Here is a 144,179-nt window from a genome sequence, read left to right as displayed (position 1 = left end):
CATTGTAGCTTCTGGAAGTTTAGAGTCCATTTTATCAGAAATGGCCTTTTTCATCTCATCAATATCACCTTTGATAGTGTTGACATCTCGAGCATGTTGAAAACCTTGAATTTGTTGTAGTTGCAGAGAAGCAAGATATGCTTGAAGGAGCTTTTTGGTGTTGGCATTTGTGGTGGTTTGAAGAGCAGAATTTGTCTGATTTATGAGTTGAATCAGGGTTGTCTTGAAGTAGTGTTCATCACAGTGCTTTGAAAATGCCCAAGATGGCATGCCTGATCTTGAACTAGAGCCTACTTCTCCCCCTATGTCCAATGGCTCTTCTTCACTATCTCCACCTTCACCTCCAAAGAATTCTTCTGAACCACTAGTCTCATAATCAATATCACCATCTGTAGAGGGCAAAGCTGGGATGGCATCCTTAGCTCTTAGCATTGACTGAGTGGTGTGCACCAAGTTGAGCATCCTTTCTGCATTGTCATTGCCCTGTTCAGTTAGAAGTTGATATGCTGGAACAGGGTGAGTAAATGTCTCAGTATCAAGGGAGGTAGAATCTATAACAGCTTGAGGTTGCTGAGATAGTACCTCCATGTCTGTATCCTGGACATTCATTAACTCACTTGTAATCACATCCACCCTTATATCTCTTGTACCTGCATTTCTCTCATTATCTCTCTTTTGTTGCATCAAGGTCTCACCTTGGCTCTCCACCCTCATACCCACACCTTCACCATCTAAGGTGGGACTCCTCACACTTTCTTTTTCCAATCCTAAGAACTGGATTGCATATTTTCACTCTTTTCCTCTACTTTTTCCTGGGAGCAACCCAGACTCTCACTCATAACACTCTTTTCCCTCAATCCTAGAAGTGATTGTACTACCACTAAGTCCTCTACACTTGAGATAATTGATGAAATTTGAAGTTGTGCAGAGACACTCGATAGATAAGGGATATCCGTCGAGTTAGCAGTTTGACTAACTGATGGATAGCTGCTGTTAAACTTATCCGTCGGGATACAATCACTACTTGACGGATGAACAATATCCATCGAGAGAGTAGGAATAAATGAGTTTGGAGTGGAAACTATTTTGGACTCTGTGCAGATTGATGAAAATTTTGGAACAGATGTCTCAACAATTCCTGAAAGAATTGGCAAGTGAGTCAACAAATCATCCAAAAGATGATGCTCACTTGCACTAGATTTTGGATTCCCCAACAGAGTTAAAGAAGGGGAATCAGGAATTGATGTGTTGATCATATCCACATCCAGAGAGTTTGTGGGAGAATTTGGTGTTTGAGGTGCTTCTATAACTAAAGATTTTGGTTGTGACTCCACATTTATTGGAGCCATATTAAACTGACTTTGAAAAGGTGCAGTGACTGTGTCTTTAGTACCAGTTTGCACAGTGTGTGAACCCTGTGCATCCCCGAGGGTTTTTGGTTTCTTCTTTCTAGTATAGGTTTGGGGTGAGCTTGTGTCCCTTACCCTTTTGGCCTTGTGCTCTTGGCTGAGAGGTTTGTTCAATAGTTACATCCTTTTGGGAGGATGCAACTAGCAATGAGCTGATTTCCTTATTAAGTACTGCAGTTTGTTGAGAAACTGCAGTGTGGCTAGGCTGGAAAACACTCACCTCTCCAACCTTATCCTTAGGGTTTCTTTGATGTTCACCCTGTCCCTCACCTACCTTACCCACCTTCACACTCCCCTCTTTAGGTTTGGTGGATTTTGCAACTGGAATCTTTTGAGAGAAGCCAGAGGAGGCTTTCTTTGACTTGGATTTAGAAATTTTGGATTTGGTAGCTTGGGTAGGAAACTGTTGGGTCATTGACACAGTTGTCATAGCTACACTAGAATGCAAAGAAATTTGTGAGGTTGGAAGAGTAGAGACAGATGAACTTACCTCACTTACCTGAGGTGCTTCCATTTTAGGGAAATAGAAGAGTGGCACCTCTTTGTGATGGTTTTCCCTGTTCAAATGTGACACCCCCAGATCCGGGGTCAGGGATCCGGGTCGTCACGGTCTTTCTTTCCATAATATCACTTCACTTAATTAATAATAAATAACCTTATATTGTGACCCCACACTAACACACACCACAACCCGTTATAGTCTCAGAGATGAAATTGAAATAAGTACAAGTCCTTGAATCCACAATTTAAAAGTTATTACAACCCAAAATGATTACTTGATAAATTTACAGTTAATTGCCATTATCTGCCACAAGTTATAATTATACAATATTTGGTTCCCAAAAGTAGAATGCCTGATCTATCAATAGATCTACCTCTGCAGTTATAGCAGCTACAACATCAACAGGAAGACGCGGGACGCTTCCCACACGCTTGCGCTGGGTCTGCTTGAGTCTGGCCATCTTTCCTAACTGTTATTGTGTGATGAAGAAATGAAGCAAGAGTGAGCATTACAGCTCGCAAGATAATATAAAGTGTAAACAATAATGCAAGTATCTAAATGGATAACTTACTAGAATCCTTTATCAAGTGTGAGGTAATTACTTACTGGATATAAGTTTTAAGGAAGATGAAGTTACCAATTACTTCATTATACTTATACCATTTTTAGAAATCTACTTGAACTATTACTGGTCAAAGTATAATAAGTTTCAAAAGGTCATCCCATAGATGAGACCACAAGTTAAAACTTGAATAGATTCAATCTTTGAAATATTTTTAAAGGAAATGAAGTTACGAGATACTTCATTCAATGGGAACACCAATAAAACTATTTGATCCTGTCAATGCTTCGGCAACCACCCATTCGTAGCCTTTCGATCGAAATGCTACGGGTAGTGTTGCAGAATTATCCAACTGGATGATGAACTCATTACGGGAGTTTTGTCGCGCCAGGAAGACCACTTACGATGATCAGTCGTAGTAGTGCAACCCCACCATTTTCTACATGTAGAGGAGAACCTGTCGGATTTACTTGTCAACCGAACACTGGACTCCTAAGGAATGTACCGTCTTGCGGAACTTCCAAGCCATTTGGGCCAATATAATAAGGCTGGGCCGGCGCCACTCGACCACTTACGCCACTCCTAGTTCAGATGAAATCCATGACTCTGAAACGTAAAGCTCGTCCTCACCTTCCCCAAGTAGAAACTTGTTGATACGACTCCACCAAGAAGTCGTATCTAGTTGGAAAGGAAAACTCACCGATATTTCCCAGGCGATGCCTTTTAATGGATTAACTTGTTCCAAGAATTTTACTTCCCGAGTATTGGGTAAGTAATCAAAAACTCTTTTATCAAGACAGCAACCTTGTTGCGAATATAAAACACACCACAGAGCCGGATCGCTCAGGTTTTGAGCGAGTATTAAAATCCCCTTCGAAAGGAGGATCTTAAATATAAAATGAGTTTTGGGATCCGCTCTAACTTTTAAAATCATTTTGAAGACTCGCAAAACATTTTTAAGAATGTTTGGAGTAATGCTGATTTAATAAAATAAATCAGTCCCAATATATTAGAAAATATCTGAATATTATTATTTAAATAATCTTCCCATAAAGAATAATCTTTATAAAATAATTGAAGTAGAAGTTGTAAAACTTATACTTGAAATGAATCTTAAATAACCAAAGATGTACTTATACGAAAGTAATATCTTTATTTGAATAATCAAAAGTAAGTTTGATTATCGACACATTATTCTATAATAAAATAAAGAATATTATTTAGTAAATAATCGGAGTCATAAGTCCTCGAATGAATATTCAAAATAATATTCATTAATAAAATAAACGGAGTCATAAGCCCTCGAATGAATATTCAAAATAATATTCAATAATAAAATAAACGGGATCATAAGCCCTCGAATGAATATTCAAGATAATATTCATTAATAAAATGAAGTTATCGAATAAACCTTATTCGATTCATAGTTTTGAAAACTATTCATATATATATATATATATTATACTCGAGAGCCTCGACTCCCGGTTTTAGAAAAAGTTCACCTTTGGGTCCCCTATACTAAGGGTATATGCAAATTACCGCTTATCTCTAGCATAGGTATTATCAACTGAATCAACAGATATATGTATCAAGAATACGAAACATGCATGCATATATACCATATCACATGCTACAATATATCACAAGAATTTGCTAAGTAACCATTATGCATCTATCACAAGATAATGCATGTACAAATGTATACATCACAACAACAGTATAACGGATAGAAAACTTGCCTGAGCGACTGGGGGTTATAAATGGCTTGGGACGAGTCTGGTAACCTATAAACAACATATAAGTTGGAATTAAACCAAAGTCACTTATAAATCTATACTTTAACCAATTTAGACTCTAACGCTCGCTTTGCGCTTACTGATTCTCTTAAGTCGCTCGAGTACCCTCGGCTCCACCATTTTTAATAAATTAACCATTACGAGTTTTAAGGCGATTCTTCCGCGAGTGTCTTACCAACTGCCTAAAACACTTTACATAAATATTTCATACTCCAATTAGTCCTTTTAGGTCTTTAACCTATGTTTCAAAGTAAGGCGAGGGGTAATGATTCGTTCGCGAAACGTCGTTACTTAAAATGGTCGTTTCTCCTAAACCGTACATCGGAATCAAACGAACTACATATCAAAACGAATCTCATAACATGAAATATCTAATCATGGCAATGGTCAAAACCTAGCAGTGAGTTCACGGGTCCTAATGTTAAGAACAAAAATAGTCTAAAGTAAATCGGACATTACGACGGCTATGTTTACGCGATTACCCAAATTTAAAACACTCCAATTCAACCCACAATCAATCCACAATCACAACCCAATCAAAACTCCATCCATATTACATCACAAAGCCCCAACAACTCAACATTAACAATTTATACTTATTCTTAAACTTGAACTTAACTACACTTAAGTTTATTAATCAACAATCTAAGAATTACCACTCCAAAACTTCACAAAACTAACTAATCTCTACATTCACAACAAGCAAGCCTCCCATGAATTAAAATCAACAAAACTAAACCTAATTACTCAAATAAAGTTAGGGTTTGGAGGGGTTATACCTTCCTTGGAGAGTGGAGAATCAAGAGAATGGTTTGGAATCACCCTTAAAGTCCTTATCCAAGCTTAAACTAAACAAAACTTCAAGAACAAAAATTTTAGTTCTTGAAAAACACTATTCACCATCTTCTTCCATGATTTTTAGGAAGAGATTGTGAATGATTTAGGAGCTCAAACTTATAGGATATTCATAATTATGCATAAGGAGTCTTAGATAATTACCTTGTGATTTAACAATGCTTGGAACTTGATTTTTGATTTTCTTGCTTTGGAAAAGAAGAAAAAGCCGGGAGCATGGAAGAAGAAAGGTGAGAAAATGTTGTGTTTTTGGTGAAAATGAATTGTTGGCTTGGTTGGTTGATTTTTTGATTTGTTTTGTTTTGTTTTATTACCTTTTTACCATGGTAACTTTTGTGTTGTTCTAATTCAACCAACAACACACTTGCTTGGTCATGCTTATGTCACCATGTGATGTCACCCTCCCTCCTTTGTACTCTTCTCATTGGTTTGATGACATAATTCCCACTAATCTCTTTGATTAGCTTTTAATTATTTGGCTAATGACCGCTGATCTGTTATACGGTTCGCTTAACTTTCGTTTTCGTTTATCGTTTGAGGGATCATACCCGGGATCTTATTACTTAGGTTCCCTTAACCTTTCTCAATACATTATATTCCTTTTTATGATCCTTTATTAAAATCCTTGAATTTAAATCCTTTTTATCCTGTTACCTTATACTCAATTCTTTCGATATCTGGTGGATTTTCAGGAAAAATCAAAAGGTTCAAATTTGGATTCTGACGATCTTTACATACACTTATATATCATATAGAGTACCAATAAAATCTCAGAATATCCATAAAAGAACCCCTACATAGTGTGACATGAACAGTTTTCTTATTCAGCAATATCAGCAAAAACACTATTCATAAGGGTTACAAAAAAAGTTCAAAATTTTGGGGTTATTACATCAAATCTGCAATAATTCTTCTCTCTTGAACCCAACAATCTAGTTTGTTGGTTGGGTTCTCAAGCACAATTCCCTCAGAGAGGTGGTTAGCTAACATCATGAAAAATCTATCATAGTAAACATTTTTACCCCTCTTATTTAACTCTCCTAAATTAAACCCCAACTCAAACAAAATAAGATCACTAAAGTTAAAGTACTTATCAGTAACTAGCATGTAAAGCATGTTAAGCATAGAGATATTGACATAATCAAAATTACTAATTTTACCAGAGAATACCTTAGTAACTACATCACATAGATAACTCCATTCTTTCCTAAGACCCAACCTCCTAATTTCACTTAACTTAGAAGTAGAGAGTGCATAGTTCATGGAGTTAAGCATGTTAATAATGTCAGTGTTTGTGTGTGGTGAGGTTACAGTATTATCAGGAATCTTGAAGTATGCTTTAACAACATCACTATTAATACAGAATTCCTTACCTTTAATAGTGAGTGTGATGGTCTTATCAGTTGAGTTGTACACAGCAGTTGACCACATTTCCTTAACAACCTCACAGAAGATGGTGGGTGATTCTAGCATGGCATAGTTGAGTTTACAGTTCTTCACAAAATCCATCATTTTGTGGTAGTCACCAGACTGTTGAATCCCCTTGTTTACTAGAACCGTGAAGTTGTTTTTCTCATAGATAAATCCAGTTTATGATATGATCTTGACGACTGGTGCCATTGTTAGAGAGTGGAAATTGCAGAGATAGAGATGATAATTGCTTTTGAGAACGAGAGAATTTAGAGCAGGTGATTTGAGAATGATAAAAGAAAGGCAATGAAAATGAATTAAGCTTTTATACTATCTCAAAAATAACTGTCAAAAATAATAAAGTAAAATAAAGTGACCAATAAGAATTGCCCAAAATAGTCGTTTAAAAATAAACTGTAAAAATTACTTCAATTATCCATCGTGTTATACTTATAAGCTGCAAGTATACCCGATGGATAAAGTTCAGGGAATTAACGGCTAAGATTCAGACAATTCGACGGATGAGGATAAATCAGTTATCCGTCGAGTCATAAAATATTCCAGAAAAATAATTGATTTTATTAACAAAATGTATACCGACGGATGATCAAACTCGATGGATAATGATCATCCGTCGAGATGTAAATTTTGACTTAGCCAAAATTTCATCCAAGACTGAAAAATCATTTAAGTTTCTGGTTGCATTACAACTTGCAAATTACCTTAAAAGATTTAAGAATAATTTAGCATACCTAACTCACTTACCAACCTTGAAAAGATGGATTCATCCAGTGGCTTGGTAAATATATCTGCAAGCTGCTTTTCACTAGGAACAAAATGTAGTTCCACAGTACCATTCATTACATGTTCCCTTATGAAGTGGTACTTGATGTCTATGTGCTTTGTCCTTGAATGTTGTACTGGATTTTCATTTTCAGTGATGGCGATTGCACATGGGAATTCTTTCAACTTACAAACCATAGTCTAGCAATTAGTTTTTCATCCACAAAATCTGTGCACAGCAACTGCCAGCAGCAATATCTTCAGCTTCAGCTGTAGAAGTAGAAACTGAATTTTGTTTTTTACTGAACCATGACACAAGCTTGTTTCCTAGAAATTGGCAGGTTCCTGTTGTACTTTTTCTATCAATTCTACAACCTGCATAATCTGCATCTGAATAACCAGTTAGATCAAAACCAGAATCTCTAGGGTACCAAATGCCAAGTTTTGGTGTTCCCTTGAGATATCTGAAAATTCTCTTAATAGCTACTAAGTGAGATTCTCTAGGATCAGCCTGAAATCTTGCACACAAACATGTAGCAAACATTATATCTGGCCTACTAGCTATTAAGTAAAGAAGTGAGTCAACCATGCCCCTATAACTTGAAACATCCACAGACTTTTCAGTAGTGTTTAACTCAAGCTTAGTTGCAGTGGCCATGGGAGTTTTTGCAGATGTGCAATCCATTAGATCAAACTTCTTCAAAAGATCATAAATGTATTTAGTTTGACTAATGCATATTCCATCACTAACTTGCTTAACTTGCAAACCAATAAAGTAAGTTAGTTCTCCCATCATACTCATTTCATACTTACTTTGCATCAATTTGGCAAACTTTTTGCAAAGTTTTTCATCTGTAGAGCTAAAAATAATATCATCTACATAAATTTGAACAAGTATACTAGAGCCATTAACATTTCTAAAGAAAAAAGTTTTGTCTACAGTACCTCTAGTGAAGTGATTCTCTAAAAAAAACTTTGACAAAGTGTCATACCAGGCTCTAGGTGCTTGCTTCAGTCCAAAAAGTGCTTTCAAAAGATAGTAAACATATTCTGGAAAATTTGGATCTTCAAAACTAGGAGGCTGACTGACATAGACTTCCTCCTCCAAATCTCCATTCAGAAAGGCACTTTTGACATCCATTTGATAGACTTTAAAATTGGCATGGGCTGCATAGGCTAAGAAGATTATGATGGCTTCAAGTCTTGCAACAAGAGCAAATGTTTTATAAAAATCTATTCCTTCTTATTGACAATAGCCCTTAGCAACCAATCTAGCTTTGATCCTGAATACTATGCCATTTTCATCCATCTTGTTTCTGAATACCCATTTGGTGTCTATTGAATTCTTTCCTTTAGGCTTGGGCAGCAGCTTCCATACCTTATTCCTCTCAAATTGGTTTAGCTCCTCATGTATAGTTAAAATCCAATCAGGATCCAACAAAGCTTCTTCTACCTTCTTTGGTTCTTCCTTAGAAAGAAAGCTGATGTATAGACATTCTTCTTGAGTTGCTCTTCTTGTTTGAACTCTAGAAGATACATCACCAATGATGCGCTCAAAAGGGTGATCCTTTGTCCATTTCCTTTGTTGAGGTAGATTAGCTCTAGATGAAGAGGCATCATTGTTGTCTTGATGTGTGATTGAGTTTTGATTATTAGAAACTCCCATTGAGTTAATGGATCTTTGATTTGAGAAAGGGGAGCTTACTGTAAGTGGTCTATTTTGACTTCAAGCTTCTTTTGATGACCCGACGGATGGTGAATTTTGAGTACCGACGGATGAAGCTAGTTGTCTCCTGACGGATAAAGCAGATTGTCTCCCGACGGATGAAGCACTTTACAACTCGACAGATGTTGAATTTTGTGCTTTATTGGTAGTGGATTTTTCGGCATTATCCTTAGATACCGTTTCTTGATCACTTTCATCATCACTGTCAACACTAACCATCTCCACATTATCAAATTTGAAGCTCTCAAGGTAATCTCCATCTTGCAGTCCTTCAATCTTTTTATCATCAAACACAACATGTATTGATTCCACAACAATGTTGGTTCTTAGATTGTAGACTCTATATGCTTTACCAACAACATATCCAACAAAAATTCCTTCATCTGCTTTAGAATCAAACTTCCCATTCTGGTCAGTTTGATTTCTCAAGATATAACATTTGCAGCCAAAGACATGAAGAAAATTTAGAGTTGGCTTCTTGTTCTTGAACAATTGATAGGGAGTCATGCATTTTGCTTGATTAACCAGAGAAATATTTTGAGTGTAGCATGCAGTATTTACAGCTTCAACCCAGAAATATGTTGGTAATTTAGATTCTTCAATCATTGTCCTTGCAGCTTCAATAAGTGATATGTTCTTCCTTTCTACTACTCCATTTTGTTGTGGAGTTCTTGCTGCTGAAAACTCATGCAGAATCCCATTTTCTTCACAAAATGCTCTCATGACAGAATTCTTGAACTCAATTCCATTGTCACTCCTGATTCTTCTAACTTTGAAATCAGGATGATTATCTTATGTGATTGATGATGATTTCACTAGCCTCATCTTTAGACTTTAGGAAATATGTCCAAGAGAACTTTGAGAAATCATCTACAATTACCAGGCAAAATTTTTTCCTTGAAATGGACAACACATTGACTGGTCCAAACAAATCCATGTGTAGCAGTTGTAAAGGTTCTTCAATTGTTGAATCAAGCTTCTTTCTGAATGATGCTTTGATCTGCTTTCTTTTTTGGCAGGCATCACACAATCCATCCTTAGAAAACTCCACTTGAGGAATACTTCTAACTAGTTATTTCTTTACTAGTTCATTCATGGTCTTGAAGTTTAAATGGGATAGCTTCTTGTGCCATAGCCAACTTTCATCTTGACTTGCTTTACTGAGAAGACAAGTAACAGATTCTGCATTTGATGAGTTGAAGTCAACTAGGTACACATTTCCTTTTCTCACGCCAGTGAGAACAATTTTGTTGCTTCTCTTGTTTGTCATAACACAGGCTTCTGAGTTGAAGGTTACTGAGTTTCCTTTATCACAAAGTTGGCTGATACTCAACAAATTGTGCTTGAAACCATCCACTAAGGCAACCTCCTCAATGATGACATTGTCTTTTGAAATCAAGCCATATCCCACAGTATAACCCTTGTTGTCATGTCCAAAAGTAATACTTGGGCCAACTCTCTCCTTGAACTCTGTGAGCAGGGTAGAATCACCAGTCATGTGTCTTGAACAACCAATATCCAAGTACTATAGATTCTTTTTGTTTCCCTGCACACATCAAAATCAAATCAAGTTAATTTTGGTACCCAAGTTTCCTTGGGTCCTGCCTTGTTAGCTTTCTTTTTCTGTTTCTTAGGTTTGATCTCATTTGACTTGGGGATATCAGATTCATCCTTAGTCATTTGAGTTGGACCTTTGAAACCATTCATTACAGCAGAATTATCATGCATATTTGATTAACAGGGAATGACATGCTATTAGTAAACATGTTATTCCAGTAAGGCATGCTAAATGGTATTTGTGGTATACTAAATGCAGCATAATAAGGATTAGGTGCAAATGGAATATTAGCAAACTGTGCATTCATATTCTGTGTATACATAACATTCATAGGCATAAAAGGCATGGCATTTATGTTGGGAAAATAAGGTGGCACAGATATGGAAGTAGGCATGGCAGTTTTGTAATTAACAGACAAATGATTTACACTACCACACTTAACACAGATTTTTCTTAGAGCATATTTATCAGGTGCATAGTTGTTATGCTTGTTAATTCCTACTTTACCATTTCTATTATTTTTCCTTTTAGCCTCTGTTTTAACCTCAATCTTTTCCAGTCTGTCATTCAATTGCTTGACAGTCATATGACCAACATTAGCCTATTTCTCCTTCTTCACTTGACTGGATTCTCCTGAAATGAAGTTTTTGGAAACTGATCCATACTTTTCATTTAACTTGGTAAGTTTGGTTTTACTCACAGGTTTGCTCACAGCTGACGAATGAGGATTTATGTCACTCGACGGATAATCCTTTTGGTTATCCGACGGATGACTCTCATCATCCATCGAGTCTACATCTGTTAGCAATCCCTCAACCAAGTTGGATTTCAGCTTCTCCTTATTCTTCTTCCAGGATGCATCACAAAAGGACTCAATACATTGAACTTTGGTGATTTGAGCATAAACATCTCTAGATGTTTTCCATGCCTTAATCACCTCATGTTCACGTTCAAGCTGCTTCTTCAAGATCTCTTCTTTCTTCAAGGACTCAGTTAATTCATCCTTAGCAATTTTACACTCAATTCTCAATTTTTCAAATTCAATGAACTGAGACTCTAGCACATTATTCCTCTCACTTAAAAACATATTATTTTCTTTAATTTTAGCATTTTCCTTAGTAAGAGACTTAAGTGTAACACGCAAATGATATAATTCTGTAGACATGTCATTTATTGCATCATTACACTCAGCTTTAGATAAATGTGCAAGGTTAGTGGTGATTACCTGATTACTTGAAAACTTGTCTCTGTTTCATCAGACTTGGCCATTAGGGCTAGATTGACATAGCTGACATCCTCATCCTCATCCAGACCATCTCCTGCCCAGTCATTTTCTTGTGTAATGAAAGCCCTTTCCTTTTATTTGAGCAACTCAAAGTATTTTTATTTATAATCCACAGGCTCAAACTTCTTTTTACTGGAATCTGACTTTCTACACTCACTGGCAAAGTGCCCTGCCAAGCCACATTTGAAACACTTAAATTTTGATTTATCCACCATGTTTCTATTTGGCTTAGTTGCTCCAAAGTTCTTCTTGAACTTGAGCTTGGCAAATATTCTGGAAAGAAATGCTAGATGTTCATCAATATCTTCCATGTCATATTAGCTCAAAGAATCTTCATTTTCTGCTACCAGCCCCTTGCCCTTGTTTTCACAGACTTTTGAAGTTGATTCAACAGCTTCCATCTTCATCTCCTTCTCTTTCTCTAACTCAACAACTAGTGTAATGGATCCTCCTTTCTTCTTTCCTCTCTCCATCCTCTCATCTTGCTCTATTTCAAGCTCATAGGTTTTTAGGATGCCATACAGTCTCTCCAAAGTAAACTTCTTGTAATCTTGAGAGTTTCTCAATGAGACTGTCATAGGTTTCCATTCCTTTGGAAGAGATCTAAGGAACTTAAGATTGGAGTCTTTTGTCTGATAGACCCTTCCATGCAACTTCAGAGCATTTAGTAGTTTTTGAAATCTACTAAAAATGTCAGTGAGAGACTCACTATCTTCACTATGAAAGTGCTCTTATTGTTGAATTAGCAGCTGCATCTTGTTTTCTCTAACTTGTTCAGTGCCATCACAGATAATCTGTATAGTATCCCAAACTTCCTTGGCAGTTTTGCAATTGATGATGTTGTCAACCATGTCACAATCAACTCCATTGAAAATAATATTCATGGCCTTCTTATCCTTCATGACTTGTTAAATATCAGGATCAGACCATTCATGCATTGGCTTGGGGACAGATGGTTCATTTCCAGTTGCAGCTCTCATTGGTACATGAGGACCTCTCTCTATGCAGTCTACATAGGCCTCATCTTGAGAAAGTAAATGAAGATGCATCTTTACCTTCCAGTGATGGTAATCGTCTTTGTCCATAAAAGGAATCTTGACTCCAACATCCTTCTTGTTCATCTTGTTATTTTGTTGTGATCTTTAAACTCTTTGTTTATCAAGAGCTTGCTATGATACCAATTGTTAGTCCCTAACAATGCAGCAATAATTACAGAAGGGGGGTTGAATGGAATTCTTGAAAAAATTTCTTGGTTTAAAAGTATCTAACTTAAAATATATATTTGTGTGAATTGATTTGCAAAGTGCGGAATAATAACTTGGAATGAATCAAAACACAAGTCTTTAAAAACTTTATGGTGGATTTGAATGTATCCATCAGAGATATATATTACATCAAGAGAACTCTGTGTAGCAAGATTAGCTCACAGCTGCTTACAAATATGAACAACTAAGTTTACAGAGAAATGCTAAGAATACAGCTTACAAATGTTTCTCTAAGAATATTCTTGCTTAGTGTTCTTTTTGTTCTATTTTCTACTTCTTGGTTTATATATCACCAAGATTACAAAGTAATAAGACAAGATAATAAAACAAAACATATCAAGTCTAATACTATACTGCTTCATTACTCTATTCCAACATTTTGAATATCTTCATAATAGCATGGAAATGACAATGCTTCTTTGTTCTCTAAAACCCGGTTGAATAGACTTTCACATTCCTTTTGCATACACTCGACACATGTGACTGTGTTGTCACTGTCAACTGATATTCGAATTGATTATCCGTCGGGTACATGATCATCCGTCGGGTTGCCTTGTTGATCATCCGTCGAGTGGCATTGTTTTTTATCCGTCGGGTAGCTATCTGGCACTTGACTTCATTTCATTTATGCAGAATTACAAGACATCATCTATGTACAATTAATCAACCTATTCTGCATATATAATTAAAGTCAACATGACTTGAGTGCTACTACAGAATCTAAATAAGGTGTATACAGAAATGTGCTACAGCCTCAAGCTACTCACTCGATAGATAATAAATCATCATCCGTCGGGACTATATTGAGTCATCCGTCGGGACTATATCCCTTATCCGTCGAGTGCTACATTTTTCATTAAGTAAAATCTACTAAGGTGTTTTATTAATGAAATCATTAAGATCATAACATATTCACAACATAAGGCATGATGTGTTTAATATGTATCCGGATAAAGCGCCAGGGCCCGATGGAATTACCCCACCGTTCTTTCAAAAAAACTGGCCAGTAGTAGGGAAGAAAGTGATACAACTGGTTCGTGATTTTTTTGACAATGGCTCTTTGATGGAGAGTTTGAATACCAACAATATTATTTTGATTCCTAAGAAGAAGAACCCCACGACTTTATCAGAGCTAAGGCCTATAGCTTTGTGTAATGTCATAATGAAAATCATTACGAAGGTGGTGGCTAATTGACTAAAGAAGGTGTTGGAGTTTGTTATTTCAGAATCACAAAGTGCGTTTTTACCAGGACGACAAGTTTATGATAATATTATGGTTGTCTTTAAGATCATGCACTATTTGAAAAGGAAAAAGTTTGGTAAAGAAGGATTTATGGCGTTGAAGCTCGACATGTCTAAAGCGTATGATCGTATTGAGTGGCTATTTTTGAAGGTAATCATGCTGAAAATGGGATTTAGCAATCAATGGACGCATTTAATTATGCAATGTGTATCCACGGTAGAGTACACTATCAATCATGGTGAAATAGAAATTGGTCCTATTAAACCCACTCGAGGGCTGCGACAGGGAGACCCTTTGTTTCCCTACCTGTTTATCATTTGTGCGGAAGGATTGTCTTCTCTTATTAAGCATTATGAAGATATGAAATGCATTCAGGGTATAAGAATTTATCGGAATGCACCAATGATTTCTCACATGCTATTTGCAGACGACAGTTATTTGTTTTGTAAAGCGGAGGTAACTCAAGCTGTCCAAATTCGAGATTTGTTAGATGTGTATGAACATGCCTTAGGTCAAAGGATCAATAAAAAAAGTCTTCAACCTTTTTTAGTGCCAATGTGATCGACTATAACAGAGACTTGGTATGTCAGGAGCTGCAAATTCAGCAAGCAGATTGTTCGACGAAGTATTTAGGACTCCCTAATACTTTGGGGAGGAATAAGTCAGTTGTGCTGGGATATCTAAAGGAGAAGGTGAAAGCTAGTATTCGAAGTTGGAATGAAAAAAATATTTCCAAGCCCTCTAAGGAAATTCTAATCAAAACTGTTGCACAATCATTGCCAACATTTTTTATGAACGTTTTTCTCCTTCCAACTACTTTAATCAACGAGGTCGAAAAGGATATGTCAAAGTTTTTCTGGAGTTCTAGTAATAAATCTAATTCTCGAATTAGTTGGATGTCATGGGAACTAATGTCAAGATATAAACATGTTGGAGGTCTTGGTTTTAAGTGCTTACGAGATTTTAATATGGCTATGTTGGGGAAGCAGTGTTGGCGCCTAATTACATACCCAGATAGTTTGGTTTCCCGAGTTTATAAATCCAAGTATTATGCGGACAAGGATTTCATGGATTCTAAGCTAGGTGGCAGTCCAAGTTTTATTTAGATAAGCATTTTCGAAGCAAAGCAGGTCATCTCTTCAGGTTCTTGTTGGCGTATTGGAACGGGGAAGAAAATTAACTTTATGGCTCAACCTTGGCTTAATGACACAGTCAATCCTTTTGTTACCACTGAATCTTTCTCTATAGTTGATAAATGTGTTGACTCATTATTTCACACAGGTACAAAAATCTGGGATACATGGGTCATTGCTGACATTTTTAATGACAGGGACCAGCAGCTTATTCTTAATACTATGATTGAGTCAGACCTGGAGGAGGATATATTATGTTGGAAATTTGAAAACTCTGGCCAGTACTCAGTCATAACGGCGTATAAATTGTTGCAACATTAAAAAGGACTGTCGGCTGATAATACTCATCACAAGTTTTGGAAGTCTGTATGGAATGTTAAGGCTCCTCCTAAGGCTCTCAACCTTGTTTGGAGAGCTGTGAACTCGTGTCTTCCAACTAAAACTCAGCTCCAGACGAAGCATGTTCAAATCGATAATACTTGCCCTGTTTGTAGCCGTGACATTGAGTCCATTATGCATGCTTTGGTTCAGTGTGAAGTAGCAGCCAGATGTTAGAATATTTTCGATATAAATATTGTCACGCAGGTAAATGTGGATTTCTTGACTTGCTTGAAAGAAAGGATGGTGGATATATCAAACAATGTAAAAGCTAAGGTCATGATTCTATGTTGGTCGATTTGGAGAGCTAAGAATGATCTGTTGTGGAATGGGATGAGGTGGTTAGCCATGAGAATTTTTGCAAAAGCGTGGGAGTATCTCTCACGGTGGACTGAAGCTCGGGCTAGTAACTTCAGGGTGCCAATCCAACCATTAACAGAAGGGGATGGTGCTTTATACTGGGCAAAACTTATATAGAATATAGTGAAGGTAACCGTAGACGTAGCAATTTTTTCTGAGCTGGAAAGCTCTAGAATTGGTATCATAGCTCATGATCATCATGGTAGTTTACTAGAAGCTATGACAAGAAGGTTCAACGAAGTCATGAACCCTTCGATGGTGGAAGCAATTGCCATCAAGGAAGCGCTGAGTTGGGCAAAAAACAAACAATGCAACCAGATTACTATTGAATATGATTGTCTGGTGGTGGTACAACTGATCCGTAGCTCCACTCTCATGAGGTCAGTGCTCGGTAAGGTGATCAAGGAATGCAGGAGGTTTATTACCGATTCGAACAATGTTGAGTTGTATTTTATTAAACGATCTGCGAATATGGCGGCATACGAGCTAGCTCAGGTGTCTCATATGTACCCTGATCGAAGTTTTGGCTGGAGTTCTGTTCCGGTTAAAGTTAAGATGTGTATTTTGGATGATTTGAATGAGTAATAAAATTGCTTTTCGTAAAAAAAAGTTTTTACTTAGACCAATTTATCCTATTAGTTTACTTCTTCTGTTGAGAGTATTATTGTTCAAGTCCAACATATTTATTTGGCATTAGAAAAACTATCTTTAAGAATATTTTGATGAGTATGTTACCGTATTTCTATGTCATCAATTTTTTTCTAATTACTTCTACAAAATTTAGTCGGAAAAAGAAGCTCGGTCATACTGACATGCATCCCAAAATTTAGGCATCATACTTAGCGGTGAGCAACGGGTCAGAACCGAAAAAATCGAGAACCGAAATAGCAATATTGCAAGAACGGAACCGGACCCATTTATATGTAAGAATCGAACCAGAACTAAACCGTGAATTTCGGTTCGGTTCCGAACCGAAAGAACCGAATTTATGTTTTATTTCATATTTATTTATTTTACATATTATTTTATATTATAACTTTTTAAATTTTGACTAGTTTTGATTTTTTTTATCGTAGGTAACCCGCAGCCTTTATCCTTCGGGTGCGCACTGGGTAAACCCAACGGGATCACGCAATAGCGTGCACGTGAACCAAGATAAACCACAATTAAGCGACAGGCTCTTCATGTGGGATTCGAACCTGTGACCAAGAGGATAGTTATCCCCTTTTAACCAACTGAGCCAACCCTTTTGATTATTTATTAAGGGTAACTTAGTAAAATAAGATTTTTATTAGTGATGAATAATTTTGAATTCAATTACTTTCTAATATTTATAAAAATATTCGAAACTCCATATATATTTAAAGAAACGAGTAATACAATAAAAATCATATTTTTAAAAAAATTTATTATAGTATTTTAAATAAGAAAATATAATATGAAATATAAATACATATATTTATATATATAGTTCTTTATTTATTCATTTATATACGGTTCAGTTCTTACGATTCTAGTATGTTCAGAACCGAACCGAACCGAGAACCGAAAAATACTCACTCCTAATCATAGCTGTTGAAAAACGGGAGAGTAAAATAATTACTAAAAGTAGAACATCTTGATTTTCATTTCTTTTCCATGTATATATATACATATATGTGTGCATATACTATATGATTGTGACAATACAAAAATATTTTTTTTTCCTGGAATATGAATTAAAAGAAATCTTGCATGATATAAAATTTAACATAAAATATTCATCACTATTTTTTGGCATCACTTAATAAAGGAACAAGTTGTATTTTGTGACATCATTTTACTTTTTGGAAAGTATTATTAAGTGTCATTACATATACTTTAAAAATAAATTTTCATCAATCAATACATATGTTAATAATCGTATATAATTTTAAATACAAATTTAAAGCTTATAAAAGTATAAAAGATGTCTTATAAAATTGAACTTGTACAGATTTTAAAGTGTTAAAATATTTAAATTCATAAGTTTACAATATTTTTAAAAATTATTAACACATTTGAATGATTCTAATTTCAGATTTTTTGAATATTTATATTTTAAAATAGGTTCAAATTTAAATATTAAATTACTTAAAATTTTATATGTTTTTAAGTAAAAGAATACAACATTACAAAGTTTGATGTAAGGAAAAAAAAGAGGTAAAATAGGCAATATTGTTTTAAAATTTCATTACATGTTTAAAATTTGATCATTTGGAACTTTGTTTTGGTTTTCAATTTATTAAATTCAAAATGTTATTTATACCAAAGAAACATTATAACATGTCAGGTGATTGTTCAATGACTTGTCAAGTGCCTCATGTTAGGTAATAAATACAACATAGAGGGGGTGAATGTGTTTTGGATTATTTTTAAGTTTTTTGAACTGTTTTGGATGCTGAACAAAATTATCTAACTTTTAGAGATAATATCTTTTAACAGTAATAATCAGGAATGATAAAACATGCACAAGAACACACTATCTTTCGAAACTCACTTAAATTTATATTAAAATCAAGTATGTCTTGCTACAAATTTATGGGTTCTTTGTTGATAAAGAACCCAGCTTCTCTCTTGAGAGTTACAAGATTTTTTAGATCTATATTGTTATAACTAAAACAAAGCATCCAGTGTTTACTTTATTGAACATTAAATACTGGTTTTACACAGCATGCAATAGCAAATACTAAACCGTATTTTAAGTTAACTAAAACTTTCTATTTCTGGCTTAGTGTATCTTTGCAAATCATGCATGTCTGTGACTTTACTTTGTCAGCTAATCTTGACCTTTGATCTTGTACTCTTCAAGCTGCTTTTGTAGACTTTTCAAATCAGTGATTGATTTGTTTGTTGATTGATAATCTTGGATATTTAACTGGTCTGCATTCTGTACTTGAGTTTTACATCGAGATCTCCAGTTTGTTATATAGAGAACTCGACATCATGATAAGTATAATGTCTTATCGAGATCTCTTATTACTCTATAGTTGTTATGACTTATCGAAGTCTCCAAGTTCTCGAATGTGAAATTGACTTTCCTAGATCTCTGAGTTCTCGAGTATGATCTTGACTTATCGAGATCTCTGAGTTCTCGAATGAACTTGGCTTATCAAGGTCACCATGTCTTTGCATGTAAAAATAACTTGTCGATATATCTAATCTTTATATCTTTATTTTGACTTATCGATATCTCTGAGTTCTCTAGTGCATAAATGACTTGTCGATATCTTCAATCTTCATATCTTCATTTTGACTTGTCGATATCTCAGAGACTTCTCTACAAGCTGTTTCTTGACTTCTCGATAAGTCATTCTGAAGTTCTTGAATGACTTCTCTATATGACTTAATATGTGACTTGTAAATTTCTTTACTTAGAATGTTTTTTCCAAAACAGATTTATTCAATTTCAAACTTGTCTCTGAGTCATAATCTTCATGATCTTTTTCCAGAGTTTATTCTGAGGCTTAAGACTGTTTACAATAAAATACTACAATCTAATCTATTTACTCTTTTAAGACTTAAGTGATACAATACAAAATGCAAACTTAGATTATCATATAACTTACTTAGGGTTGTCAATTTACTTACGGTTGTCAATTTGACTTAGTCTTGTTATAATACAGGTATGTCTTGCATAACACCTCCAGGAACTCACTCCACAAATACTTAACAGATTCGTTAAAAGTCAAATAAATTGTATATTTTATTTAGTTCAGCTATCTAATTATAATTTTTTCAATTTAATTACTTACTTGAAAGTTAATACATTATTTAACGAGGTAATAGCTATTTGCTGATTCCACACAGCGAGTAACCTCTACATCACAAAGGGTTATTATCTAAGTTATATATATTATTTTTATTTAATTTCATATCAATAGGGAATATTTTATTTCAATGACTAGCAATATTTAAAAGTTATTTATGTAATTTTTAAATTAAATTATAATTGACTCATAAACTAAAAATATTATTATTATACACTTTTACTCTTTTTTTCCTAAATAACACATTTTACTCTTATGAATTTTTATCATTTTAAAAATTGTCCAGTTTTGACAAAATATTGATGGGTAATCTCTTATAACCATACAACTCCAATAAGTTGGCAATTTATTATGTCACTTAAAATTTGGCAATCTTTATTGAAAATGTTCTTAGAAAATTATTTTGACTTGTTTTTCCTCCTAATTTGAAATGTTTAGACCTAATTAGTAATTTTTTTACATAATCTATTTAGTATTCTTGGATGATAGAACTTTTTTATTTTTATTTATTTATAAACAATTTATAAATTTTACTCAAATTTTGATAAGTGGAATAATCGATAACTAATTAGAAAATTTTGAAGTATATTTTACAAAATAAATATATCTTAATTAAACATAAAATTAGAGTGTCTTGTATTTAGATTTTATAGCAGTCTCTTATTATTTTTAAATTGTTTCCTCCGACCATCCCAACCAAATTAAAAACCAATTTAATAAAATTTTATGCTACTTCATCCTTTTTTCAAAATTATTAAATAAGTACACAACTTACATTTAGAAGAAATTGACATTTAATTCACTTATTAATTATACTTATATATAGATAAATAATCAAATAATAAAATTTATAACTCATTTTAATTTTTGAGTAATAAATTACTTATTTCAATAATAATTCCCATTACAATTTACAACTATGCCAGTTTTGGAATGGAGAGAGACCGGTTGGCCGTTATTCATGGGTCTGTTATCATCAAATGGATTCTATTTCATTTTTTAGTGCCCCGTTTAAGCAAATCAGGCATTCTGTTTCAAATCCACTGTCCATCCAGGATAATAATAAGGATAATAATAAGGATAATAATAGACGCTTAAAAATTATCATGAAAAAATAAGTTCAGAATAAGCCCAAGTAATGTGAATATTAATTATTGTATTTCCCCGGCAAATATCATGATTGTATATTACAAATAAATAAATCATAACCTAGCAACTAACATGATTGTATGTTGAGTTGAAAAGTTTTAAAAATGAACAAGGGTGCAGTTTTTCACCGAAAAATAGTTAGAATTTTTTTTGGTAAAATTAAAAAACTGATTTTCTAAAAAGTTATTTAGGCGTAAAAGCTGTTATTAAAAAAGTATGCTTTTCGTAAAAACTGCTTTTCAGCTTTGCGGGAAACTGATACTGATTTTACTATCAAATCTCATCAAAAACATAATTTTTTATAACTTTTTTACATCAAAACTTATACAAATTAAAATACTACCAAACAATTTTCTCTGATTTTTTCAACAACACTTTTTTCAACCGCATTGTTATAATAACACAACAATTTTTAACCGTAATTTTAAACAGAGCCCAAATAGGTTTAGTAAAAAAATGACTCAATAGAGTTGTCTAACAAAGTAATTCCTAAAATGTACAAATAAAATAATAATAATTAAGAAATGAGTAAAGGGTTAAGGAGCGAATAACCCCCTGTAGTTTAGTTCTGGGAGCAAATATACCCCCATGGTTAAAAGCGGATCAATTAAGCCCATAAAAATAAAATAATGGTTCAAAAAACCCTCGCCGTCAGGATTGAGTTAACGGAGTTACCTGATCATATATCAAACATGATCCCATGATCCTGTATATTACACACATCTTCCCCGATTGTTTAGGTAAAAAAAATAGCAAGAAATTTCACGTGAAAGTGACCCATTCCCCTCTCAAAATCTCTCACTTTGTTATTCCAAAATCATCTCTAAAGCGAAAGGATTCACATGTATTAAAGTTTTAGTTGTTTCATTGTGATTGTGTAAATTATTGATCAAAGTTGAACGAGTTTCTTTGGTAGATTATATCAAACATATAGTGTGTCATTCTTACTTATTAATTCTTTGCTTATATTTAATTATTCATCATACGTGAGAGACAAGATGTACATGTGTGTATAAAAATATTGTTGTTTTATGTTGTTAAGACTTTGTACTAAACTTGTTATTTTATATTTGTTCAGTGCAGAATGATTGGCTATGTGGACTTGTACTTTCACTTTGGTGGAAAATGGATATACAAGTCTGAAATGACATATGTTGGAGGGTATGTGGACATACAAAAAGATTTTGATGTTGATTTTTTGAATTTCATTGATATTGTTAATGAATTCAAGCCTTTATGCGGGTATATAGATATCAAGGTAGTTTACGGTAGAGAGCACGGAGTGGAAGATAATAGTTTGTACATATTAATTGAAAATGATTCCGGAATTAGAAATTTAAGAAATGTACTTAGTCCCGAAAGTACTGGTGTGGACTTTTATGTGGTGAAACAAACAGATTCGATAAGTGATGACGTTGATGATGGCTGGTTACATCGAGTTATTGAATATTGTGATGCTCAAACTAATATAGCTATACCAGGAGAGGTAGTTGAGCAAGGGGCTGATTCTAGGGGTGAACGTGATACCAACGAAGTTTTACAAAGCGGAATGAAAACAAGTGTCAGTGGTGGACAGACTGAGAAAAGGGTGGTTGAAAGTGATAATGAAAAATACTTTGGGAGTGATACTTCAGAGAGTAGTGATGATGAATTCAAAGATGAAATATATAATGCAGTAGATGAAAATGAAGTATCTAGCGATGAAGGTGATTTAGAGGATTTTAAAAATAAATTTTCAATGAATGATGATAGGCCAATTTTTACGCTAGGGATGACATTTGCTAATGCTATTGAAGTTCGATCGGCAGTTGCAAAGTATGGTATCTCCAGGGGTATTTCATTAAAATATGTAAAAAATGAACCCTCTAGGATCCGGGTGAAGTGCGAGGAAGGGTGTCCTTTCTTACTATTAGTGTCAAAAGATGGTATTAAGCCTGGTTTATGTGTCAAAACTATTCTGGAGGAGCATAACTGTTTTAGAATTTTTAATAATGCTCGTTGTTCGATAAGATTCTTGGCTTCCCATTTCAGATCTAGAATTTTAAATAAAGTTGACTATAAGGTAAAGGATATGAAGTCTGATGCAGAGACTGAGTTAAGATGCAATGTTTCCTTTTTTAAATGTAAAAGGGTCAGGAAGTTGGTTTTGGATGAGTTTACCGGAAGGTTTACAACTGAATTTAGTGAGCTTGAACCTTATGCTACAGAGTTATTAAAATCTAATCCTAATTGTGTTGTTTGTTTAGAATTATGCAATGATGAACTAAGCAATGGTAGGAGGGTATTTAAGCGATATTTTGTATGTCTAGATGCATGCAAGAGGGGCTTCAAGGAGGCATGTAGGCCACTCATTGGGTTAGACGGTTGCTTTCTGAAAACAAAATTCAAGGGCGAACTGTTAGTAGCTGTTGCAAAAGATGCTCAAGATCATAATTTTCCACTAGCATGGGCTTGTGTGAACAAGGAAACCAAGGTCAACTGGAGGTGGTTTTTGACATTGCTTGCAAATGCTTTGCAATTGGGTGATGGGACTGCATACACTTACATCTCCGATATGCAAAAGGTATGTTTAATGGCTAGTAACTTTATATATTTTGGTCTGAATATGCTTCTTTTTCTACTATTTTTTAGATTTTTAGCTCGGATTTTTTAATACTTCCTAAGCAGCTTCAGATGAATTCTGAAAATATTAATTATATTCAAATAATTATAACCCAAACCAGCTTGTACTAGACCTTGTATTTTCACATTATTTTAATTATAAGGAAACTGAGCAGCTAGTGTCATGTATGTAGACAACCAGGCTGGTAAAAAATGTGGTTCATATTGTAGGAGGATACAGACTTACTATGCTAATTAAAATGCAAAATACACTATAAAAATACATTTAGTGTGGATATTTCCCTTCTCTATTTAATGTACTATATAATAAATTGTTTTTTATTATGCACGCAGGGTCTAGTGCAAGCAATCATTGATATACAACCTGCCGCTGAACATAGATGGTGTGCAAGGCACATTTACGCTAACTGGTCAAAGAAATGGAGCGGACGAGAATTACGCAAAAAAATTTGGATTTGTGTTTGGTCAACATACGAAGAGGAGTTTCAAGATCACTTAAAAAAGTTAGCAGAGGTTAGTAAACAATCAGCCGTTGATTTAATGAAATATCCACCATACACTTGGTGCAGAGCTTATTTCTCCGGTAGATGCAAATCGATGTGTGTCGATAATAATATGTGTGAAAGTTTTAATGCCTGGATTTTAGAAGGTAGGCATAAACCTATTAAGTGTTTAATGAATTATATTAGAAAGAGGACGATGGAACGAATTTCTAATATGGAAATTGTGGCTGATAAATGGGTTAGAAAGTACTCTTCTGCTTGTATGGAAATATTTGAAGCATATAAGATGGCAACGATAGGCTGCAACATTTCATTCAATGGATATTCCGGATATGAAATTGTAGAAGGACATGATACACATACTGTGTTTTTGGACAAACAAGTGTGTACTTGTAGGGCATGGGATTTGAGTGGAATCCCTTGTCAACATGCCATGTGTGCCTATGTGCATAGTTAACAAGACCCTGCTGATTTTATATCAAATTGGTATCATAAAGATACATACAAGGCAACTTATAAATGGAAGATTCAACCATTACGAGGAAAGAAATTTTGGCATTGTGAAAACTATCAACCAATAGAGCCTCCTAAAATTGAATCTCAGCCTGGAAGATCAAAGAAAAAAAGGGTACGTTCTGTGAATGAAGATAGACCAAGCTCTAGGACAAAATTGACAAGGAAAGGAAAGATTGTCACTTGCAACAAATGCAACCAGCAAGGACACAATATTAGAACCTGTAAAAATGTAAGTTAAATAAACAAATTTCTTAATTTTTTATTAAGTTAATAGATTATATTTTTCTCATTCTTCTAATTTTATATTTATATTATATATCTACTAATAAGTTCAGAATTCAGAAAGTAATTCTAAATCACCAGAAATAGCCGAGGTTCCTGAAAATTTTGGGCAGGTAAGACATTAGCATACAAATGTTACATTCATTTTCCCCGACTAATTACATTAATTTTCTTATGTTTGTTTATTGAAGTTGTCGACGGAAATTAGCTCTTTACCTCATCCTGAGAACACTGTAGTCCAAGAATCAGTTGGACCATCGCGAAAAAGAACACTACAACAGATGAGACAGGCTGCTAGATCAAGCTCATTGCACAAGGCAACAAAAAATCTGGAATGGGTATACTCTATGACAAAATAACTTGTGCTATGAGTTTTAGTGTAAGCATTTCCTAGATTAACTTATTGACGTAAATTAGTATTGCTCATATGTTAGCTTTAATTTTGAATTTTGATCATATATAATTTTGTAGACCGGGAGTAAAATCGTGCAATGCACGAATGGGTCATTGCCTCATTCTTCTGACCCGAATTTGACATTTCCTATTCCTAATGAGAGAGAGTATCGAGTGGAAAAAATTCAAGGAGTTGGTCAGACATCAAGTATAACTCAATCAAATAGATGAATCGGGATTAGAGTGGTTGGCGGACCTATAAATACGACATCTATGCCGATTCAGCCACCTGGACTACAATGGAGAGGACAAAATTGTATCACATCAAGACAACTTGAAGAAATGAAACAACTACGAAAAAGCCAAAAATTGTCAAAATGACTCTTTTCTGCTTTTTGGCATGACGATGTTGTATGCTCATATTTGCTGACTGCTGCATAAGAATTCATTGTTTTAGCATTGAATTTTTTTATCAACTTTAGTTAAGACAATTTTTTATGTTTCTTTTCATTTTGATATTTACCTATTATTCTTCTGTTAATATATATGAGATTAGATTTCCAAATACAATCTTTAATCGGCTTTTTTGATTATTTGAAGAACATAATTCTAATTTTCAAGGATCAAACAAAAATATGGGTTTGTACTTTGTAGATAGTATTCATTTTGATCAGGCAAAACAATATTTACAACAGAATGGTGTCCAACTTTAGGTTTATGTAAAAATGTTAGAAGGTAGTAACATGATCATTCTGACTAATTTAACAAACATCATGAAGTAGAAGACTAAGCTCAATGACTTCTGCTATTAAAAAGTTAACGTCCGTTTGATGACAGGGGCTTTTTCGCTACATGTTTACAATTTTTTGGATTCATTTGGTCTATTTGTTATCATGAGGATTTAATTGCTTCTCAACCTAAACTAGAAGGTGTTTTTCGCTCCTTGACCCAATGAGTAAATAGAGTGTCCAATATAAATAGTCCTTTGGTACGAATATTTGGGCTAGTGGTGTTGGGCTGTTGTACAATTTTGCATTTGGTCAAGTTTTACATTTAGAACACAATACAACAAAGTGTCTTTAAAATAGAAGATGATCTTGAGCTGCAAAATTTCGAAAGTTGCTAGAGAGATCAATGATACATGTAACTATGTAAGTAGCAGATCGCTGTCAACTTGATACAAAGGGCCTGTTTGGTAAATCTTATAAGCCAGCTTATTGGCTTATAAATTCGTAACAGCTTATTGACGAGTGTTTATCGACCCAACTTATAAATTGAATTTACAACTTATAAGCTGATAAGTTGAATGTTAGTAACCACGTATCTTTTCTCTACTTATTTTTTATTTTTCATTTTTTTATCAATTTTAATTTTAGAATATATTTTTTAAATGTTAATCTAACTTAAAATATAAGAATTAAGCTAATTAGATATATAAATTATTTATTTTAGTTTATTTAAATAAAAACAATTCTGACTTATAAGTTAAATTATCCAAACACTTTTATAACTTATAAACATTCATCAACTTATTACTTGTAAGCCATTTATTAAATTTAAGTAATAGGTTACTTATTTTAATATTTTCCAAACGGGCACAAAGTTAATGCTTCCGAGACATCCAACTTTTACAAGGCACTTGAAATCAGCATGCTTTCAAAATATTAGTGATGTAGGCCATATCACAATGCACAAAAATAAATCAACCAAATACAAGAATGATTTCAGAGAAAGAAGGCTTCTGATTTGAATCCTATGAAAACACCAAATTCATGGAGAAGCAGCATCTAGGTAATGTGTTCATAGCGTTCATTTTACGTAGATCTCTTTCTTTTTTTGAATATCCCAAATTTATAATATTGATTTAAGATTAGCATGACCACGCATTCATATAATACACTTCCTTTAATATTATATAATCTTAATTTTGTGATTAATATTAATAGTAAGATTTAATTATTTGAAAAAGGTGACGTAAATTAAGACTGAGGGAGTAGTATCCAAACACTTAAAAATAGTTGGACACAATTTTGATATAATGATTCGGGTATAAGCAGGCTTGTAATCGTTAATGGAACAAGTAGACCTACTATACGGGTTCTAATTCATGAGAGCACACACCAGTGTGATACTGAACATTGCTGGTTTGCGGATTCAAGTAGATTCTGATGGATTATCATCAGAGTGCAAGATTAAGAAAACTTTCGGTAAGGCCAGTGTGCCATCACACCGTCATTTTCGACCAACATTTACATGAGTATGTCAGCCTCATTCAAGACGGGAACATCAATCTCAGGCTCTCAGTCAATGATATAAAAAAACAAATATCGAAGCTTGAAAACTCCCTCTGTTTCTAGTTTCTACACGTTTTTTTCTACAACTACAAAAAACATATTTTTGTAAGACCACTAGTAGCTCCACACCGCCCTCAGCTCCAGTACCATCCACTGGACTTTTTGAAAAATAATAGATTTTCATGATTTGAGATATTCTATTATTATACAAGACCATTTCCAACAAATTCTTTATACATACTTTTAAATTGAAAAATAAAGGGTGAAGCTTAAATTTGATCTTTAACAGATTTTTAGATAGTCTTTAAAGTTTTAAGAGTCTCTTGTCTCTTTTCGACTTTAAAAGACTCTAAGAGCAACTCCACGAAGCTCTCTTTTAGCTAAATTTTGAGCAAGTTGGAACAAAAAATGTTTCCAACACACTTCTAAGTCATTCTCAAATATTTAGTATCTTCAAATCTTTCATCAATATTGAAAATTGCATCTCCCTTCCTCTTTCATTTTATATTGATGTTTATTACTTTTTCTCCTTTTTCTATGATTCTCACCATACTTCTCCTTACAAAATACATAAAGAAATGCATACAAAATAGATAGAGAATGAATTGAGGAAGAGTTGTTGGAGTAAAATATTAATTTTGTATTTTTAAGTTTTTAAGAGTGATTTTAATAATCTATATTATATAATTATAAGCAGGACACCCTCTATTTAGTATAGTTGTTAGTCGGTTGTTCGGTACAGTTTTTTTTACGACAAATAACAACCGTTAGATCTAAAATCAGATAGATGAGAACTGTTAGATGCAATAATAAAATAATATTATATTAATATTTAAACTGCTCTTATAGATTTATGGTTCGAATCTCATCAACAGCATATTATATTTAAAATTTTATATTTTTTATTTTAACATTTTTTACAGGGTTCGAGTCCCGTGAACAACATATTATATTATATTATTTTCAGTCACATCTCAAATTATCACAAATAAAATATATTATTAAAAATCATTCAAGTGTTAAAAGTAATTCGTGAATCGCACGGGTCATATGCTAGTATTATTTACGAGGAGAATGCTAAGTAATTGTTAGAGTTACTCTAAGTATCTAACTCTTAACTAATATTTTATAGTAAATTAGTAAGATATATTATTTCTCTTTCTGCTTTATTTTATTCTTTATTGACTTCGAGTTATTATTAATAATATAAAATTGATTAGGGAGGGGATATCAGCTCTTAACTAATATTTTATAATAAATTAGTAAGATGTATTATTTCTCTTTCTACTTTATTTTGTACTTCAATAACCTTTATTATTAAGAGTGGATATGAAGAGTATTGTTTAAGAAGAATGTATGCTAAATTGCTAAGAGAAATGTGACAAAAAAATTCACTCCAACAGTGTCTTAGTATTAGTAGTTCCTTATATCACTAAGACAACTCTCTTATGCCTTATCTTTAAGAAATCACAAGTTATCCCTTATTTCATTTTTGTCAATAAAAAATTGATTTTTCTCTCTTCTTTTAAGTTCTTTTCTCTCTCTTCCTTTCATATCTCATTCAAATTTATTATTATTATAATAATAAGAAATGAAAATAAGGATCATTGTTGGAGTTCAAATTCAAAATCATGTCTTAAATCACTAAGAATTAATATTTTATAATATTTATAAGTAACTTGTTAAGATATTGTTGGACTTGCTCTAATGATAGTGTGTTTTAACTAGATTTTGACACAAAATAGTGTTCTCTAGAGGACTCCTCAAGAGTTAAGACACTATTTTTATTCTTTATGTTTAAAGAATCACTCGTCATTTTTTATTTTATTTTCATCAATTAAATAATTATTTCCTTCCAAATTTACATCTCGTTTTCACAAATTTTGAATAGTGAAATTTGAATTTAATATTATTACATTTATAAGAAACAAATATTAGTAGTATTGTTTGATTTGATCTACCTTATAATATTCTAAATTACTAAAATCTATATTTTAATAGTATTTTCAAGAAACATATAAGTTAATTTAGAATTGCTCTAATAATTTATTTTATATTTCAGAATGATTTTAAACTGTTGGAGATGCTAAATAACATGTCTAATCATTTCTATTAATGTTCCCTATTATAATTGTACCGTAAATATAATAGGAAGGAAATAAGATAGAACTACATAGGAAAATAAATATAAAATTGATAAAAATAAGATATGATATGATTGTATTCCTTAAAAATAAAAATTGAAAAGGATTCTATCTTTTTAAGAAAGTAAAAAAGAAATCTAAAAGCCCAGCTTTAGTAAAATTGTTCTACAAGGATCTTCGATGATGCTGATTATCATAATTTTAATTAAAAAAATGACTCGTATTCTACTATTTAAATAAGACGCTCGCATTTGATCCTAAATTTACAAGAGCACCAAAACTATTTAATACATACAATTATTTTTATAGGAAAAATAATTTTTTTATCACTCAACTATTATATATTTTAAAAACCTACCACTTAATTAAATGATTTATTTTTGTCGGTACTAACCTTATATATATTTTTTAAACCATTCCGTTTATTTTGTCTAAAAACATTAAAATTGATCGGTTACGTGAACTAACCTCTTGAGATATAATCCGGCCCATATTTGATCTCAAAGTAACCAAATCGATTGTTGTGAAATCTTCGACCTGATTTCATCAACAACGATTAATTTGGGTAAATTTTCAATTCGACTTAGTTCAGGATTTCATTTTGATCTTTCGTTCACATATTTTAAAGTTATGAACGCATGGATCGTTCAATTTTGAGTTTTCATGTATATTATTCATGATTTTTAGGTGATGATTTTGTGTTCGTCGGAGAGGTGACTACCACTTATGTTTTTTATTTTTACAGGTGATTGAGTGATCGTTTGATAAATTTAAGTTACTGTAGTAACCTTGTAGGAGTGTGTTACTAACTTGTATTAAGTTTTATTGAGTTTCGTATCGATTTTTATATAGTCGGATTTTGAACTCGCCGAATTTTTTGTTGAACGTGACGAATTCGTTGAGAAGCAGTTTGACTGTAATTGTTATTAATAGATACGAGTTGTTAAGTTTGTATATAGTAATTTAGACTAAAAAATTGTAAAAAAATTGCGCCGGTTTGATCATTAAATGAGTTTGACCGGAGAGTAGTCACTGACCAAAAAATTACTGATTTATGAACTGCTCAGGTAATAATTAATTGTTAAAATATTGAGTTTCCCATTTTTATACGTAGTATTTTGAGCACATCTCTTCTACTTATCCTTCAAAAAAAAATTGTTGATAAATGATAATAATACTTGATTATTGGACCATAACCTCATATATGTGTTAGAAAATGGAAAGTTTGAGGCATGTTTTAGACATGTTCTTGATGTAATTTCCTAAAACTAATTGTTGGAAGTAGTTCCTTGTTATGAGGACTTAAACTTTCATGTTTGAATCTAAGTCATTTTCTTAGTGTAATACATAAAGAAATTGAGTTTAAGTTAGTAGCTTGAAATGTTTAATTAAAATATTTACTGACTTATTATATTATTTTTAATGTGAATATTGTATCCGTTGATGAACAATGTGGATTATCCGTTGAAGTTCAATTTGGATTATCCGTTGATGCTCAATGTGGATTATCCGTTGAAGTTCAATTTTGATTATCCGTTGAAGTACAATTTGGATTATCCGTTGATGCACAATGTGGATTATCCGTTGATGCACAATGTGGATTATCCGTTGATGCACAATATGGATTATCCGTTGATGTACAATGTGGATTATCCATTGATGCACAAAATGGATTATCCATTGATGGAATTGCTGAGTGCATTATCCATTGATGCTAAGTGTAAATCCTGATGGGCTAAATCCTGATGGGCTAAATCCTGATACCGACTGTTACGTTTCTTGAAATATTCATTAAATGGAATTTAAGTCAGAATATTTATTTTAATTAATGTAATATATTCAGTTATGTTTTGGGATGTAATATATATACTGAACAAAACATTATGGAATATACAGGTTGATTGACGTTGAAATATACATACGTAAAAACCCTAGCTATCATCTTCTTCCTCTTTTTCTCTCCTCCAAACTTATACAGATTAGCATAATTTTTTTGGCGACTGAGGTCTGATCGCTATTTGTACATCGAGTTGCTATGAACCGGTGTGCTGTTGTTGTTTTATCCTGGGAGGGTTATTGCGGTCTCTCAACACAGTAAGTGAGGGCAATAAACTCTTCAAGAACAGCCTCTTCCTCTCGAGAGATTGGTGACTCAGCTGTAATTGAAAGCTTCATTACGCTAAGCTTTCTTTCCCTTTTTAATTTCTTTTACAGTTGCTGATTATATTTTATTTACGACCTTCGTGTTTTGTTTTCTTTATTGGTACTATTGCCTTGTTCTTGTTATTGATTATATAACTGTCACATTGTGTTAGTATAGTAGTTATATACTATTATTGATACTTTCTCAACAATCTTGAAGAGTTTATTTGTTATATAGCTATTTAACGAGATGGTTAACGAAACTGATACTCCTGTTGGTGAGACTCCTGTTATTGTTGGTTCTGGTTCTGGAGTTACTGCGTCCACCATAGATTGAACCAAGTACAGATTTCCACAACCTATTGATTTATCGGGCATGCCGGATAAATTCAGTGGGGGGGCTTCTTTTTCTCGCTGGCAGAAAAAGATGAAGCTCTGGTTAACTGTTAAGGGTCTATGGCCGGTGGTACAGTATGATCCTCCTGTTGTGGATCAAGAAAAGCCTGAATCTATGACTGTTTATGCGCTATGGGCTGAGAAGGATGGGGTGGCTAGGGCTGCCCAACTGGCTGCTTTAGCGAACACTCTGTTTGATGTTTATTCATCGGATGCTTATAGTGCTAAGCAGTTGTGGGATAAACTGGACCAAACCCATAATACTGATTCTCAAGGATTTGAGAAGTATTCTGTGGCGAGGTTTCTTGAGTTCAAGCTGGTGGATACCAGGTCCATGACTGAGCAAGTACATGAGTTTGAGATGTTGGTGCATGCTTTGGGTGAGTCTGGAATGGACTTACCTGAGAAGTTTAAGGTGATGGCTGTGATTGAAAAACTCCCTAAGTCTTGGGAGGAGTTTGCTCTCTCCCTGAAAAGACAGAAAGGAGAGATCACATGGACAAACCTTATGCTGGACATCTCTGTGCAGTAACAACACAAGTCCAAACAAGGACATGTGATGCCTGTTGAACATGGGAGTAGTTCGAAGGCGAACGTAGTGACTGTTGGGCAGAAAAGGAAATCTGTCGGTAAGAAGGATAACACTAAAACGAAAAATGACAAGAACAAGGCTAAGAAACCAAAGACAAACAAACCTTGTTGGTCTTGTGGACAGGCTGGTCATTGGAGTAAAGACTATCCTGTGAAGAAAGCAAAGAAAGCTGGAGTGGTAGCTCAAGCAAACACTGTGCTTGGACTTGCAACTACTAGTGGGCCTGTGGCTAACATGGTTGTTGGTGAGGTTGTTGCCTCTGAAGCCAACGACGGGTATGTTAACTACAACCCTGAACTACTTTCCACTTATTTGTCTAATGAATGGTTGATTGATACTAGAGCTAATGTGCATATTTGTGCTGATATTACTCTGTTTGTATCTTATCAACAGACTCATGGAGTGACAGTGACGATGGGGAATGCTAGTGCTGCTCAAGTGCTTGAAATAGGAAACGTGGACCTGAAGTTTGCTTCTGGGCGGATTCTATCTCTCACTAGAGTGCATCATGTTCCCTCTATTCGTAGAAATATTATTAGTGGAAGCATTTTAGTTAAAAATGGCTTTGAACTTTCTCTCAAATGTAATAAAGTAGTTATTACACATACTGGTTCTTTTTATGGCAAGGGTTACTTGTCTGACGGTTTATTTTTAATAAATTTGGAGCCTGTTTTGGGCAGTTTTATTAATGATAGTGTTGCACCTTCTGTTAATTGTGTAGAATCATCTGATTTGTGGCACTTACGACTTGGTCATTTAAATTTTGGTGCTCTAAAGAATATGATGAATTTAGAGTTGATTCCAAAGCATGCCATTGATAAGAAAACTAAATGTCAAGTATGTGTGACTGCTAAATTAACAAGGAAACCATTTCATAATGTTGTTAGGGATTCTAACTTGTTAAATTTAGTACACACAGACATATGTGATTTTGGTGGTGTGTTGACTAAGGATCATTGTAGATATTTCATTACCTTTATAGATGATTGTAGTAGATATTGTTATGTTTATTTGCTTAAACATAAAGATGAAGCACTAGATAAATTCATTATGTTTAAAAATGAAGCTGAAACACAAACTGGTAAAGTACTTAAAAGGTTGAGGTCAGATAGAGGTGGTGAGTATACGAGTACCTCATTTAATGAATTTTGCGCAAGCAATGGTATAGTTCATGAGGTGACTCCTCCATACACACCTGAGTCTAATGGGGTGGCAGAGCGAAAGAATAGAACTTTTAAAGATATGATTAACAGTATGCTGATTAATTCGGGGTTGCCTAAGTACATGTGGGGAGAGGCTCTGAATACGGCTAGCCATATTCTGAACATAGTCCCTCTGAAACACATGGATAAGACTCCTTATGAATTATGGAGAAAGCGTAAAACTAGTTTGAGTTATCTACGTGTGTGGGGGTGCCTTGCCAAGGTGCTTGTCCCTGAACACAAGAGAAAGAAACTAGGACCGAAAACTGTTGATTGTGTCTTTCTGGGCTATCTTGAAACCACAATTGCTATGAGATTTTTGATTTTAAAATCTGACATAAATGGTATTGTGGCGAATACGATCGTTCAGTTTCGTGATGCAACATTCTTTGAGGATGTGTTCCCTATGAAGACTGGTATACCACAAGATACTTCTGATGATGATCCCACTCGCACATCGAGTTCCATTCCCGATCATGTGGAAAGGATGACGAATGTGGGGGCGGATCCTAGTAGTAGCTCTACTCCTAACGAAGTAGAGGAACCTAGAAGAAGTAAGCGTGCAAGGCTAGTCAAGGACTTTGGAAGTGATTACATCACTTACAATATCACTTACAATGTCGAGGACGAATCTTTAACTTTCCGTCAGGCCATGGATTCTTCGGAGTCAAGGCACTAGAAAGGCGCTGTGAAAAGTGAGATGGACTCTATTGTTTCTAATGGAACATGGGAGTTAGTCGATCTCCCTCCTGGGTGTTCTACTATAGGATGTAAGTGGATTTTCAAGAGGAAGTTAAACCCTGATGGTTCAATAGATAAGTACAAGGCTAGGCTAGTTGCTAAGGGCTTTAGGCAAAGAGAAGGAATTGACTATTTTGATACATACTCTCCTGTTGCTAGAATGACAACAATCAGATTGCTTATTGCATTGGCTTCCGTACATGGTCTTAGATGGATGTAAAGACAGCTTTTCTTCATGGTGACCTTGAAGAAGAGATTTATATGGATCAGCCTGAGGGATTTGTTGCTTCTGGTAACGAGAGGAAAGTATGTAAGTTAGTCAAATCCATTTATGGCCTAAAATAAGCTCCTATAGACTGGCACAAGAAGTTTGATGAAACTGTTTTGAGCTTTGAGTTTTTAGTTAATGAAAGTGACAAGTGCGTCTACTATAAGGTTAGAGGAAATGAATGTGTGATTGTGTGCCTATATGTGGATGATATTTTGTTGTTTGGAACCAATATTGAGATTATTAACGAGACAAAGAGTTTCTTAAAAAGGCATTTTGAGATGAAGGATATGGGTGAAGCTAGTGTGATTCTTGGGATCAAGTTGACTCGATCAACCGATGGAATAACCTTGACACAATCTCATTATATAGAGAAATCAATACTTGAGAAGTATGGTTATTCAAATTGTAGAATCGCTTGTACTCCATTCGATCCTAAAGTTGGCCTTATCAAGAATAGTTCAGGTATTCATGTGTCTCAATTAAGGTATTCTCAGATTATTGGGAGTTTGCAATATCTTGCTAATGTGACTAGACCAGATATTGCTTATTCTGTGTCTAAGTTAGCTAGATATACAAGCTGTCCAAACAAGACTCATTGGGAGGCACTGGATAGAGTTCTTAGATATCTCAAGGGAATAATTTCTCTTGGTTTACATTACCGGAGATTTCCGGGAGTACTCGAGGGGTACAGTGATGCAAGTTGGATAGCTAAGAAATCCGGGTCCAATGGAGTGACTGGATATGTGTTTACTTTTGCGGGTGGAGCAGTGTCCTGGAAGTCTTCTAGACAGACTTTGATTACTCGGTCTACTTTTGAGGCTGAGTTGTGTGTACTTGATGCCACGGGGACGGAGGCTGAATGGTTACATGGACTCATGAGCATGTTACCTGTAGTAAGCAAGCCGCTTCCTGCCATTTCTGTTCATTGTGATAGCCGTACAACTATCGACAAAGTCAAAAGTGTTAAGTATAATGCTAAAACAAAGAGACACATCCAAGTTAGGCTTAAGTCTATAAGGGGTCTTGTGTCTGATAGGATTATTGCTATAGAGTTCATAGGAACTCAGAATAATATAGCTGATCCGCTGACTAAAGGGCTTGAGCATGCTGTAGTCCTTAAGTCTAGGTTGGGGATGAGACTGATATCCTATCATAATTCATCAACAGCGGGAACCCAATACACCTGAGAGGAGATCCCTCAAAGTGTATTCAATGTGGTAATAACAAGTTGTAAGGATGAATTGGTAGTATCTCTACCATATACATTTAGATACTTATGTATCTAAGTCTATCCCCTGTAAACCTTTAGAGGTACTTAGACTGCTAGTTAGCAAGAGTTTTAGACAAACTCTGATTCTAACAGTTTTGGATCAGGATTTAATAAATTATGATGGACCAAATACTGTGTCAGAATTTGTAAACTCTGAATGGGGTCAAGTCGAAAGACGAGATGTTAGTATTACATCTTTGGAGATGCCCAGCTAAGCGAATGCAATTGTGTGGTCGCAATTAGAGGAAAGGGTTATTCCTTGAAGCATTCGACTAACAGGATCGAGACAAGACTATAATGTCTCTAAGTCGTAGATCTGATCATAGCCTTTGACTTGTCGTCGTCTATGGAGTGTGGTTACACTTCACGGATAAAGATTCAAGGTGAAATATTCCATCTATATCCGGTAGCCATCGAAGTAGAGGACTTAGGAGGGTTCAAACCCGGGAGGGTACCGACTCTGAAAAGCAAGTCATGATAAAATCTGATATGCAATTCTGTATGGATTTGTGGGGGATTGTTAGAAAATGGAAAGTTTGAGGCATGTTTTAGACATGTTCTTGATGTAATTTTCTAAAACTAATTGTTGGAAGTAGTTCCTTGTTATGAGGACTTAAACTTTCATGTTTGGATCTAAGTCATTTTCTTAGTGTAATCCATAAAGAAATTGAGTTTAAGTTAGTAGCTTGAAATGTTTAATTAAAATATTTACTGACTTATTATATTGTTTTTAATGTGAATATTGTATCCGTTGATGAACAGTGTGGATTATCCGTTGAAGTTTAATTTGGATTATCCGTTGATGCTCAATGTGGATTATCCGTTGAAGTTCAATTTTGATTATCCGTTGAAGTACAATTTGGATTATCCGTTGATGCACAATGTGGATTATCCGTTGATGCACAATGTGGATTATCCGTTGATGTATATGTGGATTATTCATTGATGCACAAAATGGATTATCCATTGATGGAATTGCTGAGTGCATTATCCATTGATGCTAAGTGTAAATCCTGATGGGCTAAATCCTGATGGGCTAAATCCTGATGGGCTAAATCCTGATACCGACTGTTACATTTCTGGAAATATTCATTAAATGGAATTTAAGTCAGAATATTTATTTTAATTAATGTAATATATTCAGTTTTGTTTTGGGATGTAATATATATACTGAACAAAATATTGTGGAATATAGAGGTTGATTGACGTTGAAATATACATACGTAAAAACCCTAGCTATCATATTCTTCCTCTTTTTCTGTCCTCCAAACTTATACAGATTAGCATAGTTTTTTTGGCGACTGAGGTCTGATCGCTGTTTGTACATCGAGTTGCTGTGAACCGGTGTGCTGTTGTTGTTTTATCCTGGGAGGGTTATTGCGGTCTCTCAACACAGTAAGTGAGGGCAATAAACTCTTCAAGAACAGCCTCTTCCTCTCGAGGGATTGGTGACTCAGCTGTAATTGAAAGCTTCATTACGCTAAGCTTTCTTTCCCTTTTTAATTTCTTTTACAGTTGCTGATTATATTTTATTTACGACCTTCGTGTTTTGTTTTCTTTATTGGTACTATTGCCTTGTTCTTGTTATTGATTATATAACTGTCTCATTGTGTTAGTATAGTAGTTATATACATTTGTTGATACTTTCCCAACAATATGTATTTTTTTTCTATTACTGATACGTATTGATACGTATCTGATCTTTTTAAAATGTGTTTAAATACACATAATAAATTAATTTTAGAGTAATTTTATTGATAAAATTGTTGGTTTTTTCCGGATATAAAATCTTAACCATTGGAAAATGGAAGGCGAGCTTGTTAATGATGAATAATTAAACAAAAGGAGAAAAAACTATTAACAAGGGAGACACGCTGTGGTACAAATGGCTGGCAAATATTTGACCCAACACCTTATCATATTATCATAGCCGTTACAATAAAAAGCAAAAACCAGCTTTTTAATATGTTATCATGTTCAAGGTCCCACATGGCCGCATAGTGAAATGTCATGATTATTTTAAAGCTAAGAACCATAATCTATGAAATATCAAAAAATGACAAAAGAAAATTCATTTTTTAAAAATTAAGTATAAAAAAGATGTTCTTTTTTATTTGTTTTTTTGACAATTTTATTGATCCGATACGTAATCTTCAACTTGATATCTCAAAAAGATGTTTGTTCATTTTCTGGAAAAAACATCTTTTTACAAAAAAAATAATAATAAAGTTGGGTGAAATACCCGGTCCAAAAATGAATATTTTGATAGATACATAGCATTAAAAGAGTACAAAACGGGCTAGATTGGCATGCTTTGAAGCATTAAAAAAACACTTTTCAAAATTAAATACCTTGGTAATAGACTCCCTAAGAAAACTCAGCTGTCGTATAAAAAAATATCTACTAATAATTTAGAGACATATTTTTACGTGGTAATGTTTTCATATTTTTTTATGATTGTTATAAAATTTAAAATATGATTTTTCAATATATATTTAAGTGTGAATTAGAGAACAATAATTAACATGTACATAAATTCTTATGCGATCCATATTCATTTACTTTCTTATTAGTTTAGATAAGTTTACTAATTATTTATAAGTTTTTATCAATTTAGATAATTTTAATAGCAATTTATAATTTTTATTGTATAAAGCATAAATTTAAAATATAGTACCATAAATTATTTTATGTGCATTTAGGCAACCAAATTATTAAAATCAAAATAATATTTAAAATAATTACATCTTTAGAATTCAAAAAAATAAATTACATCTACGTCACTAATAATATGTTCGATCAAAATAAGCACATTTGAGAGCGGTCCGACGGACTATATCATGTCCTAACTTATACTTTAAGAATTTTGAAATGAAATAGTGATATGACGGTAGTGGATCTTCAAAACTTAAGATATGTATGGATCGGAGTTCCGACATGATCCGTTCCGATCCGAGACCTTTTTTACGGACGTGGATCGACCTAAATAAATCTGATTCAAAATTTGGTTTGATAGGAAAAATCTGATAATAAATGAAGCGGATATGAATTTAGGTCGATCTAATCCGTTAATGATCCGATTCGGTAGAATATATATGTATATATATATATATCACAAAAAATATTTTTAATTATAATAATTTCATGTACTCTTTAGTCTTTACCCATTTTCAGAATTAATATGTATTATCAAACTACTTGCATCATGTTGTCTCGTTTCATCTTGTCCTACTCGATCTCGAAGAATCACCAACATCTTTTTTTTTTCTAAAAAAACTTTGGTTTATATTTGTTTTTAAACTTTTAATATTATGTTAGAGTTTTGTTTTCTAAACTTTAAATATTTTAATTTAGTTATTCGCGTTTAATTTCAAGATATCGCACAATTGTTTAATATTAAAAAAATTAATTTAAATAAAAAAATAGAAAAAGTTAAATGGTTCTGGATATCCGATCCGTGATCCGAATATGGATTGACCTATATAAAAATCTAATCTCGGTCCGATCTGAATCCGACAAAATAAATGGACATGGATATGAATTTAGGCCAATCCAATCCAACCCCGATCCGTTGACAGGCCTAATCTATTTTATCCCTTCGATTTAAATAAGCACTAGTCATTACCTATTTTTTCCACCAATAAAATATTCACTTCCCTCATAATTTATATTTTTTATTCATAACTTTTTATTAGTGGAACTTAAATAAATATTATTATATTTATAAGAAGCAAATATATGGAGTATCGATGCCATTGACCTATCATATAATATTCTTACTAAAAGTATTTTTAAGAAACGTGCTACGAGATTGCTCTAACAAGTCTTAAGAACACCTCAAAAAGCTACTAGACTACTAGAGAGAAGCGAGTGTTTGTTATTCTCCAACAATCGAACTAGGGTGATTTGTAGAAGGGGGTTTAATACAAAATAATTTTTTTTTGATATTATGAACAGAAAACTAAAGCTTGTAAACAAAAAAGAAGAAAACACAACAATTAAAATTTAAACTCGTTTGTTTTTTAACTTATGACCTGAGATATATTTTGAAGAATTAATTTATGTAAATTATAAGAGCAATTTCACAGTGTTTCTCTCAAGATATCCTCTCTAAAACTGAATATTCTAAAATCTATTTATTAAGAGATAAACACTGCTGCTACTTGGTTTATATAACACAAAGTTACAATCGTTATCGGATAAAATATAACATAGTTTTCTAGGTCCAGTAAGATTTCTTCTACATTTTTTCCTGTGAACATTGACAAATGAGTCTTGATTCGTCCTTGATATATTACTTTAAATATCACTCCAATTTATCATGCATGAAAATAGAATATTTCTTCTTCTTCAAAATTCAAGATCACGCGCAAAATTTGTCCTGACTTCCATTTTTTTGCTGAGATTCCAATCAATCACGTGTGTGTCAGAATAAGAATTTGACCACTGTCATGTCACTATCAACTGATATTAAAATTGTCTTGACCGTTGAGAGTGATTATTTAGCCGTTGATGAACTGATGCAGTTAACAGTTGATGTTTTTACTTCACTTAGAAGTTGATAACCCACTGTTAGATATATTTGTGATGTTAACTGGAAATCAGAACTTAATGAAGACAGGAAGTTATCAAAACTTAACTGGAAATTATAACTTACTGAAGACAGGAAGTTATCAGAACTTAAGCCATCAGGACTTACATTAGTACTTAAGTGCGAATACACTTCAGATAAGGAAAGCAACTGATTTACAGGAGAGGATCTGGATTAAACAAGTAAAGATATGCATGAAGAATTGGACAGCTATAGGACTGCAGTTGATAATCTCTGATTGATGTATTCTAGGAAACAGAATCATTATCATATCAATTAGGAAATATCTTGTAACTGTGTAGTATATAAACACAGATTAGGTTTTAAACTATAAGTGTTATCATTCACGAGAATATTATTTATTGTAACCCTAGTAGCTCTTAGTGATATAATACATCACTGAGAGAGTAGATTAAACCTATTGTAACAGAGTTTGACATATTGAATAAACTTATTTTCTGTTACATATTTGTGTTCATAATCGAATTGATTGTAGATACTATATTCAACCCCATTCTATAGTATCATTGAGGCCTGACAAGTGGTATCAGAGCCAATCTGTTAAGCTTACAAACGGTTAAGATCTAAAAAACAATCAATCATGTCTGATCAATCAAAAACACAAGACCATCAAGAACCTGTAAAGGTTCAACCCATTCAAAACACTAGTAGATATGGAACCATCAGGGTTTCTTTACTCAGGATATCTGAGTACCCTGTATGGAGTGTGAAGATGACCATATTTCTGGAAGCTACAGATCCAGAATATTTAGACAGAATTTATGATGGTCCACACAAGCCCACAAAGCTTTCTGTTGCAGTTGGGAATGAGCCACAGAGGATGATTCCCAAAGAAAAGAGAGAATTCACCAATAAAGACATCTTTACACTAGGCAAGGATGCAAAAGTAAGACACTTGCTTCATAGTGCACTTGACAATATCATGTCAAACAGGGTGATTGGATGCAAGACTGCAAAAGAAATCTGGGATGCATTGGAAGTGAAATGTTAAGGAACCAATGTCATCAAAAAGAACAGGAAGACAATACTCACACAGGAGTATGAGCACTTTGACTCAAAATCTGATGAGTCATTAACTGATACATATGACATATTCACAAAGCTGTTGAATGATCTGTCACTAGTGGATAAGGAATATGATCCAGAAGATTCAAATCTGAAATTCCTACCAGCTCTTCCTGAAAAGTGGGATTTGAAAGCTACTACAATAAGAGACAACTATGAACTTGCTGATATGTCTCTTGATGAAATCTATGGGATGCTCAAGACTCATGAACTTGAGATGGAGTAAAGAAAGAAGAGGCATGGAGGGAAGTCTAAGACAGTTGCTTTAAAGGCTGAAGAAAAGCCAATTGTATCTAGGAAGGCAAAAGGAAAGGCTCTCATCATACAGTCTGATTCAGAGTCATCAGATTATGATGATGATAATTCAGAACCTGAAAATTTATCTAAAGTGGACGTTGATGCAGAGATGATGCAACTATGTGCTCTTATGGTGAAGGGTATCACTAAGAATCCTACAAGAAATTCAGAAAGGGTAAGAAGTTTTCCAGGAAAGGTGGAAGTTCTGACAAGAAAGGGTTCAGAAAGACTGAAGGCAAAGAAGGAAAGTCTGACAGAGGAGACAACTCAAATGTCAAATGCTACAATTGTTGTGAAAAATGACACATCTCTCCTGAATGCAAGAAAGGAAAAGGTGATAAAGGCCAGGCACTTATCACAAAGAAGAAAAACTGGGCAGACACTTTAGAATCTGAAGAATAGGTGAACTATGCATTAATGACAAATGCTGATAGCAGTTCTGATGCTGCTGAACTAAAGGTACCTCTATCAACTCTTGATTTTGATACAGAAGATATTACTGAGTTGAGATTATTTCTGAAAAACATTTATATTAGCTATAGAGATCAGACTTTAGAGAATGAAAGATTAAAATATGAAAATCTAAAGTACAAAAACAGAAATAGCTATCTTGAAGAAGAGTTATTCAAGATGAACACTATTCAGACAGAGATAGATAATGATGTGTATGTTAAGAATGAATTGCTTAAACAGAATGATTATCCAAAAACTGAATTAGAAAAGGAAAGAGAAATCATTAGGACTTGGACTAACTCGGGCAAAACAACTCAGAATATTCTAAGTAGTGGAAACTGGAAAGAAGGGTTAGGTTATAAAGATGGTGAAATTGAGAAAGGGACTTTGCCAATTAAGCCAATTGCTATCAAATAGACTAAAAAGCCAAAGGTAAATCCTGTTAAATTTGTTGCAAAAACTGTTGTGTCTGATTCTGAAGAGATGAAAGACTCTAAACCAGAAGTCAAAGAAAAGTCAACTTCTAACAAATTAAAACAGGATAAACCAGCTTTGGTAAACATTGGCTTAATGACAAAGAAGCAGCTTAAGTATAAGCTGAAAGAGATTAAAAATGTGAACAAGGTAAAGGAAGCTACGAAAAATAGGAATGGAAAGGAAGGTGTGAATAAAAGTAATAATTATATGCATGTTCCTAATGCTCCTAGAAAGAAATGCTATAATTATGGAAACTCTAACCATCTTGCTTCTTTTTGCAGGAAAAATAAAGATATAAACTCTTTACCTCCTAGATCAGGAGTTAAGAGTCAGTCTGTTAGGTTTAAACCACAAAATCCTTATTTTCATTGTGGTAGTTTATGGCATTCTATTTATACTTGTAAGAAATATCATAGTTTGTACTATAATTATTATGAAATAAAACCTTCTTTAAAGAAAGTTAGTGTAATTCCCTCTAGTGTAAATTCTGATGCAAAGTCTTATATAAAGTCTGATAAAAAGCATGTTAGCATAAACTCTGAAACTAAATCCGCTGCAAATGCTAACAAACTTACAAGGCCAAAGAATCCAAGCAAGTCTGGATCATTAAAACTAATCAATAGTGGTCTTTGTGATTGCAGGGCAACGAGAAAAATATCCTGGTTATGGACAGTGGATGTTCAGGACATATGACTGGAAATAAAGTCCTGCTATCAGATTTTGTGGAGAAAGCTGGCCCAGGAGTTTCTTATGGAGATGGCAACATGGGAAAGACTCTGGGATATGAAAATATCAATCTTGGGAATGTCGTAATTGAAACAGTAGCTCTTATTTCAGGACTTAAACACAATTTGCTAAGTGTGAGTCAAATCTGTGACAGAGGTTATCATGTGGATATTTTTGAAGAACACTGTGAAGTTGTAAGTAATTCTACAGGCAAAGTGGTTCCGAAAGGTTATAGACATGGTAACATATATGAAGCCAGACTTTCAACAAATTCTGATGGTTCTGCAATCTGTTTCTTAAGCAGATCATCAATTGAAGAAAGTTAGAATTGGCACAAGAGACTCTCCCATTTAAATTTCAACAACATAAATGAGCTAGTAAAGAACGATCTTGTGAGAGGACTGTCAAAATTAATATTTGCTCCTGATGGTCTTTGTGACTCATGTCAAAAGGAAAAACAAAGAAAATCTTCATTTAAGAGCAAAACTGAATCCTCAATTCTTGAGCCTTATCACTTATAACATGTTGATCTATTTGGTCCAGTCAATGTCATGTCTATTGCAAAGAAGAAATATGCTATGGTTATAGTGGATGAGTTCACAAGACACACTTGGGTGTATTTCTTGCACAAGAAGAATGGAACTGCATATACTCTAATTGATCATGTCAGACAGCTGGATAAGTTAGTCAAAGATTTAGTTAAAATAATAAGAAGTAATAATGGCACTTAGTTCAAGAATTCAATCATGGAAGAGTTCTGCAAAGAGTAAGGAATAAAGCAGGAATTTTCTGAACCTGGAACTCCACAACAGAATGGAGTTGTAGAAAGAAAGAACAAGACTCTTATTAAAGTTGCTCGAACTATGCTTGATGAAGCAAAGCTACCAACCTATTTTTGGGCTAAAGCTGTGCAGACTGCTTGTTTTACACAGAATGCTACACTCATAAACAAGTACGGAAAAACACCATATGAGAGGGTGAAGAAAAAGAAGCCAAATCTGAAATACTTTCATGTATTTGGATGCAAGTGTTTTGTACTTAAGACTCATCCTGAACAACTGTCAAAATTTGATCTAAAAGCTGTTGAAGGAATTTTTGTTAGATATTCACTTTCCACAAAAGCCTTCAGAGTCTACAATTTAAGAACAAGGGTTGTCATAAAATCTATCAATGTATCTTTTGATGATAAAAAGATTATTGGACTTGAAGATTTCAATGATCATGATCAGCTGAGATTTGAAAATGAAGATGTAAATTCTGATTCTGTAAATTCCGATGACCTAAATCCTGATCCTGTAAGTTCTGACGGGTTAAATTCTGATGTCATTGAAACTGTGGTAAATGCTCCAAAGGAAAATGTACCTGTTCAGGGGGAGCAAGTTGATGAGACTCTCAAGAAGCATCAGAACCAGTCACTGGCTCTACAAGTTCTGATTCATCAAGTTCTGATGAGCCAAATTCTGACAATTCTGGAAACTCTTATTCTTCAATTCCTGAAGGATCCAACTCAAATTCTGGAATCTCAGAGAGCATAACTTCAGGGGAGCATCAGAAAATGCTGATGGAGATAGCATGGATTATGGGGGAGGATCCAGTTCTAGAGATCAACTTCCATCTGCAAGGAAGTGAACTAAATCACATACACCTGACTTAATAATTGGAGATCCTGAAGCAGGTGTCAGAACTAGAACAACAACAATAAATGAATGTCTCTATCATTCATTTCTATCTCAGACTGAACCAAAGAAAGTGGAAGAAGCTCTTCAAGATGCTGATTGGGTGCAAGCAATGCAGGAAGAGTTAAATGAATTTGAAAGAAATAAAGTCTGGACCCTAGTGCCAAGACCAAAGAACATATCAATTGTTTGTACAAAATGGGTGTTCAGAAATAAAACTGACACTGATGGTATAATTACAAGAAACAAAGCAAGGTTGGTTGCTAAAGGTTACTCTCAACATGAGGGTATTGACTATAATGAAACATTTGCTCCAGTTGCTAGATTGAAAGCCATACGAATCTTTTTGGCTTATGCTGCTCACAAGAAGTTTAAAGTCTTTCAAATGGATGTGAAAAGTGCTTTTCTCAATGGAGAATTGGAAGAAGAGGTATATTGTAATAACCCCAAAATTTTGGACTTTTTGTAACCCTTATGAATAGTGATTTTACTGATTATGCTGAATAAGAAAATTTTTCATGCCACACTATGTAGGGGTTCTTTTATTGATATTCTGAGATCTTATTAGTACTCTATGTGGTATATAAGTGTATGTAAAGATTGTCAGAATTCAAATTCGAACACTTTGATTTTTTTCGAAAATCCACCAGATACAGAAAGAATTGAGTATAAGGTAACATGATAAAAATGATTTAAATTCAAGGATTTTAAGAGGGGATCATAAAAAGGAATATAAAATATTGAGAAGGGTTTAGGGGAACCCAAGTAATAAGATCCCGGGTATGATCCCTCAAACGATAAACGAGAACGAAAGTTAAGCGAACCGTATAACAGATCAGCAATCATTAGCCAAGTAATTAGGAGTTAATCAAAGAGGTTAGTGGATGATGATGTCATCACACCAACAAGAAGAAGACAAGTGTAAGAAGATGACATAAGCATGGTGACTTAAGCATGACAAATGGAGGGATTGGTTGGTTGATTGTGAACCATTCATTTTTTACTGTGGTAAAAAGTTAATTAACAAACAAAACAATATCAACCAAGCCAAGCAAATCATAACACAAAACTTGACTTTTCATTTCCAAGCAAGAAGCTCTCGGCTTCTTCATATTTTTAAAGAAAAGAAAATCAATTTCCAAGATCCAAGCTTTGATAATTTGTGAGGTAATTATCCTAGGTTCCTTATGCATAGATATAGCTATCCTATGAATCTAAGCTTCCATTTCCGTCACAATCTCTTCTAATAATTCATGGAAGAAGAGGGTGAATAGTGTTTTCAAGATCTTGAAAATTTTGATCTTGTGTTTTTGTTTAGATCTAGCTTTTGTAAGGATTTTCAAGGGTGGTTCCAAGCTCCTTAGTTACTTCTACTCACCAAGGAAGGTATAATCTAATACCCTAGCCCTAATTTTGAATATTTAGAGTTTTTATGTTTGGTATGGTTCATGAGAAGCATGATTCTTGTATACTTAGAGTGTGGTTGGATTTGTAATGAGTTTGAAGTTGTAGATCTTGATTATTGGTTAAATGAACTTAAGTATAGCTTTTAGTTCATGTTTGAGGGTAGTATAAATTGGAAATCTTGAGATGTTGGGGCTGTTGTAGTAAAGTATGGATGGATTTTGGTTGTAGTAATTATTGTGGGTTGATTTGTGGATTGATTGGAGTGGTATAAATTTGGTAATCGCGTAAATATAGTCGTCGTAATGCCCGATTTACCTTACCTTATTTTCGCGAACGAACCATTACCCCTCGCCTTATTTTGAAACCTTGGTTAAGGCCCTTAAATGACTAATTGGAGTATTAAGCATTTATGTAAAGTGGATTAGGCAGTTGGTAGGGTACTCGCGAAAGAATCGCCTTAAAATTCTTAATGGTTAATTTATTAAAAATGGTGGAGCTGAGGGTACTCGAGCGACTTAAGTGAATCGTTAAGCGCAAAAGCGAACGTTAGGGTCTAATTGGTTAAAGTATAGATTCTTAAGCGACTTTGGTTTAATTCCAACTTATATGTTGTTTATAGGTTACCAGACTCGTCCCAAGCCTTTTACCACCCCCAGTCGCTCAGGCAAGTTTTCTACCCGTTATACTGTTGTTGTGATGTATATATGTATATGCATTATCTTGTGATAGATGCATGATTGTTACTAGCAAATCTTGCGATATATTGGAGCATGCTGATATGGTTTATATGCATGCCTGTTTCAACGTTACTCTAAACATTCTTTAAAATGTTTTCGAGTCTTCAAAATGATTTTTAAAAGTTAGAGCGGATCCCAAAACTCATTTTTAGATTTAAGATCTTCCTTTCGAAGGGGATTTAAATACTCGCTCAAAACCTGAGGGATTCGGCTCTGTGGTGTATTTTATATTCGCAACGAGGTTGCTGTTTTGAGAAAATATTTTGATTACTTGCCCAACGTTCGGGAAGTAAGTCCATCTATTTGAGTCGACATAAGCAACATGGGCTTAGTGGGCGTCCATGAAAGTGTAAGTAGCTCAGTGGGAGTCCATCAAGGCGTAAGTGGCTGAGTGGCAGTCCAGCAGAGGTCCTAATGCGGCCAGGGTGATGACCAGTGGGGAATTCGTCCATCTACTAGTAGAAAAGGTTACTTATTGGTATCTTTGCCTGATCAGCAAGATATCGGGTTTATGCCAAAATTCTTTTCTTTCCAAATTCATTGGATATTGCAACTCTGTTCATACTTACATGACAGAGGTTTTCAGGAAATGTATGAGAGATATATATGGATATATATATATATATATCGGGACTTAGTGAAGTATCTCATAACTTCATTTCATTCAATAATATCTCAAAGGTCGAATCTATTCAAGCCTTATGTTGTAGTCCCACCTATGTGATGAACTTCGAAAACTTAGTATACTTGAATAGTGATAGTTCAAGTAGATTTCTAAAATGGTATAAGTATAGTGAAGTAATTGGTAACTTCATCTTCCTTTAAGCTTATATCCAGTAAGTAATTACCTTACACTTGATAAAGGTTTCCAGTAAGTTATCCATTTAGATACTTGCATTATTGTTTACACTATATATTATCTTGCGAGCTGTAACGCTCACTCTTGCTTCATTTCTTCATCACACAACAACAGTTAGAAAAGATGGCTAGACTCAAGCAGACACAGCATAAGCGCGTGGGAAGCGTCCCGCGTCTTCCCGTTGATATCGTAGCTGCTATAGCTGCAGAGGTAGATCTATTTGTAGATCAGGCATTCTACTTTTGGGAATCAATTATATATAATTATAACTTGTGGCAGATAATGGCAATCAACTGTAAACTTATCAAGTAATCATGTTGGGTTGTAATAACTTTTAAATTGTGGATTCAAGGACTTGTACTTATTTCAATTTCATCTCTGATACTATAACGTGTTGTGGTGTGTGTTAGTATGGGGTCACAGCATGAGGTTATTTATTTTTAATTAAGTTAAGTGATATTGTGGAAAAAAAGACCGTGACGACCCGGATCCCCGACCCCGGATCTGGGGGTGTTACATATATGTTGAACAACCTTCAGGATTCGTAGATCCAAAATTTCCTAATCATGTTTACAGAATTGATAAAGCACTTTATAGCCTAAAGCAAGCTCCAAGAGCATGGTATGAAATTCTGGCACAATTTATTCTGGAAAGTGGATTCATCAGAGGAACAATTGATAAAACTCTGTTCTATATCAACCATGGCAAGGACTTACTTTTAGTCCAAATTTATGTTGATGATATCATTTTTGGTTCTACAAATTTCAAACTCTGTAAAAAGTTTTCAAAGCTAATGCAGTCAAGATATCAAATGAGTATGATGGGAGAACTTAGCTATTTTCTGGGACTTCAAGTCAAGAAAATTGAAGAAGGTACTTTCATAAATCAATCCAAGTACACCAGAAATTTACTCAAAAAATTTGGAATACAAGATAGTTCAACTGCATCCACTCCCATAGCCACTACCACCAAGTTAGATAAAGATACTGGAGCATCAGTAGATATTACTAACTACATAAGTATGATTGGCTCTTTACTCTATTTAACTGCAAGTAGACCAGATATCATGTACGCTACCTGTCTTTGTGCAAGATTTCAGGCTGATCCAAGAGAACCTCATCTAATAGCTGTGAAAAGAATTTTCAAGTACCTCAAGGGTACAGCTAATCTAGGATTGTGGTATCCTAGGGAATCAGATTTTAAGCTAATAGGTTACTCAGATGCAGATTTTGCAGGATGCAAAATAGACAGGAAAATCACTAGTGGAAGCTGCCAATTTCTTGGAGGCAGATTGGTTTCTTGGTTTAGCAAGAAACAGAAATCAATTTCCACATCAACTACAGAAGCAGAATATATTACTGCAGAAAGCTGTTGTGCATAGATTCTGTGAATGAAGAATCAGTTACTGGACTATGAGTTAGAATTTTCTAAAATACCTATTTACTGTGATAATCAAAGTGCTATTGCTATGACAGGAAATCCAGTTCAACACTCAATGACAAATCACATCAGCATTAGGTACCATTTCATAAAGGAACATGTGATGGAAGGTACAGTGGAATTGCATTTTGTCCCAACAGATCAACAACTAGCAAATATCTTCACAAAACCACTATGTGAAGCTACTTTTACAAGACTGGTAAATGAACTTGGAATGATTTCAGGTTCTTTCTCAAAATCTGTTTAGTTTTTGTTCTCATACATCAGACTTTCTGATAAGCGTTTACAGATTTTCCTATCTCAATATAATCTGTGCTTAAATTGTAACATATAAAACACTACTTATTATCTGATGTGATTCTATAAACTCTGAAAGTGTTTTGAATGTTCTGTGACTATTCAATCCAATGAGGATTATCTTGTTAGATGTTGACTTAGTTGTCTTTAACAAACTATGTATCCCATGTTTGAATTAGTTATTTATGTGGAAATCAATAACACAAGCAAATTTTGATTTTGATCTTAGTCAAATTTACTTCTTGTATCTTATTACTAAGTCACAAACTAGATTATTGCTTCTTATCTGTCATATTCTGATGTCAGTAAATCTTAAGGATGAACTACAAGCTTGATAAGCCCCACTTATCTGAAGAATATAAAAAAATTAAAATCAGGTACTCCTTTGAGATCTAGAGTAATTTATGTGAAAGGGAAGATCCAAGTGCATTGCTGTTATTAAGTTATATGCATTAGAAAAGCAAATTAATTTTTCTTGGTGACTTTTCATTTTCTCTGATTACTGGAGAAATATTCTAATAACAGCATTAATTCTGATGGCAGTTGTAACTCATTTATACTGAGAAGCCCTTGTCAAAAGAATTTCAAAAGATGCATAAAATAAGCACAAACAGTTGAGGTGGATTCTTGCATAACTTTATTCTACAGTAGACTTCACAATTCAAGACAGATTTTAAGCATTTTTCTTAGTTATGCCTTATTTCTAAGATATACTGAAGTTTATCAGACTTTAATCTTTATATGATCATTTGCACATACACACACTATCACTCCATATGAATGATGAAAATTACTGTGGTGATTCAGTTATTTCTGATAAATAGTTAAGTATTATTTGCATAAATTCTGAGAACAAGTTCTGATTATGTTCTGATGATTAAACTCTGAAAAAACTAGTCAGTATTTGTGTGATGAAACACAGAAACAGTCATTCACCTTTTTAAGTACAGAAGCCATGTTCTGATGACCGTTAAATTCTGATAATAGTCAAGTTCTGATGCAAACTCTGATGCTTGCATGTCACATTTTAATTGGTTGATTTATTATTAGTTTTTATTGTAACGGTCATTTTCTTTCTCAGAAAATAATTAAGCGAGATAAAAATAGTGATAATCATTTGGTTAATGGGTTGTGTGTTTATTTTGGTAACCACATGTGCGCAATAATTACTGCACGTTTACCGTGCCCACTAATAATATTTTGACTGTTTACATGCTTCCAGGTGTAAAATATCTGTTCTGCTTCACAAATATAGCCGTTGTCACGTGGAGAGTATAAATATTAGAGTTAAAAATTTTTACAATCGTTTACCTACTTTTACTCTTTTCTAATCTCTCTTATTCTCTCTCACTCTCTATTATTCTCTGAAGTTATTTTCCCACAGGCATTTTATCAAACACTCTATACACACACAACTTTTCACTTAATTTTCACAGAAATGGCACCTAAGGATTTTATCAATGATGGAGCCAAGTTTGTCCCCAACAACTATATGGCTATTCTCAACAAGGACGAGGCTCCTTCAAAACTTCACTTCATTCAAGATTTTCTCGCTCGAAGTGAAATTGGGTATGCTCTGACCCAACCACAGGCTCTCTCAGGCAAGAAAATTCTAGAGTTTTGGAGGTCTGTAGTTTATGATAATGGTGGTGAAAGTGGGTCCTCAAACATCATTTTTACAACAGGGGAAGATGAGCACTTGGTAACCTTGTCAACTATTCGACAAGCATTGCATCAGCCAGAAAACTGTACTTACAATTGACAAGTTGGGGAGTCAGTTCTTCAAAACATGATGGCAAATCTTGGCTATGAGAAGTCTTTGTCCAAGCTGGGACAACTGAAGAGGCCCTACATCAGGAGGGAGTGAAGCTTCTTTTTCGATTGTATTACTAAAGCCTTTGCCAACAAATGCTCCAATTTTGATGTTATTCCAATCATGAGTCAGCAAATCGGGTATGCTCTTCTTAATCAAACTCATTTTGATTATGCTAGTGTTGTGCTAGGGTTTATTGGGGATAGGATGAAAGAGGACCCAAATACTGTTTATTTTGCTAGGTTCTGTCAGCTTATTTACAGTTTTTGTTGTTCTGATAAGCCCCAAGCCTTTAGTGAGTTAATTGATCCCTTTAAACTTTACAAAAGGGCTTTCACAGACTTATTATCTGCTGATAATAAGAAGGATATACTAAGACCCCTCCAAATTTCCCAATATGTCAAACAATTCTTAGTAAATTCTGATCCTCACACATATACAACCATATATCCTAATGTTGCACCTACACAGCCTACTACTTCTCAACCTCCACCAACCCAGCCTTCCAATAGTCAACCAGCACAATCCTCTCAACCACAACCATCAGCACCTACTATCAGAACCTCACCTCTCAAGTCCAAATCTAAACCACACTCTGGTGCATCTAAACAAGTGCCAGTTATGAAATCTGCTACACCATCTAGGCCCAAAACCAAAAGAACTATCTCTGTACCTAAATCTCCACCAAGGAGAAGAAGAAAGTTGATTCTGAGAGATGAATCTGATGAGGATGAACAAGTCCAGGTTCCTGCATCAGAACCTGTGATATTAGAAGCTGAAGAGTCAACTCTTCAGAAGGAGAAAACAGCTGAAGCTTCTGACATTCAGAAAAGAAACAGGTCTTCAAATTCTAATACAGATCATGTCACCCCTCCATCTAGAAAATCAAAATCAAGGAAGACTAGAGCAGGTATGCATATTGTACAAACTCAATCTGAGGATACTAAAGATGCCGATGAAGGGGATCAGGAATCTTTGAACTCATCAGAACCTCTTGTGATTGAAGCCTTGCCAGCACTTGAAGAAGTTCTGATTCAGGAATCTGAAATTCCTGATGTCCACAGATCAGAACCTGTACAGGAATCTGTAATTTCTCCACCTCACTCTCCAATCAAAGCTACAGATAATGTTGAAGAACAAGAGACAAGTCCTGAAATAGATATTCATAATTTGAATATACCTACTGTTCTATATCTAGAAGCTCCAACTACAGAACAGCCAACTCATGTTTCTTCTCCAATTTTACAGGCTGAGATACCAATAATACCAATTCTTGATCTTGAAACTGAAGATCAGAATTTAGACAAAGCTGATACAGAGTCTCCTACAGCCACACACACCTTGGTGTTATCTGAAGATGAGGAGATTCTAACAAGTTTTGGAGAGTCAGCTCCAGTAAATAATCCAGTGCCTATAGGAAAAGAGCCATTATTCCAGTTTGAGGAAGAAAATGCTCCTGTTCCTTGGGAGGACACTCACAGAGGAGTTGAATGGACAAAGAAGTGGAATGAACCTGACTTTATTCCCAGCCCAACTATTCTGACAGATCATGTTGCAAAAGCTGATGAGTTGCTGATAAATTCTGACTTCAAAATACAACTTAAAGTCACTGCTATTAGTACTAAAACTCTTCAAGGTCTACACTCCAAGACTCATGCAAAGGTTGATACACTTCAGGAAACAGCTGATAAGCTAGACATGGTGCTCAAACTAGACAAGAAGAGGTTTATCAGACCACTTCAAGAAAAAGTGGATGCTATTGAGCTTGTTCAAGACAAGCAGCATGCCCAACTGGATGAGGTCTTACAAAATCAAGCTGCTCAAAAGACTCAGTTAAATTGAGATCCAATCTTCAGTGGAAATCCTTCTTTCACTACTCCTGACAGATGATGCCAAAAAGGGGGAGAAGGTAGTTAAGCCCAAATGCTCAATTAGCAAGGCACTGAAGAAAAAGGATGATTCTGAAGATGACCAGGGAAACCCTAGCAAGGGAAAAGGTCAAAGTCAAGGAAAGCAAGTTAGCAAAATTCTTATTAGAAAGTACCTGATAGTAAGATTTCTGATAAATCTACTATTCAGAGGAGTAATAAGGAAGGAAAGAAGATTTCGGCTACAGATCAAACTTTGTTGCTCACAAGTTCTGAAATTGAAGATCAAGTTCTGACGGCAAGTTTTGATAATCAAATTCTGATGACAACGTCTGATGTTCTCATTCAAGGTGGAAGTCAATACTCGAAGAAATTCATGCAAATCTTAAAGTTCAAGGGAAAAAAGGCAACCTTCTTTTACAAGGATCCTAAGATTCAAGCCTTAGATGAGGAACTTGCAAAGAGACTATTCCTTAAGGATAATCCAGGAGTGGATTTAGAGGAACCTAGAGATAAAGAAGCAAGATTTAATGCTGAAAAGTCAAAACTACAGCCTAAAGCTTCTAATGCAAAGAAGCCTCCCAAACTTAAGGAGAAAGGTATAGTAATAAGAGAAATATCTGCCACAAAGATTCATAGATCAATGACTAGATCTCAAACTACTATTGATCCCAAAGACAAGGGAAAAGGAAAAGTTGGGGAGACAGTCAAGAAACAGAAGATGAAGATTCCTCAAATTCTGATGGATCATATGTGCAAGATGGTTCAAGTCTTTGATGATACTGCTGCTGAAGATGAAACAGTTAAAACTCTGAAGAGAAAGAGGATAACAGAAGAATCTAAGACAACCTCTGACATAGCTCAATTTGTTCAGAGTGAAGATATTTCAGAATAGCAAGCTACAGATGAAACTGCAAATCCTGACCAATTCATCAAGACATCAACCTCTGACACTTCTCAAGTTGACATAAACAGCTTAACACTTGATCAGAAAAAGAAGCTGCTATGGAACAAAGCTACTCCAGTGGAACCTAAGACCAATCTAATGCCGAATCAACTTGTATCTTTTGGGTTTAGACCTAAACAAGCTAAAGACAAGTCTGGATTAGGTTCTGACAAAGAAAAGAGACAAACATGAGTAGAAGTTACTCTCAGAGATCCTTTCATTTTGACAGACAAGCCATATGAAGAAATCAAACAAAAGCACCTTGACAAAGTGTTGTCTGCTCAAATTGTCATGGATACTCATGATGAATCATAAGTTAAAGAAAAATTGATCCTGTTTCTCAATGATGGCAGAACTTATAGACTAGCAGATTATGATGTGCTAAAGAAGTCTGTCAAAGAGCTTCAACATATTCACTACCTTCTGGAAGTAAAATCTGATGTTACAAGAAGATGGTCAGATTACATTTTGAAGGCTATAAGAGATCTTCTCAGAATTTCTGGTACAAAAGCTTCTGAATACATTCCAAAAATTACTGAAGATGATGGAAGGGAAGTTTCTATGAAGAAGAAGTCTGCCAAGATTGAAGTAATTCTGAAGGGAAAGTGTCTATGCTACAATAAAGACTCTTCACATCCCAGAGTTATCAGACTTGGAGATGGGCTTGAAAGAACATCAATTCCTGCACTCAGAGCAGCCATTTATCAGATTGGTGATAATGAAGATGAAGAACTGATGCAAGTCAAAGCACAGTTAGTTGAAGTTCTGAGAAATGCTAAGGACAAGCTGGTAACAGACTTTACAAGGAATCACTATGGATTCAGATTGATCCAGTGATATTGGTAAAGCTACATGTATTGTAAGTTGTATTTATCTGTTTAAAATAATATTTCATTGCATTTGTACTTAAATGTTTTTGACATCATCAAATCTATTAACTTGTATATTTTTCATAATTTACAAGTTGATGGAGATTGTTAGATATATTTGTGATGTCATGTCTAATCTGATTTATTTAGTTTCAGAACTTAGTATCAGAACTTAATTAGAAATCAGAACTTACTGAAGATAGGAAGTTATCAGAACTTAACTGTGAAGACAAGAAGTTATGAGGACTTACATCAGTACTTAAGTGCGGATACACTTCAGATTAGGAAATCAGTTGATTTATAGGAGGGGATCTAGATTAAACAAGTAAAGATATGCATGAAGATTTGGACAGCTATGGGACTGCAGTAGATAATCTCTGATTGATGTATTCTATGAAATAGAATCATTATCATATCAATTAGGAGATATCTTATAACTGTGTAGTATATAAACATAGATTAGGGTTTACACTATAAGTGTTATCATTCACGAGAATATTATTTATTGTAACCCTAGCAGCTCTTAGTGATATCATACATCACTGAGAGAGTAGATTAAACCTACTGTAACAGAGTTTGATATATTAAATAAACTTATTTTCTGTTACATACTTGTGTTCATAATCGAATTGATTGTAGATACTATATTCAACCTTCTTCTATAGTATCATTGAGGCCTGACACCCACTTAACATAAACAGAATTACATGCCATCACATATTTACAATCAGTCATCTTATCGTATTCTAGATTTTACATTGAATAAAGATGACTTCTGAATGAATAACAACATCACTAGCTAATATAGAAATCTTATAAAAAAAACATTACAAAAACTTCATCAGTTGATGGGCTACCCTTTCAACGATTATCCCTTAAAATGGCTAGTCGTTTACAAAATTACTTAGAGGTGGTTTGGTTGACAATAAAACACCCAGGAACTTGAAATACCCAGAAAATGCCATTTGATAGAGTTGTTTGGTTAATAAAAATAAGGGAAGTTAAACTTCCTTGAAAGATTGAATACCCATCAAATATGGGAAGTTGCTCACACCCCCCCCCCCCCCCCGATAACTTACATTTCCCATGGTGAGTAAGTACCCATATATCAAACAAACAAACAACATGTCCTACTTTCTAGTTATTGTAATTTTATTAGGGAATATAACTTTCATGATAAATAGCTTTCTATTACAAATCAAACAAGCACTTAATTAACATTATTATATTTGTTTTGCTTATCATCAATAAATATGCCTGAGTTCTAATAATGTGCTTTTATTGTTTGTTTGAAACGTAAACTCAAAATAAGTAAATTAAAATATTTATCTTGAAAGTATAAAAAAAATCTAATATGTACCTGTAACATATATTATTAACTTACCACACAAATTTTAATTGGCATATTTTCATTAATAATAGTTATCTTTCGTACATGTACAAAAATTCTAATAAATTAAAAATTCACCAACACAAAAAAGTGGTTATTAAAGCGACACACATAAAAAGACTTGTGATAAAAATGACGGATGATCCAAGGCAGTTATTGTTGCGGAATATCAATGACACATATAAGAAATACTCATAAGAAAAAATGACCAATGGTTCTTGGCAATAAGGAAAATACTGATCTAAGGTAATTAAAAAAAATGCTAAAAACATAAAATTGGGTACAAAAGTTTTCCCAAAATAACATGTGATAAATTTTTATTGTAAAAGACCCTCTATATTAACGTAAATAACGCCAATAAAAGTATCCCACCTCATTTATGACGCCGTTTTGTAATTTTTTTGTCACGTATGCAGACTATATCATTACTCAGACAATTAATTGTAGGAGTATTGAACATACCGTGTTATGAAAGTGACATGCCATGTATTCAAACCAAAATCTGTAAGGCATTGTGAAAGTGAAGGGCCTTATATTCACACCAAAAACTCCAAGACATTATTTTACATGTTGGGCTTACTAAGTAGACCTAACTCTACATTAATATGATATTGTCCATTCTGGGTCGAGTCCGCGCGGATTTGATTTAGGCACATCCCAAAATGACTCATATTAATGGAGTTATATGACTGTTTATATACTAACAATCTGTCCATCGCACAAACGATGTGGGGCAGCTTCCAACAATCTCCCCATTCACATATCGGACTCGATACTTGCCGAATTTGCCTCCTGATCGTGTGATCTAACTCCTCTGGACCCACACGAGAATTTAATCTGGCTATTTGTCTCCCCAAGGCCCATACTGGAAGCCCCATTTGCCTCCTCCTTAAGGCCATCATGGAGTAGCGCATCTGCCGTATCCTAGGTTCATTCAGGGTGCCCGTTTGAGATTGTTATGGATTGACATAACTATATCTCTGATATCACTTGTTGAGTATACAACAACGAAAGTAAAATTCAAAACGAATAAAAAAGAACAAAAAAATAAACGACAACACAACTGAGTGAACTCAATACAAAATTAGTGCTTAAAGCCCGTCTGCCTCCCCATTAAGCCCATTCTGGAGTAACCCATATGTTGCTTCCTAAATCCATTCAGGGAGGTCGTTTGAGATTGTTATGGATATATCTAATCGCAGCTCTGATATCACTTGTTGTGCTTGCCTAACTCCACATTAGTATGATATTGTGTGCAGTACGTTGAGTCCGCATGAATTTAATTTTGGACACATCCCAAAATAACTCAGATTAATGGAGTTATCTGAATTCTTATATACTAGAAATCTGCCCCTTCCAACAATTATATAGGACAACTCTCAACACTACCGATTGCCCACACGTATAAATGTCGTATTTGAAAGTTAGTTTTTTTTTTGCAATAAATTAGCCTTTTTAAACAAACTAAAGGTTTGAGCAAATGAAATCTTAAATATTAGTATTTAGTAGTTAATTTTTTGAAATAATTTTTTGATCCCGACAAGTCTAATTTTGAAAAGGCTACTTGAAGAAATTTTTTCAACTTATGTATACAAAAAATTAATTGAAATATCTATTTATCAAACAGTTTTCTTCAAAACAACTAAATCTAATCAGTCAGCCAAATCATCTTACTCAATCAGTCGGTCAAAATATCTAAATTTTAACCGCTAAAACTAACCGCTAATTGTCAAACACGACCAATAATAATTTTCATCAGAGATATCAAAGTAATAACATAATATATTTATTTAATAATAAAAGGACGCACAAGTCCTGTCAAAAAAGAAGGATGCACAAGTCAAAAGAAGAATCATACATAAACTTTTGATAAAAAGAAAATAAAAAGGTATGCAGTGCATTTCTGAGATACAGGGATTTCCTGAATTGTGTAAGCAAAACGTGTAAACAGATCGTGTGTTATAAATTTAGCAGCACCTGAAAAATTAGTGGGGGGGGGGGGCTATATATCTTGAATATCACTGCTGCACTCTCTCAAGACAAACCGATATCAACTGTTTTCTTTTTGACGTCTAGCGTGTCCTTTCTCCTACAGCGATTACATTTTTTATATATCAATACATTCTTGTAGCGGGAACTTTTTTCAACTTTACTTTCTCAAGATTTCCAGTTTACTGAATTGGGATTCTGCTGTTTGTTGTGTAAATTTCGATTTTTGGGTTCTTTTGTTTCCTTCTGAATTCGTGATCTTTTGATAGAGACACCAGTTTGTATCTACCCTGTCTGTTGCCAGGTAAATTCCTCTCTCTCTCTCCCTCCCTCTCTCTCTCCCTCTCTCTCTCTCTCTCTTTCACACACACACACACCCACGTTACAAGAACTTGCCTTGATTAAGTTGATATGGCTTTTTTTTTATTAATAAATCTCTTATTTGAGTTCTTGAATTTATGATTGTAATTCTTGTGTAATTGTTTTATTGAACTTTTGTTTAAAGTTATCAAGAATTAACATTTTTGGTGAAACTTTTGTTTAAAGTTATCAAGAATTAACATTTTTGGTGATATGTGCGGTGACAGAGAGTGGCATGCCTTTAAGGATGTCAGAAACAAGCATATTAGCCCTTAAAGAAGCACTTGCTTCTCAACAACTGCTTCTTCAGAAGCTTTACAATGAATTAGATAAGGAAAGAGAAGCTTCTTCTACTGCAACAAGTGAAGCATTGTCAATGATCTTGCGTCTTCAAGGAGAAAAGGCTGCGGTCAAAATGGAAGCCGAGCATTATAAGAGATTGGCAGAGGAAAAGATGTGTTATGCTGAGGAATCGATACAGATTTTCGAAGATATTATTTATCAGAAAGAATTGGAAATTGCTTCTTTAGATTATCAAGTGCAGGCTTTTAAGTATAAGCTACTGAGTCTTGGATGTAATGATCCTGGAGTTGGGGAGCTGAAATTTCCTGAATATTTGTTTCTAAGGAATGAGACCTTAATTGGGGAGACTAGTGCTAGAAACATTTCGAGGAGGAATTCTGCCCCTCCTGTTCCTTTTAAGTTTTCGTATTTTAAGAGCAAGGGTGGTGGTGAAATGGAGAGGTCTAAAAGTCCGGAGACTGACATGAGTACACTAGGTGTGGTGGAGGAGCACACAACTGAAGAATTTAGTGATCAGAATTTGGGTTGTGAAAAGCAGTATGGTGTTCCTGCAATTGAAAACAAAAATTCTTATTGGGAACAGATCAGAATATTGGATGAGCAAGTGAAAGAGATAGCAGGAGAAGAGTACAGAAAGTTGGGGAATGGATCAAGGTCTCCGTCACAGATCTCTCTAGGAAGCAGTATTAGCATGTTATGTGATAACATGAAAGAAACTGTAACAAATGAGGCAGATGAATTGAGGCAGCCTAGTAATTCACTTGTATACGGAGGCAGTGCAAATTCCAGTTCTGTGTCTGTTCATGATGTTTTTGAAGTTCCACAAACATCTGAGAGCATCAGAGGTGGTGAATGCAATGCTAAAGATCAAGGGAAAAGGATTTCGCAAGTTAGTGAGGAATGTGGAGTTCCAGAACTCTTGTCAAATGAGGCCATGAAACTCTGCATGAAACATCAAGCTGACTCTTTGGGTGAGATGCTTCTAGCTAAAAACTGCAAGCCTACTAATGTGTGTCAGCCATCTGATGGGGTCTCTGTTGATTGCCATTTGGCAATAGTTCACCCTACTATAAGCTTTCCTGAAATGCAAAACGAAGTTCATGTGCCGTCAGAGATAGTTGAGATGAGCCCAACCTTAAGACAAGAACCTCACAGTAGTAGACGGGAAGATGAAATGTTGTTGCTGAACTCAATTCAAGAGCAACTAAACTCAATTCAGTACGAGATAAGAAGTTTGAAACAAAAGAAGCCTGCTCCCCAGGATGATTTGTCTATGGCTTCTCTAAAAGAGGTATTATACTTTTGCTTGTTCAAATTCTTGCTTCTGTGTCTTTATAATTATATATAGAAATTCCTGAAAAACTGCAAGTAGATGTTTTTTTTTTATTTCTTGTGGATAATGGATTTACATTGATGGACAGGCGATGCTGCATTTTTGGCTATGATCAACTGTTATGCCAGGTCCAAATCAGACGCCAACAACAGTTAGGGGCTCAGATAGACTGAAGGTTGTATTTTGCTGGTAAAGTTTTAAGTGTCCAAGTACACAAGGAATGTGAAAGGAGATAATGTTTGTTTTATGAGTGTTTGTTCTAAATTTACCATGTACAGAAATGGCAAGCTTGTGGTAGATTGACATAGTAGTGTAGTCGAAATTGTCATCAAACTATGAACTAAGGTTTTCTTTTGTTACTCTGTTGTGGGGGGATTTTTACAGTGAAGACTGATGAAATGTATGGTTTAATTGATTTAGTAAGTATACCTTGGTTTACTATCAGAGCATGTTTTCTCGTCCACTTTTTTTCTGCAGTTAGTTGTGTAGAGGTTATGTTATAGGATTGGAACTTGCATAAATGAATAGAAATTGTTTTTTTTTTTGCTAAATATAGGAATTGTTTATTCAGCTGACATATAGTTTACAAAAGTTTCTTACGTATTATATAGTATATACCTTGTGGAGGCTATAGTGGTAATGATCCATAATGTTAATGAAGTCACTGAGACACCGATTTCAATCTTCTAATTTGTTTCTACAAGTAATGTAATTTGTCATTGAAATAAACTGTCTTCTATGTTTATATTTACTCCCTTTTTTCAAGTTTCAGGGGCAAGTAATTCCATGAAAAATTTCAAAAGTTCCCCCATCACTGAGCATGAGTGTAGTAGATTTATGCAATATATTAACAGGTACAAGGTTTTTCCAACACGATCATTGCTCCTCCTTTCCCCGCGAGTAGGACATTAACACAAACTCACAACATAAACATAAAAACATAAGAGCAGAACATATAAAGAACTCAGATTGCGCAACAAGATGAAATATGCACATACAACTTCTGGGAAAAAAAAAAGAAAAAGAAATCAAGAGAAACAAATTACTGAAAAAAATGTGGATGAATACTGGATGCTCATGATAAGTAGCTTCATTGGAAGCTGGGGCGGGAACTGGGAAATCAATGTCCAATGTATCATCAAGAAGTTGAAGTGGCTTCCATTTTTCCTTATTTCATTTTTTGTCAGAATTATTCCATATTTCTAAAGCCAATTTTTTTGATAATAATATGTCTTACTAGTTTGTCTTGTGATTCTTAATTAATGTTGCCATAGAATGTCAATGTGTATAGAAGTGATGGTAGCTGTAGTTTGTTTTGTGATTCTGAATGAACTACAGTCAGTTTTGGGGACTGCTTTAATTAAAGATGCACAGTTCTTAAAAATATATGATAAGTGGCATTATATACCACTTAGAGCGTCTTAAAATGGCTTAAATTGGTGTCTTGAAATCAAGTATTTTGTGTATTTGATGCGTTTTTCTAGTGTTTATGCATTTCAGGGTTTTAGTTGCATTTCGGGGGAGAAATCATCAAGAATAAGCCTTGGCATGTGTTCACCATTGCGAGAGGAAAGAAACGGGCAGATTACGGCGAAGAAACGGAGCGAAATCAGAATTTTTCCAGAAGAGGTCTGAGCGCCCGCTCAGCTATGCTGAGCGGCCGCGCAAGGGTCGGGAAAAAAGACAAATTATTTTAGGACTTCTACTTCTGTTTGGTTTCCACTTCTATGTAATCTGAGTTTTATGGGACTATTATATAAGTAGATTTGAGACGTTTTCACAGGAGTGGATTGAAAAAGATTGTGTTTTTACGCAAAGAGCGAAGGAGATAAGGAAGAATACCGATTTAGCACACCGCAACGAAGAGGAAGCATATATTCTTGTGATTCTTGTTTCGTTGTAACGTTGGATGCTAGTTTTCTTGCTTTGAACTTATTTACTCTTGTGACATACTCTGTTTTAATATAATTAGTTTAGTTATTATTTTCTTGTGTTTGTTTATCATGATTTCATATGGACCCATGATGTCGATAAGTGCTATTATGGGCTAATCGTGATCATGGGGTTGCAACGGATTTATTATGGAATTCTTTAGTTAATTGTTTAATACTTTAGTGTGTGATGATTGCATGATATCTAGTATTGGTTGTGCGTATTCGTCTTATGTGCGTCGCGAACATATAAGATAGGGTGTTAATCTCTTGTGAAGCGACGGTGGATCTTGAGATTTAGAACTTGCCATGCTAGCATAGGTTCATGTACGTTGTGCATGATTAGTGGGTAACTCTAACAGTTTTATTTGCCCTATGTAATCAAAAAGAATAACTTGTGCTTAAATCGTTGTGTTGTCAATTTCTGTAGACATATGGGAACTCAACATAATTGATGACTATTTAACTTCTATCTTAATTGTGGATGCTTGGTAGAATGGTATTAGTACAATGAAAGTTGGCTTTTATCAGTTTCGTGTTATTCGATTAATATCATCACTGTCACATGCTAAAGGTAATAACAATGGCTATAGAAGGAAGTAATAATGAAGTTGTGATCTCATGAGTGTTTTATTATTGATAAATTGAAGTGTTAGTTAAGTGATTAATTAAGTAGTTAATTATAGTTAATATTTAATCAACAATTTTAAGTGTTATTATCTTAACATTGAGAAGTAATCATACATTGGTGAGTGAGTTTAATTAGACAATAATTTAGTCTGAGTCTCTGAGGGAACGAACTAGAAAGTATTCTATATTACTTGCGAACGCGTATACTTGCGTGAATATTAGTGCGTGTTTTCGCCCTAACAAGTTTTTGGCGCCGCTGCCGGGGACTCGGCGTATTTGTTTAGTTTATGTACTTACCATCATTGGTCATTAGGACTCAGTGATTAGGACGTAGTAGTTACTTATTTTTCCGGTTGTGTTTCAGGTACTTTAGCAAGCGTTTATGCAAACTCGTTCTCGTGCTCGCAAGAGGACTTTAGATACAGCTGAGGAGACAGACGAAGTTCTTGATATTCCGGAGAAGTTAGATTTTGAGGATTCGGATTCAGGAACTAAGCAGAAAGAACCAGTAAACATGGGAGATCGTATTGTTCAAGCTGATCCAGCTCTTATGGATTTTTCTCGGCCTAAAATTGATGACATTCAGTCAAGCATCCTTCATCCGGCTATTCAAGCTAACACCTTTGAAATCAAGCCGGGCACTATTCAGATGGTGCAGAATTCTGTTTCTTTTGGAGGAGCGGCAACTGAAGACCCCAACATGCACATAAGGAATTTTGTCAAGATCTGCAGCACTTTTAAGTATAATGGCGTGACTGATGAGGCTATCAAGTTGAGGCTTTTCCCATTCTCACTAAGGGACAAGGCTAAAGACTGGTTACATTCTGAACCAGCTGGGTCCATCACTACGTGGCAAGATCTTGCGCAAAAATTTCTGGTGAAGTTTTATCCGATGGCAAAGACTGCTGCTATGAGGAGTGCTCTTACTCAGTTTGCGCAGCAACCTACAGAATCTATGTGCGAGGCTTGGGAACGCTACAAGGAAATGTTGAGAAAATGTCCACATCATGGAATGCCGGATTAGATGGTGATCACTGGTTTCTATAATGGTTTGGGGGCCCAATCTCGGCCCATGCTCGATGCAGCAGCTGGAGGCGCCTTATGGGCTAAAAGCTATACTGAGGCATATAATCTTATAGAGACGATGGCTACAAATGAGCATCAAAACCCAACTCAGAGGATGACGTCAGGCAAGGTAGCAGGTATTCTGGAAGTTGATGCAGCCACCGCTATTGCAGCCCAGCTCCAAGCGCTATCAATGAAGGTTGATTCTCTGGCTACGTATGGAGTTAATCAAATAGCTATGGTTTGTGAGCTTTGTGCAGGTTCTCATGCTACGGATCAGTGTTCTCTTGTCAACGAATCTGTTCAGTATGTGAATAATTATCAGCGACAACAGCAGCCTGTGCCAGCGACCTATCATCCTAACAACAGAAATCATCCAAATTTCAGCTGGGGGAATAATCAGAATGCTATTCAGCCACCATATCAGCAAGGAGTGAGTAAACAGTTTAACCCACCTGGATTCCAGCAACCACAGCAGTATGCTACAAGGCAATCATATCCTCAACAGGGAAGTGCAGCTGCACCTACTAGTGCTGATTTTGAGGAACTTAAGCTGTTGTGCAAGAGTCAGGCGGTTTCTATCAAGACCTTGGAAAATCAAATCTGTCAATTAGCCAATGCAGTGCTCAATCGTCAACCTGACACTCTTCCCAGTGACACGGAAGTACCAGGCAGGAAGGAAGCTAAAGAGCAAGTCAAGGCTATTACCTTAAGGTCTGGAAAAGTAGCTGATGCTGAAAAGGCAAAAGAAGTAGAAGCTGAAATTAGAGGTGAAGAATCTAAGCAAAAGGAGAAAGCGGCGGAACCAAGGAAGACTACTGTTGCCTGAGGCTAATACAGGGGAGAAACAGCTCTATCCTCCACCACCTTTTCCTAAGAGATTGCAGCAACAAAAGCTGGATAGACAGTTCGGGAAGTTTCTGGAGGTGTTCAAGAAACTTCACATCAATATACCTTTCGCTGAGGCTCTGGAACAAATGCCCAGTTATGCGAAGTTTATGAAGACTATTCTTTCAAGGAAGGTGAAACTGGATGACCTTGAAACCGTTGCTCTCACGGAAGAATGCAGCGCTGTTCTGCAGCAAAAGTTACCACCAAAACTGAAAGATCCAAGAAGCTTCACCATTCCTTGCACCATTGGCAATCTGACTTTTGACAAGTGCCTTTGTGATTTGGGAGCAAGCATTAATCTGATGCCGTTGTCGATCTTTAAAAAGTTGGATCTGCCTGATCCAAAACCCACATACATGTCGCTACAATTGGCTGACCGTTCCATTACTTACCCAAGGGGCATAGTTGAGGATGTGCTCGTCAAGGTGGATAAGCTCTTCTTTCCAGCAGATTTTGTTATTCTGGATTTTGAGGAAGATAAGAAGATTCCCATAATCTTGGGAAGGCCTTTCTTGGCTACTGGCCGTACCTTGATAGATGTGCAAAAAGGTGAACTTACTATGCGGGTCCAAGATCAGGATGTGACCTTCAACGTATTCAAGGCAATGAAATTCCCTACAGAAGATGGGGAGTGCTTAAAATTGGATGTGATTGATTCTGCGGTTACTTCGGAACTCGATCACATGCTAATGTCTGATGCATTGGAAAAGGCCTTAGTGGGGGATTTTGACAGCGATGATGAAGATAGCAACGAGCAATTACAATATCTGAACGCTTCTCCCTGGAAGCGAAAGCTGGACATACCATTTGAATCTCTTGGTACTTCTGACCTCAAGAACGCTGAAGGGAAGCTCAAACCATCAATAGAGGAAGCACCTACCTTGGAGCTCAAGCCATTACCTAAGCACTTGAGGTATACTTTTTTAGGTGATTCATCTACGTTACCTGTTATTATTTCATCTGACCTTTCAGGTAGTGAGGAAGACAAGCTCTTAAGGATTTTGAGAGAATTCAAATCGGCTATAGGATGGACCATAGCAGACATCAAGGGGATAAGTCCTTCATATTGTATGCATAAAATTCTGTTAGAGGAAGGTAGTAAGCCAACTGTGGAACAGCAGCGAAGACTGAATCCCATCATGAAGGAGGTGGTGAAGAAAGAAATTCTGAAATGGCTAGATGCAGGCATCATTTATCCTATTTCTGACAGCTCGTGGGTGAGCCCCGTACAATGTGTACCTAAGAAGGGAGGTATCACTGTGGTCGCAAATGAAAAGAATGAGCTCATCCCTACTCGAACAGTTACAGGATGGAGAGTATGCATGGATTATAGAAAAGTGAACAAAGCCACAAGGAAGGATCACTTCCCTCTTCCATTTATTGATCAGATGCTTGACAGATTGGTGGGACATGAGTATTTTTGTCTTCTGGATGGTTATTCCGGGTATAATCAGATTTGTATTGCACCAGAGGATCAGGAAAAGACTACCTTCACTTGTCCATTTGGCACGTTTGCTTTTCGCAGAGTTTCGTTTGGGTTATGTGGCGCACCGGCCACCTTTCAGAGATGTATGATGGCTATATTCTCTGACATGATTGGAAATAACGTCGAAGTGTTCATGGATGACTTTTCCGTCTTTGGACACTCATATGATGAATGTTTGAATAATCTGCGCGCCGTACTCAAAAGATGCGTGGAAACTAATTTGGTGCTCAATTGGGAGAAATGTCATTTTATGGTGCGTGAAGGCATTATCCTTGGGCATAAGGTCTCTAGCAAGGGTCTGGAGGTGGACAAGGCCAAGGTGGGAGTCATTGAAAATCTTCCCCCCACCTAATTCTGTGAAAGGAATCCGTAGTTTTCTTGGTCATGCGGGTTTTTATCGGCGATTCATCAAGGACTTTTCAAAGATATCTAAGCCGTTGTGCAATTTGCTTGAGAAAGATGTGCCTTTCAAATTTGATGATGAATATTTGGCAGCATTCGAGACTCTCAAGAAGAGTTTGATCACTGCACCAGTTATTACAGCACCGGATTGGACAGAACCGTTTGAGATGATGTGTGATGCAAGTGATTATGCGGTAGGTGCAGTTCTGGGACAGCGCAAGAAAAATCTCTTCCATGTGGTCTACTATGCGAGTAAGACTTTAAATGGTGCCCAATTGAACTACACCACTACTGAGAAGGAGCTTTTGGCTATAGTCTTTGGTTTTGAGAAATTTCGATCTTATCTGCTTGGTACGAAAGTAACAGTATTCACTGATCATGCAGCTATTCGCTATCTGGTTTCCAAGAAGGATTCGAAGCCGAGACTCATTCGTTGGGTGCTTTTACTTCAGGAATTTGAGTTAGAGATCAAAGATAGAAAAGGTACTGAGAATCAAGTAGCTGACCATCTCTCTAGGTTGGAGAATCCCGATTCTACTTCACAAGATAGGACATTAATCAATGAATCTTTTCCGGATGAGCAGTTGTTTGCAATTCAGGAGGAAGAACCATGGTTTGCAGATATTGTAAACTATCTCGTCAGCAATATAATGCCTCCTAATTTAACATCCGTTCAAAAGAAGAAGTTTCTGCATGAGGTGAAGTGGTATATGTGGGATGAACCATATTTGTTTAGACAGGGAGCTGACCAGATCATCAGGAGATGTATCCCGTTCTGTGAGACGGAGGGGATATTACGAGACTGCCATTCCACGGTTTATGGTGGACACTATGGCGGTGAGAAGACGACAGCTCGTATTCTGCAAGCAGGTTTTTTCTGGCCTACTTTGTTCAAGGATGCTCATCGGTTTGTTTTAAGGTGTGATCGTTGCCAAAGAGTGGGAAATTTGTCAAGGAAGGATGAAATGCCATTAAATGTGATGCTTGAAGTCGAGGTCTTTGATGTATGGGGAATCGATTTCATGGGGCCTTTTATCTCGTCTTGCAATAATCAGTACATCTTGCTGGCAGTCGATTATGTCTCAAAATGGGTCGAAGTTAAAGCTTTACCGACAAATGATGCAAAGGCAGTGCTAAATTTTCTTCATAATCAAATTTTCACAAGGTTTGGAACACCTCGGGTAATCATAAGTGATGAAGGATCGCATTTTTGCAACCGTAAGTTCAATTCTATGATGCAGCGTTATAATGTGAATCATCGAGTAGCTACTGCCTATCATCCGCAAACAAATGGTCAAGCGGAAGTGTCTAACAGAGAGATAAAGCGCATTCTAGAGAAGGTTGTTTGTCCGTCAAGGAAGGATTGGTCTTTAAAGCTCGATGAAGCTGTTTGGGCTTACAGAACAGCATACAAAACTCCACTTGGGATGTCACCGTTTCAGTTGGTGTACGGTAAGGGATGTCATCTACCTGCGGAGCTTGAGCATAAGGCCTACTGGGCATTGAAGAAGTTGAACCTGGATTTAGATGCAGCTGGTAAGAAAAGAATGCTTCAGCTTAATGAACTGGATGAATTTCGACTTCAAGCGTACGAAAATAACAAAATGTATAAGGAAAAGGTGAAGAGGTGGTACGATAGGAAGCTACATCCAAAGTTATTTGTGCCAGGGCAACAAGTTCTCTTATTCAACTCTCGGCTCCGACTTTTTCCTGGGAAGTTGAAATCAAGGTGGTCTGGACCTTTTATTGTCAAAACTGTGTCTCCACATGGAGCGGTGGAAATTTTTGAGAATGATCCGGACCAAGCATTCAAGGTTAACGGTCAGCGGTTGAAGCACTACTATGGGGACATGGCAAACCGAGAAGTGGTTAGTGCCATTTTGTTGACTACTTGAGCAGGGTACGAAACGTCAAGCTAATGACGAAAAAGAAGCGCTGTGTGGGAGGCAACCCATGAATTGTTGTTACAGGAACCCTTAGAAGTTAATAACCTATCCAAAAACACAAAAAAATCAGAAAACAGGGGCTGAAATTTTTTTTTTCCAGTGACCCCCTGAGCGCCCGCTCAGCTTTGCTGAGCGACCGCACAGCAAGCTGAGCGCCCGCTCAGCTTTGCTGAGCGACCGCGCAGCAAGCTGAGCGCCCGCTCAGTTTTGCTGAGCGACCGCTCAGGGGTCGAGTACCAGAAATTTTTTTACAGTTCAGAAAAAAAAAACACAAAAATAGTTTTAGCCCATAAACCCACGATTTGTTCCCACTACCCCATCAGTTTACTCCTTAATTCCCAAACCCTACTCTAATCCACACCCTATATATACATACACCTATCCTACATATCTCCCACAAAACTTCCTACACTTAAACCCTCTCACAAACATCAAAAATCAGTTCTTACACACTTTTATTCACGAATCGATGGCACCCAAGAGAGCACGCACTATTGACAGCAGCAGCACAGTTCCTACTGCTGATTCATCGAGGGGTACTGCTGCAAGGCCTCGGTTAACTGACAGAGATGCGGAGGAGGAGTACACTAGGCTGTTGGGGAAGCCGATTCTGAAGGAGAGGGGGTTTTTACCATCGGGGAGGGATGGTGAGTTGCTGCCCATGATTGCAGAGAAGGGGTGGATAGCTTTTTGTGAGTCACCCGAAGCAGTACCGATGAGCGTTGTTCGTGAGTTTTACGCGAACGCGAAGGCCGAAAAGAATGGGTTTTCTGTGGTCCGAGGGCTGACGGTTGATTATCATCCTGCGGTGATTCGCCGTGTGATTGGACAGCGAGAGAGGAAGCCCGAGGAGGAGAACTGGAATGAAAAGACTGCTGAGGATTTTGACTTGGATTTGATTTGTGCGACTCTCTGTCGACCGGGCACAGTTTGGACCTTCTTCGCATGCACACGAGGTCACAGTTGAGAGAGCACAGTTGTTGTGGGGAATTCTGAATGAGGAATACTATGTGGACCTTGGTGAGTTTATCTACCAAGGAATTCTGAAGTTTTTGAGGGGAGCGAAGCATATGAACATCCCTTATGCATCTACGGTTACGAAGCTATGCCGAGCAGTGGGAGTGAACTGGCCGGCTCATGAGCAGTTGCAGTTGCCAACAGCTCCGATTGATTCTGGCACTCTGAATGGGATGCAGGAGTGGACCGGTGGTGAGCCTGAGGAGCATGGGCTGGGTTATCGTCTTCCAGGAGGGCGTCCAGCACGAGGTGCTACTATGGCTAGGCCAGGGCGTGATGAGGCTGGTTCTTCGAGAGCTCAGGAGGGTGCTGGGATGGTTGATTCCCAGTATAGGAGGCTTTCACGGCGGATGGATGCCATGTATGAGACGCAGAGCAGGTTTGCTCAGGAGCTCACCCTTGCGTTAGGGACTGCTTTTCGAGGCCTTGGAGCTGATATCCAGTGGCCAGTTTTTGGTGAGGACTCTGCATACCCGCCGCCTGATACTCCACCCACTGAGGGTGATGATGATGATGACTCCGAGTAGGTATACCCTGTGTTCCTTTCTACTACTTTCACTGAGGACAGTGAAGATTTTTAGTTTGGGGGTGGTAGTTAAGGAATATTGTGTGTGTGTTATTTAGTTGCATATTCATGATAGTTTAGTTCATATAGTTGCATAATTTATGCCATATAGTTTTTTTTTATTAGTTGCATAATTTATGCCATATAGTTTTTTTTATGAATGTCATGTAGCTCATGCATTTACCATGATCCCTTTTGCAATGATTTATCGACTGAATTGTGATATTGATGCGAGTGTAGTGATAGCATTAAAGTGATATTAAGTTGTGTAGGTTGATATGCATGCTAGAAACAATTGTAAGTCCACTAAGTCTTAGAGAATGCGTAAGGGCTAGATTGTTGTTATGATTTGGTTGTTTTCAAGGTCAATCTACTTATTATGCTTAGAATTCGATTATAGGTTCTTAGTGATAAAGACATGAAAAAGAAAAATTTTGGAGAAAAAATATGGAAGTTGTTGCTAGTTGTGGCTAGGCGTCAAATGGCTAGTAGCCGGCTCGCATATGGTGCGAGTAGTCTAGGGTTGAGCAAGATGGAGCGAAACGCACTTGCTCAGAAGTTATAAAAAAAAAATAAAAAAAAATTGCATAATTGATCAAGAGTGGGCTCTTTGGTATTCGAGTTATTAAGTTCTTAGGGGACTTTGTGCCTAGTGACCTAAGGCTTTTAGAGTCTGGGATCCGCTAACCTAACGCTCGTTACATGGATATCATTGTATAAGTCTTTTGTGGACCTCACTCATTGCACGGTCAAATAAGCATTTGAGTTGTAAATAAAAAGCATGATTCCGTAGTAAGCTCCAGAGTTCTTGTAGTGTTGTATATCACTTTGTGCCTAGAATTTTTTATTCTTTGTATAATCGTAGGATTGCCTTGAGGATAGTCTAGTCATAGTAATTGGTCTAGTTCCGAAGCATATCTGTTAAGCATTTGCACACACCACGTTTCTGGCTGCATGTCCGTTTGCATGAGTTTATTGATCTTTAGTTGTCTAACTGCATTCGTTAAGATGTGACAATTTGGTTGGTTAATTGTAGTAAGGGGGATCGCTGCATTTTCATATAGATTGCATTCATGCATGTTTTTATTTGTTTTTTAGTCTGTGACGCTTGAGGACAAGCATCGATTTAAGTTTGGGGGTGTGATAAGTGGCATTATATACCACTTAGAGCGTCTTAAAATGGCTTAAATTGGTGTCTTGAAATCAAGTATTTTGTGTATTTGATGCGTTTTTCTAGTGTTTATGCATTTCAGGGTTTTAGTTGCATTTCGGGGGAGGAATCATCAAGAATAAGCCTTGGCATGTGTTCACCATTGCGAGAGAAAAGAAACGGGCAGATTACGGCGAAGAAACGGAGCGAAATCAGAATTTTTCCAGAAGAGGTCTGAGCGCCCGCTCAGCATTGCTGAGCGCCCGCTCAGCATTGCTGAGCGCCCGCTCAGCATTGCTGAGCGGCCGCGCAGCAAGCTGAGCGCCCGCTCAGCTATGCTGAGCGGCCGCGCATGGTCGGGAAAAAAGACAAATTATTTTAGGACTTCTACTTCTGTTTGGTTTCCACTTCTATGTAATCTGAGTTTTATGGGACTATTATATAAGTAGATTTGAGACGTTTTCATAGGAGTGGATTGAAGAAGATTGTGTTTTTACGCAAGGAGCGAAGGAGATAAGGAAGAAGACCGATTTAGCACACCGCAACGAAGAGGAAGCATATATTCTTGTGATTCTTGTTTCGTTGTAACGTTGGATGCTAGTTTTCTTGCTTTGAACTTATTTACTCTTGTGACGTACTCTGTTTTAATATAATTAGTTTAGTTATTATTTTCTTGTGTTTGTTTATCATGATTTCATATGAACCCATGATGTCAATAAGTGCTATTATGGGCTAATCGTGATCATGGGGTTGCAACGGATTTATTATGGAATTCTTTAGTTAATTGTTTAATACTTTAGTGTGTGATGATTGCATGATATCTAGTATTGGTTGTGCGTATTCGTCTTATGTGCGTCGCGAACATATAAGATAGGGTGTTAATCTCTTGTGAAGCGACGGTGGATCTTGAGATTTAGAACTTGCCATGCTAGCATAGGTTCATGTACGTTGTGCATGATTAGTGGGTAACTCTAACAGTTTTATTTGCCCTATGTAATCAAAAAGAATAACTTGTGCTTAAATCGTTGTGTTGTCAATTTCTGTAGACATATGGGAACTCAACATAATTGATGACTATTTAACTTCTATCTTAATTGTGGATGCTTGGTAGAATGGTATTAGTACAATGAAAGTTGGCTTTTATCAGTTTCGTGTTATTCGATTAATATCATCACTGTCACATGCTAAAGGTAATAACAATGGCTATAGAAGGAAGTAATAATGAAGTTGTGATCTCATGAGTGTTTTATTATTGACAAATTGAAGTGTTAGTTAAGTGATTAATTAAGTAGTTAATTATAGTTAATATTTAATCAACAATTTTAAGTGTTATTATCTTAACATTGAGAAGTAATCATACATTGGTGAGTGAGTTTAATTAGACAATAATTTAGTCTGAGTCTCTGAGGGAACGAACTAGAAAGTATTCTATATTACTTGCGAACGCGTATACTTACGTGAATATTAGTGCGTGTTTTCGCCCTAACAATATACACCTAATCTGAAAAACACAGACACATGCAAATTAGATTTTCCTAAGAAGTAGCTTCAAGGGGAGCTAGGTACTTCTATTTTTCTGAAGCCACTACTTTCACATTATAGTCTGTACTATTACTTCTGTTGTGTGTGTTGTTCAATATTACCCATAGTGAGTGCCGCTAGAGTTTTCATAAATTCGGATAAGAGACAGGAGTGTTGGATTGTGCGAGAAAACTGTCTGATGTCTGCACGAACAAGACAGACTGATTAAACGAAGAATGCACAAATCTTAGAAATATAATTATACTTATAATTCAGCCATAGAATCCGCTAACACTTCATTTTTGGATAAGAAATATTAAAGCACTATATACATCGCCTATCTATAAATCTGAACCTGGAATCCTGCTAAACAGGATTTCAGATTATTCCAAAATGGTTATGAAAAGTTTTGACTAACTATAGTTGTACACTACCTAATACTCAAATCCAAATGCTTCCAAATGCTTCTTCAAGAGCCCTTTTCTTGCTTAATTCAATGCTCCACCCTCCAGCTTTTCCGCCTCTTTCTGCTTTGAGTTTCATCATTTCTTCATCATCAAATTGATAGCCCAGCATCTCATGTCCTGACCCAATTGGAATCGGCTGAGCTATGGCACCTCCAGCAACTGCAGGTGCATAATTCCCCCCTGCACCGATTGCACCTTGAGAGCTCTGACCACCAGTCTAAAAAAAATACCAGTTGGTTGATTTGATATCAAACTCTTTTAAATTTTTCTGCGAAGTCCACAAGTTTCATTCTGCAATTTTTTCACTAACACATGCTAAACTTGTAAATCCCTACAGATCCGGATAACAATCCGGCATAACTAATCCCATCAATATTAATCCTATGGATTAAATAATCATATCCTATGTTTGTTTTGAAGGATTAAGTGTATGATTGGACTATAACCTTTAAAATTTTGTATCACGTTTGTTTTGTGGAATAGTCATTAGGATTAAAATATAATCCTTTAAATTTTTCAATCCTATGTTTGTTTTAAATGGTATTATAATGAGGGGATTGTAATCCTTTAAAAAATGACTTAATGGAGGGAATTAAATAATACCTCCTCCAACCAAGTATTAGAGGGGATTACAATCCAATCCCCCTACTCCAACATAACAAACAAGGGATATGATAATTTAAAGGATAATAATCCTTCGATTAAGGAGGAATAAGTTTTTAGAAAACAAACATGGAATTAGAAAATTTAAAGGATAATAATTCTATCCTAAACTTAATACTATGAAACAAACATGGCCAAGTATATTCTCTCTTCGAACGTAACAGGTGAACCGATGCAGCCTGACAATTTATTGATAACTTCTCATATACAACAAAAGGAATGCATGATGTTCTAGTGCTTGTTGTTTGGACTAACATTAAAACACAGTGAAGGGGCAAATGTATTGAGAATGTATCAAAAAATGCACTCTCCAAACAGTAAGACTGCCAACATATTACATACGTATCCCAGTTAGGGTAATTTAGGTCATTACACCTGAATAATCTAACATAGGAAGAACTAATTCCTCATGCAGCGGTTAAAAAGAGAACAAATTATAACACCATTCTCACTTAACATCAATGAAGAAATATGAATGTGTGCATAGTAGAATAGGATTGAAGGCAAGAGCCAGTTGGCAGCCAAAAAAAAAAGCCAATTGGAATCACATGACTCACCGCATCGAAGTCAGTATGAACAGGCTGTCCCTTGCTTGCTGCTAATGCTGCTGCATACTCTTCTGCCTACTTGACACAGTAACAATAGCTCCAGTCATGAAAATGTCGGAAGTAGATCAAAATATTTAACAAGAACGATTTACAATATCACACAGAAAACTAGAAACACATAATGCGGAAGAAACCTTCCGAGCTTGGGCATTCATTATCTGCTCAGAATTTTCTTTCTGGTACTGGGAAATCCTTGCTTCAATAGCAGGAACATCTACTCCTTCAACCATATTTACTACTGCAAAATAAATGTAATAACATGAGAAACCATCACATTGCCTGAATAAGACTAATGTGGTCAATCCACGCACATAAATATATTGAAGCTTTTATTACTGTGACTTCACTTATCAATTGCAAGTGAGAACAGAAGTCTAAGAGACATAATGTCGTTATTACCATGTTCGATAACTATATATCATCAATTCTTCCAATAGACCAACATAAAAATCTCAAAAGTGAAGTTCAACAACTAAAATACTTACTCATGTCCTCCACCTCCTCCAAGTAATCATTATACTCTCTTCGCGAAGAAAAATCCTCTTCTCTTTTATTAAATCTGTGCATTAATCATACAAGTCGAGGAAATAAGTCCCTCTTCCTTTTAGTACCAAGGTGCACATAAAAATATGCTACAACATATTAGCAAAAAAAATAACCGCAAAGCAAAGCCATGTGTTAAAGGGATAACAAAGTCACTCGAAATTGCTTCTAAACTGAAATATACAAATTTGAGTAACCAATGCACTCTGATCAATACATTTACACGAAACATATCCAGTATATTCCTCGGTTCAGAAACACTATTTCTACCATCATTACACTATATTAATCATCATTACATGATATATATTTCATTAGAAACTTAATTTTAATCAAGTAAACCACTAATTAGCAGTACAAAATATCCATTGAGAGAGGGAGGGAGGGAGGGATGGAGGGAGGGAGAGGGAGAGAGAGAGAGAGAGAGAGAGAGAGAGAGAGAGAGAGAGAGTTGTTACATATTGGATATGCGTTTGCGGATGGCCATCTCCTTGGCGAAAGTAGTGGAACCCGCCGCCACAACCACCATTCTCAATTAGACGCCGCCGATTATTCCCGGGCACGCTGGAGATTTTACAATTCGTCGGTGACCGTGAACGCCTATTACAACCAAAATGTTGGGCTAATTTATTTATATTTTTTTTAAAAATAACACAGAATCGGATAACGAAAAAGAAAGAATAAATAAGCAATTTTTTAATATCTGTATTTAAAAGATTATTAAGTTGTAGCGGAGCATCTCCGTAAATCATATAATCTTAATATGTTTTTAGAGGGGAGCTAGGTTTCTAAAAATATTTTTAAATATTTTATTTCAAATAATATGAGTAGTAAATGGCGGATTTTAATTTATGAACATATATTATGTGGGGTTTCATTATATATTCAAAAAGGTTGTTATTATATGATACATCATCCTTTGAAAACAAATTTGGTTAACCTAATATTTCTCTTTACTTCCTTGCTATACAATCAAATTACCCTCTTATTACAATCAAATTACCCTCTTATTATATGTATATACATACAATAACAGTTGGGAGGATTTGTTGATTTAATCCCAAATTTATTCCTAGCATGTTGGATTAAGTATAAATTTGTGTTGGTCAATGAAATCAAACATATTTGGAAGTAGTAGTTGCATGTATTGGAGTATTTGTCTTTCATTGCAAAGTTAATTACGAGAGGGAGACAAACCGCTCCGATCATACAATTACGTTCGTGTGAAAAATCTTTGAATTGTGTTCAAATTCTTATACTCCTTTTGACTCTTTGGAAGGATCAAAGTTTTAACCATTGCAACCAACCGCTCTGAATCAAAATTTTGTCACTGCGGAAGTTTGGGGGAATTTTTGTGACTTACGATAGTCACTGTTGGTTTGTGATAATTCAAATATTTAGTTTGGAGAGTGATCTCCGAGGGAAATAGTTTGAGACATCAAAAAAAGTGCAAAATGAGAAATAGAAGGGGCTTACGACAATGAACCAATGAACGAAACTTTTTACGGTAATAACTATGTGAAGAAGGCCATGGGCTGAGTTATTGTATCATTATTTATCGTTGTCTCGCTTACTGTACTTATGTTTATGAATCATTACTTACCTAGAACACACATATGTGTGCACACAAGTCAGGGGTCTTTTGAGGAAACAACCTCTTCATTCTTTGGAATGAGGGTAAGGCTGCGTACGATATACCCTCCCCAGACACTGCCCTAGGCGGTATTATTGGGTACGATTGATTGATTGATTGATTAACATTTCTCTTTTTTAATATCTTGCATGTTTCTTAATTTTTTAACTAAATCATATTAGGGCGTCGAGACTATAGTAAATCATAGGGGTAAGAACGGTTCGGGTTAAGTCGCAGTATCCGCATAAATCGACCGATATTAAACTGACTCAAACCGGAATCATAATTTGGTTTGCAAACTTGGTTCAACTAGTTTAAAAATTCACGAGTTATTGGTTAATTTCGGTTTTACCTTAAACCAATCCGCTTACAATCTGAATTGCATCAATATATCTACACATTTATATCACAATTTTATATTTATGATTATATAATGTAAAGCAATTTTATTTTATAATCATAAACTAAATCCGTATATAATCTCATTAAATAATCACCTACTAATCATATATTTCGGTCAATTGTGTATTATTTTTCCTTGGAAACAATGTCGAAGACTTTTGTAATTGTTTTGCATTGAACATTTATTTGTTGCAACTAAATTGATCAAAATACTATTAAACGTTAGTCATTTATAATAAATACAAGTATTTCACTTTACTATAAAAATAATAATTTTTATTAATTATGTGAACTCAAGAAGAGAAGTTTAAAAAAGAAGATATTATTTTATTTTTCGAGTTTACTAATAATAGATGGTATAAATAGTTAAAATTCACTAAACTGAACTGAATAAAATTAAATTGAACGATTTATTTTTATTAAATTACGACGTACGGGTTGATTTGAATTTATTCAAAACCGCAATGGTTCCTGCAAGCACCTATGCTAAATCATCTATATGATAAATCTAGAATACATATTTCCTAGGGCTGTAATTCGTGCCAAGCTGCTCGCAAGCAGCTCGAACTCGAACTCGTTTATGACGACCCGACTCGGCTCGATAATTTATACGAGTCGAGCTCAAACCAAGTTTTATGCCCGTTTATTTATACGAGTCGAGCCGAGTATACTCGAGACTCGAATTCAACTCGACTCGAACTCGAAAGTTCGACTCGGCTCGACTCGAACTCGAACTCGTTTTAAAAAAACATATAATTTGTAAAAAATATTACATACTAAATTATCAAAAATTTAATTCATGACTTCTTGGTTCCTGACTTCTTGCCATTGCACAATATGATTATACAGTCACAAACAATGCAAAAGTCCAAGCATCTTAGTGCTGCTAGAACAAGAAAATTAAATAAATCCATATTACAATTTTCCACTTGAATGTATCTACAAAATTCACATTATAATTGCTAACAGGGAATCTACTATATATTCATCATTCATCAAGTGCACTGCATATTCAGCATTTGTACTCCAGGTGGCAGTCAGGATAAAAGCAAAACTAAGGTCTAAAGACCATAAAAAAATATTAGCAATCTGCACTCTACAGAAGAAAAAAAGAGAAAATTAAATCTAGCTGGTAGCTACCAATAATTTGATGATGTATTTTAATAATACTTTTACATTTTAATTGAGAATCATGTTTATTTTATACATACCTTGACCTTGTAATGTAGTCAATAGATAGAATACTACCTAGACAGGTAAAACTATCTCCACTGGTTTCAAATCTTTTTTCTAAGAAAAAACATTTGAAGATAAATTAGTCATATAACAAGCCTTCCATGTCTCAGATCCCAAATTTATAAAAATTAAAGTACTGAATGTGAAGAGATTGAGTTAGTTTTTTACCTGACTTGATTTCTTTAATCCATAAATTTCACGTGCCCAATCAGCTCCACACAACAACATCTCTACGGTTTCAGTTTTTAAACATGATTGATGTGGCTCAATAACTCGGCTTCCGGCACTAAAAGTAGCCTCTGATGCAATAATACTAAGAGGAACAGCTAATATGTCACGGGCCATTCGTGATAATATAGGATATTTAACACTATTCCCTTTCCACCATGATAGAGCATCAAACTGTTTTGCTGAGGACTCGTTAAGAATAAAAATGCCCTCTGATAAGTAATCATCTAATTCAGATTTGACCGGTTCAAGAGCAGTCCCACTTTCAGGAATAAAAGCCTCATACTCACTCATACCAGCTGGAATTTCTTTATCATCAGAACAATTATATTTATCAGAGGAAGAAATCTGACTAGAATCTGGTGCCAGCCCTTTCATTTTAGAATCTTCAGCAACATACTCTTGATACAAATCATGTAAGACAACATTCAAATGTGCCAATTTTTGTTCACTTTGACCTTCCAGGGGATAAATAACCGGGAAACAATAACTAAGAAGTTTTAATTTAAATCTCGGATCCATCATAGCCCCTATAGACATCATCAAGTTACTCTCGCCCCAATATTTATCAAATTTTTTCTTCATTGCATTAGCCATATCCCTCATATACAAATTTGAGTCACCCACCTTTTTATCTATCAATTCTTTCACCCTTTTGAGTTCCGAAAGAAATAAGTTAGAAGTTGGGTATTGGCTGCATGAAACTATTTTAGTGGCACCTTCAAATATGTGTAATAATGAGCAAACATGTCTAACTTTTTCCCAATCTTCTTCACTCTATTCATATTCATTAAAAGCTCTATCCCAAAGTGCAAACCTAGGAAACACATCTTTAAACTGAAGGGCAGCATGCAACATGTAATACATGTAATTCCATCTGGTGGAAACATCCAGAATTAACTTCTTTGATTTCAGTTGCAATAACTTAACTATTTCAGCAAATTTAATTAGACGACCTTCTGAAGCACAAACATATTTTACCCCATCCCTAATTCTATTAACAATCAGATTAATATGCTTGAGTCCATCATGAACACAAAGATTTAAAATATGCGCGCAACATCGCACATGAAATAACTTTCCATCAACAGGTAACGGTCTTAAATTTCTAAGGCTAAAGAAATCTTTCAAAGTCCTAATAGCTACATCATTAGCCTTAGCATTATCAACAGTTACGGTACTAATTTTATCTTCAATTCCCCAATCAAGCAGAGATTTATATAACGAATCATCAATGATATATCCAGAATGAGGAGGGGGGACATTACAAAAGTTAAGAACCCTTGAATTTAGCTTCCAATCTATATCTATCCAGTGCGCAGTGATTACCATATATCTTAGCTTTTGATGGGAAGAAGTCCACATATCAGTAGTTATATTAATCTTCTAGGCAGACTTAAACTTCTCCTTAAATTTCTTTTTTTTTTCAATTTCGTATGTAGTGTTACAATCACCTTTTAATGTTCCCCTGGTTATCTTTTGGTATAAAGGTGTTGCGGTCCTCATAATTTTATTAAACATAAAACTTTCGACATGCATAAAAGGTAACTCATTAATCATAATATAATGAGATATCTTTTCTCTCATAAGTGCATGATCATATTTAAAAGAAGCAAGCTTTACCTCATCAGTAGAACCTTCTCTTTGAAATTGAAGTTGTGTTTGTAAAGTGCCACCATGTTCCTTTAAACATTTTTCCAAATGTCTCTTCATCGCGGAAGTCGAAGAACTGTCACTTTTTAAAAACTCTTTACCACATAACTTGCATCTCGAACCTTTTTTAGTACCATCCTTAAACTCTACCATATAATTCCAAACACTAGATGTTTTTTCCTTCCTTTTTTCTGGTAGGGCTTGTCACTCCTAAGTTGCTCAGAGCTCTTCTTTTCAAATTCTTTTTCTGTTCCTTGCGAAGTTGTAATTGTATCTTTATCACTAACAACAGGCTTAGTAGGCTTTTTAGACAACAATGATAATTCTTCTTGTTCACAATCATCCTCTGACACAGATTCATCCGCACAACTTTAAATTGTCATATGACTTGCATCAATGTAAGGTGCAGTGGGTGGAAAAATCTCATCATTACGAGTTTTCCTCTTCTTGGTATTATTTAATTCGTCCATAATACCTTTTTCCCCTGCATCATAACATCAGGAAAGAATATGTGAGCCAATGTAAAATTGACAAATAAAATCTGACTTAAAATTCCCAAAAGCTGACTTAATCTTACAAGTAAAAAATATATGACAAACAATTAAAACTGTAAGTTATATTCTATATAAGAATCTAATATGCATCCTCGTAAATACTAGTAATAACAATATTTTTCATATAAATTCCTCACAAATCAGGACAGAATTAACTTAATTTCATAGCTTAAGAGCTAATTAAAGTACTTCTAATTATAACCCCTTCAAGGGGCCCCACAATAGTATCAAAAAAGTAATAATAAATAAATCAAAACATTACAAAAAGATGAAAGCTTTTTGTAAAATTAAACAAGAACAAAGCATAAGCATATGCTCAAATACCCAATCCTAATAAAATGACTATGTAAGGAATCTCAACTGCATATATTAACTTGTGGGTTGTGGCTAATAAAAGTAAGAAATCTCAACTGCATATATTTACTTGTGGTTGTGGGTATCGAAGATATATTGGATCTATTGTTTGTATAAACACAGTCGAATTCAACAAAAGAAATAAAAGCAATAGATTGTTACCTCTTTGATAAGAATAGAACTGGATTTGGATTGAATTTGGATCGCAACTCGATCGTAAATCGTGAGTATGAAATCCTAGAATGTTTGATAGTTGAACGGCGAAGTACTATGTATTGTTTTGGGATAAAGTTCATTTTTTAATTTTTAATCAATATAAGAGTATATGTGTGTGTAATAATATAATAGGTTGGGCTTTACAAACTGTGGGCTGAGCCTGAGCTTAAACTTTTGAATTTAGGCTGTAGATTAATTTGAACTTAATCGAGTAACCCGACTCGACTCGTTAAGATCCGGCTCGTTATAACTCGCGAGCCGGCTCGTACGATAACCGAGTTGAGTTCGGCATAAAATGTTGGCTCGAATAGGTTTAACGAGCCGGTCGTCGTTTAATTTTGACCCGAATTATGTCCGACTCGAAACTCGGCTCGCTCGGTCTCTTTCGAACACTTAGTCTCAAAATTCTACGGATTACAACCCTAATATTTTCATATACACCAAATCAACTACTTCCCTTGCTGTAAATATTTTGAATAAATGTTTGTTGACAGAATGTTTTATAATTAAATTGAGTGGACGCCAAGTAATGACGAGTGAGGTAGTCACCGTATTATTAAAGTTATTTTGGCTATAAAGGGATGGTACACACAACACAGATACACACTACTCGTTTTAATATGTCTCTGCTGGTCTTTTAAAAAGGTAGCTTTATAATTACTCCCAGCGCAGCAGAGAGTCTTCAATAACCCTAGTCTCCATAAGGTTAGTCTTCATCTTTATTGTAATTCTATATTATATATATATACACTCCTCTTTTGTGTTCTTTTGTACCTGCATTATCCATTTATGCATGTATTTGATTGTTTCAATTAATTTTTTCGTATCAAAACACGTTGATTTTTTCGTATGGGAAACTCGTTGATTTTGCTTTCTAGGGACCTAACGGTGTGATTTGATTTTGTAATACAATTTTGTGAATAGTTACTAGTACAATCTACGTTACATGATTGATTCTTGGCCTTACTGCACCTGATTCTCATTCTGCTCAAGTTGAATTGTTTTCCGATTGTAGTAAGTATATAATTATATGGTGGAATAAAACTGAACTAGAACAGCATTGTCAGGCGTAAATAATATGTAATACATCGAGTCCTGTTTGATTTTGTTTCGGAATGATTTTTCTATTTTGCGTTTTGTATGTTGCTTTGTGAATCAAACTTTACGCCCTCAAATTGCAAGTTGTATTAATATATTCTGCCCGTTCTTTAGCTGGATTAATAAAGATCAATGAAGTGAAGACTGATGTTTTTCTATTTTTATTTATCAGGATTTGAAAAAATATTTAGACTATGGCTCGTGATTACTACAGTTATGCGGATCCTTGCCGTGAAACAGTGCCCGGAAATTATCAGTATCGATATCCTCAGAACCATACGTTCAGGCACAATGCATCGAATTTCGTCAAACAGTTGCATCGTGGTAGAGATTCTCATGATTATTCCAAAAGATACCAGCCCTCACAATCAAGATATACAGAGAATGCTTATCGACCTCGTGTCCATGGTCCATCTGTCTATGATAATAATTCTCGGCCATTTGAATCGCTATGTACTTTTGATAGCCCGTTGTCCTTCCAGAGAGGATTCAAGCAGAGAGGATGCAAGTCTAGAGAAGCTCAATCTCAACAAACCAGTAGATCACAAAATGAATCTGTTAGAAACAAAAAAGGTAGTTCGCTCCAGGATCGAAATTTAGGAAGTTCTAAAAATCAATTTCACAGTCACTCCAGAAAATCTAGTAGTAATGTTGGAAGGAATGAATCTGGCTCACGTTCCAATAGTGGCTATAACAAGTGTCCAAGGTATTTGGATGGCCTTGATAAGAGAATTACCCCTAATCGTATATATCCAAGGGATGGTTTTCTAGTTTACCCAGAGCCACATCACTTCAGGAGGCGTCCTAACAGAACTGGCTCACGTTTCAATACTGGTTATGATGAGTATCCAAGGTATTGGGCTAGCCTTGACGACAGAACTGCCCCTAATCGTATGAATCCCAGGGATGGTTTGCTAGTTTCCCCAGAGCCACATCACCGCAGAAGGCATCCTAACAGAACTGGCTCACGTTTCAATAGTGGCTATGATGAGTACCCAATGTATTGGGCTAACTCTGATATGAAAAACACCTCTTATGGTCAATTCCAACCAAACAAATCAACTGATCTGAAAAGCAATTATAAACCACCTCCAAGGAGTCGACGCCACAAGGCTATGTATCCAGTGATACAGACACCTTCTAGAAGGGACCAAATTGCAGAAATCTCAGATTCAGATACATCGACAGACAGTGAACCTGAATCACCGACATATTATACAGAACCAATTTACCATATTACATGGGATGGTGGTACGTACAAATGTTTTTTGTTGGCTTTTCATTTTTAATCAAGCGCATGCTATATATTGGGGGGGGGGGGGTGGAGTTAAAGCGCTCACTGTATGTTCATTTAGTTGAAAGTCTGCCTTATATGTGTCAGTCCTGTGAATTCTCATATAGTTCCTTTATTATTTTGCAGATAATAGCAAAGAATGTAAGCACTTTGAACAAAGCTGCCCTATTTGTGAAAATGATTTATCTTACATTTTGGCCGGAGATTATTCTTATTACGAAGATGAAAATGAACCTCCAAAACTTCCAGAAGTTGCTGTCTTACCCTGTGGACATGCTTTTCATAGTGAATGTTTGATGCAATTTACAGAAGAGGAACAGTCCAGAGAACCACCATGCTTTTTCTGCATTAGTAATGAGATTTACTAGAATGCATCTTAGATTCTCAGTGTGTAAAAAGTTACGACCCCCCTTGTAAGAAATATGAATGTAGTACAGAGTTGTATAAATTAGTTTATGTGCAATACCTAACCATGCCTTTATGAGTTTTTTTAAAAGCAGCTGTTCTATATGTATATCCTGTCATCTTTGATTTCCAAAGATTGGGGATACACTTGGCAAACATTTTTAAAAAAATGAAGATTGAAAGTTGAATTTGTTGTCACTGCAAGTCTGTAATTGATCAGTACTGACTAGTGACTACTGGTTACATCCCCAACTGATTTTGTTTGACAAATAGTCTTTCAAGAATTCCTGTCATTATTAAACAGCAAAATGAATTCATAAATTGGTTCCTTGAATATATTTGTCTCCATTGAGTAGTTTCCAAACTAGACTGAGCAGTATGAGACGATAGTGAGATACTGAGATTTAGCTACTATACTACTAGATGTAAGATCAAGCAACTACGCAGTTCCGTCATCAGAATTCACTGGAAAGATCGTTTAGTTGCGCTGATAGTTTAATAGAAATTATGTGCTCAATTTGTTCCCACTAGATGATAGCTCACATTCAATTATACGGACTGCTTCTGATGAGGATGCATCATACATAGCTAAGTCTTACTTCTAAGTTCTAACTATTATGTGTCCGTTTGAGAAATTTTACTGAATAAGTGATTGATAAGTGATAAGTTGATAAATGCTTATAAGTTATTCAAGTGTTTGGATAATTTAACTTATAAGTCAGATTTTTTTTATTTACATGAACTAAAATAAATAATTTTTAAATATAATTATCTTAATTCTTATATTTCAAGTTAGATTAACATTTAAAAAATATATTTCACACCTAAAATTGATAAAAAAAAAAATAAAAAAAAAATAAGTTGAGAAAAAGTACGTCATTACCAACATTCAACTTATCATATCAGGTTATAAGTTATAAATTTAACTTATAAGTTGGGTCGACAAACACTCGTCAATAAGCTGTTGCGGCCTTATAAGTCAATAAGCGGGCTTATCAGGTTTGACAAACAGGCTATATCTGCTTGTCATGCAAAATGCAACATGTCCAACAACAATTATATTAATTAATTGAGCTAAAGTAACATATTAACTATAAATAACATTATAGAACAACGTAGCAACTGACCAAGTGCTCCTAAATAATTGCATAACCTAAATTCTACTAACTAGACCCACTTCTTATGGACACAACAAGAAGAGATACAAATTACAAACACACAGAATATACGTGCGAGAAATCTCCTCAATTATGTCACGTCCAGCCAAGTGTATCATGACTAAGGGAACAACTTGGTTGACCTTGCCGCCAGTCCATGACAGCAAGGGTTGCAGCAGCATGGGCAAGAGCACCTGCAACTACAAATGCATGAAAAATCTGATGACTATGGCCTGCAATATCAAATGCACCAGGTTTCCATCTTTCTGGTATTCTTCTTACATAGAACACCACTCCGGTGGCATATAGTAGGCCCATAGCAATTTCATATATAAGAGTCGTAGTGATCTGTGGATGCCCCCAATTTAAGACAATAGCATGGGCTGCTGGAATTACTCCTGAGAAGCCCATGCAGAAGAAGAGAGAAGCTCGGAAAGATCTGTAACGAGGAGCTGAAAGAGCAGGAGAAAGGAGGGTGATAATGGCAATAATGCCAAGCAATGTGATGAATGTAAGATAAAAGATCCGAGAGTAAGGATTGCAGGGAAAAGCGTAATAGATGGGTGCAAAAAAAGAACAAACTATCATGAGGGAAATGCCGGCATAATCAAGGCGCCAGAAGAAGAGGTTGAGGCGATGAGAATGACATGCAAATAGGTGGGACAGGGAGCTGCATAACAAACATCCCATAGCTCCGCCTAAGAAAACATACCAAGGCCATCTTGGGATTGCGGCTGCATTATCTGCACTAGTACTCAACTTGAGTATCAATGATTCTAGGAGATGCCTTGCATACAGACCCTGCAAACCAAACATTAAAGTTTAGGAAACTTTTGGAAATTAATTTTTATAAGTTATAAAACTCTCCGTTACAATTAATGCCTTGTCTTTTTCCTTAACTAGTTACGTCTTGTATCTAGCTTATATTTTATTTTTAAACTTTTACCAAAAGTTGCAAAAGACTGCAGAAAATCTAAATTATAATTATCAACATACATCAAAGATGTTTCAGTTGCCTCAGTTTAGAAGTAAAAACTGAGTTGCACCAAATATGTAGAAATTTTGAAAAATTTTGCACAAAAAACCCATTTAGATAGTAATGATAGATACTAAGTCCGCTTTCTTGATGGTAAATTGAGCTACAAGAGCAAAACTTATAGAGAGAACTAAGAAAATTAAGGAGTAGCAGATCCTGCGAACATGGTGAAATCAAAGAAACTTTCACACACATACTTACTGAACACAAGTTGTGATAATGGAGAGAGAGTACTGGAGTATCTACTATATCAAGATAATGATCAATTAATGCAATGTGAGTAAGGGGTAAATATACCAACAAGTCATCCATTCTTCGAATTCCCTTATTGTGTTAGAAGCTAATGAACAAATAAAAATATATAATGTATATACCCCAAGTCTCTAATAAGACAATAACAAAGCTTTTAATTGCGACCTTCCCTAATCTGGTTGGTATAGTTAGTGAAGTAATTATGTCTCCGCATTATAGTTTTTTAATAGCAATGTTAACAACATAATGTCAATTTGGTTTTGGTGCATGAACATATAAATTTCATATAAATGGAAACAGACAAGTGCCAACAGGTTACAGGCCTATATATTTTCCTGAACAATGGTGATAATGAAAAGATTAGGCTGCGGGGGAGCATGGATATAACACAAGCAAAAGCAAAAGTACAAAACTGTAGAATCAAGTGACCAATTACAGTTAAAACACAAATTTTGCCAACCCACCAACCAGAGAATTCCTGTTTAGCACCAGATTTCTAAATATAAAAAACGGTCAGAAACACAAATGTTAATTGCATAGTCGTATGCTATCACCTCTGTTCATTTCGTGCACTACTGTGTCTTACCAGTACTGCTTTTGTTTTGTTTTAAGCTATACCTACATGCTAATTGCTAATGTGTGCACTCAATTAGTTTCTTTCCCGTCTCAGCTAGATGGAGGCATCAAGCTAGAAGGAACTAGGAAATAAAAATGGGAAAATTAATTTATTCGTCCTACAATTACTTGTTTTTTCTGATTTAAGCCCTGAACAAAAAAATGAATAATTTTGGTAATTTATGTTTTGAGAATATCGAACTTTTATCCTTCCTTCAAGATCTGACGGATAGACATTAGCTTGGACTTCAGTTGATGTGTCTATCAGCTACCTCTACCTCAAGGACCTAACAAGGCTAACGTGCAGTTGACATAGCAATTCGGTTACCCATAGAGATTGTAGTTCAGAGACTTGAACCAAAAAAAATCCCAATAACCTATATAGTTCAATTAATGGAATGCAGGCAAATAGTAGTTTAGTACTGCAACAGTTTGTTTTGGAACTACTGTACTGCGGTATTGCAAGTGGTGTCATCGTGAAAGAGGGAGTGTACAAAGTGCACTTTACTCATTATCATCCCTAATCAGTAGCACATTTTAGTGTAAGCTTATTCTAAAGTCTAAACAGAAACAAAAAAAAAGGAAAAAAAATAATCTGAATTGCAAAAAAAAAAAAAAATTAACAGTGGAGCAAAAATAAGAAAGGAGCGCACCGAGGAGGAAGAAACATCGGAGTCGTTGTTTGGTTTGGACAAGATCATCGGCAACGCTCCTTGATCAATCCATCTGCAAGAAATTAATCAGACGGAAAGTAAGGCAAAAACAAACAGAAACAGTAACACCACCAAAATGACGAAATTACCCTCCATACCTGAAAATAGCTTCGATCAAACTTTCAACATTCACCTTCTCCATTACGCTCAACACCGTCAAGGTAAAAAACACAATAAATCCAATCAAATGCCTGCAAAACAATCAAAACACAAAAATAAAAACAAAGCAACAAACATAAAAAAGATTTAAAAAAAAAAACTTACGTCCAGATATTCAAGGTCTCGTTATGCCAAGCAAATGTACTAGAAATCAAGTCCTTTAAAGGCCACTCACACCGGTAATAATCTAATATAAACTCATTGTCTTGCAAATACTCAGGCAGATCATCGTATTTAATTAACCTCTTGTCGTTTTTATTTAAAAATGATTTTTTGTTTCGAACATCCTCGATTTTAACGGTGATCCCGATGTTGATGCTTTTCCCGCCTTTTTTCTCCATTTTTGATGTTTGTCCGGCGAATCAATTTGTTTGTTCGCCGGAATCTGGAGCTCCTGTTTTGGAACCTATGGAGGATGGTGGATAGATAGATATATAGGGGATATGTGTATAGGTTTGATGTCATAAATAAAATTATATTTAATTTTTAATTTCCGGTAATGGAGGTAGCGGGTGAGAATTTACGGTTTAATTTGCAAGACAAGTGCTAAACGTATGATGATATTACTATATTAAACTCTGTCTATAAACACTTACGATGCGTGATTGACCGATTGCTAGTCATGAATTTTACTACCACCGTGATTATTTGTTTATTTTTCATGACCATGGGGTTAGTTTCTTTACTTGGAGGAATCGAATTATCATTGTCTCCAAAAGAACAAATGATAGCGAATCAGTTCTTGACATGTGTCCCACTCGTCCATTTTGGCCTTCATTTTTTTTTGTTACTTTTGGGTTTCGACTACTTTTGAGCCTTCCCTTTTGGTTACACATTTTTTCGAAGAATCTTCGTGAATAAAATTAGTATTTTTTTATTAAAAGGATAAAAAAAATACATTAAATCTTTTTATAAATTAAGAAAGCACGTCATTTATTTACGATTGATGTGAGTGATGAATACGAAAAAATGATAAAAATGTCACCTTTTCAGATTTTTTGTCAAAATCGTCAATTTTGAATCTTTTATTTAAAATTACCCGCCTAGTACGTTTTTATAAATTAGGTATTGATAATAGGCATTTTACAAATGAGTAACTTATGTCAAAAAAATAAAAAAATTAATAAATCGAAATACGCATTTAGCAAATGTATATCACAACTTCATATTACAAGTTACGCATTTATATGATGTAAATGCGTATCACACCTTTTATTTTATTTTTTACTTTTTTTTATTTTTTTAATTTTGGTTACATGATATCCAATTTTTCAAGCATATTATGATTACTCATTTCTCAAATACATATTTTGTTGATATTTTCGGCCAAAAATTTATAATGTAATATTTTTGTCACAAAATCTAAAAAAGTGGAATTTTTTGTTATCATCCCGAATAATAACCATAACTTAAAAAGATCGATAATTTATCTAAATTTTTGTAGATCCGAAAGAATTGACTTGTTTTGCTACTTGTAATTCGTGAATGAAATAATTACGAGTAATTAGGACTGCAAATGAACAGAATCTGTTAGGTCACACACACACTGTAGAGGGGGTGAATACAGTGTATAGTACAATCAAATCGAACTTTAATAACTCTAGTAACAGAAAACAAACTTTATTGAAACAATAAACTCTGTTACAGTATGGAACTGTTCTCTCTCAGTGATAAACAAATATCACGAGAGCTGCTAGGGTTACAATGAATAATCTTCTCGATTGTGATAACACTTATAGTGTAAACCCTATGTCTGTGTTTATATACTACACAGTTACAAGATAATCGCTAATTGATATGGAATATAATTCTGCTTCCTAAAATATATCAATCAGATATCTTTTCTTCCAATTATTCTATTCTTCATAGAATTCCTTCTTCATGCATATCTCTTCTTATGTTTGTCTCGATCTTCTATCCTTTAACCAGCTGCTTTCCTTATCTGAACGTCCTTCAGTACTTAAGTTCTGATATCCATCTTCTGATGATTATCTTCTGATAATATAAGTACTGATATCCTTAAGTCCTGACTTCCAGTAAGTACTGATTTATCCTGTTTAAGTAAGATCCGAAAAACTAAACATAAATCACATTAGCCATGACATTATCAAATATATCTAACAATCTCCCCCAACTTGGAAATTAGCATAATATACAAGTTTAACAGATATTTGATGATGTCAAAAATATTAAATACAAATGCATGAGAATTTGACTAGATAACTACAACTTACAGTCCTTAAAGCTTTACCAATCTTTAACTTCTGATAACAACTTCAGTCTGTATTCATATCAGAATTTAAGCAGTTGTAGATCTTGACTTGGCTTCATCTTCTGATCTCTCTGATGTCAGGAGTTGTTCTGAGATAGTTCTTCAACAAACATCTCTCAGCATATTTGAGTTCATCAATCATCCTCCTTTTAGCATCTTTAAGTTCTGCAGTATCTTCACCAATTTGAAAGATTGCAGCCCTGAGATCATTAATTCTAGCTTTTCTTATATCCTGATCCAGTCTGATCAAATATGCCTTATCAGACTCAAGATTGAATTCCACAGCCCTGTAACCCAGAAAGGTAGTTATAATCTTGGCAGTGTTGGGCTTCATCTCAACTATATCACCCTTGTGATCTCTGTACTTTGGAAGATATGTGCTGTCAGACTTAACAGAATAAAGCCTTTTCTGTCTCTGAATCTGATTCTTCAAATAGTTTGCAACACTTTCTGTTATTCTGTCATTCACTTGAAGTAAAAATAATACATGCTCCAGTTCTTCAAAATACTTCAGTGGAATGGCATTTTCCCTTATATGATAAACCCTACCATCTGTCATGAAGTACAAAAAGATGTGTTCTTTCAAGTAGGTATGGTAAACCATTTATATAGATTCCAGTTGATTCAATCTCTCAGGAGTTGCTCCAATACCTGGTTCACTTAGGGAAGTTGGATCATTGGTAGTGTTATGTATTCTTCTTTCATCAGAACTTCCCAATCCAGTTTTATCTCTTGCTTCCTTTCCAGTAACCACTCTTGCTTCAAAACCACTTGCAGCAGTCTTCAAAGGTTGAGTCTGTTTGACTTTAGTGAATCCTGGTAGGAGTGTCTTTGATTTATCAGAACTAACTATTTCTTGACTCTGAATAACTTGAGCCATGTCAGAGGTTGTCTTAAAAACTTTTCTTGAAGTCAGAGCAAGATCATCATCTTCATCAGTAATTTCTTCATTCACAAGAGGCACATAAACCTTGATAGGTTCACCAACTTTCTCTTTGCCCTTGGACCTTGGATCTATCTGCAGTTGTGATTTAGCCATGATTGCTTCAGGATTTGTCCTTTCTTTTATCACAATGCCTTTGAGTTTTGGAAGTGTCTTTTTACCAGAAGCTTCAGATTTAGATTTGACTTTATCTGATTTAAGTCTGGCTTCTTCTTCCATTAGACTCTCCAAGTCCATTCCTGGATTTTCCTGAAGAAATAACTGTCTTGACATTTCTTCATCAAGATCTAAAAGTTCATCAGAACTTATCCTTTTACCAGTAGCAGAAGTAATTCTTTTTCCAGCATCATAACTTGTCCTGTGATTTGTGATTTCAGCTTTTCTTGATGAGAAACCTCTACCTTGACTATGACCTCCACCCATTCCAGAGTTTCCTTGGTCATCTTTTTCATTATCCTTCCCCTTCAGTATCTTATCAGTTTTGCATTTGGACTTAATTACTTTCTCCCCCTTTTTGGCATCAGCAGGTAAGAGAAGAGAGACAAGTAATTCCACCGAAGCTTGGATTTCATCAAGTTGAGATTGCTGAGAAGCTTGATTTTTCAGAATTTCATCAATCTGAGATTGTTGTTTCTCTTGAGTCTTCTCAATATAAGCAACCCTGTCAAAGGTAGGTTGGAAGAATTTTTTCTTGTCAAGTTTCTGAACTTGTTCTTGCTTGATTAATTCTTCCTGAATTTTATGTAACTCTGCATGAGCAGTGGAATGGAGACCTTGTATATGTTTAGTACTCAATGCAGTGACTCTAAGCTGTGTTTTGAAATCATCACTAATTAACATCTCATCAGCTTTTATCAAGTGCTCAGCAAGATTCTTTGCAGATGGAACACATGTAACTGAGTTCCATTCCTTAGTCCACTCTTGTCCTGCAGGAGTTTCACTCCAAGGCACTGGTGCTTCTCTTGTAACAAACTTCTTAACTAGTTCAGATTTAGAAACAGTTTGTTGAGGTGCATGTCCTGAAGGACCTGCTTCATCAGCATCTGCATTTGGAGTAGCATCACCGGTATTATCAGCATTTGCAGCATCAGAACTTACAGAATCAGCATCTTCTGATAAAACAACAGTATGAGAAGCAATTGAGGCTTCAACATCATCCTCTAAATGCTGATCTGGTTCCAAGTTCTGATCAATAGCCATATTCTGATGCTCATCTAGATTCTGATCATCATCATCTAGATGCAGAGAAGGTGTAGTAGATAATTTTGGAGTTTGAGTAGCATCACTAACAGGTGTTGTTGATGGATTAATTGTTGTTGGAGCTTCTAAGTAAAGTACTTCAGGCACAACCAGGTTCTGAATATCAATTTCAGCACTTGTGCCTGGATCAACAGGAGATATAGTCTTTTGAACAGGAGACACAGATGGTGTGTTGGCCTTTTCTGTAGCAGCTTCATGAGTTGGAGGCAATGGAGAAGCAGTGGCTTCAGCAGATTCTGGTTCTTGTGAGATCAGAGATTCCTGATCTCCTTCCTTAGATGCTGCTTCCTCATCATCTGAAACTGGCCGTTTAGCTCTCTGTTTCTTGTATCTCTTTGAAGGTGGGGATTCCTTGGGAGGTTCAGCAAAAGTCATTCTTCGAAGCCTTTTGAGAAGCTTAGATCCCCCAATTCCAGAATCCTTCTGAGAAGGAACTTTCTCAGCTTCTTTGACAACAGGTTCTGATGTAGAAACCTGGTCCTCACTATCAGACTCATCTCTCAAAATAATCCTCCTTCTCTTCTGAGGTGTTTGAGGAACAGTCTTTGTCCTCTTAGGCTTGGAAGATGAAGGCTTCACAGTAGGTGCTGAGGATGAAGGTTGAGCTGTCTGTGAAGTTGAGAGATATGATTTGAGATATGTTCTGAGGGATGGTTGAGGTATAGATGTATGAGTGGTATGTTCTGATGGTTGCTGTGGTGTTTGGGAGGTGGTGGTAGGTTGGACATCAGGATAAACAGATCTATAGGTTTGAGGATCAGAATTTACCAAGATCTGTTTTACAGACTGAGGAATCTGTAAAGGTCTAACCACCTTTTTCTTAAGGTCAACATTTACCAAGTCATTAAAGGCTCGTTTTGCAATTTTGAAAGGTGGAGTTAAGTCAGTGGTAGGTTGGGGTTCATCAGCATAACATAAATTATATATAAGCTGACAGAATCTAGCAAAGTAGACAACATTCCTATCCTCTGTCAACCTATCCCCAACAAAACCTATCACAGCATTTGCAAAATCAAAATGAGTTTGGTGAATGATAGCATACCCGATGTGCTGACTCATTATAGGAATGACATCAAAATTGGAACACTTATTCCCAAAAGCTTTAGTGATGCAGTCGAAGAAGAAGCTCCATTCCTTTCTGATATGAGCCCGTTTCAACTGCCCAAGCTTTGCCAAACTCTGCTCATACCCCAAACTGGCCATTAACTCTTGAAGAGCTGATTCCTCCGGGGTTGAAAAAGTACATCCTTCTGGTAAATATAGGGCCTTGCGAATTATACCAGGAGTTACCACATGTGTAGAATCATCCACTTCGAAAACAATACTAGGAGTACCATGTGTACCACCATTATCAAAGTGCCCAGTCCGCCAAAACGTCAGAACTTGTTGGCTTGAAAAGACTGAAGGCTAGGTCAATGCATACCCAATTTCACTGTGTGCAAGAAGATCTTGCACAAAATGCAACTCAGACGGAGCTTCAGCATGATCGAGAATTGAAGCATAGTTATTTGGAACGAACTTAGCTCCATCAATGATCAAATCCTTAGGTGCCATGAGAAAAATCGAAAATTAAGAGTTGCCTGTTAGGTGTTTGAGAAAATGTCTGTATGAAAAAACCAACGTCAGGTGATGAAAGAGAGTAAAAGCAAAGAAAGAGAGATAAATTGTAAAAGTAAATAAAAGATTGGAAAATCTTCTCTCTGTCTTACTTATACTTGGAAAAAAATATAACCGTTGGACACCTGTCAGACATGCAGTAATAATGAATAGTTAATGGGCACGGGAAAACAGTAATCATTACTTACCCACTTGCAGTTTTTCAAGGAAAACCCGTTCCACTTACCCAGTAATTCCATTAATCGAGGTAAATCAGTTTTAATTCAAAATTGAAACTGTTCCCACTTATTCAATTATTTTTCACTGTGACACCAATATTCTGAGAAGAAATTCAAGTATGAGAATGACCAAAATTAAATCAAGTAAATAAGTACTGATATTGTAAGATCAGAACTTAATTTAAATCAAAATGGAAATGGTCATCAGAATATAGATATATCAGGATTTATCAGTGCATTTAAATTACAAACATCTTAGAGACAAAAACTTGTAAAAAGTAGAAATTCCATTAATATATTAAGAGAATACATTCATGAAATTTAAATTACATCAGAACTTTACAAGATTGTCTTAAGCTTCTAAACCTAACATCAACAGCCTTTGTCCTAGCTCAAGAAGCAGGGCAAGGCTGACGATGAAGAAAAACAGGAAGAAGAAAATAAGTTATTTCTTCTTCCTACTCTCGATAAAAAGAATAGCGAGTCTGATGATTCGCTCTTGCTGGCGGGGAGCTTCCAACCTTTCCTCCTCCAATCGCTCCAGATGGCGATGGTAGTCTAGGTAAAAGAACAGGAGGTGGGTGAGAACCTCATGGGAAACCGAGTCCCAAATCTCATCAGGAATGGCAGTGACGTGCCATTCCTACTGCCAGGCTTCACAGCTCAGCTCCATGTTGAATGTTTCATAGTTCAAAAACATGTTGTAGTTGACCATGGTTTTGTTGGTATGAAGAAAATGAAGGAGAGTTTGTGAGAAAAGAATTGATGTGTAGGCTGTTGTGAAGTGTTTGTTTATATAGGCAAGAGAATGCCAGAAGACGCAAGGAAATTTAATGCTGACAGGTAGAATTAATTCTACCTCGTCTCCCTAGACTTGGAAGAAGAAAAATAGTCATTGGAAAGGTAAAACAGGGTTTAATGCGCACAAAAAACAAGTAAGAATTATTGTGCATGTACGTGTACCACTATCCCTAATTATATTGACTGTTAATATTCCACCCCAACATATTCTGATTTAAAATGAGACTGTTTTTAGATTTTATCCACAAATAAGTCAAGTAAAGGATCAGAATTTAATATCAGAACTTAGATTTATATCAAAACTTAACAGTTATCAGAACATGATTTCTTAACTCGAAAAATGAATGCCTATCTTTGTAATTCTTCACACAAATTTTGATATAGATTCTTCAGAACTTAATCATCAGAACGTTCAACAGAACTTGTCCTCAGAATTTATGCAATGTGACACATAAACTGTTCATCTAAAATAACATAGATCACCACAGTTATTTTCATCATTCATATGGAGTGTTTAGTGTGTGCATTAAGCTAAATATCAGACAAAGAGTAAAGTCTGATTCACTTCAGTACATCTTAGAAATAAGGCATAACTAAAACTTTACTAAAAATCTGTCATTATTCTGAGGCCTACTATTGAATGAGTTCATGCTTGAGTCCACCTCAACTGTTTTGTGCTAATTTTGTGCATCTTTTGAAATTCCATTTTACAATGGCTTCTCAGTGTAAGTGAGTCACGACTGCTTATCAGAATTTATGCTATTATCAGAGTATTTCTCCAGTAATCATAGAGTGTGAAAAGTCACCAAGAAAATATTTTTCTTTTCTGATGCATATTACTTAATACCAGCAATGCACTTGGGTCGTCCCTTCCACATTTTTACTCTAGATCTCAAAGGAGTACCTGATTTTAATTCCTTGATTCTTTTTCTTTTTCTTGTGATAAGTGAGGTTTATCAGCACTTAGTACATTCAACAGATTTACTAGCATCGGAACTTAACAGATGAGAAGCATTATTCTAGTTTGTAACTTAGTAATAAGATAGACAAAGTAAACTCAACTAAGCTCAATATCAGAATTTGCTTGTGTTAATAGATTTCCACAGAAATAATTACTTCTAACATGGGATCTCTAGTTTATTGAAGACTACTAGGTCAGCATCTAGCACATGTATCTTCATAGGATAAATATAGTTACTTAAACAGTCATATCACTATCAGAGTTTAGAAAGTTACATCAGACAACAGTCAGTACTTGAGCAATTTTCAATTAAGCACAGAATACACAAAGAGAGTAATTTCTGTAAATACTGAGCATAAAGTCTGATGTATTAGAACAAAACTAAGCAGATTTAGAGAAAGAACCTGAAACCATTTCAAGTTCATTTACCAATCTTATAAAAGTAGCTTCACACAGTGGTTTTGTGAAGATATCTGCTAGTTGTTGATCTGTTGGAACAAAGTGCAATTCCACTGTACCTTCATCCACATGTTCCCTTATGAAGTGGTACCTGATGCTGATGTGCTTTGTCATTGAGTGTTGAACTGGATTACCTGTCATAGCAATAGCACTTTGATTATCACAGTAAATAGGGATTTTGAAATAAATTAACCCATAATCCAGTAACTGATTCTTCATCCAAAGAATCTGTGCACAACAGCTTCCTGCAGCAATGTACTCTGCTTCTGCAGTTGATGTGGAAATTGACTTTTGTTTCTTGCTAAACCAAGAAACCAATCTGCCTCCAAGAAATTGGCAGCTTCCACTTGTGCTTTTCCTGTCAATTTTATAACCTGCAAAATCTGCATCTGAGTAACCTATTAGTTTAAAATCTGATTCTCTGGGATACCACAATCCCAGATCAGCTGTTCCCTTAAGATACTTGAAAATTCTTTTCACAGCTGTTAAGTGAGGTTCTCTTGGATCTGCTTGAAATCTTGCACAAAGATAGGTAGCATACATGATATCAGGTCTACTAGCAGTTAGATAGAGTAGTGAGCCAATCATACCTCTGTAATCAGTAATATCTACTGATTTACCAGTATCCTTGTCCAGTTTTGTTGCAGTGGCCATGGGAGTGGATGCACTTGAACAATCTTGCATTCCAAATTTCTTCAGCTAATTTCTGGTGTACTTAGTTTGATAAATAAAAGTGCCTTCTTCATTTTGCTTGACTTGAAGGCCCAGAAAATAGCTAAGTTCCCCCATCATACTCATTTGATATCTTGACTGCATCAGTTTGGCAAACTTCTTGCAAAGTCTGTCATTTGTAGAACCAAAAATGATATCATCAACATAAATCTGGACCAGAAGTAAGTTATTTCCATGGTTGAGGTAGAACAGTGTTTTGTCTATTGTTCCTCTGTTAAATCCACTTTCCAGAAGAAACTGAGCTAAAGTCTCATACCATGCTCTTGGAGCTTGCTTAAGTCCATAAAGTGCTTTATCAAGCCTGTAGACATAATCTGAATATTTGGAATCTACAAAGCCTGGAGGTTGTTCAACATATACTTCTTCCTTCAATTCTCCATTGAGAAAAGCACTTTTCACATCCATTTAAAAGACAGTAAACTTTTTGTGAGCAGCATAAGCCAAAAATATCCTTATGGCTTCCAATCTAGCAACTGGTGTAAATGTTTCATCATAATCAATTCCCTCTTGTTAAGAATATCCTTTTGCAACCAGCCTTGCCTTATTCCTTATAATTATGCCATCACTATCAGTTTTATTTCTAAATACCCATTTTGTACCAACAACAGATCTGTTCTTTGGTCTTGGCACTAGGGTCCAGACTTTGTTTCTTTCAGATTCATTTAACTCTTCCTGCATTGCTTGCACCCAATCAGCATCTTGAAGAGCTTCTTCCACTTTCTTTGGCTCAGTCTGAGAAAGAAAAGAATTGTAAAGACATTCACTTGAAGTAGCTGTTCTAGTTCTGGCCCCTGCATCAGGATTTCCAATTATCAAATCAGGTGTATGTGATTTAGTCCACTTCCTTGCAGATGGAAGATTTTCTCTAGAACTGGATGCTCCCCCATGATCCATGCTGTCTTCATTAACATTTTCTGATGCTCCCCCTGAAACTATGCTCTCTGAGTTGGATTCTTCAAAATTTAGATTTTCAGAACTATCAGAACTTGGCTTATCAGAACTTGACGGATCAGAACTTGAAGAGCCAAATGTATGTTCTGATGCTTCTTGAGATGTGTTTATATCTTGAGTTTGCTCCCCCTACATAGGTGCATCTTCCTTTGGCGTAGTCACCACAGTTTCAATAACATCAGAGTTTAATCCATCAGAGTTTGCAGTATCAGGATTTAGATTATCAGGATTTTCAGTATCAGAATTTGAGTCTTCATTTTCAAATCTCAGCTGTTCATGATCAATAAAATCTTCAAGTCCAATAACTTCTTATCATCAAAAGAGACATTGATAGATTCCATGACCACTCTTGTTCTCAAGTTATAGACTCCGAAGGCTTTTGTGGAAAGTGGATATCCAACAAAGATTCCTTCATCAGCTTTTAGATCAAATTTGGATAGCTGTTCAGGGTGAGTCTTAAGAACAAAACACTTACATCCAAATACATGAAAATACTTCAGATTTGGCTTTTTTTTCTTCACCATCTCATATGGTGTCTTTCCATGCTTGTTAATTAGTGTTGCATTCTGAGTAAAACAAGTAGTCTGCACAGCTTCAGCCCAGAAATAGGTTGGAAGCTTTGCTTCATCAAGCATTGTACGTGCAGCTTCAATGAGAGTTCTATTCTTTCTTTCAACAACTTCATTTTGCTGTGGAGTTCCAGGAGCAGAACATTCCTACTTGATTCCATGGTTTTTGCAGAACTCTTATATCATCAAATTCTTGAACTTAGTACCATTATCACTCCTTATTATTTTCACATAATCTTTGACCAATTTATCCAGTTTCCTGACATGATCAATCAAGATAGATATAGTTTCACTTTTAGTGTGCAAGAAATACACCCATGTGTATCTGGTAAACTCATCCACTATGATCATAGCATATTTCTTCTTTGCAATAGACATGACATTTACTGTACCAAATAGATCAATATGTAGTAGGTGATAAGGCTCAAGAATTGATGATTCAGTCTTGCTCTTGAATGAAGATTTCCTTTTTTTGGCCTTCTGACAAGAATCACAAAGGCCATCAGGAGCAAATACTGACTTTGGCAGTCCTCTCACAAGATCTTTCTTGACTAACTCATTTATATTGTTGAAATTTAAATGAGAGAGTTTCTTGTGCCAATTCCAGCTTTCTTCAATTGATGCTCTACTCATCAGACATATTGCAGAACCATCAGTACTTGTTGAAAGCTTGGCTTCATAGATGTTACCATGCCTGTATCCTTTCAGAACAAGTTTGCCTGTAGATTTACTTACAACTTCACAGTGTTCTTCAAAGAAATCCACATGATAACCTCTGTCACATATTTGACTAACACTCAACAGATTTTGTTTAAGTCCTGAGACCAGAGCTAATTATTTAATGATGACATTCCCAAGATTGATATTGCCATATCCCAATATTTTTCCAATATTGCCATCTCCATAAGAAATATTTGGGCCAGCCTTCTCCACAAAGTCTGATAGCAGGGCTTTATTTCCAGTCATATGTCCTGAACATCCACTGTCCAGAATTAGGATGTTTTTTCTGTTGCCTTGCAATCACAAAGACCACTAATGATTAGTTTTAAGGACCCAGACATGCTTGGATCCTTTGGCCTTATTAAGTCTATTAACATTTGCAGCGGATTTAGCATCAGAGTTTATGTTAATATTTTTCTTATCATAATTTACACTATCAGACTTTGAATCAGAACCTACACTAGAAGGAACAATGGAAACTTTCTTTAAAGAAGGTTTTATTTGATAATAATCATAATACAAACTATGATATTCCTTACAAGTATAAATGGAATGCCATAAACTTCCACAATGAAAACAAGGATTTTGTGGCTTATATCTAACAAACTGACTCTTAACTCCTGACTTTGAAGGTAAGGAGTTTATGTTCTTATTTTTCCTGTAAAAAGAAGCCAGATGGTTAGAACTTCCAATGTTATGACACGTTTTCCTAGGAGCATTAGGAACAGGCTTATAATCATTGCTTTTATTCACACCTTCCTTTCCATTCCTATTTTTCCTAGGTGATTTTACCTTGTTTGCATTCTTAACATCTTTCAGCTTATGCTTAAGCTGCTTTTTAGTCATTAGGCCTACGTTTACTTCCGTTGTCTTTTCCTGTTTTAGTTTGTCAGAAGTTAATTCCTTTTTAACTTTTGATTTCTCATTATCAGACTTTACAACTACAAACTTAACAGGTTTTAACTTTGGCTTTTGTTTAACAACTACAGGCTTAATATGTACAGTTCCTTTATCATTCTTATCCTCTTCATAACCTAAGCCCTCTTTCCAGTTTTCACTACTTAACAAATTCTGAGTTGTTCTGCCAGAGTTAGTCCAAGTCCTGATAATCTCTCTTTCCTTTTCTAACTCAGCTTTTAGAGATTCATTCATTTTAAGCACTTCATCCCTAACATAGAAAGCATCATCTCTATCTTTCTGAGTTTGATGGAACATGTCTAATTCTTTTTCTAAATAATCATTCCTCTTTTTGCAAGCAAGATTTTCAGAAGTTAATCTTTCACATGTTAAAGTTTGATCTCTATAACTAATGAACATGGTTTTTAGATATCTTCTCAACTCATTAATATCATCAGTATGAAAAGCATAAGTAGTTTGAGGTATCTTTAATTCAGCAGCTTCAGAACTGCTTTCAGCACTTGCCTTATCAGCATTTGCCATCAAGGCATAATTCTCCTCACTTTCAGAATCTGAGGTGTCTGTCCAGCTTTTCTTCTTTGTGACAAGAGCCTTGCCTTTGTCACTCTTCACTTTCTTGCAATCAGGAGATATGTGGCCTTTCTCACCACAGTTGTAGCATTTGACATTTGTATAATCTCCTCTGTCAGACTTTCCTCCTCTTCCCTCAGATTTTATGAAATTCTTCTTATCAGAACTTGTGCCTTTCCTGGAAAACTTCTTTCCCTTCCTGAACTTCCTGTATACAATCTTTGTGATCCCTTTCACCATAAGAGCACACAGCTTCATCATCTCTTCATCAGCATCCGTCTCAGGCAAGCTTTCAGATTCTGAGTCATCATTACCCTCAGAACTTGATGACTCAGTATCAGACTTTGTGAAGAGAGCTTTACCCTTATCTTTCCTTGAGGTAGCTACCTTGGGGGATTCTTCTTCAGCCTTAAGAGCAACTTTCCTTGACTTTCCTCATTTTCTCTTGCTTCTTTATTCCATCTCAAGTTCATGAGTCTTGAGCATTCCATAAATTTCATCAAGAGTTGTTTCATCAAGATTATAGTTGTCTCTTATTGTTGTTGCCTTCAAATCCCACCATTCAGGAAGAGCTAACAGGAATTTAAGGTTTGAATCTTCAATATCATACTCCTTATTAACCAGTGACAAATCATTTAAGAGTTTGACAAATCTATCATATAAATCAGTCAATGACTCATTAGCCTTTGAGTCAAAGTGTTCATACTCTTGAGTGAGTATTGTCTTCCTGTTCTTCTTGATCGTATCCGTTCCCTGACATCTTGTTTCCAAAGCATCCCATATCTCCTTTGCAGTCTTGTAGTTTATTACCCTGTTTCACATTACATTATCAATAGCACTATGCAGTAAGTGTCGTACCTTAGCATCCTTAGCAATTGATGCGATATCTTCAGCAGTGTAATCACTCTTCTCCTTTGGTACAGACTTTGCTGCTTCACCTACAACTGCAACAACGAGCTTGGTTGGTTTGTGAGGCCCTTCCTTGATTCTATCAAGATATTCTGGATCTGTAGCTTCTAGAAACATGGTCATCCTCACCTTCCATATGGCATATTCAGATGGTCTCAATATGGGAACTCTGATAGTCTCATATCGGCTTTGAATTTGTGTCTTTGAAGGTTCTTCAGTTTTGGTGGGCTTAGTTGGAGTTTCTGTTTCAGACATGATTGTGTTTGGATCTTAAACTGTTTGTGCGTTAACAGATATGCTCTGATACCACTTGTTAGGTCACACATACACTGTAGAGGGGGTGAATACAGTGTATAGTACAATTAAATCGAACTTTAATAACTCAAGTAACATAAAACAAACTTTATTGAAACAATAAACTCTGTTACAGTATGGAACTGTTCTCTCTCAGTGATGAACAAATATCACGAGAGCTGCTAGGGTTACAATGAATAATCTTCTCGATTGTGATAACACTTATAGTGTAAACCCTATGTCTGTATTTATATACTACACAGTTACAAGATAATCGCTAATTGATATGGAATATATATCTGCTTCCTAAAATATATCAATCAGATATCTTTTCTTCCAAGTATACTATTCTTCATAGAATTCCTTCTTCATGCATATCTCTTCTTATGTTTGTCTCGATCTTCTATCCTTTAACCAACTGCTTTCCTTATCTGAACGTCCTTCAGTACTTAAGTTCTGATATCCATCTTCTGATGATTATCTTCTGATAATATAAGTACTGATATCCTTAAGTCCTGACTTCCATAAGTACTAATTTATCCTGTTTAAGTAAGATCTGAAAAACTAAACATAAATCACATTAGCCATGACATTATCAAATATATCTAACAGAATCGCACGTCACTATCAGTAGTTGTGGATATTCTTAGCCATTGATAGTCATCAGCTACAGAATTCCTTAGCCATTGGATGTCTTTTGCTGCAACTTTCCCTAGCCATTGATAGTTATATGCTTAGTAATTGATAGAAAGATCTCGATAGTAGTTGATATTATTCCCTCATTTAGTAGTCGAAGGCTCACTTAACTTAATCAGAATTACATGACATCAAATATTTACACTTAGCCACCCTATTCTAGATTATCCACTGAGTCAACATGACTTCTAAATGAATAACTACATTGATATCTAATTACAGGAGTCTCATAGAAAAGTTGCATAAACCCTATCAATTGATGGGCTACTCCTTCAATGACTGTCCCTTAGGATGGTTAGTCATGGAAGGTTATAAATTGCCTTAACAAAATTATGTAATTTGATTTGTTTATTATCAGGATTTAGGATTGATTCCTAACTATCTCCCTTAGTTTATGACTGATAGACTAACAACCATAAATTAAAGCCTTGATGATAACAAAACACATTCTTATATATAGACATTAAAAGTGCATAATTGTGTTATGTTAAGCTAATGTTAAGCTACATATAAATGAGGTGTACAAGGAAATAATTTTGAGAAAAAGATATTACTCTAAAAGTAACTCCTTCATCCTGAGCATGTGAAAAGATAATTACAAGGAAGTAATTGTTACGTTTGGGTTCCGACCGCTTTCTAAGGTTTTTCGTAACTGATTGGTTAAGGATGAATCAAAATATGTTTTTTTTTGTAAATGAAGTGAACACGTCATTTATTTATGATTAATGTGAGTGATGCGTATCATACCTTTTGCCTTTTTTACTTTTTCCATTTTTTTAATTTTTTTTATGTGATACCCATTTTTCCAGGCGTATCAAGATTACTCATTTTTAAAATACATATAATACTAATATTTTTGGCCAAAATTTTTAAATGTAATATCCTTGTCACAAAATCTAAAAAAAATGGTATTTTTTTATCACCCTGAATAATAACCATAACTTAAAAAAGGTCGATACTTTATCTAAATTGTTGTAGATCTAAAATAATTGACTTGTTCAGCTACTTAGAATTCGTGAATGAATGATAACGATCGTTTAAATGAACTCGGCTCGGTTCGTTTTCTCAAAGGACCTGGTCTTGAACATGAAAATGAGTTCAGATAAGTAAATGAGCGGAGCGAGCTTTTTGTCTGTTCGGCTCGGACTCGGCTCGAACTCGGTAATTACTAATAAATTATTACGAATCATTTAAGTATCTTTACTAGTACATTTTTTCATCATCTATTAATAATTTTACTATTTTAGAATTTTTGTTTATTTTTCTAAAATTAAAACTTAATATTTTTATAACGAAACTATCAAACATTGTTATCATGATATATTCATCTACGATTCTTCATATTTTCATAAATATCATTAAATAAATTATAGTTTACCTAAACCAAGTTTAAGTAGAAAACATAATAAAATTTTGAAATCGACAGTTTAAAAAGTAAAGTACGATTTCTAAAATTATAAATGTCTCAATAATTTAAAATAATTTGGATATATTCTTAAAACTCATATTAAAAACTGAAATGATAAAGATTAATAAACAAGTGTAACATGTTAGTATGCGTATATAATTGTAGGATAAAACTAGTATTTGATCTCAATACAGTTTGTACAATTATAAATTATACTTTAAGGTTGGTCGATTGAAAAATATAAACGAACTACAGTAAACCTCTATAAATTAATATAGTTGGGACCGGAGAATTCTATTAATTTAGAGAGGTATTAATTAATCGATAAATTAATAATTATTAATTTATAGAGAATCCAACCTTGTGATGCAGGAATTATAAGAGCTTTCAAGATGCACTATCGCAGGAGATTTTATCGTGGGTTATTAGAAGGTTATGAGTTGGGACAATCTGATCCAGGAAAGATTAATATTTTGGATGCTATCAATTATGCAGTCGCGACGTGGACGACAAATGTAAAACAAGAGTCAATAGCAAGGTGCTTTCAACATTGCAAAATTCATTCCATAGATGAAGTTTCGAGCAATTTAAATGAACATACAACTCCGGAAGAATACATTCATGAACTTGAGGTGATGATTAAGGATCTAGGTTATCGTAATAAAATGGATGTTAATAACTTCTTAGATTATCCGGGTGAAAATGAATCATGTTCCGAGGTCCAGAGTATAGAAGAGATTGCAAACACCATCCTTGAAAATAGTGCTGAAGATGATCTTGAAGACGATACAACACCGTTGGAGCCGGTTACACGTAAAGAAGCACTCAAGGCATCAAAAATGCTTAATAACTTTTTGATGCAACATGAAAGCACCACACCCGAGCTTTTGGATGTAATAAGGAAGATTAAGGATGAGCTTCATGTTGATTTAAATTATATGAAAAAGCAAACTACAATTGAATCATATTTTACAAAGATGTAATAGCTATATTTTTATGAATATAAGGGAATTATTAATTTATAGTTTTATTGGGACCATATTTTTATACAGGGTTTTCAAAAAAATTATTATCTTATTATCTTATCGAAATTGATCATTTTTTGAACTGGCCCAAGTCGGGACCGGACAAAATTATTAATTTAGAGAGATTATTAATTAATCGAGTATTAATTTACAGAGGTTTTACTGTATTAATGGACAACTCTAATCGGCACGAGTTCGGCTTAACTTGGTTTTTCGTGAACAAACTTGTGTTTGACTCGATTTCGTCTTGTTTATAAACGAGTCGATCTTGAACATCATTTTTGGCTCGGTTATTAAACTTGTATTCGACTCGATTTTGGCTTGTTTATAAACAAGTCGACTTGAACATCATTTTTGCCTCAGTTATTAAACTCGGTTCGGCTTGACTCATTTAAAAAAAAATTAAGCTCAGCTCAGCTCGGACAAAACTCGGCTCGGCTCCGTTTGTTTGCAGTTCTACGAGTAATAGTACTCTTTTTCATATGTCTACTAAAATTTTAAATCATTTGTTAGTTCGTACATGTACTAAATTTTTATTTAGTATAAGGTACATCTTGCTAAACTTATGATGATGATGTTATTATTATTATTATTATTATTATTATTATTATTATTATTATTATTATTATTATTATTATTATAATAAGTATACGTGTTTTTTTGACGGAAAATATTATACATTTCAGTGAAAAGACTGACACAGTTTGGAAAAATCCCCAAACTGACAATACAAAATGAGCTCAAATAAATAGGATCTTTGTTTCTAAATCGCTTAATATAGAGAATACAAAATATTCTTTGAACTAAATAAGATTAAAATTGCTTCATGAAGCATACACCATACACTATCCCTGAAAATAGTAGCATCAACATTCATACACTGAAAAAAGCAGCTTCAAATTGACCTTTACACAATTAATTTCAGTTGTAGTCCAATTTCAGAATTTTCAGTTGCACCAGCTGAAATTGGATGAACTGATACTCTTATTATATAAACAATAATCCGTTGTGAAAGGTGAACTTTTACAATATCCACAACCGTCACAGTCTCGATGCAAGTTTTCAAGATCCCCAAAAAAGCTATTTAATCATTCTCAAAAAAACTCACAACAAGAACATAATAGAAAGCTATTATTTTGAAGTTGGTGTGATATTTTCGTTCTTCGAAAGTAGCACATTTTTAAGAAACATCAAATTGTTCAAAAAGTTTATAAAATTTCAGGGGTGAACGATAATATTTATATATACTATCTACACTATAATATATTATAATAGGCGAAAAATTAAAAGTTTAATAGACGGTTGGTACAATACTTAATAAATTTACTTAATTACCCTTATTTAAGTAATTATCTTCTTTAATTAATAACTCACTAATTAGCCTTTTCAACTAAAACGATTTATCGTTTCAATTTTTCAACCAAGACACCTCCATTTCCAAAAATATCACGGGAAATTCTATTTATGGAACAATAATATTATATTTATTAATAACTAATCACTTACCTTTTACTATTAAAACATATCACTTTTTCTACTTTTTCTAATAAAATTTCTCATTTGTCAAATATAACACGAAAAAATCTATTTAATAAAATAAATATTATAATTATAATTACTAAAATCTAATAACTAATCAATTACCTTTTGCAACTAAAATACAATTTTTTTTTTATTTTTTTGTAACTAAAATACTTTGATTAAAAAAGTTTCACGAACATGTACATGTGATATATAAAGTCCTTATACATGTGCTTGATATATTTATATGTGTGGGTGAAAGCCCTTAGTAACACAATTTAATAGTGTCCAAATTAATCACCGGCGGAAAGTTTGTCCTAAATAACCAGAGACCTACGCATTCCAAGAATGCATACCCAATTTAGCTCATATAACAAATGCGTATGTCTGACCTTTCATTCTTTTAGTTTTTATTTTTGAAGTACACGCATATCTAGAATACGATTTCATCGTACAAGCATACGGTTGATGCGCACAAGACAAATGCGTATATGGGAATATCTTCTGCAACTAACTCATCATACTTTTGTGTTAGAAAATGGTAAGTTCATGTCAAATTTTTGGCGTGTTCTTGATGGAATTACCGAAAACTAATTGTTGGAGGTTGTTCCTTGGTATAAGGACTTAAACATTCACGTTTGGATCTTAGTCATTTTCTTAGTGTAATTCATAAAGAAATTGAGTTGAAGTTAGTAGTTTAAAATGTGTTGTGTGGGTTTATCCCACATTAATATTGTAAAGAGATGTTGTGAGCTTTATATATTATCATGTGCAAGAGTAGTTTATAATTACCAAGGCATGTGTATGCATTGTGGGCCTCGCGCACATACACATGCACGCACTGCCTCCGCCTCGCCTTGACTCGAGTATGAATCGTTGTCGAAAACTACGTATCTTTGGACGAAGTGCTCTGTGTTGTTTTATCCTGAAAGCGATATTGCTACATTCCAACACAACTTAAGTGGGGCTATTTAGTCTTCTCGAAGGCTAGGTGGCTCAACTGTTTATTTATTCTATCGGAATTTGATAAAGCTTATCTTAGAGTTAAGTGATTTTCATTCTTTTGTCAATTCAGTCTCTAATCACATTTTTTTTGCTTTCGTGATTGTTTCGTTATTTGGTTGCTTGCATGTTCTTGTTAATTCCTGATATATATTTTTCCCATTGTTGTGCGTATAATTTAACTATTCCCAACATTGTGAACATTCAACACATAAATATAATATATTTATCCAGAGGACGTCACTCGCTGACCACCATTCTTATGGACATCAACACTGAAACAGGATCTTTCCATTCACACTTTAAAATCCCAATTCTAAAACCTACCTTATTACCATAGATGCAATAACATCAATTTAATACAAACACATATAGATAGCTAGTTATAATCACCATATTTATTTCATATGTAAAATCCCCACATACGAACTATAAATTTATTTCACGAAAATCGCTTAATATTATACTTTTTATAGAAGAATTCATTAGTGTTCTATTTTTTACAAGTTTAGGTACAATCGAAACTATGATTGTATACAAATTTAAGATTGCAGATGAAGAGACTGTATATATATATATATATATATTATAATGTGTACACATAATGTGGGAGAGAAAGAAAGAAGAGGGAGATGGTAAAGTGATTAATGGGAGAGAGGTGATTACTCTACTTTTTTTGTTTAATTTCTTAAACACATTTTTTGAACGCGAGATTTAGTGGGTAGATTGGACGAATGCGAGTTTTAGTGGGTAGACTGGACATTTTTATTGACAATTGGTACTTTGGGCACCCATTACATAAGTTTATGTTATTTAGGGTATTTAGTATTTGGCGTGTGTATATGTTTATGTGTATATTTATGTTCTTTATTATTATATCTTGTTAATTAAGTTTGAGAGTTTTGTAAAATAATTTATCTATTTTCTCAAAGATATGTATAATTATATCTGATTGCATTTTACTCAATCTGAACCGCACTTGCTCCACTTGGTACAAGTGAGAGCACCAGTCACGTTTAGCTCATTAAGTGAAAGTTTGAAAGCGTAAAAACAATGATATATTATTTTTACTTTTCAGAATAAAGTGAGCAAGATTTAAACATCTTCCCACCATATGGCTTCTGGTTTTAAGAAATGATCATCAAGGTCATCCATGTACGTTCAACGACTCCAACCACTCCAGAGGTTAATGAGATGCATCAATATAAATGATGCACCAAAATCATTAATATGAAAATTATTTCTCAACGTTTAATCAAGTATTTTTTGTTCACTTTATTTTTATTATGTATACTGAATCTATATCCAAATATTATAAACTTATCTATATCCTAATATTATAAACTTAAGGTCTTTATCCCAATATCCTACTTCAAATAGTGCTCGAGGTTTCAATACGCCAAAAACAATAGCTAATTTATAAAATATTACTAGTTTTTTAATTAACATGTGGTGACGGCTGGGGGCTTGTATCACTATAAAAAATAGCTCTATTAGCGATTGCATCTATACTTGAAGCCTATCAGGGACCGAGCATTATCGCTGAATTATGTCGCATATAAACTCGACGTCTTTTGACTACCATTTTATAGCGTCCACTGATGACTGACGTCGTTGCTAAGTTGAGTTAACATTAATTTAACACACGTATACGAGACTACATATGCGATAAAATGTTATCACAAACATTGGATATGTTTTTTATCGACCGAACTGTGCCTCTAATATTTGTGGCCAAAGTATCACCAATAACGACTATATTTTGTTACAAATTTCTTGTCGTAGTTTTCAATCATTGTTTCAGTTAAATATGGAAATCTATCATTAAATCAACAACACAATTTTGCTACTGATTTCTGTTGCTAAAATTACGACTCTCTTTAGCTACCGATAATGGTCACTTATATAGGCGGTCATCATTATCTACTAGTTTACAGTTGTTAATGTAATATTTTTACGACAATTTGTAGCTACTGATTTTGGCCGCTAATGCTTGCAACGAGCTTTAGCTACCACCTTTGACAATCCATTACAAAGATGGGACGAAACCCATACAACAAATTCTTGTTTGACAATCAAAAAAATAATAGACTACAACCGAATGTTTACAAAAATAAATAAATTAGGCCAAGCCTATCATTTGAACGACAATCTAATTTATTTAACACACATAGTTACAACCACACTCGAAATTCACATAAGCATTTGGATGAAAAATTAAATCAAATTAAATCCAAAATACTAGCTGATATGGAAATTTATATGAAAATTAATCTATTACAAACAGTCTCCTGGAGATCGGAAGTGAGGCGAGTAGATCAGATAAGATCAAAAGTGGTCACTTCTTCGGAGGCGGATTTAGCGATGATGGAGATGTCGCGGCCATCGACGGGTTGACGGAAATCGGGTTGTTGGAGGTGTGACACGAGAGAGATCGTGAATATTTTCGGAGACTTTGAAGTTTGAAGCCGTAATTCTGCCCCATTTTGTTTGACACCGAAGGTCTCTAGCTCTGCTAGAGGTTAGGTACATTTCGCCTTGGCAAGGCTTAACATCAGAACTTGTACTCACTTGGATTCAAATTTAAATAAAACTAAAGATGTCTAATCTTAATATAACAAGAAATTGCAAATATTGAAGCAAAAATTTAAATTCTCTAGTATAAAAAAAAGTTACATTCTCAAACACACATCAACTCAAGGTTTAATATACCTTCAAACCACAATCAGATGAAGGTCTAGTTAAAGAGTAAATTTCGTATCCATATGAGATATACAACAAATGTGTATAATAGTTACATTAAAATAAAAATGGGTTTTCATTAGGTTCATATTTAATTCATTGTTCATAGACTGTGTCTTGGCAATAATTCTCTATATGTTTAGAATAATGATTTTGAAATCCATGCTACAAATGCTTTAAAGGGTGTTTGAAAACATGCATTTCATTTCAAATGATGGATTTCATATGATAGAATTTTGAGTTTTTATTTCAAATTCTCATGTTTATACTAATATATAATTGAACGTTTTGAATTTCAAATAAAATCCAAATTCAAATTCAAACAAGTTATTTGATCAAATCCATAATTTCAAATGAAATATAATTCCCAAACATGTCATATACTATTCACACGCTTGTTCATTTAAGAATACTCAATGTGTAAGCATGTAAGCTTGTTAATTTCAAAATATTCAATGTGTATGCGTGAGAGGAGGCAAACATGTAATGTTTTTATATAGGATATTGATCATGGAGTAATCCAAGTATTATATTTTATAATTAATTATGAATTTGTACATTAAAATTTCATAATATCAATCTTCATCAGCTGCTGTACGTAAACCATTTTGTGTATTCAAGTGTGTAAATATATATATATATATATAAAGTCTTACTCAAATACAAACTAAATTAAAATACAAACTACAAACTACACCATCCCACACACATCTCCATCTTATTCCCTCTATTTTTAATTGAATTTTTCCCGTTAATTGATGAAATTTTTTTAAAATCTAACTTCACTGTATTTTTCTACATCCTTCAACAATCAGTATGAATACCATATTTGATATATTTCGGCGATAAATCAATAATTATGCCTACGAGAATCACTAAAATCTTCTGGTTCCTGAAATAGTACTGATTTCAGTTTGGTGATTCAGTTAAGTTTAAATACTGATTTCTCGTCAAAATATAGCAAATATGCTATGCAAATTGATGAGTGGGAGATGGAGACAAATATGGTAAAATTATTTTTTTAAAAAGTTAACCGATTAACGGAAAAAAGTCAAATTAGAAACGAAGGGGAAAATAATACAAAATGCACATGGAAGAGAGAGAAAATGATTAAACATGCGACTCTTATCGGTTTGTAGTTTGTATTCTAATATTGGTTTGTATTTGAGAACTTGTCTATATATATATATATATATAGAGAGAGAGAGAGAGAGAGAGAGAGAGAGAGTCTCACTCTACTACAAACCAATTAAAAATACAAACTAAAAACCTTATCCCAACCAAACAAAAAAAACAGTCCGACCCAACTTAAAAATAACGACCTTTGTTTTAATTTGAAATTCAGTTTCACATATACATATAATAGATACAGAACCGTTGGAAACATTTATTGTTCAGTTATTATCCAAAATACAAGCATCATATACAATCTAAAAATCACAAAAATGGTCTCAAATTCATTCATTTATGAAGAACACAACAAAGATTGGAGATCAGCATTGTACGAAACTGTTCAAATTGAAGATTATCATTGAAATTATAGATCTGAAGGTATGTTTCATTATAAATCAGTAAATATATATTGTTCGAAGTTATAGATCTGAAAGTTATCAATTACTAGTGTATATCGTAGATTAGTAGTTGTAATATCTTTTTTTGCTAAGTAAAAACTTATTTCATTGATGCATGTCAATATTTTTGTGATTTTAGGTTTTATAACTATTTTTGTTAATAAAAGTAACAAATACTCTTATGCTGTTGTTGAAGTAGAAATATATAAATATTAAATTACTAATTATACAATAATATGTCATGATTAGAGTAGGTATACATAATTAGGTTTTTATGTTTTTAATTTTAATGTTCTTAATGTTTTTATATAATTTTACTGATTCGCTTGATGTTGATATATGTATTCAATCATTCCTTGAAGTTATAATCACAAAATGTTTAATGATTAGGTTCATTTTGATGACATATGTTAAATAATTTTTCTGATTACCATAACTTGTTGGATAGCGAATGAGTGTGAGGTTGAAGTAGAGAGTGGGAGAGAGAGAGACAGAGAGAAAGTGTGACGACTGAGAATTTTGCGACGTAATTAAGTCAATAAAGTATGTGTTATGTGATGTGATTATAATTACGTGACTAAGTGCTGAATAATTGTCTTTTCTGTATAATAGAATTTAGGAGCGTAAATAAAAACGTTCCAATTTAAAGAGTCAGCTTAGAAGTTAAGCTGTGGTGTCGTGCAGTCAGGTAGAACGGAACCCGTCCTAATAAGGAGTTAAAGAATATAAAATGTAAATTATGTGTGATTGAATGAAATGAATGTGTAAATAAAGTATTTCGTCCTAAGTGACGTGTTGATTGATAATGATAATGGGAAGCGTAATCGAAACGCTGAGCGTCGGGCCGTCAGGCTGAACGTGACCCGGTACGCGTAGAAAAGGATAAAGATTAAAGAAGGATAAATTCTATAATCAGACCTGAGTCGTTACGTGATTATATATATGAGATTGTTGTATGTGTGCATGAATATGTGTTCTGTGACAATTTTATGAATTTTAAAGGGATTATGTGACTTAAATAGAGGTTTAATTAACCTTCACACATTTTTATAAAATCATTCGAGTAAGATAAAAACATGGGATTTGTTCTGTTATCTTCATAGTGGTCCTAGAGACTTTTTAAAAATGATGAGTGGATTAATTTGGTGGTCTTTACATTTTTAAATTGATTTTATGCGGAAAATGATATTATTAAGGTGAGATTGCGAAATTCATCCGCTCAAAATCTTATTATGAGTAATGGTTAAAAAGCTAATTTCGAGGTCTACGTATTAAAATTGTCATTTTCAATAATTCTCGACTTCCCAAGAGAGATATATTTTATATTTAATCCTTGTTACATTTTAGTAAAAAGGAAGGAACAAATAAGAATAAAAAGGGAATTAGTAATGTACTAAAATGCCCTTGATTTTGATTGAATATAAAACTCAACCTCTTCCCCCTTTTCCTTCTTTTTCTCGATCACCATCACCCTCTCTTCTCTCTTTCTTTCTCACTCTCTCTCTCGGCTACTCTCTCTCTTTCTCTCTCTCGGATCTTCTTCTTTTCTCTTGGTAAACCACTTGTTTCTTTGATAATTATCACCAATCCTTATCAAAATCTCTTGTTAAGCATACAAAAGTGGTTATTGGAATGTGCATGTGTGAATATCTTGTTGCATGCAAGCTCGATGTGTGGGTGTGTGTGTTCATGCTTGATGCATGTGTACGTGTGTGTATATGGTCTAGTATGTGCTTAAGGAGATGATTTTATAATTGAAAAATGATTTTCAAAGCCAAGTGAGTCTTGCATGTGCCTTGTGTGTACATAAATCGGAGGTTTCAAGGTTGGAAACCCCTAATCGGGGAACCACCGAGAAACCACCGCCGCCGGTGATGAACTCCGGTGAACCGGTGGTGAGTTGTGATGTTAAAAACTGAACTCTAATACCATAAAAGTTGATTTCGGTGTTTGCATGTTTGGATCGTTTAAATTTTAAAAAGGTTTTGATTTCTAAAAGTTAAATTGATAAGTGATTTTTAGAAATGAGTTGTCAATTTGATTATGGGTTGATTTGTGATTAAAGGATTAAGAGAAATCACTTGCATGTGTTGTTTTCTTGAAAACCCAAATGGTTTTGATCCTTGGAATAATTGATTTGATTTTATTGTTGAATAAAGTAATTATGGATTGTTATTAGGATGGTTAATGGATTAAAAGAAGTGAAATTGTTATTGCATGTTGAGCTTTGGTCGAGTTTTGTACTAATGAAAAGGGAATTAAAATTTAATAACTTGATTCTTGGTTAATTAGCTAGTCTCGAGATTTGCATGTTGATTTACAAAAGGAATTAGTGATGCATGTTAAAGTATAGCCTTGCATGTAAATGTCAAGTTGAAAATAAGTTAAAAAGGATGAGTGTTGGACTAATTTCAAGTTTTTAAGCAAATCTAATGCTTGCATGTCAATATTCGACCTTTGAATTGTGTTTTGTGGATATAGCCGAATGGAATGTAGGAATAAAAAGGAATTGATTTGATATTAAGTCAATGCATGAGTAATTTTAGAGACTATGTTATTTATATGTTTATTTGGATTCGAATTTTGATGATAAAAGAGAAGAGAATGATTCTTTTTAAAGATTTTGGATTGTGTTATATGTTTATGTGAGCTAAGGTGGAGATTGATTAATTTTAAAAACCATAAGTGATAATTATGGTCGTAAAGGTTTAGTTGAGAATAAACCATGTACTCGTAAGAATTATATTAGTGTGATTTGAGAAATAGCTAAGGTTAAGCAAGTACCTTCGATGGTCAAGTATATATAAAGATATAAAAGTTACGAGAAAGGGATATGATATATGCTATGTGCTATGTGCTTATGTGTATAAGCTATAATCGGATACTCGAGTCAAGGATGTAATCGAGTTATCTTATTGAGTGATCGTTCCGGGAACGAGAGTTGAGAATCTGATTAAGGTTTGGTTTTATTATAGATTCGGAGCGTGAGGGCATTCAGGCTAGGAAAGGAAAGGATTTACTAGGTGGCAGTAGTTCAACCTTCAGGAAAGCAAATTCAGGCAAGTAACTCTGATTACTTGTATAAATGGTTATAAAGAGAATGTTGTTCATACCATGTAGAGTATTGAACTGTTTAATTATGAAACCCTGATATTGATTTGAGATACCCTGCCTTTGTTCTTGATAAACCGTTCTTGATAAGCTTAATGATTCAACCCTCTGATAATCTGTCCTTTCTGTTCAAGTTATCTATTAAGCCATGGATTATATTGAACCCTCTGATTATCCTTGTTAACCCTGTTTAATGATACCCTATTTTCCCGATCACCCTATTGATCCCTACACAGATGTTGATCCTTCTAATTTAGTGCCTTGTTATCCTTGATACAGAATCCTTATGAATTGTTCCTTGTTTATCTTTGAATCACTCCCTGAACTTTATTTCCTTAAAATCTGAATGAAGAATGAGTTTTGACTTGAAAGAGTCCGAATGATTTCAAATGCATGGTAATGATAAAATGAATTTTAGAAAACTTATTTGTTTTTTCAACTCAAGGTTTTCCAAATGAATTCCTGATGGATTGGATTGGGACGTAAGAGGCTAGTGGGACTAGTCCAGTCATGGTAAGAGGCTAGCGGGGGTAGTCCAACTTAAGGCTGAAATTATGCCGATTGGTACCTTAAAGACCGGAATGGAGGTCGATACGGGCTGATCACCCATATTTAAAAAGGGAACTGAAACTTTCTGTTCAGTAAATTGATTCTTGAAAATGGAAATGGTTTATATTGCTTTGAAAAGAGATGATTATGTTATTGAGAAGCTTAAAGCTCGAGAACCCTGATACTTAAATTTGTTGATCATATGATTGATTCCATATATTGAAATATTGTTGCTTTCCTCTTTTGAAAGATCTATTCTGATCCTTTAATGATTTGTGATGAATGTCAGCTTTCGTCCTGCTTTGAGCCTTGTTTCTTGAAAGCCCCACATTATCCTTCAAAACCTTTCCTTAACCCAAAAGCCGGAAATCTGCCACCTAGATCAAATAAAGTAGAATGCCCTGAGTTTGGTAAAGCATATTGTGAATTGATATTGTAGAACTGCTATATAGTTACTTGCTGAGTTTTATACTCGTTTGTTTTGTTTTAATCTAACTATGGCAGTTAAGCAAGAAGATGGCCAGACTTAGGCGCACTGCTCGTAAGAGCGTACCTCCTGGTCCCTACCGTGTTGAGGGCTTCCGGTTGCCAGAGCAGGTAGTGGTAAATAAGAGTGAGCTCGCGCCTAGTGGGAAATGTTTAAAGATACAATGGGTTATCTGTTGGTTCCCAGCCGGAATCGATATTGTTTATTCAATGATATTTTGGGTTTGTAAGTTATATTTTATGATTGGTAGTTGTGATCTTGTCTCATACTTTATCCTGTTGATCCTGTTAGTAGTTAGTCGGGGTTTATGCATATTTAATTACTAGATTAGAGGTGTGTGAGTCCTCATTTCCTAACCCCGAGATTGAGGGCGTCACAACTTGGTATCAGAGCTACAGGATCTAGTCCCTGAGACAAGTTAGGATTTAAAAGGGGTATTTTGGGAATATATCTATATCGTGAGAGAGTTCGACTCATATAGAGTTGAGTTAGACTATTAGGTATAGTCTAAGGAAAGTGTTTATTGGTGAAGTGGAAACTAGAGTAAGGGTGTGAGTTAGCTGGAAGCTTTATTTGACCCTAACATTATTTCTTGGTTGCTGTTTTGTGTTTTCTCTCAGAATCCTAGTAGTGGTAGTGACTCAGACTCAGAGATTAGTTTGACTGGTACCCCTGTGGACCCCGTTCCACCCTCTCCAGAGGAGCCTGTGTATGTTAGTTCAGACCCAGAGGAGGACCAGTCTGAGAGTAGTGAGATCCCTATGCAGATTTCACCCTTGAGGCCAGATTCAGAGACCCCTGCCCCTGAGCCAGAGTCCGAGATGCCTAAGACTGTTCCTGTCAGTGTTGGTGGCAAGTTAGCCCAGGATCGAGACTTTGTGTACTCCCGCATTCCTGAGTTGGGAGCTTTGGTGGATAGATTAGCCAGAGAGTCTAGGCAGAGTGCTTCTGTTATGGATGATGAGTGGCGAGTTCGGGTGAAGATGGTGGAGCAGGTTGCCAGGAGGAGATTGGATGAGGGACCATCCACTAGTGATGCTGATGCTGAGGCCCGGAGGCTGCATAAGATCATTCGCTGGATGTTGGTTGTGTTGAGAGAGATTCTAGATAATTAGACGGGACTGTTGGTTGAGCCTGTAGATTGTTGTTTTTCAGCGCCAGTAGGCTTTGGGATACTTGGTCAGATGCCAGGATCCCTTTTTCATTTATTTCATTATATTTCAGATCAGTGTTGTAGTAGTAGTTGTTGGAAGTTAGGGGTAGATAGGGGGATATTTTCCAGTTTTTCCTCTATTTAACCCTGCTATTTATTGTACTTTATTTCAGAACCTGTGATATCCAGAACTATCTTTATGTACCCTTGTTTAAATAAATCCATTGTCTTGCTTTCCATTGTGCACCCTAATTATCTCATAAACTGTTCTCAATACCATGTTTTAATATAACCATGTTTTCGTATAACCATGTTTAAAGATCATAAAACCCTGTTCTGTGCCATGATAAAACAACACTGATATGAGAATTATGTAGTAATAGAATTGCATGTGCAAATTGGGTAAAACTTATAACCCACAAAAGAGATTTCATAGAAACTGTTGTTATATATATGCCATGCCATCGTATTGCTAAATAATTGCTCAATCAGGTTTGTAAGAAATGGCCAACTCACCAGATCACCAAGAAGAAGAAATTCCCACCCAAGACCCAGAAATAAACCCAGAAACCACTATGATGAGCAGACTTGCTCAGCTTTTGCAACAACCTGTGGCCCCTAAAGTTGGAAACTTTAAGCACTTTCAATCTGTTCATCCCCCAGAGTTCTTAGGTTTGCCAGACCCGATTAAAGCTCAGTCATGGTTGAGAGAAATGGAAAAAGCTTTTGAGTTAGCAGAGTTAAAGACGATAAGAAAGCTTAGTATGCAAGTTATTACCTGAAAGATGAAGCAAGTTTTTGGTGGGAATCTTCAAAGGCGTTGTTGGAAGACAAAGACTTATCTTGGGAGAAGTTCATCGAGATGTTTCTGGAGAAGTATTTGCCAAGCTATATGCAAGATCAGTTGGAGATGAAATTTTTGGATCTTAGACAGGAGGAAATGTCAGTAGCGGAATATGAAGTGAAGTTTTCGGAATTGTCTAGATTCGTACCTGAGTACGTGAATACAGAGGCGAAGAAGGCTAAGAGGTTCCAGCAGGGACTCAAGCCGTGGATTAGGAGTCAAATAGCAATGTTGGAGATCAAAAATTATGCTGCTTTGGTTCAAAAAGCAATGATAGTGGAAGGTGAGCGGGAAGCTGCAAGAAGAGAAAATGAAGGAAGAAAAAGGAAGTTTGAAAGCTCTGAGCAAGAGCAAGGAAGCTCAAAGTTCAGAGGGAAGTTTGGAAAGAATGGTGGAGGTCAAAACCAAAAGTTCCAGAAGTTTAGACCCGGTAATGGAGCTCAGAAGAATCGTTTCCAGAAAGCTAGACAACCGGGGAAGGATAGCAGACCCCAGATTCAAGAATGCAGGAATTGTGGAAAAAGACACCCGGGAAGGTGTAATAAGTTGGATATAACGTGTTTTAAGTGCAACCAGAAGGGGCATTATTCTTCAGAATGCCCAAGTGGAGCAAGGAAGCCTGATTTGGCTTGTTTCAAGTATGGTAAAGTGGGCCATATGGCCAGGAATTGCAAAGAGCCTGTTCAGAAGGCTAATGTTCTCAGAATTGCCGGACCGCCGTCTCTCCCAGCACCATCAGCTCAACCCAGAGCTAGAACCTTTAACATGACGATGAAAGATGCGGTGCAAGATGTGGACGTGGTAGTAGGTATGCTTGTTATAAACTCAGTAGAATTAAAAGTTTTGATGGATTCTGGAGCAACTAGATCTTTTATCTCTGAAAGTATTCTTGATAAGTTAAATTGTGTTGTGTACCCTCTAGAGCCTAATTTGATTATAGAGGTAGCAAATCAAGAGTAAGTTATTGCTAGTAAGATTTGTCCTGATTGTGATGTGACTATAGAAGGTCGGCTCTTTTCTGCTGACTTAATTCCTTTTAAGTTAGGAGAATTTGAGGTAATACTAGGAATGGATTGGTTGTCAAACCATGAAGCGTAAATAGAATGTAAAAGTAAAAAGGTGAAGTTAAGAACAAAGGATGGTGAAGAAGTGATATTTAAAGGAAAGAGGCAAGAGAAGAATTTTCTAACGGCTATTGAGGCAAGAAGATTAATACGTCAAGGATGCGAAGTTTATTTGGCTCATGTCGTGGACATGGAGAAAGAATCTGTGAAGATCGAGGATATTCCGGTAGTAAGAGATTTCCCGGATGTGTTTCCTGATGAATTTCCTGGACTACCTCCAGACAGAGAGATCAAGTTTATGATTGATTTGGCTCCTGTACGGAACCAGTGTCAAAAGCTCCCTATCGTATGGTGCCGGTCGAGATGAAGGAATTGGCAGCTCAGTTGCAAGAATTGTTAGACAAAGGAGTGATCCGACCGAGTGTATCCCCGTGGGGCGCACTGGTGTTATTTGTAAAGAAAAAGGATGGAAGTATGAGGTTGTGCATTGATTACCGCAAACTGAATAAGTTGACAATCAAGAATAAGTACCCTCTACCACGGATCGATGACTTGTTTGACCAGTTAAAAGGAGCTTCGTGTTTCTCAAAGATTGATTTAAGATCTGGGTATCATCAGTTAAAGATCAAAGCAGAAGATATACCCAAGACAACATTCCAAACGAGATACGGACATTATGAGTTTTTGGTAATGGCATTTGGCTTGACGAATGCGCCAGCTGCATTTATGGATCTTATGAACAGAGTGTTCAAGCAGTATTTGGATAAGTTCGTGATTGTGTTTATCGACGATATACTGATTTACTCCAAAATAAAAGAAGATCATAAGGAGCATTTGAGGATTTCCTTGGAAATTCTGCGAAAAGAGAAACTGTATGCTAAGTTTTCAAAGTGCGAATTCTGGCTAAAGGAAGTGCAATTTCTTGGTCATGTAGTTAATAAAGAAGGAATTAAAATGGACCCAGCCAAGATAGAAGCTGTAATGAATTGGAAAAGACCCAAGACTCCATCGGAGGTAAGAAGATTTCTGGGATTAGCCGGATATTATAGAAGATTTGTGCAAGATTTCTCTAAGATTGCCGTTCCGTTGACAAAATTGACGAGAAAAAACGAGAAGTTTGTTTGGACAGAAAAGTGCGAGGAAAGTTTTCAAGAGTTAAAGAAGAGATTGGTAACCGCCCCAGTGTTGGTATTACCAGATGATAAAGGGGAATTTGTGATATTCAGTGATGCTTCACATAAAAGACTTGGATGCGTGTTAATGCAATACAAGAATATAATAGCATACGCGTCAAGGCAACTCAAGCCGCACGAGCAAAAGTATCCAACACATGATTTGGAAGTGGCAGCAATTGTGTTTGCCCTTAAGATTTGGAGGCATTATTTGTACGGGGAAAAGTACGAGATTTACATGGATCATAAAAGTTTAAAGTATATCTTTACTCAGAAAGAATTGAATATGCGACAAAGAAGGTGGTTGGAATTGATCAAAGATCTGATGCTTTAAGTCGAAAAGAAAGGTTGAATATGTTAACGTCATCAGAAATATTGATCAAGGACTTTGAAAAGATGGAAATAGAGGTGCAGACTCTAGAATGTGGAGGTGAAGCTATATATGCAATGTTGTTTCAACCCAAGATTCTGGAAAAGATTCGATGCTGTCAAGAGCAAGTGATGAATCGTGAAAAGGATAAGTTGACGGGAGAAGAAATTAAAGCGCAAAAGGATGGAAAAAGGGATATACCGTGTTAACTCACGTATTTGGATACCTAATGTTGTGGAACTAAAGCACGAGATTTTGCAAGAAGCGCATAACTCGAGATTTTCAATTCACCCTAGGAGTACGAAAATGTACCAGGATTTAAAAGAAAGTTATTGGTGGCCCAACATGAAAAAGGAAATTGCAGAATGGATAAGTAAATGTTACACGTGCCAAAGAGTCAAAGCGGAACATCAAAGGCCAAGCGAATTGATTCAGCCACTGGACATACCCGAATGGAAATGGGAACATATAGCGATGGATTTCATGGTAGGAATACCTAAAACCAAGTCAAATCATGATGTGATTTGGGTGGTAATCGATCGGTTGACGAAGTCAGCACATTTCTTACCGATAAATGAAAGGTTTTCGTTGGAAAAGTTGGTCAAATTGTATCTGGATGAGATCGTGATGCGTCATGGAGTTCCTGTATCTATCGTGTCTGATAGAGATCCAAGGTTTAACTCGAGATTTTGGCAACAATTCCATGAACATTTGGGAACTAAGTTGAAAATGAGTACGGCATATCATCCGTAGACAGACGGACAAAGTGAGAGGACAATTCAGACAATTGAAGATATGTTGCGAACCTGTGCAATAGATTTCAAAGGAAATTGGGACGATCATTTGCCCTTAATTGATTTTTCCTATAACAACAGTTATCATGTGAGTATTGGCATGCCGCCTTATGAAGCGTTGTATGGAAGAAAGTGTAGATCCCCTACTTATTGGGACGAAGTTGGTGAGCGCAAGTTAATTGGCCCAGAGCTAGTTCAGCAAACGAAGGAAAAGGTTGAAATGATTCGAAAGAGATTAATTGCAGCTCAAGATCACCAAGCAAAGTACGCAAATCAAGAACGTAAAGATGTGCAATTCGAATCTGGAGACAAAGTCTTGTTAAAGATATCTCCTTGGAAAGGTTTAACCCGATTCGGAAAGAAAGGGAAGTTGAGTCCTAGGTACATTGGACCATTTGAAGTATTGCGACGAGTTGGGAAAGTGGCGTATAAATTGGCGCTACCTCCGCAAATGCAAAATCTGCACAATATGTTTCATGTATCTCTTCTGAAGAAGTATAATGTTGATGCGAGCCATGTGATCGAGTTGGAACCAGTGGAAATCCAACCAGATTTATCCTCTGTGGAACAGCCAGTGCGAATTTTGGATCGAAAAGAAAGGACGCTTAGAAATAAAGTTGTACCTCTAGTTAGAGTGTTATGGAGAAATCCATTAGTCGAAGAATCGACTTGGGAGTTGGAAAGCGAAATGAAAGAAAAGTATCCCCATCTATTTGCTTAGATTAGATTCTGGGGACAGAATCCTTTTAAGGTGGGTAGATTGTGACGACTGAGAATTTTGCGACGTAATTAAGTCAATAAAGTATGTGTTATGTGATGTGATTATAATTATGTGACTAAGTGCTGAATAATTGTCTTTTCTGTATATTAGAATTTAGGAGCGTAAATAAAAAGGTTCCAATTTAAAGAGTCAGCTTAGAAGTTAAGCTGTGGTGTCGGGCCGTCAGGTAGAACGGAACCCGTCCTAATAAAGAGTTAAAGAATATAAAATATGAATTATGTGTGATTGAAAGAAATGAATGTGTAAATAAACTATTTCATCCTAAGTGACGTGTTGATTGATAATGATAATGAGAAGCGTAATCGAAACGCTGAGCGTCGGGCCGTCAGGCTGAACGTGACCCGGTACGCGTAGAAAAGGATAAAGATTAAAGAAGGATAAATTCTATAATCAGACCTGAGTCGTTACGTGATTATATATGTGAGATTGTTGTCTGTGCGCATGACTATGTGTTCTGTGACAATTTTATGAATTTTAAAGGGATTATGTGACTTAAATAAAGGTTTAATTAACCTTCGCGCATTTTTATAAAATCATTCGAGTAAGATAAAAACATGGTATTTGTTCTGTTATCTTCATAGTGGTCCTAGAGACTTTTTAAAAATGATGAGTGGATTAATTTGGTGGTCTTTGCATTTTTAAATTGATTTTATGTGGAAAATGATATTATTAAGGCGAGATTGCGAAATTCATATAAAATCAACCGTCCGCTCAAAATCTTATTATGAGTAATGGTTAAAAAGCTAATTTCGAGGCCTACGTATTAAAATTGTCATTTTCAATAATTCTCGACTTCCCGAGAGAGATATATTTTATATTTAATCCTTGTTACATTTTAGTAAAAAGGAAGGAACAAATAAGAATAAAAAGGGAATTAGTAATGTACTAAAATGTCCTTGATTTTGATTGAGTATAAAACTCAACCTCTTCCTCCTTTTCCTTCTTTTTCCCGAGCACCATCACTCTCTCTTCTCTCTTTCTTTCTCACACTCCCTCTGGGCTACTCTCTCTCTTTCTCTCTCTCGGATCTTCTTCTTTTCTCTTGGTAAACCACTTGTTTCTTTGATAATTATCACCAATCCTTCTCAAAATCTCTTGTTAAGCATACAAGAGTGGTTATTGGAATGTGCATGTGTGAATATCTTGTTGCATGCAAGCTCGATGTGTGTGTGTGTGTGTTCATGCTTAATGCATATGTACGTGTGTGTATATGGTCTAGTATGTGCTTAAGGAGATGATTTTATAATTGAAAAATGATTTTCAAAGCTAAGTGAGTCTTGCATGTGCCTTGTGTATACATAAATCGGAGGTTCAAGGTTGGAAACCCCGAATTAGGGCACCACCGAGAAACCACCGCCACCGGTGATGAACTCCGGTGAACCGGTGGTGAGTTGTGATGTTAAAAACTGAACTCTAATAGCATAAAAGTTGATTTCGGTGTTTGCATGCTTGGATCTTTTAAATTTTAAAAAGGTTTTGATTTCTAAAAGTTAAATTGATAAGTGATTATTAGAAATGAGTTGTCGATTTGATTATGGGTTGATTTGTGATTAAAGGATTAAGAGAAATCACTTGCATGTGTTGTTTTCTTGAAAACCCGAATGGTTTTGATCCTCAGAATAATTGATTTGATTTTCTTGTTGAATAAAGTAATTATGGATTGTTATTAGGATGGTTAATGGATTAAAAGAAGTGAAATTGTTATTGTATGTTGAGCTTTGGTCGAGTTTTGTACTAATGAAAAGGGAATTAAAATTTAATAACTTGATTCTTGGTTAATTAGCTAGTCTCGAGATTTGCATGTTGATTTACAAAAGGAATTAGTGATGCATGTTAAAGTATAGCCTTGCATGTAAATGTCAAGTTGAAAATAAGTTAAAAAGGATGAGTGTTGGACTAATTTCAAGTTTTTAAGCAAATCTAATGCTTGCATGTCAATGTTCGACCTTTGAATTATGTTTTGTGGATATAGCCGAATGGAATGTAGGAATAAAAAGGAATTGATTTGATGTTAAGTCAATGCATGAGTAATTTTAGAGACTATGTGATTTATATGTTTATTTGGATTTGAATTTTGATGATAAAAGAGAAGAGAATGATTCTTTTTAAAGATTTTGGATTGTGTTATATATTTATGTGAGCTAAGGTGGAGCTTGATTAATTTTGATAACCATAAGTGATTAATTATGGTCATAAAGGTTTAGTTGAGAATAAACCATGTACTCGTAAGAATTATATTAGTGTGATTTGAGAAATAGCTAAGGTTAAGCAAGTACCTTCGATGGTCAAGTATATATAAAGATATCAAAGTTACGAGAAAGGGATATGATATATGCTATGTGCTATGTGCTTATGTGTATAAGCTATAATCGTATACTCGAGTCAAGGATGTAATCGAGTTATCGTATTGAGTGATCGTTCCGGGAACGAGAGTTGAGAATCTGATTAAGGTTTGGTTTTATTGTAGATTTGGAGCGTGAGGGCATTCAGGCTAGAAAAGGAAAGGATTTACTAGGTGGCAGTAGTTCAACCTTCAGGAAAGCAAATTCAGGCAAGTAACTCTGATTACTTGTGTAAATGGTTATAAAGAGAATGTTGTTCATACCATGTAGAGTATTGAACTGTTTAATTATGAAACCCTGATATTGATTTGAGATACCCTGCCTTTGTTCTTGATAAACCGTTATTGATAAGCTTAATGATTCAACCCTTTGATAATATGTCCTTTCTGTTCAAGTTATCTATTAAGCCATGGATTATATTGAACCCTTTGATTATCCTTGTTAACCCTGTTTAATGATACCCTGTTTTCCCGATCACCCTATTGATCCCTACACAGATGTTGATCCTTCTAATTTAGTGCCTTGTTATCCTTGATATAGAATCCTTATGAATTGTTCCTTGTTTATCTTTGAATCACTCCCTGAACTTTGTTTCCTTAAAATCTGAATTAAGAATGAGTTTCGACTTGAAAGAGTCCGAACGATTTCAAATGCTTGGTAATGATAAAATGAATTTTAGAAAACCTATTTGTTTTTCCAACTCAAGGTTTTCTAAATGAATTCCTGATGGATTGGATTGGGACGTAAGAGGCTAGTGCGACTAGTCCAGTCATGGTAAGAGGCTAGCGGGGCTAGTCCAACTTAAGGCTGAAATTATGCCGATTGGTACCTTAAAGACCGGAATGGAGGTCGATACGGGCTGATCACCCGTATATAATGAAACAGAAAGATAAATTGATCCAATCAAGGGTTCTAAATGATTATTTAAAAAGGGAACTGAAACTTTCTGTTCAGTAAATTGATTCTTGAAAATGGAAATGGTTTATATTGCTTTGAAAAGAGATGATTATGTTATTGAGAAGCTTAAAGCTCGAGAACCCTGATACTTGAATTTGTTGATCATATGATTGATTCCATATATTGAAATATTGTTGCTTTCCTCTTTTGAAAGATCTATTCTGATCCTTTAATGATTTGTGATGAATGTCAGCTTTCGTCCTGCTTTGAGCCTTGTTCCTTGAAAGCCCCACATTATCCTTCAAAACCTTTCCTTAACCCAAAAGCCGGAAATCTGCCACCTAGATCAAATAAAGTAGAATGCCCTGAGTTTGGTAAAGCATATTGTGAATTGATATTGTAGAACTGCTATATAGTTACTTGCTGAGTTTTATACTTATTTGTTTTATTTTAATCTAACCATGGCAGTTAAGCAAGAAGATGGCCAGGCTTAGGCGCACTACTCGTAAGAGCGTACCTGGTGGTCCCTACCGTGTTGAGGGCTTCCGGTTGCCAGAGCAGGTAGTGGTAAATAAGAGTGAGCTCGCGCCTAGTTGGAAATGTTTAAAGATACAATGGGTTATCTGTCGGTTCCCAGCCGGAATCGATATTGTTTATTCAATGATATTTTGGGTTTGTAAGTTATATTTTATGATTGGTAGTTGTGATCTTGTCTCATACTTTATCCTGTTGATCCTGTTAGTAGTTAATCGGGGTTTATGCATATTTAATTACTAGATTAGAGGTGTGTGAGTCCTCATTTCCTAACCCCGAGATTGAGGGCGTCACAACTTGGTATCAGAGCTACAGGATCTAGTCCCTGAGACAAGTTAGGATTTAAAAGGGGTATTTTGGGAATATATCTATATCGCGAGAGAGTTCAACTCATATAGAGTTGAGTTAGACTATTAGGTATAGTCTAAGGAAAGTGTTTATTGGTGAAGTGGAAACTAGAGTTAGGGTGTGAGTTAGATGGAAGCTTTATTTAACCCTAACATTATTTCTTGGTTGCTGTTTTGTGTTTTCTCTCAGAATCCTAGTAGTGGTAGTGACTCAGACTCAGAGATTAGTTTAACTGGTACCCCTGTGGACCCCGTTCCACCCTCTCCAGAGGAGCCTGTGTATGTTAGTTTAGACCCAGAGGAGGACCAGTCTGAGAGTAGTGAGATCCCTATGCAGATTTCACCCTTGAGGCCAGATTCAGAGACCCCTGCCCCTGAGCCAGAGTCCGAGATGCCCAAGACTATTCCTGGCAGTTTTGGTGGCAAGTTAGCCCAGGATCGAGACTTTGTGTACTCCCGCATTCCTGAGTTGGGAGCTTTGGTGGATAGATTAGCCAGAGAGTCTAGGCAGAGTGCTTCTGTTATGGATGATGAGTGGCGAGTTCGGGTGAAGATGGTGGATCAGGTTGCCATGAGGAGATTGGATGAGGGACCATCCACTAGTGATGCTGATGCTGAGGCCCAGAGGCTGCATAAGATCAATCGCTGGATGTTGGTTGTGTTGAGAGAGATTCTAGATGATTAGACGAGACTATTGGTTGAGCCTGTAGATTGTTATTTTTCAGTGCCAGTAGGCTTTGGGATACTTGGTCAGATGCCGGGATCCCTTTTTCATTTATTTCATTATATTTCAGATCAGTGTTGTAGTAGTAGTTGTTGGAAGTTAGGGGTAGATAGGGGGATATTTTCCAGTTTTTCCTCTGTTTAACCCTGCTATTTATTGTACTTTATTTCAGAACCTGTGATATCCAGAACTATCTTTATGTACCCTTGTTTAAATAAATCCATTGTCTTGCTTTCCATTGTGCACTCTAATTATCTCATAAACTGTTCTCAATACCATGTTTTAATACAACCATGTTTTCGTATAACCATGTTTAAAGATCATAAAACCCTGTTCTGTGCCATGATAAAACAACACTGATATGAGAATTATGTAGTAATAGGATTGCATGTGCAAATTGGGTAAAACTTAAAACCCACAAAAGAGATTTCATAGAAATCGTTGTTATATATATGCCATGCCATCGTATTGCTAAATAATTGCTCAATCAAGTTTGTAAGAAATGGCTGTAATAACCCCAAAATTTTTCAACTTTTTGTAACCCTTGTGAATAGTGTTTTAGCTGAATGAGAAAACTTTTCACGCCACACTATGTAGGGGTTCTGTTATGGATATTCTGGGATTTTATTAGTACTATATGAATTATATAAGTGTATGTAAATATCGTCAGAACCCAATTCCGAACACTTTGGTTTTTCCCGGAAATCCACAAGATACGGAGAGAATTGAGTATAAGGTAACAGGATAAAAAGGATTTAAATTAAAGGATTATAATAGAGGATCATAAAAAGGAATATAACGTATTGAGAAAGGTTAAGGGAACCTAAGTAATAAGATCCCGGGTATGATCCTTCAAACGATAAACGAGAACGAAAGTTAAGCGAACCGTACAACAGATCAGCGGTCATTAGGCAAACGATTAGGAAGCTAATCAAAGGGTTTAATGGGAGTGATGTCATCCAACCAATAGAAAGGAGACAAGGAAGGGAGGATGACATCATAAGGGTGACATAAGCATGACATGGAAGAAGGGAGGTGTGGTTGATTAAGGACCACACAAATTCAAGGGCAAGGTGGTAATTTGCTAAATCAAAAACAAAACCAAGCCAACCAACTAGCAAATCATTTCATCAAAAATCAAAAAATCAGCCAAGGCATTGTTCTTCATATTAGCTCTCGGCTTTTTGCCTTTTTCAAAGAAAAAAATTTCCAAAATCAAGATCCAAGCATCCTTAATTGGTAAGAAAATTCCCTAACCATCTTTATGCTTAGTTATGGCTATATCATGAGTTTAAGCCATTAATTCTTTCTCTAGCTTCTCCATTTAATCAATGAAGAAGACAATGAATAGTGTTTTCAAGTTTTTAACTTGAACTTTTTCTTGTTTTTCTTAAAGATCCAAGCTTTCCTAAGGCTTCTCCAAGCTTCTTAAGGCTTCCTAGCTCAACCCACCACTTCAAGGAAGGTATACCATTTTCAAACCCTAGGTTCATATATATTATAAGGTGATTTTGATGAGTAGGATGTTATTGTAGTTGTTGATATGATTAGAGTTTGAGATTTGGAATGGTAGTGAAATGAAATGGTAATTTTGTGGTTTTGATTTAAAGAAACTTAAGAATGATTAAAGTAAAGTTTAAGCATAAGTATGAATGGTTAAATTGAATTGGTTGGGGTTGTTATGATGTGATAAGGATGGGTGTTTGTTGTGTGTTGGATTTGAGGATGGTTTGTGTTGATTGTGGGTAGTTTAAAAAAATGGGAAATCGCGTAAACATAGCCGTCGTAACGTCCGATTTTCTTTGGACTGTTTTTGTGCATAGCATTAGGACCCGAGAACCCCCTGCTAAATTGTGACCACTGCCATGTTTAGATAGCTCATGTTACGAGCTTCGTTTTGATATGTAGTTCGTTCGATTCCGATTTACGGTTTAGGAGAAACGACCGTTTCAAGTAACGGCGTTTCGCGGACGAAACTTTTTCCCTCGCCTTACTTTGAAACATAGGTTAAAGACCAAAAAGGGTTAATTAATGTGTGAAACATTTATGGTAAGTGCGTTAGGCAGTTGGTAAGTCATTCGCGAAGGAATCGCTTTAAAACTCGTAAAGGTTAAGTTATTAAAAATGGTGGAGTCGAGGGTACCCGAGTGACTTAAGCGAATCGGTGAGCGTAAAACTAGCATTAGAGTCTAAGTTAGCTAAAGCATAGATTTACAAGTGATTTTGGTTTAATTCCAACTTACTTGTTGTTTATAGGTTATCAGACTCGTCCCGAGCCTTTCTCACCCCCAAGTCGCTCAGGCAAGTATTCTATCCGATACACTGTTGTTGTGATGTAAATGTATGTATATGCATTATCTTGTGATATTGCATGATTGTTATTTAGCAAATGTTGCGATATATTGTAGCATGTGATATGGTATATATGCATGCCTGTTTTATATTCTTGAGATATATATCTGTTGGTTTATTTGATAATACCTATGCTAGAGGATAGTTGTATCTTGCATATACCCTTAATATAGGGACTCAAAGGTGAAAATATTTTCTAAAACCGGGAGTCGAGGATCCCGAGTAGATTTTATATGGATATATATATATATATTTATATATATATATGGTTATAGTTTTCCAAACTATTAATCGAATAAGGTTTATTCAATAACTTTAAACTTCATTTTATTATTGAATATTATTTCGAATATCATTCGAAGGCTTATGACTCTTTTATATTATTTATTGAATATTATTTGAATATTCATTTGAGGATCTATGACTCCGATTATTTGCTGAAATATATTCTTTATTTTATTAAAGAATAAGATGTCAATAATCAAACTTATTTTCGATTATTCAAATAAAGATAATACTTTCATATAAGTATATCTTTGGTTATTTAATACTCGTTTCAAGTATAAATTTTAATACTTCTACTTCAATTATTTTTATAAAGACTATTCTTTATGGGAATATTATTTAATTAATAATATTAAGATATTTTCTAATATTCTGGGGACTGATTTACTTCATTAAATCAGCCTTACTCCAAACACTCTTTAAAGTGTTTTCGAGTCTTCAAAATGATTTTTAAAAGTCAGAGCGGATCCCAAAACTCATTTTTATATTTAAGATCTTCCTTTTTAAAGGGGATTTAAATACTCGCTCAAAACCTGGGGAATCCGGCTCTGTGGTGTATTTTATATTCGCAACAAGGTTGCAGATTTGGTAAATGAATTGATTACTTGCCCAACGTTCGGGAAGTAAGCCCCTCTCATTGAGTCGGCATAAGCGACAGGCCGGGGTACGGTCTATTATTGTGTAAGTGGCTCAGTGGGAGTCCATCAAATGCATAAGTGGCTGAGTGGCAGTCCAGCATAGGTCTTAATTATGACCAGGGTGATGACCAGTGGGGAATTCGTCCATCTACTAGTAGAAAAGGTTACTTATTGGTATCTTTGCCTGATCAGCGAGATATCGGGTTTATGCCAAAATTCTTTTCCTTTCCAAAATTCATTGGATGTTTCGAACTCTGTTCATACTTCACATAACAGAGGTTCCAGGAAATGTTTTCGGGATATATATATATGTGGATATATATATATATATCGGGACTAAATAAAGTATCTCATAACTTTTTCATTCAATAATATTTCAAAGATTGAATCTATTCAAGTCTTAACTTGTGGTCTCATCTATGGGATGTTTTTCTTAAAACTTATAATACTTTGAACGGTGGCAGTTCAAGTAACTTTATATGATATAAGTGTGGTGAAGTATTGGTAGCTTCATTCCTTGTTTTTACTTATATCTAGCAAGTAATTATCTTGCATATGATAGAGATGCTATTAAGTATCCATTTAGATACTTATATTATTGTTATCACTATACATATTATCTTGCGAGCTGTAAGGCTCACTCTTGCTTTATTTCTTCATCACACAACAACAGTTAGGAGAGATGGCCAGACTCCAGCAGACCCAGCGCAAGCGCGTGGGAAGCGTCCCGCGTCTTCCCGCTGATATTGTAGCTGCTATAGCTGCAGAGGTAGATCCATTGTAGTTTAGACCATCTACTTTTGAGAATCCAATTATGTATAATTATAACTTGTGGCAGATAATGGCAATTAACTGTAAATTATCAAGTAATCATTTTGGGTTGTAATAATTTTAAATTGTGGATTCAAAGACTTGTACTTATTTCAATTTCATCTCTGAGACTATAACGAGTTGTGGTGTGTGTTAGTGTGGGGTCACAGCATGAGGGTATTTATTATTAATTAAGTAAAGGGATATTGTGGAAAGAAAGACCGTGACAACCCGGATTCCCGACCCCGGATCTGGGGGTGTTACAGAAATGGTATCAGAGCTAAGCGTTATAAACCTCAGAGATGATGCGACGATAAAATAATAAACTCACAAAGATAATAAGAACTCTTGCCAAGTTCATGGTCGGACTACTTAAAGTAGTACTGACAGCTAAAACCCTTACGGGAACCCTTATAAGTATCATGATAGTAATTTAGCTCGTTTAATGTGTAGGCGCCTGAGATGGAGGACCCTGAGATGTACGAGCGTGAGCATGATGAGGCATTGCTGGATGTTGAGGATCAGGAGGAGCCTGAGATGGAGGAGGATGAGGAGGACCCCCCAGAGGAGCCTGAGACGGAGGTCATTGCTGTTTCAGATGAGGAGGACCCCTCAGAGGAGTCAGAGACAGAGGTTATTGCTATTCCAGATGAGGAGGACCCGGATGAGGTCCCAGTAGCTGAGGAGCGTGTTGGATCTATGGTAGTGTATGCTGGTATCCCTTTACCCACACTTCCGGTGGTCAGAGCCCCTACCCCTCCACCACTATCTTGGATTCCTGATGATGACAGCTCAGAGACCCATACTTCCGAGCCTAGGCAGACCGAGGAGGCACCCTCAGCGGCTCCGGATTCACCACCTCTTGACCCTGCCCAGAGGCAGTCTTCGTTAGCTCATGGATATGTTCAGGATGTTTTGAGGACCCGAGTGGCTGTTGCCGAGGCCCGACTGGATGAGGCCAGGAGGGAGTTGGATGCAGAGAGGGCGGGTAGGCGTACCCGAGCTTATGAGACCAGGGCTTCTATACCCCGATCCTTGAGGAGGGAACTTACGGGGATAGAGCTCACGTCCCGAGCGAGACTCAGATCTCTCCAGGGGGACAGGCATGGTAGGATCTCAAGGCGGCAGGCCGACTATATCTTCCGTCGTGCGATGGAAAGGGTTTGGGAGCTGACCCGTTCCGGTGTGTGATTCAGGATTGATGATGGAATAGTCTAGTTAGCCGAGGCCTTAGTAAGAGCCAATTTTCCGGGATAGTTGACTTGTATATAGCATCCCTTTTTCTGACTAGACAGATAGACTCTTGTGTATCACTTTTGGGACAGATGACTGTAGCACTGTTGTACTTTTGACCAGATCAAACTATGTATTCTCGCAGTATGTATATATTTGTTTCCTTTCGGTTCAGTTCCATAGTGACGGGATCACTGATTTATTATTATTATTACTGCACTTCGTATTAGAACTTTCTTAAAATAATAGAATTGCGATATACGTTCTCCCCATTATAAGAGCTGTGCAAGGCACAATGTTGTATATGATTGTGACCTAACGTTGAATTTTCTCAATAATTGTTTTTATTATTATCAGAATCATGCCGCCAAGAAAGATTGGAACTAGGGCGAACCCTGGGTCTGAGGACCAGGGAAGCCATAATCAGGACAATAGAAACCAAGATCACAGTGAAGAGGAAGATGAGGATTATGTGGAACAGGATGACTCCCTGTATGAAGAGGAAGAGGAAACATATGATGTTGAGGGATTTGAGATAGAGGCTGAAGAAGGAGAAACCGAGGTTGAGCAACCAGTACCAAACCCAGGCATGGATCCCATGGGCCAGTTTATGCAACTCCTAAGACAGAATTTGGAACGTCAACCCAACCCACCCCCTCAAGGAAGTAACAATGCTGTGGCAAACTCTTTCAGGGCTTTTAAGTCCCTTAAGCCCCCTGAGTTCCACGGATCAGCCGACCCAGTTGAGGCAAGGGCATGGTTAAAGGAAATGGAGAAATCTTTTGAGATTTTGAGTATCGATGAGGCACAGAAAACTGTATTTGCTACCTACCTTCTGAAAGGAGAAGCTAACTACTGGTGGGAGGCCAAGAAAAACATGGAGACAGATGCTATAATAACCTGGGAGAGATTTAGTCAGTTGTTTCTGGGAAAGTATTTCCCGAGGTTTATGGAAAACCAGATGGAGCTCAAGTTCTTAGAGCTAAAGCAGAATAACTTGTCTGTAGCAGAATACGAGGCGAAATTTACTGAGTTATCAAGGTTTGTGCCGGAGTTTGTGAGCACCGAGGAAAAGAAAGCTAGGAGGTTTCAGCAGGGACTGAAACCGTGGATTCAGAATAGGGTGGCAATCCTTGAGCTTACGGACTATGCCACTCTGGTGCAAAAAGCAACGATTGTAGAAGTCGGAAGTGAACAGATGCAGAAGGAAAGAGAGAAGAAAGGAATAAAGAGGAAAAGTATGAGCATGGGTGGAGGTTCCGCAGGAAGGAGCTTCCCAACTAGGTTTAATCGAGGAGCAGTGTCCCTGCCAGGAAGGAACACTGGGTTTAAGCGACCAATGAGTGTGAGTGTGAGCCAGGGCGGCCAGAAGTCAAGAATGTCCTATTCCAACCAGTCTCGACCCCCATTGCCAGCCTGTAACAGATGTGGAAGGAACCACACTGGGGAGTGTAAGGAAAGGCCAGTAACCTGTTTTAAGTGCGGTCGGGAAGGCCACTATTCAACTAAGTGCCCATCATCAACCCCTGCCGTTGTTCCAACCACCAATTGTCACCAGTGTGGACGCCAGGGTCATTGGAAGAAGGATTGCCCAATGAACAAACCAGCAGCTTCGGGAGCAAGCAGGGCTGCTTCTAATAAGCCACCTACTGCGAGGACTTTCAACATGACAGTCCAGGATGCTATGAAAGATTCAGATGTGATAGCAGGTACCCTTTCTCTAAATTCAGTCAGTGCAATTGTTTTATTTGATTCGGGAGCAACTAAATCTTTTATATCAAAGGACTTTGCGCGTAAGTTAAGACTTAAGGCTAAACCTTTGATAGAACCCTTACAAGTAGAAATAGCCAATCATGAAATTATTCCTGTTAACCAGATTCACCCCGCCTGCGAGATAGGCATAGGGGAGCAATCTTTCAGTGTTGATCTGATTCCTTTTAAATTAGGGGAGTTTGATGTGATTTTGGGAATGGACTGGCTATCTAGCAACGATGCTCAGATAGACTGTAAAGGGAAGAAAGTTAAGTTAAATATCCCCGGGAAGAAAGAAGTTATATTTAGAGGAAAGAGGCAGACGCAGAAATTTTTGACTATGGCTCAGGCCAAAAGGATGCTACGAAAAGGAAGTGAGGCTTACCTAGCCTATGTGGTGGACACACAGAAGGAGGTGCCCAACTTACAAGATATTCCAGTAGTCAACGAATTTGAAGATGTATTCCCCCAAGACCTTCCGGGATTACCACCCGATAGAGTGATTGAATTTGCTATTGAGTTGGCCCCAGGGACGGCGCCAGTTTCAAAAGCACCTTACCGGTTAGCCCCGTTAGAAATGAAGGAATTAGCTATCCAATTGCAGGAACTCTTGGATAAGGGTATGATAAGACCCAGTGTGTCTCCGTGGGGAGCACCAGTTTTATTTGTTAAGAAGAAAGATGGGAGCATGAGGTTGTGCATAGACTATCGAGAGTTGAACAAGCTAACCATAAAGAACAGGTACCCATTACCTAGAATAGACGATCTGTTCGACCAGCTAAAGGATGCTGTTTATTTTTCCAAGATTGACCTGAGAACTGGATATCACCAACTAAAGATTAAGCCCGAAGATATTTCCAAGACAGCGTTCCGTACCAGGTATGGGCATTATGAGTTCTTGGTAATGTCCTTTGGATTAACCAACGCCCCAGCGGCCTTCATGGATTTAATGAATAGAGTATTTAAGAAGTACTTGGACAAGTGTGTGATAGTTTTTATCGATGATATTTTGATCTACTCAAGGACTGAGGCAGAACATGCAGAGCATTTGAGGATAGCTCTAGGAATACTCAGAGAGGAGCAGTTATATGCCAAATTCTCGAAGTGTGAATTCTGGCGGAATGAAGTACAGTTTTTAGGACATGTGATCAATAAAGAAGGAGTATTGGTCGACCCCTCCAAGATAGAGGCAGTCTCAAATTGGGAAAGGCCAACCACACCCACAGAGGTGAGGAGTTTCATAGGATTGGCCGGCTACTATCGTAGATTTGTGCAGGACTTTGCGAAGATCGCAGCCCCTTTGACACGACTTACTCGTAAGACAGAGAAGTTTGAATGGACGGAGAAATGCGAGAACAGTTTTCAGGAATTAAAGAAAAGGTTGATAACGGCTCCGGTATTGGCATTGCCGGATGGAAAAGGAGATTTTGTGATATATAGTGACGCGTCGCACAAAGGATTAGGATGTGTGCTTATGCAGCACGGTAAAGTTATCGCGTATGCATCGAGACAACTGAAGGAATACGAGGTTAGATATCCTACTCATGACCTTGAGCTCGCGGCAATAGTATTTGCTTTAAAAATTTGGAGGCACTACTTGTATGGAGAGAAGTGCGAGATTTTCACAGACCATAAGAGCCTCAAGTACATATTTACGCAGAAAGAGCTCAACATGCGCCAGAGGAGATGGTTAGAACTAATCAAGGACTACGATTGTGAGATTCTCTATCATCCAGGGAAAGCCAATGTGGTGGCTGATGCCCTTAGTAGAAAGGAAAGACTCAGAATGATAACGACTTCGGAAGAATTGATAAAGGATTTTGAGAAAATGGAAATAGAGGTAAAGGTAACCGGAACCGGAACTGAAAAGCTTTTTGAGATCTCAATGCAGCCAGAATTATTGGAAAAGATCAGATTGTGCCAGGAGAAAACAATGAATGAAGACAGAGAGTCAATGACTGGAGAAGAGATCCATACTGAGAAAGATGATAAAGGGATAATGAGGAACTCCTACCGAATTTGGGTTCCGAATGTTCAAGAACTTAAAGATGAGATTTTGGATGAAAGCCATAGTTCAAGGTATTCCATTCACCCGGGAAGTACCAAGATGTATAGGGATTTGAAGGAATATTACTGGTGGCCCAACATGAAGAGGGACGTAGCAGAATGGGTGAACAAGTGTTTAACTTGCCAAAGAGTAAAGGCAGAGCACCAGAGACCCAGTGGACTTTTGCGACCCCTGGAGATTCCCGAATGGAAATGGGAACAGATAGCGATGGATTTTGTTGTAGGCTTACCAAGGACGAAAGCCAATCACGACGCCATTTGGGTAATTATAGACCGACTGACAAAGTCAGCTCATTTCATTCCTATCAACGAGAGATACACAGTCAATAGACTGGTGGACATTTACCTTAAGGAAATAGTGACGCGACATGGAGTCCCAGCGTCCATTGTCTCAGACCGAGACCCAAGGTTCAACTCCAGATTTTGGAGGAGCTTTCAGGAATGTGCGGGGACCAAGTTAAATATGAGTACCGCGTACCATCCCCAGACGGATGGACAGAGTGAAAGGACCATCCAGACACTAGAGGATATGTTGAGAGTCTGTGCAATAGACCTTAAAGGAAGTTGGGATGATCACCTGCCGTTGATCGAGTTTTCTTATAACAATAGCTTTCATGCTAGCATCGGGATGCCGCCTTATGAGGCCTTGTACGGAAGAAGGTGTCGATCTCCCTTATACTGGGATGAAGTAGGAGAGCGGAAGATGCTCGGACCCGAAGTGGTCCAAAGGACCAAAGATATAGTGGATCTTATCAGAGGGCGACTTGTAGCAGCCCAAGACAGACAGAAGAAATATGCAGACCTAGCCCGAAAGGACAAGGAATATGAAGTAGGGGACTTAGTACTGTTGAAAGTATCCCCTTGGAAGGGATTAATGAGGTTCGGAAAGAAAGGAAAACTAAGCCCAAGATACATTGGACCTTTTGAGATATTAAGACGGATTGGAAAGTTAGCTTACGAGCTAGCCCTACCCCCTAATTTGCAACAAGTTCATAATGTGTTCCATGTGTCAATGCTAAGGAGGTATCATCGAGATGCCAGGCACATAGTGGAGTACGAGCAGGTGGATATGCAGCCAGATCTAACTTACGTGGAGAAGCCAGTAAGGATTATGGATAAGAAGGAGCAGGTGCTTCGGAACAAGGTGATCAAGCTAGTCAGAGTACTATGGCAGAATCATAATGTGGAAGAATCGACTTGGGAACTAGAGAGCGCAATGCTAGAAAAGTACCCCCAATTGTTTTCTGTTTGATTCCGGGACGGAATCCTTTTAAGGAGGGGAGACTGTAATAACCCCAAAATTTTTCAACTTTTTGTAACCCTTGTGAATAGTGTTTTAGCTGAATGAGAAAACTTTTCACGCCACACTATGTAGGGGTTCTGTTATGGATATTCTGGGATTTTATTAGTACTATATGAATTATATAAGTGTATGTAAATATCGTCAGAACCCAATTCCGAACACTTTGGTTTTTCCCGGAAATCCACAAGATACGGAGAGAATTGAGTATAAGGTAACAGGATAAAAAGGATTTAAATTAAAGGATTATAATAGAGGATCATAAAAAGGAATATAACGTATTGAGAAAGGTTAAGGGAACCTAAGTAATAAGATCCCGGGTATGATCCTTCAAACGATAAACGAGAACGAAAGTTAAGCGAACCGTACAACAGATCAGCGGTCATTAGGCAAACGATTAGGAAGCTAATCAAAGGGTTTAATGGGAGTGATGTCATCCAACCAATAGAAAGGAGACAAGGAAGGGAGGATGACATCATAAGGGTGACATAAGCATGACATGGAAGAAGGGAGGTGTGGTTGATTAAGGACCACACAAATTCAAGGGCAAGGTGGTAATTTGCTAAATCAAAAACAAAACCAAGCCAACCAACTAGCAAATCATTTCATCAAAAATCAAAAAATCAGCCAAGGCATTGTTCTTCATATTAGCTCTCGGCTTTTTGCCTTTTTCAAAGAAAAAAATTTCCAAAATCAAGATCCAAGCATCCTTAATTGGTAAGAAAATTCCCTAACCATCTTTATGCTTAGTTATGGCTATATCATGAGTTTAAGCCATTAATTCTTTCTCTAGCTTCTCCATTTAATCAATGAAGAAGACAATGAATAGTGTTTTCAAGTTTTTAACTTGAACTTTTTCTTGTTTTTCTTAAAGATCCAAGCTTTCCTAAGGCTTCTCCAAGCTTCTTAAGGCTTCCTAGCTCAACCCACCACTTCAAGGAAGGTATACCATTTTCAAACCCTAGGTTCATATATATTATAAGGTGATTTTGATGAGTAGGATGTTATTGTAGTTGTTCATATGATTAGAGTTTGAGATTTGGAATGGTAGTGAAATGAAATGGTAATTTTGTGGTTTTGATTTAAAGAAACTTAAGAATGATTAAAGTAAAGTTTAAGCATAAGTATGAATGGTTAAATTGAATTGGTTGGGGTTGTTATGATGTGATAAGGATGGGTGTTTGTTGTGTGTTGGATTTGAGGATGGTTTGTGTTGATTGTGGGTAGTTTAAAAAAATGGGAAATCGCGTAAATATAGCCGTCGTAACGTCCGATTTTCTTTGGACTGTTTTTGTGCATAGCATTAGGACCCGAGAACCCCCTGCTAAATTGTGACCACTGCCATGTTTAGATAGCTCATGTTACGAGCTTCGTTTTGATATGTAGTTCGTTCGATTCCGATTTACGGTTTAGGAGAAACGACCGTTTCAAGTAACGGCGTTTCGCGGACGAAACTTTTTCCCTCGCCTTACTTTGAAACATAGGTTAAAGACCAAAAAGGGTTAATTAATGTGTGAAACATTTATGGTAAGTGCGTTAGGCAGTTGGTAAGTCATTCGCGAAGGAATCGCTTTAAAACTCGTAAAGGTTAAGTTATTAAAAATGGTGGAGTCGAGGGTACCCGAGTGACTTAAGCGAATCGGTGAGCGTAAAACTAGCATTAGAGTCTAAGTTAGCTAAAGCATAGATTTACAAGTGATTTTGGTTTAATTCCAACTTACTTGTTGTTTATAGGTTATCAGACTCGTCCCGAGCCTTTCTCACCCCCAAGTCGCTCAGGCAAGTATTCTATCCGATACACTGTTGTTGTGATGTAAATGTATGTATATGCATTATCTTGTGATATTGCATGATTGTTATTTAGCAAATGTTGCGATATATTGTAGCATGTGATATGGTATATATGCATGCCTGTTTTATATTCTTGAGATATATATCTGTTGGTTTATTTGATAATACCTATGCTAGAGGATAGTTGTATCTTGCATATACCCTTAGTATAGGGACTCAAAGGTGAAAATATTTTCTAAAACCGGGAGTCGAGGATCCCGAGTAGATTTTATATGGATATATATATATATTTATATATATATATGGTTATAGTTTTCTAAACTATTAATCGAATAAGGTTTATTCGATAACTTTAAACTTCATTTTATTATTGAATATTATTTCGAATATCATTCGAAGGCTTATGACTCTTTTATATTATTTATTGAATATTATTTGAATATTCATTTGAGGATCTATGACTCCGATTATTTGCTGAAATATATTCTTTATTTTATTAAAGAATAAGATGTCAATAATCAAACTTATTTTCGATTATTCAAATAAAGATAATACTTTCATATAAGTATATCTTTGGTTATTTAATACTCGTTTCAAGTATAAATTTTAATACTTCTACTTCAATTATTTTTATAAAGACTATTCTTTATGGGAATATTATTTAATTAATAATATTCAGATATTTTCTAATATTCTGGGGACTGATTTACTTCATTAAATCAGCCTTACTCCAAACACTCTTTAAAGTGTTTTCGAGTCTTCAAAATGATTTTTAAAAGTCAGAGCGGATCCCAAAACTCATTTTTATATTTAAGATCTTCCTTTTTAAAGGGGATTTAAATACTCGCTCAAAACCTGGGGAATCCGGCTCTGTGGTGTATTTTATATTCGCAACAAGGTTGCAGATTTGGTAAATGAATTGATTACTTGCCCAACATTCGGGAAGTAAGCCCCTCTCATTGAGTCGGCATAAGCGACAGGCCGGGGTACGGTCTATTATTGTGTAAGTGGCTCAGTGGGAGTCCATCAAATGCATAAGTGGCTGAGTGGCAGTCCAGCATAGGTCTTAATTATGACCAGGGTGATGACCAGTGGGGAATTCGTCCATCTACTAGTAGAAAAGGTTACTTATTGGTATCTTTGCCTGATCAGCGAGATATCGGGTTTATGCCAAAATTCTTTTCCTTTCCAAAATTCATTGGATGTTTCGAACTCTGTTCATACTTCACATAACAGAGGTTCCAGGAAATGTTTTCGGGATATATATATATGTGGATATATATATATATATCGGGACTAAATAAAGTATCTCATAACTTTTTCATTCAATAATATTTCAAAGATTGAATCTATTCAAGTCTTAACTTGTGGTCTCATCTATGGGATGTTTTTCTTAAAACTTATAATACTTTGAACGGTGGCAGTTCAAGTAACTTTATATGATATAAGTGTGGTGAAGTATTGGTAGCTTCATTCCTTGTTTTTACTTATATCTAGCAAGTAATTATCTTGCATATGATAGAGATGCTATTAAGTATCCATTTAGATACTTATATTATTGTTATCACTATACATATTATCTTGCGAGCTGTAAGGCTCACTCTTGCTTTATTTCTTCATCACACAACAACAGTTAGGAGAGATGGCCAGACTCCAGCAGACCCAGCGCAAGCGCGTGGGAAGCGTCCCGCGTCTTCCCGCTGATATTGTAGCTGCTATAGCTGCAGAGGTAGATCCATTGTAGTTTAGACCATCTACTTTTGAGAATCCAATTATGTATAATTATAACTTGTGGCAGATAATGGCAATTAACTGTAAATTATCAAGTAATCATTTTGGGTTGTAATAATTTTAAATTGTGGATTCAAAGACTTGTACTTATTTCAATTTTATCTCTGAGACTATAACGAGTTGTGGTGTGTGTTAGTGTGGGGTCACAGCATGAGGGTATTTATTATTAATTAAGTAAAGGGATATTGTGGAAAGAAAGACCGTGACAACCCGGATTCCCGACCCCGGATCTGGGGGTGTTACAATGGCCAACTCACCAGATCACCAATAAGAAGAAATTCCCACCCAAGACCCAGAAATAAACCCAGAAACCACTATGATGAGCAGACTTGCTCAGCTTTTGCAACAACCTGTGGCCCCTAAAGTTGGAAACTTTAAGCACTTTCAATCTGTTCATCCCCCAGAGTTCTTAGGTTTGCCAGACCCGATTAAAGCTCAGTCATGGTTGAGAGAAAGGGAAAAAGCTTCTGAGTTAGCAGACATTAAAGATGATAAGAAAGCTCAGTATGTAAGTTATTACCTGAAAGATGAAGCAAGTTTTTGGTAGGAATCTTCAAAGGTGTTGTTGGAAGGCAAAGACTTATCTTGGGAGAAGTTCACCGAGATGTTTCTGGAGAAGTATTTGCCAAGCTATATGCAAGATCAGTTGGAGATGAAATTTCTGGATCTTAGACAGGAGGAAATGTCAGTAGCGGAATATGAAGTGAAGTTTTCGGAATTGTCTAGATTCGTAGCTGAGTACGTGAATACAGAGGCGAAGAAGGCTAAGAGGTTCCAGCAGGGACTCAAGCCGTGGATTAGGAGTCAAATAGCAATGTTGGAGATCAAAAATTATGCTGCTTTGGTTCAAAAAGCAATGATAGTGGAAGGTGAGCGAGAAGTTGCAAGAAGAGAAAATGAAGGAAGAAAAAAGAAGTTTGAAAGCTCTGAGCAAGAGCAAGGAAGCTCAAAGTTCAGAGGGAAGTTTGGAAAAAATGGTGGAGGTCAAAACCAAAAGTTCCAGAAGTTTAGACCTGGTAATGGAGCTCAGAAGAACCGTTTCTAGAAAGCTGGACAACCGGGGAAGGATAGCAGACCCCGGATTCAAGAATGCAGGAATTGTGGAAAAAGACACCTGGGAAGGTGTAATAAGTTGGATATAACGTGCTTTAAGTGCAAATACTTAGAAGTTGTTTAAGTACTTCATTTACTATAAACATGTGTATTTTCTTTTTCTTATATGGCTAGTTAGATAAACCTTTTAGTATAGTTAATATTATTGTAGTAATCGATAAATGACTATTATTTTATATATTTTCCTGTTTTCCAGAGATTCATAACAAAAAAAGATGAAGAACCAAAAAAAGAAGAAAAATGTACAAAAGAAAAGCTAATATGGATGATCAGGTATTCAATTCTTTTCCATTATTTTATTTGTCGAAAATCATTAACTAATAAAAAAATTAATAAAATGGA

The 144,179-nt window shown here is 35.6% G+C and overlaps 6 protein-coding genes and 1 non-coding gene across 8 annotated transcripts; 3 read left to right on the top strand and 4 right to left on the bottom strand.

Annotated features, from left to right (window-relative positions):
* Positions 1-59,415: 59,415 nt before the first annotated feature.
* On the top strand, positions 59,416-61,936 carry LOC141712469 (uncharacterized). Its single transcript, XM_074515438.1, has 3 exons — positions 59,416-59,795; positions 60,079-61,445; positions 61,576-61,936. Exons 2-3 carry the CDS (start codon positions 60,087-60,089, stop codon positions 61,597-61,599), a joined length of 1,383 nt encoding a protein of 460 aa, XP_074371539.1. The 5' UTR covers positions 59,416-59,795; positions 60,079-60,086; the 3' UTR covers positions 61,600-61,936.
* Positions 61,937-64,955: 3,019 nt separating this feature from the next.
* Positions 64,956-65,062, bottom strand: LOC141715646 (small nucleolar RNA R71). Its single transcript, XR_012572401.1, has one exon. It is a non-coding gene; the product is annotated as a small nucleolar RNA R71 (small nucleolar RNA).
* Positions 65,063-74,336: 9,274 nt separating this feature from the next.
* LOC141712468 (uncharacterized) lies at positions 74,337-77,013 on the bottom strand. Its single transcript, XM_074515437.1, has 5 exons — positions 76,831-77,013; positions 76,315-76,388; positions 75,964-76,067; positions 75,779-75,844; positions 74,337-74,775 (listed from the first exon to the last, which is right to left on the bottom strand). The coding sequence occupies exons 1-5, from the start codon at positions 76,899-76,901 to the stop codon at positions 74,533-74,535; spliced, it is 558 nt and encodes a 185-aa protein (XP_074371538.1). The 5' UTR covers positions 76,902-77,013; the 3' UTR covers positions 74,337-74,532.
* A 2,286-nt stretch (positions 77,014-79,299) lies between these two features.
* LOC141710784 (zinc finger BED domain-containing protein RICESLEEPER 2-like) lies at positions 79,300-82,715 on the bottom strand. The gene is made up of 5 exons (XM_074513311.1): positions 82,595-82,715; positions 81,495-82,008; positions 79,812-80,523; positions 79,619-79,697; positions 79,300-79,503 (listed from the first exon to the last, which is right to left on the bottom strand). Exons 2-4 carry the CDS (start codon positions 81,548-81,550, stop codon positions 79,656-79,658), a joined length of 810 nt encoding a protein of 269 aa, XP_074369412.1. The 5' UTR covers positions 81,551-82,008; positions 82,595-82,715; the 3' UTR covers positions 79,300-79,503; positions 79,619-79,655.
* A 541-nt stretch (positions 82,716-83,256) lies between these two features.
* On the top strand, positions 83,257-85,615 carry LOC141710783 (uncharacterized). Of its 2 annotated transcripts, XM_074513309.1 has the most exons (3): positions 83,257-83,353; positions 83,919-84,997; positions 85,167-85,615. In XM_074513309.1, exons 2-3 carry the CDS (start codon positions 83,941-83,943, stop codon positions 85,406-85,408), a joined length of 1,299 nt encoding a protein of 432 aa, XP_074369410.1. In that variant the 5' UTR covers positions 83,257-83,353; positions 83,919-83,940; the 3' UTR covers positions 85,409-85,615. The 2 variants fall into 2 exon arrangements, with proteins under 2 accessions (XP_074369410.1, XP_074369411.1); XM_074513310.1 differs by lacking the exon at positions 83,257-83,353 and having other exon boundaries at positions 83,405-84,997.
* Positions 85,616-86,490: 875 nt separating this feature from the next.
* On the bottom strand, positions 86,491-89,959 carry LOC141712467 (heptahelical transmembrane protein 2). Its single transcript, XM_074515436.1, has 4 exons — positions 89,483-89,959; positions 89,317-89,409; positions 89,159-89,231; positions 86,491-87,403 (listed from the first exon to the last, which is right to left on the bottom strand). Exons 1-4 carry the CDS (start codon positions 89,716-89,718, stop codon positions 86,699-86,701), a joined length of 1,107 nt encoding a protein of 368 aa, XP_074371537.1. The 5' UTR covers positions 89,719-89,959; the 3' UTR covers positions 86,491-86,698.
* A 15,418-nt stretch (positions 89,960-105,377) lies between these two features.
* On the top strand, positions 105,378-106,658 carry LOC141714367 (ARS-binding protein 1-like). The gene is made up of 2 exons (XM_074517888.1): positions 105,378-105,428; positions 106,026-106,658. The coding sequence occupies exons 1-2, from the start codon at positions 105,378-105,380 to the stop codon at positions 106,656-106,658; spliced, it is 684 nt and encodes a 227-aa protein (XP_074373989.1).
* Positions 106,659-144,179: the final 37,521 nt, after the last annotated feature.

This window comes from Apium graveolens, chromosome 3 (genome assembly GCF_009905375.1).
Source record: "Apium graveolens cultivar Ventura chromosome 3, ASM990537v1, whole genome shotgun sequence".
NCBI lineage: Eukaryota > Viridiplantae > Streptophyta > Magnoliopsida > Apiales > Apiaceae > Apium > Apium graveolens.
The sequence above is the reverse complement of the archived record's forward strand: the minus strand, read 5'-3'. Positions and strand labels throughout refer to the sequence as shown.

Excerpts from the sequence above, each read along its gene's own strand:
- LOC141712469 (XM_074515438.1), top strand. The coding sequence starts at position 60,087 with ATGCCTTTAAGGATGTCAGAAACAAGCATATTAGCCCTTAAAGAAGCA. Across the intron at positions 61,446-61,575 it reads CTATGGCTTCTCTAAAAGAG|GCGATGCTGCATTTTTGGCT; the intron begins GTATTATACTTT and ends ATTGATGGACAG.
- LOC141712468 (XM_074515437.1), bottom strand. The coding sequence starts at position 76,901 with ATGGTGGTTGTGGCGGCGGGTTCCACTACTTTCGCCAAGGAGATGGCC. Across the intron at positions 76,389-76,830 it reads CGCAAACGCATATCCAATAT|ATTTAATAAAAGAGAAGAGG; the intron begins GTAACAACTCTC and ends ATTAATGCACAG. Across the intron at positions 75,845-75,963 it reads TGAATGCCCAAGCTCGGAAG|GCAGAAGAGTATGCAGCAGC; the intron begins GTTTCTTCCGCA and ends TGTGTCAAGTAG.
- LOC141714367 (XM_074517888.1), top strand. The coding sequence starts at position 105,378 with ATGAGCGGAGCGAGCTTTTTGTCTGTTCGGCTCGGACTCGGCTCGAAC. Across the intron at positions 105,429-106,025 it reads TCGGACTCGGCTCGAACTCG|AGAATCCAACCTTGTGATGC; the intron begins GTAATTACTAAT and ends ATTAATTTATAG.
- LOC141712467 (XM_074515436.1), bottom strand. The coding sequence starts at position 89,718 with ATGGAGAAAAAAGGCGGGAAAAGCATCAACATCGGGATCACCGTTAAA. Across the intron at positions 89,410-89,482 it reads GAGACCTTGAATATCTGGAC|GCATTTGATTGGATTTATTG; the intron begins GTAAGTTTTTTT and ends ATTGTTTTGCAG. Across the intron at positions 87,404-89,158 it reads CCGATGTTTCTTCCTCCTCG|GGTCTGTATGCAAGGCATCT; the intron begins GTGCGCTCCTTT and ends TTTGGTTTGCAG.
- LOC141710784 (XM_074513311.1), bottom strand. The coding sequence starts at position 81,550 with ATGGTGGCACTTTACAAACACAACTTCAATTTCAAAGAGAAGGTTCTA. Across the intron at positions 80,524-81,494 it reads GAGAAGGTTCTACTGATGAG|GGTGAAAGAATTGATAGATA; the intron begins GTAAAGCTTGCT and ends GGAACTCAAAAG. Across the intron at positions 79,698-79,811 it reads GATTAAAGAAATCAAGTCAG|AAAAAAGATTTGAAACCAGT; the intron begins GTAAAAAACTAA and ends GTTTTTTCTTAG.
- LOC141710783 (XM_074513309.1), top strand. The coding sequence starts at position 83,941 with ATGGCTCGTGATTACTACAGTTATGCGGATCCTTGCCGTGAAACAGTG. Across the intron at positions 84,998-85,166 it reads CCATATTACATGGGATGGTG|ATAATAGCAAAGAATGTAAG; the intron begins GTACGTACAAAT and ends ATTATTTTGCAG.